We start from the raw sequence: 144,179 nt of genomic DNA on the forward strand, positions 1-144,179 counted from the left end.
AGGTGTAAATAACATATCTGAGCATAAGGGTCTCATACTTATCTAAGATTCACCATGAAGCATTGATGCCTCAACACATTAACTATCATTCCATCCATTAGACCATAGATACATTGTTCATTCATATACAAGGAGAAACATAATGAGAGTCATACATAGTTGATGTCATAAAACATATACAAACCATCATAATAGGGACAAAAATACCAATGAATTCACTGCCATATAAACCTCATATAATCCAGTACAATTCTCATAGAAATAAAAGGAGAAACAACCTATTATTGATGATGCAAAATCCAACTGAGTATGGAACTGCCACATTCCACCCGACCGTAGAATGGTTAAGTCAAATCTCTCTTCAAACATTCACCATCGAGCCATATTCCAAGCATGAATGTGGGATCTCATAGAAAACATCAATCAAAACTCATACAAGGCTTCCAGACGCCATCCACCTCAACCCATAAAATAGTGATTCCACCTCATGGTCGGACATCAAAAAACCATCATCAGATTGGTCTCCATCCAAGGCTTCTAGAGCGTTTGTTCCAACCAAGGCTTCCAGGACTAGTAACTCAACCCAAATATTATATAGGGCTTCTAGAGCATTTTTCCAACCAAGGATTCCAGGACTAGTAACTCAACCCACCAAGGGCTTCCAGAGCATTTTTCCAACCAAGGCTTCCAGGACTAGTAACTCAACCCAAACTGTTTCAAGGTTTCAGAGGATTTTTCCAACCAAGGCTTCCAGGAACTAATAACTCAACCCAAGCTAAAGAAACATGAGAACCAACCGAAAAAGAAAAAACAATGAAAATAAACCCACAATCACCATGGCTATCCAAGAAATGGCAAGGCTAGGCAATCCTCCATGCCAATGAGAGATCATGACCAAGAATCCACATGCATATGCCATGCATGCCAAAACTAGTGAAGGAAACATACATTCAACTCGGTACCTGCAAGCAAATATGATGTAGTTGTCGATACCGATTCCCTCTTACACTTTCTGCTCTTCCTTTGCCTTCTTTCTCCAAAAATCCAAGTCTGCCACACCCTCCACGAGTGCTCCAAGAAAACTGTAAGTCTCCAAGAGTATGAGACAGAGAGTGTTAAAATTGGCATCTAGGGCCAAACTCCATGTGGTTCAGCTTATTTATGGCAGCTGATATTTTTATTAGGTCCCTCTCGTCGAGAGGTGTAGGATTGATCTAAAGATCATCCGATTCTGATAAGTATTTATGGAGATGTGAATTTACTTTGATTACGAAATTATTATCAAGCCGACCAGCAACTTATAGCCCAAACATCGTGTCTATTCATCATCTACATGTTAGTATAAATAGAAGAGTATTTAAATTCATTTGTAACTCTCTTCAAGTGATCTCCTCTCCACATATTGGGTTTTTGGAGAAGGAGATACACTATGGATTATGTTGGCCTAGTATAATGATGCCCTAATGGAGAATGCAGTGATAAATCCGCAGGCAAGTTAGAAGTAGCTACAGTCAAAGTATATGGAGACACAGCAAATCAATATGTTGTTCATGAATAAATGTAATACGTTGTTCTTGGAAGACCTAGCCGCAGTCATAAAAGGGTATTGACTACACCATGTTTAGGTGCAGTCATTTTGAGACACTCTCGGCATCCTGTAATGTTCTCAGCACAGATCAGGCTCCGTCTATAGTGGATTTGGCAGCGTAGTTACACACACCACTTATACGAATACGTGGAAACATATATACACTATCCAGGAGTCATACCCAGGCACGAAGTGGATCTGGTAGCATGGTTACACACAAGGCACGCAGTGGATCTGGCAGCGTGGTTATATGTGGAAACATATATACGCAGTCATGATATACGTTGTCCATAAGACATACACAAGCAAACAGTGGATCTGGCAGCGTGCTTACACACAAGGCATGCAGTAGATCTGGCAGCATGGGTATATGTGGAATCATATATACGCAGCAATTCTATATACGCATATACATTCACAACAAATGCAGGTCATATGTAGATGTGGAATACGTTGCAAGCCGCAATCACATAGAGAGGAGCCGCAGTAGGGTTTGACTGCACCTAAGGTTTCGGTGCAGTCACAACCTCAATGCCAGGAGAAATGAATAATGTCATCGCAGTGAAGAAGAGTCTCAGCATACCAGTGATTTGAAGGAGGTATTTCACATTCTTTTGTGTGAGTATTGGAGCAAATCCGCTCTACAGGATTTATCATATTGTTTGGTGCAAATGATAAAGGAATGATGTAGTCTTAGCAGCATAATAGTAAGGGTTACATAATAAAGCAGTAATGAAAATCACTATCTCAACAAATATACAGTGATGACAAAGGTATATTGCAATAGTCCACATAATGATGACTTCAATAAAGAGCTCATTGACATAATGTAATGATTGTCTTAATGCGTCAATGAAATCATAGAGATCACAGTGAGTGGATCACGTTGATATGAAGCAACAGTGAAGATCTTTATAATGATGGTGCTGAAATGAGGATAGTTTAACCACTGAAAGGTTCTCGGGTCAATCCATGGAGGAAGAACTTCAAGAGAAAAGATTGGGTTGTGTCATACATAAAGAACATTATACAATGAGAGTGTATCTAGCACCCCAATAACGGACTGCAAAAGAGGATTAGAGATCTGGTATATGGATCTCGGTGACATGCAGTTGTGACTTGGAGTACAGCATGATGTATGAGATCATGTGCATGGGTAGCAAAATGATACATGGATCATGGACATAAAGGGCAGCATGAGATCATGGGCATAAAGGGCATCATGATGATGAACCGGATCATGGTCATGGGCAGCATGATGATAATCATGATTAGTGCAGCATGGTGCAGTATGCAGTGGTGCAGCAAGTGAACCAGATGCAGCACTACGATAGGTGAAGCCATCACCTTGGAGAATCAGTTGAAGTAGAATGTCTTCAACTGATCTCATCATTATACGAAATGATCTATGCTAGATCTAGATAAGTCATAGTGTTGACTTCTGTTGTAAATGTACTATCTCTCTCTCTCTCTGCTGAACTTTGAAGAACATAAAAGAAGAATTGATCAAGGGTTTCCCCACATTGTGGGGTTTGTTCCTGGCTAGCGCCACATCTTGTGTCCTCTTGTCTTGGCTTGTATTCTGTGATTTATATTTATGTTCTATTTGCAGTCTACTTTAATGTTGATGTGATTGCTAACTACAAATATTTAAATAAATTGCTCTCACATAGAACATACCTAAATTTAACATGGTATCAAAGCTAAGGTGAAGAAAATGCCCAAGAAAGAGTGAAAGAGCAATCACCAAAGACAGTTGGGACATGACAAAAGGATCAATGGGATCATTATCCCTCTTCTCATTCACTAAGGGTGAAGTGGAAGCAGAGAATATTATCAGAATGGCGCAGTGGAATTTCTGATGGCCTACATAAAGATCACTTCATTGGGAAGTTCGGATCTAAGGGTGGAAGGAAAGGCAGATGTCTTGGTTATAAGTTCAGCCCTCATGCGAAGGAGTGTCTGAATGGCAGAGGTGCAAGTCATCAAGGACACGGCCGACTCTTCAAAGAAAGCAAGGAACCCCAGAATCTCTTTTATGTACCTGATCACAAGAACCTGGTGTCCATATCGAAAATGGAAGTCAAAGATTTCAGGATGGCACTCATCGATGGAAAGGTACATGTTTGAAAATAGATTTTTCAAAGATGTTTTTGAGTTCAGGGTTGTATCAAGTTGCAGGAAGTCCATTAGGGGACCATGTCCACTAAAACAGAGCACTGGAGCTCCATGAGTCAGATGGTGACAGGGATGCCTGAATTCAAAAATAGCATGAAGGTACATGTTTAAGATGTACCGAAGGACAATCTTATAAGGGGACCATTCCCCTCATGCCACAGGTCCACAAGTTTGGAACAAGCCGAGGAGTTTGAGATTCATGATCGGGAATCTCATGTATGCAGGTGGTAGAAAGCCCTCTATGGCTTGAAGCAAAACACCCCAGGCATAGTATGGGAGGATCAGAAGCTGTCTGATGAAGTGGAGATTCACTAGGAGTGAAATCAATCCAAACCATCCAAAGGTTGTGAATAACAAACCTCTCATACCGGCACCTATGTCTGACAGGTGCTGACCCTCTCATTCGTAGAAGACAGAGGGAGTTGGATTCCGAATGTGGAAAGATAAACAGCAATCCTGTAACTACCTCAAAGATCTTAACTTTCAGAAGTTATATGGTAGTGATGTCGGACCAGATTTGGGAAAGTTCTTGGTGAACTTCCGTCTGGACATATGTTTTGCAGTTAGCATGGGGAGCTCATATTTGGTTGAGCCTCACTAGATTGGTGCCAAGAATCTTCTGAGATGTCTTCAGGGCACAATTTCTCATGGATTGAGATACACTGTCGGAAATATGAAAACTGCATGATTATTCGAATGCTAACTGGGCAGGCAGTGTGGAGGATCACTATAGCACTTTTCTGTGTTGGTTCTCTTTGGATTTTGCTTTGATATCATGGATGAGCAGGAAGCAGAAGTTGGTTGTTATAAGTACCGCCGAGACTGGATACATAAATATGAGTATGACCTCATATGAAGTTGCCTGGTTGTGGAAACTCTTCAATGAGTACACATGATGGATACCACTATGATTCTCTGTGACAACCAGAGGTGGGATTCAATTATTGAGGAATCTCATATTCAATGATTGCTCCAACAGATAGACATCAGATACTACCTTATCTGGGATATGGTAATTCAATGAGCAAGGAGGCTCCATCACACTGAGATGATGTACAGGTCGCTAAAGCCCCAAGCAAAAGATCAAATATGTGATCTTTCCGAACGACTTAGAGTCATCAAGAGACCCTTGTACAAGGGTCCTGCATGTTGCATACATTGAGGTCTGGGAGCTCTGGAGGCTTGCGGTTCTTACTGGAGCAACATACGACCACAAGGTGACTCACCCTCCCCTAGTGGTGTGCACTGGAACAAGATTATTCGCTCTCGTGGAACAAGATGATTGGCTCTCTTGTGGGACAGGATGATTCGCTCTCCTGTGGACAGGATGATTCGCTCTCCTATGAACAAGATGATTTGCTCTCTCGTGGGACAAGATGATTCGCTCTCCTGTGTAGCAAGATGATTAATTCTCTTGTGAGGCCTGGATGATGTGTTCTCCATGGTGATTGTGTAGCAGGATGATTAATTCTCCTGTGAGGACAGGATTGATGACGTTCTCCTGTTGAGGCATCCTACCCATGCAGTATGGGACTCATGGGAAGTACCTCTCATCTAATCAATGAGCAGGGAAATGAGGATAGGGACCATAGTTGTACTGATGGATGCATCTTTGTATCTACCGTACTCCCTATGATAGGATGACCTTCATTGATCTAGGATCAATGATACTGGTCTGGGACTAGTGGTAGGAGTTGTACCTACTATGACGCTAACTTCGGGTCAGTTGAGACTGGTCTGGGACCAGTGGTACATACTCTGAGACTGACTTCGGGTCAATGGAGGACTAGTTTGGGACCAGTGGTAGGAGTTGTACCTACTATGACGCTGACTTCGGGTCGGTTGAGACTAGTCTGAGACCAGTGGTACATACTCTGAGACTGACTTCGGGTCAGTGGAGGACTGGTCTGGGACCAATGGTAGGAGTGGCACCCACTATGACGCTAACTTTGGTTCGGTTGAGATTGGTCTGGGACCAATGGTACGCACTCTGAGACTGACTTCAGGTCAGTGGAGAATGGTATGAGACATTCTCGATCAATTCTTCTTCTTCATAGTTCAACAGAGAAAAGTTGAGCAGAGCAGAGCTAGCAGAGCAGAGCCAGCAGAGTTAGCAGAGCTGAGCTAAGCAGAGCAGAGCCAGCAGAGCTAGGCAGAGCAGTGTAGGGCACTGATGGCAGAGATACTACAGTTAGACATATGGATCAGTGGATGGAGTTCTCCCTAGTTGAGAGGGAGTGTTAAAATTGGCATCTAGGGCCAAACTCCATGTGGCTCAGCTTATTTATGGCAGCCGATATTTTTATTGGATCCCTCTTGTCGAGAGGTGTAGGATTGATCTAAAGATCATCCGATTCCGATAAGTATTTCTGGAGATATTAATTTATTTTGATTATGGAATTATTATCAAGCTGACTAGCAAATTATAGTCCAAACATCGTGTCTATTCATCATCTACATGTTAGTATAAATAGAAGAGGATTTCAAGTCATTTGTAACTCTCTTCAAGTGATCTCCTCTCCACATCTTGGGTTTTTGGAGAAGGAGATACACTATGGATTACGTTGGCGCCTAGTATAATGATGCCCTAATGGAGAATGCAGTCACAAATCCACAGGAAAGTTAGAAGTAGTTGCAGTCAAAGTATATGGAGACACAGCAAATCAATACGTTGTTCATGAAGAAATGTAATATGTTGTTCTTGGAAGACCTAGCCGCAGTCATAAAAGGGTATTGACTGCACCATGTTTAGGTGCAGTCATGTTGAGACACTCTCGGCATCCTGTAATGTCCTCAGCGTAGAATAGGCTCTGTCTATAGTGGATCTGGAAGTGTGGTTACACACACCACTTATACGGATACGTGGAAAAATATATACGTTGTCCAGAAGTCATACCCAGGCACGCAGTGGATCTGGCAGCATGGTTATACACAAGGCACGCAATGGATCTGGCAGCGTGGTTATACGTGGAAACATATATACACAATCATGATATACGTTGTCTAGAATACATACACAGGCACGCAGTGGATCTGGCAGTGTGGTTACACATAAGGCACGCAATAGATCTGGCAGCGCGGTTATATGTGGAATCATATATATGCAGAAATTCTATATACGCATATACATTCGCAGCAAATGCAGGTCATATGCAGATATGGAATATGTTGCAAGCCGCAATCACATAGAGAGGAGCTACAGTAGGGTTTGACTGCACCTAGGGTTTCAGTGCAGTCACAACCTCGATGCCAGGAGCAATGAATAACATCATCACAGTGAAGAAGAGTCTCAGCATACCTGTGATCTTAAGGAGGTATCTTACATTCTTTCGTGTGAGTATTGGAGCAGATCTGCTCTACAGGATTTATCATATTGTTTGGTACAAATGATAAAGGAATGATGTAGTCTCAACAACATAACAGTAAGGGTTACATAATAAAGCAGTAATGAGAATCACTGTCTCAACAAATATACGGTGATGAGAAAGGTATATTGCAACAGTCCACATAATGATGACTTCAATGAAGAGCTCATTGACATAATGTAATGACTGTCTTAGTGCATCAATGAAAGCATAGATATCACAGTGAGTGGATCACGTTGATATGAAGCAACAATGAAGATCTCTGTAATGATGGTGTTGAAATGAGGAAGATCTCAGCAGCAATGGAAAAGAGGATTAGAGATCTGGTATATGGATCTCGGTGACATGCAGCTATGAATTGGAGTACAGCATGATGTATGAGATAATGTGCATGGGCAGCACAATCATACATGGATCATGGACATAAAGGGCAGCATGATGATGAACTGGATCATGGTCATGGGCAGCATGATGATAATCATGATTAGTGTAGCATGGTGCAGTATGTAGTGGTGCAATGAGTGAACCAGATGCAGCACTACGATAGGTGAAGTCGTCACCTTGGAGAATCAGTTGAAGCGAAATGTCTTCAACTAATCTCATCGTTATACGAAATGATCTATGCTAGATCTAGATAAGTCAAAGTGTTGACTTTTGTTGTAAATGTATTATCTCTCTCTCTCTCTCTTTCTCTGCTGAACTTTGAAAAACATAAAAGAAGAATTGATCAAGGGTTTCCCCACATTGTGGGGTTTGTCCCTGGCTAGTGCCACATCTTGTGTCCTCTTATCTTGGCTTGTCTTTTGTGATTTATATTTATGTTCTATCTGCAGTTTACTTTAATGTTGGTGTGATTGCTAACTATGAAAATTTAAATAAATTGCTCTTGCATAGAACATACCTAAATTTAACAGAGAGAGAATAGAAGAAAGCTCCACCAAAACCTGTCAAAAGCTCACACTAACCAAGCCCGAGCTAAGAGATTAACATTGACTAAGAGCTTACCCACTGATCCTCAGAAACCTTTTTATCAATGAGGCCCCTATTTTCTTCATTTTCCATTATTTTCCTTCGATATCCTCCTCACATGCAACCTATGACCTTTCACCTTCATTTTCTCCTAATTTCCATTATTTTCATAAATAAATCTGCCAAAAAGGCCATTTTTCCTTTCCAAAGCCTTAGCCATTACCTTTGGCAATTTCCTTGGCTATAATAAACTGAATCAACACCCACTAGGATGTCTTGTCAAACATTCATCTTGGAATACGTGCCCCATCAATCATGGTCTTATATATTTTTACATGAGTTTTTTAACCAGGGTTGTTACAATAGGCGGTTGGCCACCAATATCCACCTGGATCATTTCTCTTTGTTATTTCATATGTAAATGTATTGGTTTATATGTGAATTCTATGGCTGAGGTATCCTTGGTATTTTTGTTGTTATTACGCTGGTTGTGAGTTTGTATTATGACAGTGGCTATGTATGACTCTCATCATGTTTTACTTGTAAATGAATGAATAATGTATATGTGCCCTAGTAGATGAAATGACAGATAATATTTTGAGTCATCAATGCTTCTTAGAGATTCTCATATAAGTATGAGACCCCTATTCTCATATTTGTTGTTTACACGTGTAGATTACATATTTGTGACATGTTTGATGAAATTCTTTTCATGGCTAGTAGGGGTCCAGTCAAGTTCTTATTCAAGTAATTGCATTTGCATCCTTATTCTGTTGTTATCTTTCAGTTCTGAAAGTGTCATTAAGTTCTGGGTAGTGACTTGGGCTCTAGACCTGAAAAAGTGTCTCAAATCCCGAACACACATACACAACACTAGGAAGAAAATTCCCTAGATGCATGCATACCCATGTTGTGGGAGCGTCTAGAGCCTCCTGGACGCATGCTTGTCTATATCAAGGGAGCGCTTAGGGGTTTAATGGTCTAAAAAACTAGTGGGACCCAGGGGTTAGTTACCTGAGTGGCTTGGATGTCTCTTGGGAGTTTTTTTGTTGATGTGGAAGGTCTGTATGGTGTGTTTCCATCAGTTCCACTTCCTTAACTGACACATAGGGAGTTGAATCATATCATAGTAACTTCACGTCACATATTTACCCCGGTTGGATGGTTACTGTTGAGAAATCTATGGCATCATTAGTTAGGAGATTTATCTTCTTGATAATTGCTTGTGATATACTTTTACTTTTTGGATTATGAACTTCTCCTCGTTATGTTATTATTATGTTCTTCTCATCAAGACAATTACCAAATGAACAATAAAAGACAAGAGACACAGTGTGTAGGCTTGTCAGCCAGGGCCAAAACCTCTCACTCTTTTAGAGGAAAACCTAATCAAGAATTCTTCTTATAGATCTTAAATTAACGAATACCAAGACCATGACAAAGACGCTTGACTCTAGAGTCCTCCCAAGACACTTATCACTAGCTTCCTTGATGTTCTACCTCTTCCCTTTCTCGTCTTCCTTCTACAGTCTCAAACTTCTCTTCTTAGCTTCCTAAAGAATCTCAGTCTCTTTTCTTCCTCACTACTCTTCTCGGATTACCTAGAGAATCTCGGTCTCTTAGGTTAACCCTATTCCAGAAACCTTAGAACAATCTTTACTCCTTGATTAGTCTCTTCAAGAGAGAGGAATATAACACTTCTCCTCGGCTTCTTCTTGCGAGATCCTATACCCAAACAAGGTCACCTTAATGCAGCAGCAAGTTATTCGACCTTCTCTCTATGCTTTTGGACCTACTTCCTTCGTACATGGGAGAGTATACAAGACCAAATCAGAATCCCCAAAATAATCCCTTCCTTTGCTATCCTTTCTTTGTTCTTCGCACTTCTTCTTCTTCACCGAATTTATTGCCTCTAAGTGAGGCTGAGTGTGGCTATATATACACGTTGCCTCATATCCTTTAGGCCGACATGATCATAAGGAGGAGGGTTGACATCATCTTCTAGGTTTCTTCATTTGTTGTAGGCTGACTTGGAGAGGGCTAGTGACAAGGTCTTGGAGGGTTATTTTAAATAGACAAGTGCGACTCTTTACAATGCATAACATGACTTCTTTACATGAAAATGACTCTTTTATTCTTTTACGACTAGATGACAAAATTCCTAAAGGCTCTCAATGGGAGCCTTGACTCAAAAATAAAATATCTTGCTCATGAAACCCATGATGCAAGCATTACAATATTTTGTTTTTCTTCTTTACATCTCTTTACATAAATCACAATTACATGTCATTATGAACACTGAACCTAGTTACACTTTCAACACTCCCTCTTAAATAGGGAGGTATTCAGAATGGTACTTGGCCATTCTCAATCTAAAGAATTTCTCATAAGAAGAATCAGATTGGTAACCCATTTGTTTAGCATCATATCAACCAACATTGTTACATAGCAAGGCCTTGACTAACAACTCTATCTCTCCACAAGATCTGAGCTCAATGTTGGCGAGACTAATGATTTAGAGACACTCTCATTATCGTCTCTCTCGGAACATACCCTACCCAAGTACTCAGGGTATGTTCCATGAGGACTATTCTTATCTTGGACTCCCCAACCCTCAAAGAATATTGGTCTTCCATGACTACTCTTCTTTCGGATGCCCTATCTCATCCTCAAAGAGTATCAGATGCCAAATTATTACCCATTCCTCTCATTCTCACACAAGGAATGTACCTAAGCTCCCTCTTGGCTTAGGAATTTCCAAGTAAGAAGCTTTCTAGTTCCCTTTCAAAATAGGAACCTTCAACAGCTCCTCAAGTGGAGATGATGGAACAACCAATTGCTTTAAGAACTCCTTTCTTTGATGTCATGAATTTCTTCTTTTTTGTGGAGTCTTCATATTTTAGGACTTCTTAATAGGGAAAACACCATCCATCACTTTCATCCATTAGTCATGTCATCATTCCTTTCACCAAAAAGTGATCCATCGGTCTTCATCTGGCATTGATTCATGTTATGCTACCTTCATCATGCTTTCTTTTTCGAAAGGTTCTTGCATCCTTCTACATGGTTCTTCATTAGAGTCTTCATACCTTTCTGGGAGATATCATAGTCAAATCTTCTTGGTCCTTCGGATGTTGACTTCCTTTACCATAGTTGCATAGCTTCATGATCTCTTCCTTCCTTTATTCACACATTTCATTCCCAGGAGCTTCAGAGTTCCTTAGTTGTAATCAAATACCTCATGTTTCCATATGAGGACATATTATGCTGATTTCATCTAATAAATACGTGACTCATGCATTCTAGCATCATTTTGAGGGAGGAAATTTCTTCTTTGATCATGCCTCTTAAGAGAAATTATCCATGTTGTCTACAACCATATGACATGACTTCCACAATATTAAATACATACCTCATCTTTCCATTGGGCCATCCATACTTCCTGCAACAACTTCCTTGGATTGAATGAATTTCATTCCCTTGATCTACTTCACTGTCATGTTATCATATCATCATTCTATGAATTCCACAAGATTGGAATTCTTGAAGAAACACTTACCTTTCCTCTTACTCGTAGAATCTTATATTGAAGATTCTATCAGAGAATTTTTTAGGATCTTGCATATCCTATCTTGCCCATGCTATCTTTTGACAGATGTATGATAACCCTTTTTTTCAGATGACTTCTTATCATTATCACTTGATCTTTCAATGAGGTTTCCCATAGCTATATCCTACATATTTTATTTCCATAGGTGTTGTTCCATACATCCATCATATTACATATGTCATGATCTCTTACTTATAATGCTTTTACCATGATGTAATTCTCTAATATAATGCATCTTATCTCATTTACAATGCTTCCTATCTACAACAGAAGAGTACCTTTTTAGTGAAGGAGATTCTCTTAGTCATAGTATATATCTTTCACTTCCTCCTTCTTAGGCTTATTTGTCTGACACTCTTCTACTTCTTCAATACTATGGGCTTCTTCCTTATTTCTCTTGTTATTGTCCCTTTTAATCTTAGGACAATCTCGTCGATAGTGCCCATATTCTTGACATCCATAGCACTGTACCTTAGCCATATTCTTCTTCTTCTTTTGAGGACCAAATTTTCCAAACTTTCCTTTTCTTCTTGACATAACAACATATGCTTGATTCTGCTCATTTGATCCTACATCAATCTTTTCTTTCAGTCTAGTTTCTTTGATCCTGCATAGATACCATAGATCTTGGAATGGAGTAGCTTCTTTCTTCCCATAAATACTTGAAGTAAAGTTACCCCATTCTTCTAGTAGTGCATTTAATACCATTGTTTTCATTTCTCTATCAGACATGACTTCGCTTAGATCTTGCAGTTGATCCCTTATCTCAGAAATCCTCATAAATTATGAGGCTATTTCATCTTCCTTTTCCATCTTTAGCTTGTAGAGTTCCTGCCTTAATGAGATTACTTCTTCTGCAATGCTTATGAAAAACAACTTTGCCAATTTGACATATATAGCTTTTGCAGTGTCTCATTTTGATACATATGGGATAAGAATCTTTGATGGATTCTATGAGAATCCTTTGGGCCCTCACTTCCCCCTTCATGAATCTAGCATGTGCTTGAGTATCTTCTTTGGTAGGTTGGGTTATTGACCCCTTTATGTGATCCATGACCTCATTCTCAATGAGATTTAGGTCAGTTCTTTTCTTCCATGCAAGGAAGTTTGAAGCCCCAACCAATTTGTTGCTTTCTTTGCAAAAAGACATTTTGATAGTATCAGATGAAGTCATAAACTTACTATAGTGATTGATGCTTACTTCCTCCTTAATATTAATGTTGATTGAAGATTACTCCTTGAAGAATTGATGAGAGAGGGCTTGCTTCATGATCCTTCTTGAATGTTCTAGCCTTCTTTCGTTGATGATCTTGGAAAAGCTTCTAGGTTTTTGGTATGATGAAGATCTTGATATCTTGCTTGGTGTTTTTTGACTTGCTTTCATCCTTCTTTGAAGCTCGATTCTCGTGTGTCTTCTTGCTTGAATGCCCCTTCTTGACTTTAGCACCTAAGCTCTGATACCATGTTGAGAAATCTAGGGCATCATTAGTCAGGAGATTTCTCTTCTTGATAATTGCTTGTGATATACTTTTACTTTTTGGATTATGATCTTCTCCTCATTATGTTATTATTATGTTCTTCTCATCAAGACAATTACCAAATAAACAATAGAAGACAAGAGACACAGTATGTAGGCTTGTCAGACAAGGCCAAAACCTCTCACTCTTTGAGAGGAAAACCCAATCATAAATTCTTCTTATAGATCTTCAATTGATGAATACCAAGACCATGACAAAGACCCTTGACTCTAGAGTCCTCCCAAGACACTTGTCACCAGCTTCCTTGATGCTCTGCCTCTTCCCTTTATCGGCTTCCTTCTAGAGTCTCGAACTGCTCTTCTCGGCTTCCTAGAGAATCTCGGTCTCTTTTCTTCCTCACTACTCTTCTCGGCTTACCTAGAGAATCTCGATCTCTTAGTTTAACCCCATTCCAAAAACCTTAGAACAATCTACGCTCTTTGATTAGTCTCTTCAAGAGAGAGACCTATAGTACTTCTCCTCGGCTTCTTGCGAGATCCTATGCCCAAACAAGGTCACCTTAATGTAGCAGCAAGTTCTTCAACCTTCTCTCTATGATTTCGGACCTGCTTCCTTCGTACATGGGAGAGTATACAAGTCCAAATTAGACTCCCCAAAAGAATTCCTTTCTTCGCTATCCTTTCTTTGTTCTTTGCTTCTCTTTTAGTCCCTTTCTTCATACTTCTTCACCAAATTGTTGCCTCTAAGTGAGGCCAAGTGTGGCTATATATACACGTTGCCTCATGTCTTTTAGGCCGACATGATCATAAGGAGGAGGGTCGACATCATCTTCTAGGTTTTTTCATTCGTTGTAGGCCGACTTAGAGAGGGATAGTGACAAGGTCTTGGAGGATTATTTTACATAAACAAGTGTGACTCTTTACAATGTGTAAAATGACTTCTTTACATGACAATGACTCTTTTATGACTAGATGACAAAATTCCTAAAGGCTTTCAATGGGACCCTTGACTCAAAAATCAAATCTCTTGCTCATGAAACCCATGATGCAAGCATTACAATATTTTATTTTTCTTCTTTACATCTCTTTACATAAAATCGCAATTAAATGTCATTATAAAGACTAAACTTAGTTACGCTTTTCAACAGTGACTTGGGTAAATGTGGGAAAAGGGTGTTACATATACACTTAATAATTATTGATAATTAAATTAAAATTCTAAAAACATTATTCCAAAATAAACATACTCATAACATAATAACTTATAACTTGAGAACATGCTACTAAACCAAACATACTACTAAACCAAAAATATACTAAACTAAACATGAACCAAAAATATATATAACTAGGTTGTTTAGCACCGTACCATAGTGAAAACATACTACTAAACCAAAGATTAACCATAATTTTGTGACAACTCTTCAAATTTAGCCTACAAATTTATTTTATTAATATAAATCATTCTCAGCTCCAGTTCAGTTATATATATAAAATATAGAATTTTATTCTTATTTTTTTTATCTGATTTCATATTTTGATTTTTTTACTTGCCTTATTCTTATGGGGTAAAAACATAAAATTATGGTAATTTCACTTTCTAAGAAAAGATAAAATAATATAAAACTTTATTATTATATTATCTTTAATTATTTTTACATTCCCAAAAATACAAACTTAAAATATTACCAGCATAAACAAACTTAAAATATTACCAGCATAAATCTATCTTAAGCACAAATAGGGATCAAATTTTTTAGTGTGCAAACTTATTTTAGAGTGGATAGGATCAATTTTATTAGTGTGCAAACTTATTTTAGAGTGCAAAAGGCAATTTATAATTTTTCATTGTTTAAATTGTATTTTTGAATAATATAGAGATTACGTAATGCCTATATTGAGCCATTTTATGAGGACACATTAAAATAGTTTTTTTGTTATTAATATATTTTAAGTATACATCAATATTAATTCATATTAAAATATTTTATTAATACCCACATTGGATATTTTGTTCTATATAACATACAATATTTTCTTTTAACATTTTTATATATATGAAAAATGATACCACATTTTTATATATATAAATATATATATGAAAAATGATATCACGTGTTAAAATATTTTTGAAAAATATAAGGTTTAAACATCTTAGTCACTTTTTTATTTTTATTTTAAGAGAGACATGTCAACTCCAAGTTGAGGACAGATAGACACCCATAATGGACACACATATTACACATTTCTTTCGCACTTACACATTACTTTCACACTATGCTGTAAAATGACACTATTGGCTAAATAAGTTAGACCATATAAAAAAACATAAAATAATATACAACGAAGTTCTAGGTTGATTACTTTTAGTTAAATAAGTTAATTACTTATACCTTGTGAAAAAAACATAAAACAAAATGAACTCCACAAACCCACTTTTATATATATAAAACGAAATTGATACCCTTATTTCGTATAGTCTCTCATATTCAAATGTAAAATGTATAACGAGATTCTAAAACATCTTTGTACCATGAAAAATAGAATTATTCAGAAACATAAATAAATGTTAATAAAACATAGATATAAAACAAACGGTAAAACCCTTTGCTCGAACACCTCGAAACTTCGTTCTCTATCTCGAACACATCAAACCTTCATTCTCTATCTTATCTGTAACTCCTATACGTTGGACTGTACATGCAACTTTCAGCAAATGCCAGCAAGTCTGCAGGGCGTGGCAGGCGGGTAGCTAACCCTGAAATTTAACACAAAACATCATTAAACATCATCACCATTACCTTCAATTCAGGGAATCCTTCATACATTTTATCAAGTGAATCAAAACTGAGATCTTAATTAATCTTCAACATAGGAAGAATCAAGTGAATCAAAACTGAGATCTTAACATAGGAAGAAAGAGGAGGCACATATAGCAGCGAGAAATAAAATTGAGCTTATATTTTTTATTGAGCTGAGAGGCTTATTCTACATTCCAGTGTGATATGTAACTTTGTCCATCTGTCATTAAATTTGAAATTTTGATGAAGTTGATATTTTGCTCATGTCCGCCAAATAAAAATTAAAAAATAAAAAAAAAAAATTAAATAACTATACAAAATATAAATAATATTGTTTCATAAAAAAATTTGAGCGTCAAAAAATTTTATCTCTCCGCTCATATTAAATCTGTATTTAAAATAAATCCAAATAAAAATTAAAAAATAAAAATAACTATACAAAATATTTAAATAATATTAATTCATAAAAAAATTTGAGCGTAAAGAAATTTGATCCCTCTCCCCGCTTATATTAAATCCGTATTTAAAATAAATAAGAAATATGTATTCTACTTGATTAGATGGTATTCTATTTAATGAGATCCTCCATGCTTGTATAATGCCCGAGAAATATGTATTCTACTTGATTGGATGGTATTCATTCTACTTGATTGGATGATAGAACGTTTGAAAATAGCCAAAAACAATCAGATGTTTAAACCTAAGATGTATTTATATTAACTTGTATTTACTAAAGAGAAATCAGAAAACAAGATACAATTTTTTTATTTTTATTTTAAATTCAATAAATCTATGTTGAAAATGACCCAAAATAACAACATGAACTCATCATACAACCCTTTCATGTTTAAATTTTTTTATATAAATTTAGTTTATGAATTAAAAGTTTATTATACTATTTCATCATGGATATTTTTCAAAATTCTCTTCATAAATTATCAACTTTAATAATGTTTCCTGGATATCTCAATGCACCTTGTTTTTTGTTTTCCAAGTGAATAAGCAAACTTTATGAACCACAAAATCACAATTGTTGATCAAAATCCTCAGAAACGAACCTCAAATGTGGTCAAACCATTCTCTCTGCAAGGAGGTAGAGGGCAATTTATTTAGTACAATGGTCACTCAATTTTTCTCACGCAAAACAAAAGGCTGCTGCCATTCAACCTCGAGAATAACTCACAAGACAAAGACAAGAATGAAGAACAATTATAACTCACAAGACAAAGACAGGAATGAAAACAATTGGAAACATTGAAATCACAGGGGGAATTTGGGTGGATTTCATGCCTTTCTCATCATTAAATAGATTATAAATATTTAATCCTGACAATGTGTAAAGATATTTAGGTGTAATCGCTTTTAGAATTAATCAGACCCACAATTAATTGTCTAACTATTCTAATTAATTAATAGGAGAGATTATACTTTAACACCCCCTCATTAGGATTGACAATGTGTAATGTTCTCTCTAAAACTCAGAAGTTATTCTTCCCCATTCCCCATGGTTTGTTGATCCTGAATCTATATCTACTAGTTGATATCTAGATCCACAAAATTAAAGGAATATATCACTATAGTTGACAAGATTGCAAATAAAGTGACAGTGAATATCAATATGCTTGATTTTCTTGTGAAAAACACAGTTTTTTTAATGCAATTGTTTAACTATTGTCGAAAAAAATAGTAATTTACTCATTTTACACATGTACAAGATCTTTCAAAAATCTTCTTAGTCATACTACATAGCGTGATGTTGTAGTTGTTACATATTTTGCTTCTACAGAATATATTAAGACAATGGGTTGTTTCTTAGAAGCCAATGAGATCAAGTTTTTTCCCCAATGAAAAGCATGTCTTGAAACATTTTTCCTATCATCAATATTGCCATAAAAATCATTGTCTGAGTATCTTGTAAATGTGTTGTATTCAAAACTTGTGTACCACAATCCAGAATCAGTGGTACCTACAATATACCTTAAAATTCATTTTCCAACTTTCCTGTGTGATTCCTTAGGAGACTCCATAAATTTGGAAATGAAATTAATTGCATACATAACATCAGGTTTAGTTGCAGTAAAAAGTACATGAGGCTGCCTACAAGCCTCTTATACAATTTTGTTCCTATTGCAATAGGTATCTCTGTTGGTTTGCATTTGTCCATCATGAACCTCTTTAACCTCTTTAAGATGTCTATAGCATACATTTGTTGACCTATGATAATCCCTTGAGCAAATTGCTTCACTTCAATTCCCAAAAAGTACTTCATCAGGCCACGGTCTGTGATCTCAAATTCTCTTTTCATGGCAGTTTTGAATTCATCTAACATCAAAATTTCAGTATATATCATGTCATCAATATAAATACAAACTATAAGGCATTTACTTTGATCTGATCCAGTATAGAGAGGGGGTTCGTTATTGCTCTTATTAAGCCCATTGTTGAGTAAATGCGAGTCAATCCAAGTATACCAAACCCTTGAAGCTCACTTAAAGTCATATAAAGTGTTTTTCAACTATGCACTTTGTACTCTTGGCCTTTTACATCAAATCTTAGTGGTTGCTCAACATACACCTTCTCTTCTAGTTTTACATTGAATAAGGATGACTTCATATTCATCTGGTAATATGGCCATTTGTTCTAGGCTGCAATGGCTAACATAGTTCTAATGGTATCCAACCTTTCCACTGGAGCAAAGGTTTCACCATAGTCAATACCGAGTCACTGAACAAATCATTTAGCAACTATCCTTGCCTTATATTTTTCTTCCTTGCCTTTCTCCAATTTTTCCTTGTAAACCCACTTAACAGTTAACACCAATGCTAGTTTTATATGTTACGATATCAACAACATTCCATCTCTCATTCCTTTCAATAACTTCAATCTCTGCATTCATAGCCTATTCTTTAACTACCTCTTCAAAATAAGTAGGTTGATAAAATAATAAGGAAAAATTAACTTTGTTGATCCATGTCATCGCACTGCTCAAATATTTCTCATAAGGTCCTTGTTCTTTGATTTATCACCTCTTCTAACTCATTGCTAGAAGAAGGGCCATTTCTTTGATTTTTCATTGAATCTGCTAACTCTCTATTAAAAGAAGAATTGTCTTCTTATGTTTGCACCTATAACCTTGGTAATATTGGTGGAGGGACTTGTTTTCCAAAACTTTCCACCTATTCATTTATTGAGAGAGATGAATTTCTATTATGCATTGCTCCATTCTCTTTATCATTCCAAGATTTTTCCTCCACGAATTTTACATCTCTACTCACCACAACTTTCTTAGTGAATAGATTATACAATCTATAGGCTTTGGATTGTTCATTGTATTCAATGAAAATGCATTTTTCACTCATGTTGTCAAGTTTCCTCCTTAGCTCTTTTGGGACATGTGCATATGCAATACAACCAAAAACTTTGAAATGAAACGCACTTGACTTTATGCCACTCCATGTTACTTGAGACACTTTACCTTTCACGCTATTTTTTGAAGGTCTATTCAATAAGTAGACTGAACAAACAACAACTTCAACCCAAAAATCACTGAACAAATTTCTAGCTTTGAGCATACTCCTTGCCATGTTCATAACGATTTGATTATTTCGTTCATCCACTCCATTTGATTATTTCGTTCATCCACTCCATTCTGCTATGGAGTATATATGGTGGTGAACTGCCTTTTAATTCCCTATTGTCTACAAAAATTTGAGAATTCCTTTGAGACATACTCTCCTCCATCTAATCTGAGTATAGGAGGCTTTTGGAAAAAAATCTCTTTCCCTATTGTCTACAAAAATTTGAGAATTCCTTTGAGACATACTCTCCTCCATCTAATCTGAGTATAGGAGGCTTTTGGAAAAAAATCTCTTTGATGCTTCCAAAAATGAAAATTTCACAAGTGCTAATTCACTCATTCAATATGGGCGATCCCTTAACCATATATTGTTTCTGTAAGAGATTAAGACTTCTAAAAGGTAGGTGACCATACCTAGTTTGCCACAACCACATCTCATTTATTCTTGAGACATTTTGAGCATATGACAACGATATATTTACACTTCTCGAATTCAGTGAGAACATTCTATTCTGATTAAGACTTCTAAAAGGTAGGTGACCATACCTAGTTTGCCACAACCACATCTCATTTATTCTTGAGACATTTTGAGCATATGACAACGATATATTTACACTTCTCGAATTCAGTGAGAACATTCTATTCTTGGTCATTTAGAACTTTGTAACAAGTATTCTACTAGGTGATTTATGGAGTGTGCATGTGGTGTCCTTGAATATGACAACATAACAATTTTGAGTCAATTGTCCAATACTTAACAAAATATCTTTAAGATTTGATATATAAAAAAATTCATAAATATATTTCTTTTCATTTTGCTTAGTTAAGACAGACACAACACCTTTGCCTATGGCCTTGACATGATGGTCATCTCCTAAAGTAATTTCAGGTTGAATATAGTTATCAATATAAAAAAATAACTCCCTGTTACCTATCATGTGATTGTTGTAGCCACTATCCAACAACCAAAGATCCTTGCTTTGATCTTCTTCAGTTATTTGACATGAGCTAAACATTGATTCAAATTTCTCTTCTTCAATGTCAGAGATATTAGCTTTAGCTTTTCCCTTGTTCAAATATGATTCTTTCTTTTGGAATTTACTTTCACAATATCCACATTTTTTGTAGTAATAACATTGCATCTTATTCCTCTCTCTCTTATTCTGGAAGTATCTAGGCTGATTTGATCATCTTAATTGTTTTAGCGTAGTTGTTCCTTCTACTTGATGACTACCTTTTCCTTTACCAATAGATGCTTGAGTCTTGAACGCATGTTCTAAGGACTCCTCTTCCATGTTAATTCTTGATTCATGAGACAAAAGAGATCTCATTAATTCTTCTACTATCAATTTGAACAAATATTTTGACTCCTCTATGGCAATGACAACCATCTCAAACTTCCAATGTAGGCTCTTGAAAAACTTTCTTTGCCTTTTTTTAATCTTTAATTGTCTTTCCATGAGTTCCGAGCTAATTCAAAACTCTCATCACTATGATCATGAACTAGTCAATGTTTTCTATCCTTCATCTTCAATGTTTCAAACACTCGTCTAAGGGTTTGAATCTATATCATTTCCCTAGTATGCTAACTCCATCCTTTCATCTTCAATGTTTCAAACACTCGTCTAAGGGTTTGAATCTATATCATTTCCCTAGTATGCTAACTCCAAAATATTTATATTTGGATGCTCCAATTATCTTGGGAAAAAATTGAGTCATGAACACTGGATCCAATTTGGTCTTGCTCTCCTTTTTCATTGACTTTACTCCACATTAGACATGGCTTACTGGATCCAAAATTTGGTCTTGCTCTCCTTTATCATTGACTTTACTCCACATTAGACATGGCTTACAAAGTTGTTTTATCTAGCTTTGAGAAACCATTCTCCATTGTTTCCCAACAATCATGTACCTGCAAGAAGGATTTCATTGTAATGTCCCAAGGGGATTTTTTTCCTTTTCTGTTATAGGGTTGCAAGATAAATTATGCTTCATCGAATTCCTTTCAAATCCATACACAGGTAATATAGAATATACAACAATATAATTGAGCAGCAAATTCCACAACACATCAATGACTCACAATAGTTCAGTTTAACAACTAATCCTGGTTATCACACCAACAATTTTGATTATGTAACAATGGCAGTCCTTCCAGATAAATAGTAGCAATACAATGATCCACCAATACAATTCTAGTTATTTAATGATTACAACTATCACTATCAGTGCTGTTATACAACAACTAGTTTTCAATGGTTACTGATCAGATGTTATTCTAAGTGCTCCTATATCTTGTAGCCCCTTCTTTGACTCAGTAAAGCCGTAATCCTTGCTTTCTGCCACAAATTATGCAACTCTTGTTTCCCTGGAAAGTTGAGCAACAACTCTCCTTGTTAAATGTTTTCTGACTCATTTTACCCTCCATCCCCCCAAGTAAATGGGCACGGTCCCTCTGTTCCCATAGGGGAGTGACCTACTACCTCTGCCAGTACCCGATGCTACCCATATTTTACTAAATCAGCTTTCGAAACTCGCTAAGGGTGTCATTGCCCTAGGATGGTACTGTTATAATGGTCAACCCTTAATCCACCTATGGTGTCCTAGATGAAGACAATATGAAGACAAGAATGAGATCATTGCTCTGACCCAAGTGTCTTCACTATGCACCAATCTTTATGGTAATCCAAAGAACTCCAAAATAACCCCATCCGAGCCTGATATAAGGAATATTTTCTTGGTCAAGTGGAGACTTCATTGACAAAGAATAGTTACAGTCAAATGCCATAGAGGGAATCAATTAGGAGACTTCATTGACAAAGAATAGTTACAGTCAAATGCCATAGAGGGAATCTTAATTGCTTTAGAGTCTCCTTAGCCATAACATAGAGAACTTATCTTCGCTTACCTCGAGGCATCCAAAAACTAGCCTTCATTGCTTCAGGGTATGATCCTTGGTGCCACATAAAACAACCACAACGAATTACATCCTTCTTTTGCCAAAACCAAATAAGAATTGCCTTAGAATATTATGTTTCAATAGGTAGAGAAAGGGAAAAAGACTCGCTAGGGTGAGATCATCTCCACCAAAACTAATTAAGGGAAAGGGGTATTAAAACCCTCAAAGCCACAACTCAAAAGAAACAAACAGAGATATTCCAATCTAAATCAATGATGAGAAAATGATTTTTCTCTCTCGCTTATTTATAAATTCCTTACGGGGTATCCTCTCATTATGGGGTCTCTTCTCCTTATTTTAATGTGAAGGGTTACAAGTTAGCCCCCAATTCTAGCTTTTTGCCCTAGCTACCATGAATTTACCCAATGTTGCCCCAAAACATTAGATAATAAGTTTCCCCATTATTAATGACTATAGCCTATAGCCTATAGAGTTGAATAGGCTATTTCATCTTCCTTTGAGTAATTAATTAATGAAGAACATTACATTCATGTAATTCTCATGAACCAGAACTCAACTAACAAGAAATAACCTATAACTACAAAATATTACTTCTAAAAGCCATAAAAAAATTCGTAATGCCAGGAAAAAAAAAATTCCCTAACATTCTCACAACTGAACCCCTTTTTAAGTTTAAAAAACCTTTTAAAAATAAAACAAAAAACCCTTTTAATCCTCACTTAATTTTTATTTTTTTATAACTCCCACTTTTTGATATAAACCAATAAGCCCCACCCCAGTCCAAGAAGGAGAAAAAAAAAAAAAAACTTTTTTAATTTTATTTAACATTTTTTTTATTTATCTATTTAATAGCGGAAAAAATACCACCTTAATATATCCTTAAAAAACTATCATTTTTATTGAGTTTCAGGCTGGTGTTTATTGATCCTTCTCCATTAGGATTTGCAAATTTTAATATTATCAGTGCTATGCAGGTAACCCCAGTCCAAGAAGGAGAAAAAAAAAAACTTTTTTAATTTTATTTAACATTTTTTTATTTATCTATTTAATAGCGGAAAAAATACCACCTTAATATATCCTTAAAAAACTATCATTTTTATTGAGTTTCAGGCTGGTGTTTATTGATCCTTCTCCATTAGGATTTGCAAATTTTAATATTATCAGTGCTATGCAGGTAACCCCAGTCCAAGAAGGAGAAAAAAAAAAAAACTTTTTTAATTTTATTTAACATTTTTTTATTTATCTATTTAATAGCGGAAAAAATACCACCTTAATATATCCTTAAAAAACTATCATTTTTATTGAGTTTCAGGCTGGTGTTTATTGATCCTTCTCCATTAGGATTTGCAAATTTTAATATTATCAATGCTATGCAGGTATGGACCAATCCAAGGCCTAAAGAAGCTTGGAAAGAAAGGGTGTGCATATTTTGCACGTCTGGGGCTGTGGAATCGGAAAAACATTTCATTTTGGAATGTGATGCATTCAAAGACATCAGAGAAAGTTATGACAACATGTTAGCATCAGTTTCTTGGCATTGTCTTTTTAGCGAGGGGATTGTTGGAAGGTTGGGTCAGCTCATCATCAATTTGAATCGGAAAAGGACTAAATTGCAAAGAGCGAAAAACAGGGAACTAATAGTCTCATAGACTATTTTTAGTCTCGTGAACCTTAAAATATCATTTCATTTCATTTTACCAGAAACAAAATTTTTTATCTTATTTTTTTCTTTTAAGAGGAGGTAAAAACCCTTGAAGCAGGGATGGCCTCAAACAAGGTGCAAATTTGATCCATGAATAATATATATAGGAGTGCTCAAAAAAGCCCGCCCTAATACATTTGTGCAAGTTACAAAAATGACTAATTTATATAGAGGTGCCCACAAAAAGCTAGCCCCAATACACTTGTTCAGACATTATTTTGTTAAAAGGAACAATGTGTTAGTGGACTAAAATTGTTTCAATTTTGGTTTCATGTTTAGAAGATCGGGCATCTAGTAAATTAGACTTGGAGGGTAATTTTGGTTTCATGTTTAGAAGATTGGATAGATAGTAACTTAGAAATCTGGGTGTTAATTGCCAAAGGTTTTTTATTTCAACCTAAGGTGAATGAGGATCTGACTTTAAAAAAAAAAAAATATTGACGGCCTAGATTGATTCTCAAGGGAATATGCTCAGCATATGCTTGGTCTTAATGTTTATCAACCGTTGTAGTGTGTTACAGAGTTTGTTAGGTTGCATTCCATTTTAATAAATTTAAAAAAATATATTTGTGCCACATGGCTACCTGCCCACCAATTTCCTAGGGATTTGAGATTATTCCAATTCTAATATCTTCATATTCTAATTAGATGTGAAAATTAATATATAAGAAAATTTTATTTAGCAAAATGGTTCATTTTACAATAAGATGTGTAATTCATTATTTCTCTTAAGTTAAATTAGATTTGTGCCACATGGCTCCCTGCCCATCAATTTCTTAGGGATTTGAGATTATTCCAATTCTGATAAGTTAATATTCTAGTTAGATAAGGAAATTAATATATAAGCAAATTTTATTTAGAAAAATGGTCAATTTTACAATAAAATGTGTAATTCTTTTTTTTCTCAAGTTAATGTTGACCCACAATCTTTTTATACATTGTCAATCAGGGAAATGTGTGCATTGGTAAGGCATTCTTCGTGTTGCAATAGCTTTTTTTGTTATATGTATGAAGAATTCGGCTATATCAACCACATTAATATTTTTAAAGTAGTTGTACTGGTTATAATATGGAACGATTCTCTCATACTCGTTTCTTCATCTCTATTAAATGTAGCAATTCACATTGAATTTAGAGGTCTAACAAATTGGGAAAATTGATTAACATAATCAACCTATATGGTCGTTATGGGGAAAGGAAAACTTGGAAAAATAAAAAAGAATTGGCAAAATTGACGATGTCACTATACTAGGTGACCTAAATCTAACAACGAAGTTAGAAAAGGTGACCCGTTAAGTGCTTGTAGGATCTTTCCTAGGTCAAGACATCAAAAGAGTCATTGTCATATGTTGAAGACCCTATTGGGCAAATGGTAACTTGTAAAAAGAATTATTTTTGTATTTAAAAGTGTTAAAATACCCTCCAAGGCCAAATCGGTTTTCCAGCTAAGAAGTCAGCCTAATTTGAGGTACAATTGATCTGAAAATGGAGGAGGAGGTCAATTCCTCTTCCTAAAAACAAGAATCATTCTCTGACACTTTGCAAGGAAAAATGGTTCTTAACATGAAACAAGTTTTCTAAAAGGTCTCTTCAAGTTATGAGTTAGTTTTCATGTGTAAGCTTAAGCATAAGCAACACAACATCACATAACTCATACATCCATTCATGAAGAGTATGACAGAGGATTTGGTGACGGAGTTCACCCCTCCTGGGCTACATCTTCGGGTCTGTCAACATAGCTAGACCGCTCCATATATTCAATGGAAAAGAAGTACACAAAAGTTTGTTGATACAACATGTGGCTATTTCTCCTTCAATGAAATATTCTCTTGCAAAAAACTCTCACATAAACATCATGACAACCTATAGCCAGTCATAAAAACATCAACAACACAAGGTGTCTCCTACAAATACCTTGTACTCCATCCAAAAATGAGCATTCATGAGCATATTAGCACTTTAATTCCACATTGAAGGACAAATATCAAACTTTCATCAACAAAACATGGTGAGAAAAGTATAGAAAAGCTGAACCCTGCAAGTACAGTTGTTGAAAAAAACTTATGAAGGTAAGAAAACCCCTAAAAGGTCTTCTCCATGCTCAAACACCTTCAAGAACTGCTCCAAAACACTGATTGGTCCATACACCCATGGACTTGAACCTGCGAAAAGTCTATTTAGATGTGCTCAAATCAACAAATATAGGTCACCATTGAAACTAGAATGTCCAAAAACCCCTGGGTAGAATCTTCTTGAGCTTCAAAAGGCCAAAAAATCACAAAGATATGGCTCTACAAGCTCTCCATGTAGTTTTACTGTTATATGTCCTACAAATTGGACCAACTATCTAACTGTCCTACAAATCTGCCCTGTTTTCCACTGCGGAGGCGACAAATTCATCTACCGAAAGTGCAATTTGTTGGATACTTAAATTGCCCAATAACCCTTATGCAGAATAATCTGGCGACATGGGCCATGCGACCGGCGGTCGGGGCTAACTGACTGCCCCTGCCGTCCTAACCCCTTATATGTCGAGTCGGTGGTCATGTTGGTGCCCATGGGGCCGAGGGTCAGGCCAACAACCCGCCCTTACCATCGTAGCTCCCTCGCTTCAACTATCGCGGTCATGTGAAAGGCCATATGGCCTAGGGTTGGCCCCCTTCACTAGCGTCCATCTGTCGAGCCCTTGCCACAATTCTGTGGCGCCCAGGTGACCTCAACCTAGAGCTTACCGTTGCACCCTCCGCCTAGCCCCTTCTCGACTTTGCCTGAGGTCTTGTGGGAAACCTGTTACCAAGGGTCAGGCTAAGGTCTCGAGCCCCTTAACCTTTTGTGCTCGGTTGTATGGTGGTGCGATGATCGGGGGTCGAGGCTGACAACCCAACCCCTCCTCCAAAATTGCGCCAAGTTAAAGTTCAAATAGGCTCGAAGCCCTTATCGGGTAAGAACCACCTACGAACTTAACGGTAGAGTGTTGCGCTATTAGATTTGAGATCGGGGGTTCGATCCCACCCTGGCCTCTGGTCGACCAAACAAAATTTTAGTGCGCTCTTGAGGTGCCACGTCGCAACACATGATTGGGCCAAACAAAACCAATCAAATTCGACCACCTGCACGAACTGGAGCTTGACACTTGGCAGCACCCGATTGGTCCATACCTACATAGTCACCCTCAATGATGTCAGTTGTATGGAATCCCAGTCAGTTGCCCAGTCATCAACCTTGTTTATTTTTTAGCTGTTAGGACAAACTATCAGAACGTGATAAATTGAGCATACGGTGTCAGATTGAGGTAAAACAAACGTTGTTAGATTCAGAATGATAAGCGCTTCGACTTGACGTCAGTTTCAAGACTTTCTAGGCACTCACATTTTTGAGCTAAAACTTGATCCCCTGACTAAAAAATATGGTCAAATGAGGCTTTGATACCAATTGATCTGAAAATGAAAGAGGAAGCCAATCTCCTCTTCCTAAAAACAGGGATCGTTCTACAGCGCTTTGCAAGGAAGAATGGGTACACAAAACAGGTTTTCCAAAAGGTCTCTTCACGATATGAGTTAGGTTTCACATGCAAACTTAAGCATAAGCAACACAACATCACATAAATCATACAGGCATTCATGAAGATTAGAACAAAGGATTTGGTGCCGATGTTCACCCCTCCAGGGCTACATCTCTAGGCCTGCCAACATAGCTAGACCACTCCATATATTTAATGGAAAAGGAGTACATAAAACTTTACTAATAAAAAATGTGGTTATTTCCCCTTCAAAGAAATATTCTCCTGCAAAGAACTCACATAAACATCATGACAACCTACAGTCAATCATGAAAACATCATCAACACAAGGTGTCTCCTACAAAGACCTTGTACTCCATCTAAAAATGAGCATTCATGAGCATATAAGCACTTTAATTCCACATTGAAGGACAGATAGAAAAATTTTCTCAATAAAACATAGTAAGAAAAGTATAGAAGAGCCTAACCCTACAAGTAACAGTTGTTACCATAAACTTCTAAATGTAAGAAAACCCCTACAAGGTCTTCTCTATGCTCAAATACCTTCAAGAATTGCTCAAAAAAATTGATTGATCCATACACCCATGGACTTGAACCTGCAAAAAGTCCCTTTAGATGTGCTCAAATAAGCAAATAGAGGTGCCCATTGGATCCAGAATGTCCAAAAACCCCTAGGTAGTCTCTTCTTGAACTCCAAAAGGCCAAAAACTCATAAAGATATGGCTCTACAAGCTCTCCATGTAGTTTTGTTGTTATCCGTCCAACAAATCGGACCAACAGTCTAACTGTCCTACAAATCTACCATGTTTTCCATTGCAGAGGCGACAAATTCGCCCGCCGAATGTGCAAGTTGTTGGATACTTAAATTTCCCAATAACCCTTGTGCGGAATAATCTGGCCACATGGGCCATGCAGCCAGGGCTAACCATCTGCCCCTTCCAGCCTAGCCCCTTGTATAACAAAGTTATCGATCAAATGAGAATTATTACCTCAAAAAGAGAACTCTAACAAAAAAACACCAAAAAAACATGAAAAAACAGGCTAGTAGTAAAAACCAATTTTTTTTTGTGCAAAAGGTATGCTGAAAACGAAAAGTGTTGATGTTGTAATAACGTCTTCCTTTTATCATGGTAAATTTTCATCATTTTTTATTGTAAGCTTGGTAGGACTCCTATTTTTGTGTTTACATGTCCATTATTCACCCCACTACGGGGGAGGGTAGCACAAGATTTGAACCCAAAACTTTTGGTACAATGAGACTTCATTTCCACAGCCACTGCCACTTGAGCTACCCCAGGCGAATGCACAAGATTTAAACCCAAGACTTCTGGTTCAGTGAGACTTCATTTCCACAGCCACTACCACTTGAGCTACCCTAGGCAGACAAATTTTCATCATTTTTTAAAAATGGCAGTAAAAACATTTTTTTTGTGCAAAAGACACCATGAAATCGAAAAGTGTTGACGCTGAAATAACATTTTTTTTGACAGGGTAAATTTTTAACATTTTTTAATAATGATGTTAAAGATAAAATATCACGACTCTGAAAAACTTCAAAGTTTCAACGATTTTCAAGCTTGACATTAAAGATAAAATATCACGTCTTTAAAAAGTATTAATATTCCAACGATTTTTAGGCATGACCTTAAATATAAAATATCATGTCTTTGAAAAACTTTAAAATTCCAACCATTTTCAGTCATGGTGGTAAAGAAAAAATACTTATAATTGTTTTCAACAATATCATTAAAGATAAAATATCATGACTTACACAAGCATTAAAATCTTGACAATTTTTCAACCATGGGAATTAAAACCAAAGATTATGACTAAAAAAAACGTTAATTTTTCAAAATATTTCAAGCATGAAATTATGGAAAAAAATTATAACTAAAAAAACTTTAAAAATGAACACCTGCATGAAAGAGTTTTTATACGAAATGTAATTTATTTTTAAATGCTAAATGTATAGTGATATTAAAATCTTAGCCTAAAACAACTTGATAAATTGCATCAAAATTTTAACAATCAACCATCAAATTGACACAGTGTGGGTGAACTCGACCCACTGTAATGAAAACTTAAAGACCAACCAAGAAAATAACACATTGTGAGGACAGACTCGATTCATTATAACGGAAATTTTAAGATCAATTATCAAATTGCACATAATGGGATCGAGTGTTAGTCGAGCATCAACACAGACACTGTAATAATAATAATAATAAATAAATAAAAATTAAACAAACAAACAAACAAAAAATTCGAACATTTAAAGTATAGAAACAAAAACAACACAAAATTTTAAAAGATAATAACAAGTAATCTTTTCATAATAACAAGTTGTTGAAAGTTCCACTCCTGTGACAGCAAAATACACCTCCAAAATAAAACAAATATGAGGACATGGTTCACACAGTAATTATGGACCATATGGGGAAAATGATGCATGTGCATTTTGCAAGCATCTCCAATATTCTCACCATATGTCAGTTGGTAAAAGTGGTTAATTAGAGTCATCTGCATTGTTGTCGTCATCATCAGACACTGAAAAGATGAATGGCAAGTTCAAGGAGGTAATAAGCATTTCAAGTATAATTCTTTTTGTTTATGTTCATAATACCTTTTTTGCAGCATGTGAGCAACATACTAAAGGCATTGCTATGAAGCTACTTTCTAAAATGGGTTATGAAGGAGGAAGTCTCAACATCAATGGCCAAGGGATAACCAATCCAATCATGGTACAAGAGAGACCAAAGTATCAAGGATTGAGATATGGTCATAGGGAGTTTGGAGAATGCTCTAAACAGTTTGAGGCACAACAATCATTTGGGGATGATATGTCACACCAAGATGGTGGTGACAATGTTCATTTGTCTCTCAAGCAAGACAAATGCTTCAAAAGACATTGCATATCATCATCCACTCCACATCGTCAACGCTGCAACCTAAGGGACAGGTATAAATATCATGGTTGTTTTCAAAATAATGGTAATTTTGTCTATTTGTGGAATATGTATCCTTGTACTTTCTATGATGCATTTGACCATTGTGTGATTGTCTGTGAGTAGTGCATGGTAATGGTTAAAAGGATGGATCAGATTCTAGGCATCAAGCATGATGAATCTTTTTCGCATGAGAGGAATTCCTTGTCCGCAAGCAAGAGAAAGTTCTTTTGTACCCATTGCAGATGCATGGACATGGAAATGAACGATGTTGGAAATTACATCCAGAGCTCTGTTCCAAGAAGGGAAAAGAGATTGTGCAACCTAATGCAAGGGAAGCAAGAGGTGGCAAAGAAGACTCGCAATAATATTGAGAGCATACAATATCAATTTTGAGCGATTCAAGTTGCATTGAATTCATATCATCAAGATCTACGCTCTAGTGCAAGTTTTGAGCACTTTTGAACACTTTGAATTTTGAGCACTTTACTGATCCCCTAGATCACTCCTCCCAGCTGGAAGTTTTTGGACCTCCAAAAGACTATTTTCAATCAACAAACAGATGAGGGTATGGCTCCCTCACCCTTCCAATCTCAATCCATTTGGTTTTTCCTGGTTTTGTACCTTTGAACCCCATATGAAGGTGCTTCATGTTCCTTCTTCTTGAAGTTCTTGTTTCTCTGTCAAAGTTAGGATCTTGCTGCAATTCTTCAAGATATTTAGAAGAGAAAACTTTTGTTAAAGAAATCTGAACATTCTCTCCTGCGTCTTCAATCAAAAGAGACTCACCCAATTTCAAGTTATTTTCACCTTGAAATTTTTCTTTGCTAATGCAAAGCCTTACCTCATCTTCAACTTGAAAATTGTGGTCAACATGATGCTTATCATGTTTAGCCTTATATTTGGCTTGACTCTTCTCCAAATGTGATCACCATTGCCATGCATCATCCTTCTTCAAAGACAAAACACTAGGAGACCCACAAGAAGATGTATTAGAACTAATGTTCCCTTTGTCAAGTAGCTCTTGCATCTGCTTCTTGATCCCTGCATTCTCTAACACTGACATCTTGTTCAAACCAATGTTTGGATTAGGACAATGGACCTACTGCAATTGAACTTCATGTTGTTTTCCTCTTTTAGGAGGCAAAATGTCAGATTCCTGAAACATCTTATCACATGTGTTAACAACTTCAACTAAATCAGATTTTAATGTTGCATCACATTCTTGGAAGGCTTCAGATTCATCAACATCTTTATGTTTAATCATCAACAATGCAAAATTCTGACTAGCATTTACAAACCTCTTCATTTGTCCAACATTCACAAGTGATAAATACAATTTCTTGCGATTTGCTTTAACAATATACTCAATCCCATTTTTAAACAAATGATATTTGTTCTCATGGTGATGAAATATGGTTTTCCTATCATATAAGTATGGGCTTCCCAAAACAATCCCACATATGTCAAGTGATACCACATCAAGTTTTACTTCATCAATAAAATTTGTAGTGATGGCAAATCTAAGTATGCATTTTCTTGTCACTTGCAATTTGGCATTGTCATATACCCAAACCCCAAAGGATAAGGTTTAGGATGAGGAATGGTTTCTAAATTTAGTTTCTTGACAATGTCTTCTAAAATGAGGTTTTCTTGTGAACCACTATCAAACAAAGTATATACTTTGTTATGTTTTGTGATGACTCTAATATAGAAAAGCTCTATTTTTTCTCTTTCATTTTGAGTTTCAATGGGTTTGCTAGAAGAACTAGTACTTGCAATAGAATCCTTACAGTTCAATCCCATGGCTATCATTTTTGTTTCATCTCCGAAATCAGATACTAGATCTTGTTGTGTAGTTGCAACAATCTTTCTTTCTCCTTGTTATTAAACATTTTGGGTATCATCTCAAGATGAAGTTTCCAATAGTGGTCTTCATCATGGCCTTCTTTAGAACAGTGTTTACATGTGAGTTTTTCTCTCCCCTTCTTGACTGAAGCATTCTTTTTATCCTTTCCTTTGAACTTCCCTCTCTTTTTTCTCCAGACTTAAAATGACTTCTCACTAGTTTCTTCAGAAACATTCTTCCCTCTTGCTTCTAAATGAGTTGCTTGCACACAAACTTCATCTAGTTTTGTAGGGTTAAACATGAGAATAGTTTCTTAAGTAACTATGAAAATCTCCAATATATTTCAGTAGAGTATCTTGGGAGGACAAATCTATACCCAAAATCAAAGCTCTTTTCTTATTTTCTTGAGTATAGTTTTGCACATTTTGTCCCTTAGCTTGCCTAAAGTTTTACCAATCCATTATAAGCTTTTTCCATGTATGCTAATGGATAAAATTGTCTTCTTATTGCAACAACAAAATCATTCCAAGAAGATAAAACCTTACCATGTTTCTTCATGTCCTCTTGAGTTTTGGCCTCCCGCCAAATAAGTGTTGAACTTTCCAACCTAAGAGAAGCAAGCTAAATTTTGGTCTCATCATCACTGATTCTTTGTATCCTACAATACACTTCAATCTGATGAATCCAATTATCCAATTTCTCAGCACTACCTCTCCATCATACATAGGCAATTCAAACTTTATGTCAAGCTTTGACAAAGGAGTTTTGCCAGGTCCCTTTGGAGAATTTGGAGGTGTTTTTGAAAGGGTAGAAGAAGTGGAAGAAAATGAGGACGAAGATGAGGATGAGGATGGAGGCGAAGGTGGTGGCTTATCATCGTTTCCTCCATTTCCTTTTGGAGGTTTGTCTCATTTTCCTCCATCTCCTTTTGGAGGTTTTGATCTTTCTCCTTGCAACTTTGAATTCCTCTGCTCATAAAGAACTTTTACTATTTCAAAGAAAGCTTTTATGAAAGTTCTTTCATCTTCAGACATCCCTTCAAGACCTTCTTCATGTGCCATGACTAGTGAAGTTTGAGGTATGAGTATTCTCCTTGAAACAATTTGAGACCTTGGCTCCACAAGTTCTCATTTTCATCTTTTAAGATTCAATCTTGTAAGCATCAGAAAACACTTGCAAACAAAATCAACCCTTCAAAATAACCTTAAGCTCTAATACCAAAATGATCTGAAATGCCAACTTGAAAGTGATGGAAAAATTGAAAGTAAAATTTTATGTATTTTGAGTAATGGATCACTTTACAAAACACATAAAATATTGATTTTTAAACTTACTTAGTAGCAATAATAAAGACAATATACCATATTAGAAACACATAACAGCAAAAATGATAAAGGATTTCACCCATCTCCTGGGCTACATCTCCTGGTTCAGCTTCCAATGTTGGGTCTCTTTCATTAAGTGCTCAAATTTGTGTTTACATGGATTTATAGTGCTCAAAATGTAAATATTATGTCTCCAATAGCTTCAAAACAGTCAAAAACCCATAGCTAGGGTTTTGTTGGGCTCAATTTGGCCAAAAACTGAAGAAGTTATGCTCTCCCAAAGTTTTCCCTGCTAACTGATCTACAAATTGCACTAGACTGCTATTCATCCTACGAATCCACCCTTTTATGACCAGCAAGATTCGCGCCGAATTTGGTGCAAAATGTCGCTTAGTTTACATGTCCAGTAAGGCCTATGTAAGAAAAATGGTGGCCACATGGGGCCATGCGCCCGAGGGCTGGGGCTAGCCACCCGCCCCCGTCGACATAGCCCCCAAATCCCCGATGAGTGGTTCCATGCCACCATAAGACCAGGGTTATCCCCAAAACTCTGCGCCCAAACTCCAAACTCCGCACTAACCCCTCGACTGTGGTGGCGTGTCGTTATATGGCGGTAGAGTAAACGTGGGTTGGTCCCATTCCTCCGCCCCCAACTATTTCGCTCTCATAGCATTAGCATTTGGTCCAATGCAATGTGCCACGACCGTGGTTTAGTCCCAATTCCTCCGCCCCCCGTTGATTGGCATTGCGATATGTATGACTGTGGTCCCGTGGTTATAATTGCGGGTGCCGGAACTGTGGACCGACACTAAGCCCGAGCCCCCGGCTCCCTTGCCTGCGGTCTCGTGGGCATGGGGTGATTGGGGGCCAAAGCTTAGCCCCAACCTCGTCCCCCAATAACAAATGACATAAAACTTAAATACCAATTCGGAACTATGGTAGTTAAGAACCACTATGCACCCTAGCGATAAGGCACTACAATGTTGCTCCATAGGTCATGCATTCGACTCACCCGGAGGCTTATTCGGCCATGACATAATTCTAATGAACCCAAGGTTGCCATGTGGCAACCCATGACTAGGTTACGTGGCATCTCACCATTGTTCCAACTCATAACCTCATTCAACCAATCAAATGCACAATAAATTCAACCCAATATAGAGAGGACGAGTGGCAGCCTACCATTGGCTCAAATTGTACAGTCACTCTGCCCAGTCAGCAGTCCTGTATCCAACCTGCAAATTTTTTTACCTATTTGGGAAAACGATTAGAATGCAATATCGGGAGCATACAATATCGGTTTTAAGCAATTCAAGTTGCGTTGGATTCAGGTCATCTCTATGCTATGGTATAAGTTTCGAGCATGTTTGAACACTTACAATCTTGAGCACTTTATTGATCCCCTGGATCACGGAGCTTGACACTTGGCAACTCCTGATTAGTCTATCCCTGCACAGTCACCCTAGATGATTTCAGCGATATGAAAGCACAGTCAGCTGCCCAAATAGCAGACCTACTCATCTTTTAGCTATTGGGCCAAACAATCATAACGGAATAACTTGAGCATACAGTGTCAAATTGAGGTGAAACAAACATCATTTCATTTAGAACGACGAGCACTTTGACTTGATGTTGGTTTCAAAACTTTCTGGGCACTTTCATTTTTGAGCTAAAATTTGATCACCTGATCACACCTCCCCACTAGGAACTTTTGGACTCCAAAAATTTACTTCTCATAGTAAATAAAATGAGGTTGAAACTCAAAATTACCCAAAAATTCAAACCATATGATATCTTTTCAATTGAGACCCTTCAAGCTCCAATCAAGGCACTTCACCTATCTTCTTCATGAAGACCTATTGTCCTGTTAAGAATCGAGCCAAAAATTCTTATTGTTGATGCAGGAACAAAAACACTAATGAGTGGAATCTGAACATTCTCTTTAATCTCATCTTTGCACGACTCAAAACAACTTCATCTTAAATTTCAATTGTTGAAGACAAACTTGACTCCATCTTGGAAATCATAAGCAATATAAACTTGATTTACCATCTTCAAACTGAGCTTGTACACTAAAGTACACTACTGAAAAAATTCAATGACATAATTGCCTTTTTCTACCAAAACATAGTCATATTGTACAATATTAAACAAAGATTGTATTTACAACAAGTTTCATCTTGAATACTTGCATCAATGAGTACATGACAAACTTGTAGACAAACTTGGATGACAACTTGTACATTCCAGAAGTCCTTACACATATGGACTTATAAACAAGCCAATAAGATAACGTCAATAAAACATACTAGTTGTACATAATGACTATTATTGTTCACTTTACAAAAGTAACCAAACAGGTAAACAACAACTAGTAATTACAAATTTACAAAGCAATTTACAAATAGTCTAACCAATCTCTACATCTCCTAGGCTTATGGGTTCTCTTTTCGCATCAATTTTTCCTTGAAGGTTGCTTTAGGATCGCTGCGAGTCCTCTTTGCCACCTCTTGCTTCCCTTGCATTAGGTTGCACAATCTCTTTTCTCTTCTTGGAACGAAGCTCTGGATGTAATTTACAACATCATTCATTTCCATGCCCATGCATCTTGCAATTGGTACAAAAAAAAATCCTCTTGCTTGTCGACAAGGAATTCCTCTCTTGCGAAGGAGATTCATCATGCTTGATGCCTAAAATCTAATCCATCCATTTAACCATTATCATGCATTGCTCACAGACAACCACACAATGGTCAAATGCATCACATAAAGTACAAGGATACATATTCCACAAATAGTTAGAATTACCAACATTTGGAAAATACCCATGAGATTTATGTATGTCCCTTAGGCTACATCTTTGATGATGTGGCGTGGACGATGACATGCAAGGTCCTTCGAAGCATTCATTTCACTTGAGAGACAAATGAACATTTGATGATAAATCTAAAAAATGGAGGAGGAGGTCAATTTCCTCTTCCTAAAAACAAGAATCGTTCTCCAACGCTTTACAAGGAAAGATGGGTCTTAAAACAAAACATGTTTTCCAAAAGGTCTCTTCAAGTTATGAGTTAGTTTTCACATGTAAACTTAAGCATAAGCATAAGCAACATCACATAACTCATACATGCATTCATGAAGAGCAGAACAAAATATTTGGTAACAGAGTTCACCCTTCCTGAGCTATATCTCCGAACCTTGCCAACATAGCTAGATTGCTCTATATATTCAAAGGAAAAGGAGTACATAAAAGTTTGCTGATAAAACATGTGGCTATTTCCCCTTCAAGGAAATATTCTCCTGCAAAGAACTCTCACATAAACATCATGAAAACCTTCGGTCATTCATGAAAACATCAACAACACAAGGTGTCTCCTACAAAGACCTTGTACTCCATTTAAAAATGAACATACATGTGCATATAAGCACTTTAATTTCACATTGAAGGACAAATAGAAAATTTTCCTCATCAAGACATAGTGAGAAAAGTATAGATGAGCTTAACCCTACAATTAATAGTTGTTGCAGTAAACTTCTAAAGGTAAGAAAACCCCTACAAGGTCTTCTCCATGCTCAAACACCTTCAAAAACTGCTCCAAGACATTGATTGATCCATACGCCCATGAACTTGAACCTGCAAAAAATTATTTTAGATGTGCTCAAATCAACAAAAAGAGGTCACCATTGGATCTAGAATGTCCAAAAACCCCTAGATAAACTCTACTTGAGCTCCAAAAGGACAAAAAGCCAAAAATATATGGCTTTACAAGCTCTCCATGTAGTTTCGTTGTTATATGTTGTTAAATTGGCAACTAGGGCCAAACTCCATGTGGGTCAGCTTATTTATGGCAGCTGATATTTTTATTGGATCCCTCTCGTTGAGAGGTGTAGGATTGATCCAAAGATCATCCGATTCCGATAAGTATTTATGGAGATATGAATTTATTTTGTTTATGTAATTATTATCAAGCCGACCAGCACTTATGTAGGTTCTAGAAGCCTAACCGACGTGTCTATTCATCATCCTCGTTTTAGTATAAATTGGTGAGGATTTGAAGTCATTTTGAGTAAGTATCCTTGAGGTGATCTCCTCTCCACATCTGGGTTTTTGGAAGGAGAGAACCAAAAGATACGCTAGCCTAAAGATGATACCCTAACTCACACTCAGTTGATGCCCTAGTTTGCACGCAGATGATGCCCTAGACTATACGCTGTAATGGAAACACCAAGCCACAGTAAGGGAAGGATTTCATACGATGTAATACGCATGGACACCTTGCACGCTGTCATAAAGACACTATCCAACGCAGTCATGAAAAGAGATATACGCAGATCAGGGAAGGCATGTAAAACACAGTCACATTGAATGCAAATATATACTTCAGGGACGCAGTCATATTAAATGCATTATGGGACGGCAGCAATATTGAATGCAGATATATACTTCAGGGACGCAGTCACATTGAACGCAGGGACGCAGTCATATTATATACGTTGCTGTAATGTAAACGTTGGACAGTATATACGCTGGGCATTATCTAAATGCACTGGAAGTATATACGTTGGATATATACGCTGGGCACTCATAGTTTAAATACGCTAGACCATTTGAAACGCTGGAACAGCAGACAGTCAAGATTATGGTGAACACAAGACCGTCACATATATATGAAACCGCAGCACATACTTGAAGCCGCAGTCAATGCATGCAAACACAGTCTATATATGAAACCGCTGCAAATACATGAAGTCGCAGTAATGGTAACGAAGCCTAGCCGCAGTCATGTCTTGTGAGAAGGTCTGGAAAGGAGACCTGTCCATGAGAGCAGCAGATCCGCACCATGTATAGATACACAGTGAATGACGAGGGTTTCAAGCTATGCCAAGTGTTGTTGTAATAATGACAGTAATAGTTACATTCTCAGCATTTTAATGCAGTTCATGAGAAGCTGTGATGATCAGTGACAAAGTCATGAACCAGTTCTTGTGAAATCATGATCTCGATCACCTCTGGGGTAATTTCAAGGGACTGTCATGGTGCAGCAATGATGATAACAGCAGTACTGAAGATCTTAGTGATGAAGTACAACACAGGGTTGCATGATGATGGAAGATGCCGCATCTTGGACAACATAATGTATGTGCAGTATGATGTAGATTATGGGCAACATGATGTAGATCATGGACAGCATGATGTATGGGAAACACGATGAAGATCATGGGTAGTACAGTGATGTATGAAAGCATGAGCAGCATGATGATCATGGGCAGCATGATGGTGCTACACAGTAAGGTGCAACAAATGGGCGAGATGCAGCACGATGATAGGTGAAGGAGTCACCTTGTGAATCAGTTGAAGCAGAATGTCTTCAACTGATCTCATCATGATACGAAATGATCTATGCTAGATCTAGATAAGTCAAAGTATTGACTTCTATTGTAAATGTACTCTCTCTCTCTCATTCTCTGCTGAACTTTGAAGATAAAAGAAGATTTGATCAAAGGGTTTCCCCACACATTGTGGGGTTTGTCCCTGGCTCGCGCCATATCTTGTGTCCTCTTGTCTTGGCTTGTCTTTTGCGTTTTATATTTATGTTCTATCTGCAGTTTATCCGTTATCGTAATGCTGATGTGATTGCTCACTGTGAAAATTTAAATAAATTGCTCTAGCATAGAACATACCTAATCTTAACATGGTATCAGAGCAGAGGTGAAGACAATGCCCAAGCAAGAGTGAAAGAGCAATCACCGAAGACAGTTGGGACAAAACAGAAGGATCAATGGGGTGAAGTCAAACCAGAGAATGTTATCAGAATGGCGCAGCGGAAGATTCTGATGGTCCATCTTAAGATCACTTCATTGGGAAGTTCGGATCTAAGGGTGGAAGAAAAGGCGGATGCCTTGTTGAAATAAGTTCGGCCGTTATGCGAAGGAGTGTCTGAATGGCAGAGACACATCTCTTGATGAAGATAACAATCATTCCTGGGACATCTTCAATGATCAAAAGAATGACTGGTAATGCAGGTCATCAAGGAAATGGTCGACTCTTCCACAAAAGCAAGGAACCCCAAAATCTCTTTTATGTACCTGATCGAACCTGATGTCCATCTCGGAAATGGAAGTCAAAGGTTACAGGGTGGCACTTATCGATGGAAAGGTACGTGTTTGAAAATAGATCTTTTAAAGATGCTTTTGAGTTCAGGGTTGTATCAAGTTGCAGGAAGTCCACTGGGGACCATGTCCATTGACTCAGCACCGGAGGTCTGTGAGTCAGATGGTGACTAGGATGCCTGAATTCAAAAAGAAGCATGAAGGTACATGTCTGAAATGTATCAAAGGAAAATATTATAAGGGGACCATTCCCCTCATGCAGCAGGTTCACAGGTCTGGAACGACCCGAGGAGTTTGAGAATCTCATGTATACAGGTGGAAGAAAGCCCACTATGGCTTGAAGAAAAACACCTCGGGCTTAGTATGAGAGGATTGATAGCTGTCTAATGCAGCTGAGATTCACTAGGAGTGAAACCAATCCAAACCATTACTCGAAGGTTGTGGATGATAAACCTCTCGTACCGGCACCTATGTCTGACAGGTGCAGACCCTCTCATTTATAGGAGACAAAGGGAGTTGGATTTTGAATGTGAGAAGATAAGCTGCAAGCTTGTGACTGCCTCGAGGATCTTAACTTTCAGAAGTTATATGGCAATGATTTCGGACCAGATTTGGGAAATGCCTCTGAGTTTCATAAACTCATTTGCATTGATGTTCTTGGAGAACCTCCGTCCGGACATCTGCGTTGCAGTTAGCATGGTGAGCTCATATTTGGTTGAGCCTCACTAGATTGGTGCCAAGAATCTTCTAAGATATCTTCAAGGCACAATCTCTCATGAATTGAGATACACTGCCGGAAATATGAAACCACATGATTATTCGAATGATGAGTGGGCAGGCAGTATGGAGGATCACTAGAGCACTTCTTAGTGCTGTTTCTCTTTGGAATCTGCCTCGATATCCTGGATGAGCAGGAAGCAGAAGTCGGTGACTCTGAGCACCACCAAGGCAGAATACATTGCTGATAGTATGGCCTTCTGTGAGGTAGTCTGGTTGTTGAAGCTCTTCAGTGAGCTGTTTGTACACATGATGAATACCACTGTGATTCTCTGTGACAACCAGAGATGGGATTCGCTTATTGAGGAATCTCGTATTTGACAATTGCTCCAGAAAATAGACATCAAATTCTGCCTTATCTAGGATATGGTAAGTCGATGATCAAGGAGGCTCCATCGCACTGAGATGATGTACAGGACAGAGCCCTGAGGAAAGATCAAATTTGTGATTTTCCCGAACGACTTGGAGTCGTCGAGAGACCTTTGTAAAAGGGTCCTGCATGTTGCATACATTGAGCTCTGGGAGCTTTGGGGGGCTTGCAGTTCTATTGGAGCAACATACGACCACAGGGTGACTCACCCTCCCCTGGTGGTACGCACTGGAACAAGATGATTCGCTCTCTTGTGGGACAAGATGATTCGCTCTCTTCTGTAGCAGGATGATTAGTTCTCCTGTGAGGCATGGATTGATGTGTTCTCCATGGCGATTGTAGCAGGATTGATGTGTTCTCCTGTGAGGCCTGGATTGATGTGTTCTCCATGGCAGCCTGGATTGATGTGTTCTCCATGGCGATTGTAGCAGGATTGATGTGTTCTCCTGTGAGGACAGGATTGATTAAGTTCTCCTGTCGAGGCATCCTACCCATGCAGTCTGAGACTCATGGGAAGTACCTCTCATCTGATCAATGAGCAGGGAAATGAAGTTAAGGACCATAGTAGTACCGATGGACGCATCGTTGTATCTACCGTACTCCCTACGCTAGGATGTCCTCTATTGATCTGGGATCAATGATACTGGTCTGGGACCAGTGGTAGGAGTTGTACATACTATGACGCTGACTTCGGGTCGGCTGAGACTGGTCTGGGACCAGTGGTACATACTCCGAGACTGACTTCGTGTCAGTGCAGTACTGGTCTAGGACCAGTGAGAGTGGTACATACTATGACGCTGACTTCGGGTCCGCTGAGACTGGTCTGGGACCAGTGGTACACTCTCTAAGACTGCGATACTAGTCTGGGACCAGGAGTGGTACCTACTATGACGCTGACTTTGGGTCGGTTGAGACTGGTCTGGGACTAGTGGTACGCACTCTGAGTCTGACTTCGGGTCAGTGGAGAATGGTATGAGACATTCTCGATCAATTCTTCTTCTTCATAGTTCAGCGGAGATGAGCAGAGCAGAGCTAGCAGAGCTGAGCTGAGCAGAGCAGAGTAGAGCTAGCAGAGCTGAGTTGAGCAGAGCAGAGCTAGCAGAGATGAGCTGAGCAGAGCCAGCAGAGCAGAGCTAGCAGAGCTGAGCTGAGCAGAGCAGAGCAAAGCCAGCAGAGCTGAGCAGAGTAGAGCAGAGCCAGCAGAGCTGAGCAGAGCTAGGCAGAGCAGTGCAAGGCACTAGTGGCCGAGATAGTACAGTTGGACATATGGATCACCGGATGGAGTTCTCCCTAGTTGAGAGGGAGTGTTAAATTGGCAACTAGGGCCAAACTCCATGTGGGTCAGCTTATTTATGGCAGCTGATATTTTTATTGGATCCCTCTCGTTGAAAGGTGTAGGATTGATCCAAAGATCATCCGATTCCGATAAGTATTTATGGAGATATGAATTTATTTTGTTTATGTAATTATTATCAAGCCGACCAGCACTTATGTATGCTCTAGAAGCCTAACCGACGTGTCTATTCATCATCCTCGTTTTAGTATAAATTGGTGAGGATTTGAAGTCATTTTGAGTATGTATCCTTGAGGTGATCTCCTCTCCACGTCTGGGTTTTTGGAAGGAGAGAACCAAAAGATACGCTAGCCTAAAGATGATACCCTAACTCACACTCAGTTGATGCCCTAGTTTGCACGCAGATGATGCCCTAGACTATACGCTGTAATGGAAACACCAAGCCACAGTAAGGGAAGGATTTCATACGATGTAATACGCATGGACACCTTGCACGCTGTCATAAAGACACTATCCAACGCAGTCATGAAAAGACATATACGCAGATCAGGGAAGGCATGTAAAACACAGTCACATTGAATGCAAATATATACTTCAGGGACGCAGTCATATTAAACGCATTATGGGACAGCAGCAATATTGAATGCAGATATATACTTCAGGGACGCAGTCACATTGAACGCAAGGACGCAGTCATATTATATACGCTGCTGTAATGTAAACGTTGGACAGTATATACGCTGGGCATTATGTAAATACACTGGAAGTATATACGTTGGATATATACGCTGGGCACTCATAGATATAAATACGCTAGACCATTTGAAACGCTGGAACAGCAGACAGTCAAGATTATGGTGAACACAAGACCGTCACATATATATGAAACCGCAGCACATACTTGAAGCCGCAGTCAATGCACGTAAACACAGTCTATATATGAAACCGCTGCAAATACATGAAGTCGCAGTAATGGTAACGAAGCCTAGCCGCAGTCATGTCTTGTGAGAAGGTCTGGAAAGGAGACCTGTAGCTAAAGGAGACCTGTCCATGAGAGGAGCAGATCCGCACCATGTATAGATACACAGTGAATGACGAGGGTTTCAAGCTATGCCAAGTGTTGTTGTAATAATGACAGTAATAGTTACATTCTCAGCATTTTAATGCAGTCCATGAGAAGCTGTGATGATCAGTGACAAAGTCATGAACCAGTTCTTGTGAAATCATGATCTCGATCACCTCTGGGGTAATTTCAAGGGACTGTCATGGTGCAGCAATGATGATAACAGCAGTACTGAAGATCTTAGTGATGAAGTACAACACAGGGTTGCATGATGATGGAAGATGCCGCATCTTGGACAACATAATGTATGTGCAGTATGATGTAGATTATGGGCAACATGATGTAGATCATGGACAGCATGATGTATGGGAAACACGATGAAGATCATGGGTAGTACAGTGATGTATGAAAGCATGAGCAGCATGATGATCATGGGCAGCATGATGGTGCTACACAGTAAGGTGCAACAAATGGACGAGATGCAGCACGATGATAGGTGAAGGAGTCACCTTGAGAATCAGTTGACGCAGAATGTCTTCAACTGATCTCATCATGATACGAAATGATCTATGCTAGATCTAGATAAGACAAAGTATTGACTTCTATTGTAAATGTACTCTCTCTCTCTCATTCTCTGCTAAACTTTGAAGATAAAAGAAGATTTGATCAAAGGGTTTCCCCACACATTGTGGGGTTTGTCCCTGGCTCGCGCCATATCTTGTGTCCTCTTGTCTTGGCTTGTCTTCTGCGTTTTATATTTATGTTCTATCTGCAGTTTATCCGTTATCGTAATGCTGATGTGATTGCTCACTGTGAAAATTTAAATAAATTGCTCTAGCATAGAACATACCTAATCTTAACATATGTCCTACAAATAGGACCAACAGTGTAATTGTCCTACAAATCTGCCCGATTTTCGTTGCGGAGGCAACAAATTCACCCGTCGAAGGTGAAATTTGTTGGATACTTAAATTGCCCAATACACCTTATGCGGAATAATCGGGCCACATGGGCCATATGGTCGGGGGTCAACGCTAATCGCCCGCCCCCGTCGTCCTAACCCCTTAACTCCTGGGTTGTGGTCTTATTAACCCCCACGAGGCCGAGGGCCAAGCCAACGGCCAACGCTTTCCACCGGAGCTCCCTCACTTCAATTGTCACGGTCATGTGAAAGATCATATGGACTGGGGTTGGCCCCCTTCACTAACGCCCATTTGTGAAGCCCTTGCCACAGTCCTGTGGCACCTAGGTGACCTGGACCTAGAGCTTACCTTCACGCCCTCCGCCTAGTGCCTTCCGGACTCCGCCTAAAGGCTTGTAGGAAACCTGTAACCAAGAGTTGGGCTAAGGTCTCGAGACACTTAACCTTTTGTGCCTAATTGTATGATGGTGTGGTGACTGGGGGCCGGGGCTGATAGCCCGACCCCTCCTCCAAAATTGCGTCAAGTTAAACTTCAAATAGTGTTAAGAATCATGGCTTAGGCGGACCGGTAGAGCGTTGTGTTAGTGGACCAGAGGTTGGGGATTCGAGCCCTGCCCAAGCTATCTGACCCTAACCATAATTTTGGCCAACCATGGGGTGCCACGTGGCAGCCTTTGGTTGGGCCACACGGCACACCCTAATCGGTCCACCACATTGAGTTGAGAAGAATGCTATAAATGGCTGAAGAGGAGAAGAGGAATATGAGTCTTCATTTGCAGTGTGTGCTTGAGGAACAAGTTGTTGAAAGTTCCACTCCTGTGACAACAAAAGACACCTCCAAAATGAAACCAATATTTGGGCATTGTTCACACAATAGTTATGGACCGTATGAGGAAAATGATGCATGTGCATTTTTCAAGCATCTCCAAGATTCTCACCATATGCCAGTTGGTAAAATTGGGTGGCCTCAGAAGCTGAAAAGATGAATGACAAGTTCAAAGAGGTAATAAGAATTTCAAGTACAATTCCTTCTGTTTATGTTCATAACACCTCTTTTGCAGCATTTGAGCAACATACCATAAGCATTGGTATGAAGTTGTTGTCTAAAATGGGTAATGAAGGAGGAGGCATCAGCATCAATGGCCAAGGGATCACCAATCTAATCATGGTACAAGATGGCGGTGACAATGTTCATTTATCTCTCAAGTGAGATGAATGCTTGAAGGGACCTTGCATGTCATCCTCCACCCCACATCGTCAAAGCGACAGCCCAAGGGACATGCATAAATCTCATGGGTGTTTTCCAAATGCTGGTAATTTTGACTATTTGTAGAATATGTATTCTTGTACTTTATGTGATGCATTTGACCATTGTGTGTTTGTCTATGAGCAACGCATGGTAATGTTTAAAATGATGGATCATATTCTAGGCATCAAGCATGATGAATTTCCTTCGCATGAGAGGACTTCATTATCGGAAAGCAAGAGTAAGTGCTTTTGTATCCATTGCAAGATGCATGGGCATGGAAATGAAAGATGTTGGAAATTACATCTAGAGCTTCGTTCCAAGAAGGGAAAAGAGATTGTGCAACCTAATGCAAGGGAAGCAAGAGGTGGCAAAGAGGACTCGCAACAATCCTAAAGCAACCTTCAATGTTAGGTCCCTATAATACTAGTGATTCCCCCATTACTATTGTCATTGTAGTCCTTATTGTTATTGGTGTACCCCTATTGTCCCCATATTGTTATTATTATGCCCCATAGAAGCCAACTATTGTCATTATTGTGCCCTTATATTATTATTGTTATGTCGGCTTTGATTATATTGTGATCCCTTAAACTCCTATATATAGAAAGGAGGTTTTGTCATTTGTATCATCCAAGAATTGTTCATTTGTGTGATGTAAAGGAGGTTGCCCCTTTGAAAAGGTTGATTTCTAAGGCATTGATCTTTCTTTTCTATCTTTTTGTGAGCTGATTTCATAACATTTGGTATTAGAGCTTTGGATTCTAGGGTTTCGCTGCTCCAAACAAGTCATCGTGGCATTTTCACTATAATTTTTTGTCTACGACATTTCAGAAGCTAAAAAAAACCCATGTGAGCCGAAATCGTTCTAAACCTCGGGTCCGAATTTCAGATCTTGTCTCGCTATATTTTAGGAGATGTGCTCTGAGAAAGTGAGGGTTTTAACAGACTCTGAAAATCGTCATAACTTTCTCTCTGAGCATCAGATTGAAATTTTGTAAGAAGTCACAGAAAGAAGACGGACTTTAGTTTTTTGTGTATCTTTTTCAGATCTGAAAGTCAAAACAGTGACACATGGCACGTCGTACAAATTCTCTCTACTGAAAAATTATATAATCAAGTCATCTTGGGAGATTGAGCATAACTCTTTCTTGGAGAATCCAATTTTGATCAAACTGGTGGGATTGGAAAGAGGACTCAGAGAGCTACTGCAGGAAGCAATTTCAGACCTTGGAGATCCGCAATTACAGAGATACAACAGATTCAATATCGAGCTTCTACAAAGCGAAAAAATGTGTGTAGTCTTTTCAAAATTTTGAATAAGTTTGGATTGAAAAATTAGTTTGAATTTCAAAGAGCATAGTGAAGCATAATTATCATTAATTGATGCCCCGAATAAAGAAAATGGAAACACCTAGTAAGCAACCTGAAAGTGCTAGCATGACTCATGAGGAAGAGGAAGAGATGCAACATGATATATCAAAATTACGAGACCAAGTGCAACAAATTTCACTCTCGCAAAAGGTAACAGAAGCTAAGATTGATGGTTTAAAGAAATGCATGGAAGCTAAGATGAATGGCGTAGAAGCTAATATGAATGGCGTGCAAGTTAAGATGGATGGCGTGGAAGTTAAGATGGATGGCATGGAAGTTAAAAGATGAATGACATGAACGCTAAGATGGATGGTATAGAAAAAAACTAAAAGGCGACATGGAAGATTTGAAGATAGATTTGACTAAGTTGCTACAAGAAATGCTTACTAATGTTGAAAGGGTAGTAAAGGAAACTCATGATGAGAAAAAAAGAAATGTTAATCATGAATTCATAGACTCTAACGTTGGATTGAAAACCCATCATGTTCCAAAGATCGATATGAGGACTTTTGATGGCAAGGATCTTGTAACATGGATACTACAGATGGAACAATATCTCGATCTCCATAATGTGCAAAGCACACAAAAGGTACGCATTGCTACATTATATTTGGAACCAAATCAGTTTGTATGGTACCGATGACTTTTCTCTCGTAAACAAATTTTCACCTGGCAATTTTTACGGAAAAAATAATAGCACATTATGAGGATACAAAAAGAAAAAAAAAAGTTAGCCAATTGATAAACCTCAAACAAAAGGGTTCAATGATGGAGCACATTGAAGACTTCCAAAAATTGAATATAAGGGTAAAAGATATTCCAAAAGAGCATAGGATTGATGTGTTCATAGGGACTTTAAAGGATAACATCCAACAAGAGGTTCGCCTTTGGGACCCTGACTCATTGGAGTGTTGGGTGTGGAGCATGATTATTTAGAGGTCTTTGTTTCAGCCGGATGTATACCCCAGGAAGTTTGTATACCCCTCCACGCGGAGGGTTGTGGGGGAGGACTTGTCCCCCCTGCGGGGATTCGGGGGGTCCGATCCCCCCCAGCTGAGGAATCCGGGGGCCAGCGATCCCCCGGGGGGCTTCGAGGGCAGCGCCCCCAAAGCTCAAAATAGAGGTAAAATTGTTTTGTAAAAGTATAGTAATTTCTATTCAATCTGGGCCGTTCATTAGGCGGATGATCTGACGGTAAAACTTATGTTTAGTTTAGGGTTTTTTGCCCTAGAAGGCAACCCCTCTCTTTGTATGAGGGCATTGTATTGAGGCTGTGTAATAGATGTGTATTCTCCAAGCGATAAACAAAGAGGTGAGACTGTGAGAGAAAACAGAGGATATTATAGCGGATCTGATGTAGGTTGTGTCTCTTCATTTTGTTGGATAATAGAAAGTAAAGACTAGCTGTTCGGGGTGGATGTAGCCCAAACTGGGTGAACCACGTATATTTGTGTCTCTCTGGTTTTATGTGTTTTTCTTTGTTTATATTTATGCAATAATCTATGTGTTTCATTGCTCTGTACTATATAATTTTCTAACAATCGGTATCAGAGCCGAAGGTCTATTTGGCTGACAAACTCGCAGGAGAGAAGGGTTCCGGGTTCGAGTGGGAACAATGGCGGAAGATGGTAAGTTAAGGGTCGAGAAATTTAACAGCCAAAACTTCTCGCTGTGGAAGATGCAGATGGAAGATTATCTGTATCAGAAAGATTTGTACCTACCATTGGGCGGAAAAACAAAGATGCCGACGGGTATGACAGATGAAGAATGGAACCTTCTCAATAGAAAGGCACTCGAAACAGTACGGTTGTGCCTCACAGCGTTGGTCGCCTTCAACATTTCGAAGGAAACAACGACAGAGGGTTGGATTAAGGCGTTGGCGAAACTATATGAAAAACCCTCGGCCTCAAACAAGGTATTTCTTATGAAAAGGTTATTTAATATGAAGATGTCAGAAGGTGGATTTTTTGCAGACCATTTAAATGATTTTAATACGGTTACAAGTCAGTTAAGTTCTGTAGGGGTAAACTTTGATGATGAAGTTAGAGCTCTGTTATTCTTGTGCTCATTGCCAGAAAGTTGGAATGGTTTAGTAATGGCCATTAGTAACTCTGTTTCTGGATCTAGTACTTTAAAGTTTGATGATGTTGTCGGTGCTATCCTTAGCAAGGAAATGCGACGGAAAAGCTACGGTGAGATATCGGGTAATGCTTTGAGTGCAGAGTCTAAGGGGAAAAAATGAAAAGAGGAAAGAGCTCAAGATATCACAGTGAATCAAAGAAAGACAGATCCAAGTCCAGATCGGGGATAGTGTGCTGGAAATGCGAAAAGAAAGGACACCTAAAGAAAGACTGTAGATCTCGAAAAGGAAAAGAAGGAAATGCGCAATAAGAAAACAATCATGAAGCAAATGTGACAGGTGAAGTGTTACAAGATGCTTTGATTCTTTCTTTCGAAAATATTAATGATTCCTCTGTGGTAGATTCAGGGGCCTCATTCCATGCCACACCTGATAAAAAATATTTTCATGACAATGTTCAAGGAGATTTTGGACAAGTCCGTTTGGGTGATGATAAACCCTGTAAAATTGTTGGAATGGGTAAGGTCCTTGTAAAACAGCAGAATGGAAACCAATGGCTACTAAAGGAGGTAAGGCATGTTCCAGATCTGAAGAAAAATCCAATTTCAACAAGGCAGTTAGGCGCTGAAGGTTGTGTGACAACTTTCACAGATAAAGCTTGGAAGGTCACCAAAGGAGCCCTGGTAATAGCAAAAGGCAAAAAGGTTGGTACATTGTATTTATGCAATGGTATTTCTAACTTTGTTAATGCTTCAACTTCCAAATGAGCAGATGCAGCATTATGGCATCATAGGCTCGGACACATGAGTGAGAAGGGGATGAAGATTCTTCACTCAAGGAATTTGTTGCTGGGTTTGATGAATGTTGATTTGGACTTCTGTGAGAATTGCATTTATGGAAAACAGAAGAGAGTCAGATTTCTTAGAGTTGGGAAAGAAAAGAAGAGCCAAAAATTAGAGCTTGTGCATACAGATGTATAGGGACCTACTCAGGTATCATCTCTCGGTGGCTCTCGTTATTATATTACTTTTATTGATAATGCAACTAGAAAAACTTGGATTTATTGTATTAAAAATAAATCTGATGTATTTGATATTTTCAAGAAATGGAAAGCTTTGGTTGAGATTGAGATAGGAAATAAATTGAAGTGACTCAAATCAGACAATGGAGGTGAATATTGCAGTAGAGAGTTTGATAGGTATTGTTCAGAGCATGGAATTCGCAGAGAGAAGACGGTTCCAAGAACACCACAAGAAAATGGTGTGTCAAAAAGGATGCACAGAACAATCATGGACCATGCAAAGTGCATGAGATTGCATGCAGGATTGCCTTCATAATTTTGGGCAAATGTTGTAGATACCGCTGTTTATCTAATAAACAGAGGGCCTTCAAGTTCCTTGGATGGTGGTGTTCTAGAGGAAGCATGGACAGATAAAAAGGTAAACTACTCCTTTTTAAAGTCTTTTGGTTGTGAGGCCTTTGTCCATATCAATAAAAAAAATAGAACAAAGCTTGAGGCAAAATCAAAGAAATGTACCTTTATTGGATATGGTGTTAATGATTTTGGTTATCGCTTATATGATTATGAAAATCACAAAATCATTAGGAGCAGAGATGTAATATTCAATGAAAAGGTCTTGTATAAGAATCAGTTGCAAGAAAAGAAACAGGAAAAAGAAAACAAGGAATACACAGTTCTTGATGAGATCACTGAAAAAGTAAAGGTGCCTGAAAATAATAATAATCAACAACCACAACAATAGCAACCACCACAACAGCAACAGGTACCCCAAACCCCTGAAAGTGGTGTTAGAAGATCTACCAGGATGAGTATACCCCCTGAACGATACTCTCCTTCATTATATTATTTATTGTTGACTGATTCTGGTGAACCCGAATGTTATGAAGAAGCAATGCAGGTTGAAAGTACGGAGAAGTGGGAGCTAGCCATGGAAGAAGAGATGGACTCCTTAATGCATAACCAGACTTGGGACTTCGTCAGGTTGCCTACAGGAAAAACTACATTGAAGAATAAATGGATTTACAGGCTGAAGGAAGAAGATGGAGGAAAACAAAGGTACAAAGCTAGACTTGTGGTGAAGGGGTTTGCACAGAAGAAAGGTATTGATTTTGATGAAATATTTTCTCCTGTTGTTAAAATGACTTCAATCAGAACTATTTTTAGTCTAGTAGCAGTTGAAGATTTGCATCTTGAGCAGTTAGATGTAAAGACAACCTTTCTCCATGGGGATTTGGAAGAAGAGATATATATGCAAAAGCCACAAGGATATGAGGTGAAAGGAAAGGAGAAACTAGTGTACAAGTTGAAGAAGATCTTGTATGGCTTAAAACAGGCTCCAAGGCAGTGGTATCTAAAATTTAACAAGTTTATGCCTGAACAAGGTTATACTAGATGTCACTCTGATCATTGTGTTTATCTGAAAAAGCAAAATGATGACAGCTATATTATATTGTTATTGTATGTGGATGGCATGCTTGTTGCAGGGTCTAACATGCAGGAAATAAATGTGCTCAAAAAAAAATTGGCAAATTCATTCGTAATAAAGGATTTGGGAGCTGCAAAACAAATCCTTGATATGAGAATAACTAGAGACAGAAAAAACCACAAATTAACATTGTCTCAGAATGAGTATATACAAAAGGTGTTAAAAAGATTTAATATGCACAATTCAAAACCAGTGAGTACACCTTTTGCTAACCATTTCAAACTTAGTAAGGAAATGTGCCCAAAGACCCAAGAAGACATGGATTATATGTCTAAAGTTCCATATGCATCAGCAGTTGGAAGCTTAATGTATGAAATGGTCTGCACAAGGACTGATATTGCACATGCAATGGGAGTTGTAAGCAGGTACATGAACAATCCAGGAAAAGAACATTGGATGGCAGTGAAATGGATCCTAAGATATTTGAAAGGTACCACAAATCAAGCATTATGCTTTGGTGGTTCAAACATTTCTCTACAGGGATATGTAGATGCAGATATGGCAGGTGACAGAGATAACAGGAGGAGCACTACAGGATATGTATTTACTGTAGGTGGAACAGCTGTCAGTTGGGTTTCAAAAATCCAAAGTGTTGTTGCACTTTCAACAACAGAAGTAGAGTATGTTGTTGCTACAGAAGCTAGTAAAGAAATGATTTGGTTACAAAGGTTTATGGGTGAATTGGGCAAGAAGCATGATATGGGCACGTTATACAGTGATAGCCAAAGTGCCATTCATCTTGCAAAGAACTCAACATTTCATTCCAGGACTAAACACATACAACTCAAGTATCATTTCATACGATCAGTGATGGAAGATGGAGAGTTGAAGCTGGAAAAGATACACACTAGCCAAAATCTTGCAGATATGCTAACAAAAGTTGTAACCAGGGAGAAACTGAGAATATGCTCAGTTTCAATTGGTCTTCAAGGATGACGATGAAGATGAGAAACAGCCAGGTCCAAAGAGGAGCAGCAGTGGAGTTGCTACAATCATTCTCCAAGCGAGAGATTGTTGGGTGTGGAGCATGATTATTTAGAGGTCTTTGTTTCAGCCAGATGTATACCCCAGGAAGTTTGTACACCCCTCCACGCGGGGGGATACGGGGAGGACTTGTCCCCCCTACGGGGGTTCGAGGGGGTCGATCCCCCCCAACTGGGGAGTCCGGGGGCCAGCGGTCCCCTGGCAGAGGTTTCGGGGGCAACGCCCCCGAAGCTAAAAACAGATGTAAAATTGCCTTGTAAAAGTATAGTAATTTATAATCAATCTGGGCCGTTCATTAGGTGAATGATCTAATGGTAGAACTTATGTTTATTTTAGGGTTTTTTTCCCCTAGAAGGCAACCCCTCTCTTTGTATGAAGGCATTGTATTGAGGCTGTTTAATATATGTGTATTCTCCGAACGAAAAACAGAGAGGTGAGACTGAGAGAAAACAGAGGATATTACAACGGATCTGTTGTAGGTTGTGTCTCTTCATTTTGTTGGATAATAGAAAGGAAGGACTAGCTGTTCGGAGTGGACGTAGCTCAAACTGGGTGAACCACGTATATCTGTGTCTCTTTGGTTTTATGCATTTTTCTGTGTTTATATTTATGCAATATTCTATGTGTTCCATTGCTCTGTAATATATAATTTTTTAACATGGAGAAGGCATTCAGGTTGGCAAGAAAAATGGAAAGAAAAAATATAACAACAAGGAAGCCTACCACTCACAACTATATGGAAGTGTTGTTTCCCCTAGCTTTCCACAATCTACAAGGTTGACACCCCAACAATTGGAAGAAAAAATAGCAAAAGGGCTTTGTTATAGTTGTGATAGCAAATACACTAAAGGTTATAAGTGTGCTGAGAAGAAATTATTTTACATAGATTGTAAAGAGAAGGAAGAAAATGAACAAGAAACGTCAAAAGAAGAGTATATACACTAGGAACAAACCCTATAGAAAGAAGAAATGAATTTGAACATATCTTGTAATGCATTCGCTGGAATGACCACTCCTCAAACTATCAAGATAAAAGGACACATGAAGAAGAAAAAAGTAATAGTGTTGATTGATTTGGGCAGTACCCATAATTTTATTCATTGTAAGATAGCCAAGGAATTGCATTGCTTCCTATATCCAGCACCAGAGTGTCAAGTGATGGTTGCAAGTGGAGGAACCATAAATTGCTCTGGAAAGTGCCATAATATCAAGCTATCCATAGGAGAATATGTATTGAATAGCCCAATGATTTTTATTCCAATGGGTGGTGTTGACGTTGTATTAGCAATCCAATGGCTACAATCCTTGGGTACAATAGCTTTTAATTTTCATGAAATTTTCTTCGAAAGGAAAGGAAGTTGAATTAAGAGGTATCGTGGGGAAACCAGGAAAGATAATCAGCTCTAATGGAATGACAAAGCTTCTAAAGAAAGAACAACGAGACGTAATTGCAAAATTATGTTCGCTAGAGGTTCCCACATAGAAATCATCTATTTCTCCAGATCTCCAAAAAGTCTTGGACAATCATTCCAAGGTATTTGAGACTCCCAAATGTCTCCCACCTATATGTGGTCACGATCATGCTATTCATTTGATTCCAGGAAGTGTTCCTCCAAACATCAGGGCTTAGTGCTTACAGATATCCCTATGCCCAAAAGAGTGAAACTGAATGTATGGTTGCAGAAATGCTAAACACTGGTATAATTCAACCTAGTCAAAGTTCTTTCTCTTTCTTTGCTCCAGTGGTATTGGTGCACAAGAAGGATGGATCATGGCGCATGTGTCCGGATTATAGGGAGCTCAATAAGCTCACTATTAAAGATAAATTTCCCATTCCTGTCATTGATGAACTATTGGATGAATTGCGTGGATCAATTTACTTCACCAAGTTGGATCTTCGTTCAAGATATCATCAAATCAGAAAACTGAATACATTTTGAAAACGGCATTTAGAACTCACAAGGGTCATTATGAATTTTTGGTCATGCATTTTGGCCTTACCAATTCACCTTCTACATTTCAAGGTTTGATGAATTCCATTTTCAAACCCTTCCTTAAAAGATTTGTGTTAGTATTTTTTGATGATATACTAATCTATAGCAAGTCTTGGAAGGATCATGTTCAACATTTTGACAGAGTGCTCAAACTATTGGAGGAGAAACAGTTATATGCAAAAAGCTCCAAATGTTTCTTTGAAGTAGAAGAGATGGAATATCTGGGTCATATTGTATTTCATGAAGGTGTTAAGGTAGACCCAAGCAAAATTAAAGTCATTAAGTTATGGAAAATCTCCACATCCATAAAGCAGGATTTCTCAGGTTGACAGGGTATTATCGCAAGTTTATTAAGAATTATGGGAGAATAGCAGCACCTCTAACAACATTATTGAAGAAAGATGCATTTTTATGGACTCCAAAAGCAACGAAGGCCTTTGAACATCTTAAAGAGACAATGTGCCAAGCACCGATCTTAGCTACGCCAAACTTCACAAAAACCTTTATTGTGGAATGTGATGCCTCAAGAAATGGAAATGGTGTTGTTTTAATGCAAGAAGAAAGACCCATTGCTTTCAAAAGTCATCCAATCAAAGGAAAGTATTTACACAAAGCTATTTATGAGAAGGAAATGTTGGCAATACTACATGCACTTAAGAAATGGCGACCCTACCTAATGGGAAGACACTTCAAGGTAAAAACGGATCATGATAGCATTAAATACTTTTTAGAACAAAGATTATCTTCAAAAGAGCAGCGAAAATGGGTCAAAAAGATGTTAGGTTATGACTTTGAAATCATATACAAAAAAGGGAAGCAAAATGTTGTGGCAAATGCACTCTCAAGAAAGGATGAGGATGTGGAAGCATTGCTTTGTGCCATTTCTATTATCCAACCAGATTGGATAAACGAAGCAAGGGATGAATAGAATAATGAAGAAGAAGTGTGGGCACTCATTCAAAAGTTACAACAAGATCCCAATACATTTGATACATTTAGCTGGAAAAATGATTCGTTATGGTACAAAGATCACTTATACCTATGTCAGAATTCCCAACTCAAACAAAATATTCTTATGGAATTGCACGCCTCTCCCTTAGGAGGGCACTCGAGATTTTTAAAAACTTACCACAAGGTTAAGAAGGAATTTTTTTGGGATGGCCTTAAATCTGATATTCAAAAGTTTGTGGCGGAATGCTTGGTTTGCCAACAAAATAAAGTTGAAACAATTAAGACCTCGAGTCTATTGCAACCTTCATCCATTCCAAGTCCACGTTGGGAGGAGGTTTCAATGGATTTTATCACAGGTTTACCCAAGTCCGAAGGAAAAAGTGTCATCATGTTGGTAGTTGATAGACTTACCAAGTATGCACACTTTTGTGCATTATCTCATCCATTTAAAGCCAATGCAGTTTCTACTGCATTTATGGAAACAATTCAAAAGGTACATGGAAACCCAAAGATTATTGTAAGCGACAGAGATCCCATTTTCACTGGAAATTTTTGGACTGAATTATTTTCTTGTATTGGTACTCAGTTAGCTCATAGATCATCTTATCATCCTCAATCTGATGGGAAAACTGAGATAGTAAACAAATGTTTGGAAAGATATCTTTGTTGCTTTGTATCTGATAAACAAACACAATGGGCCAAATGGTTGCCTTTGGCTGAATGGTGGTATAACACTTCCTTCCATACTGCAGCAAAAATGACCCCATTTATGGCACTTTATGGATATCACCTACCATCCATCACATCATATTTAAGAGAAAATTCTAAGGTTGAAACAATGGAAGATCACATCGAGCATTAACAACAAGTTCTCCAACTCTTAAAGGATAACCTAACTTTGGCACAAAATAGAATGAAACAATAGGCAGTTTAACATCACAGCAAAAGAAGTTTTGATATAGGTGACTGGGTATTTCTACAGCTACAACCATATAAACAAATGTCCCTCAAGCAAGCTAAGAAAGATAATAAATTATCACCAAAGTATTATGGTCCATACAAGGTGTTGCAAAAGATTGGTACTATGGCATACAAATTGGAGCTTCCTCCAGCTTTCCGAGTGCACTCAGTTTTCCACGTTTCATGCTTAAAGAAGGTTATTGGTGACAAGCTCCCATTTCAAACAATATTAACAATGTAAACTTTGAAACGGGAACTATAAACTCAAAACGAGAACTCTGGCCCAAAAACCCCAAAAAAACCACAAAAACAGTGCTCAAAACGAAAAGTGTGTATACCAGAACGATGTTTTTTTTTTTTAGGTGTCAATTTTGCGGTTGTTTTAAAAATGGCAGCGACTACGAAATTTTCTACGAAATTTTCCTGCAAAATATAGCTTCAGAAAAAAAGTGTTGATACTGGAATAATGATTTTTTTTTTTAGGGTCAATTTTCATACTTTTTAAACAATGCTAATAAAACCAATTTTTTATGTCTCAAACAAAGTTAACTTTTAAGGAAAAACACATTAATGTTTCTGGTAGAATATCATTTTTCTTTCTTAAGTATAAATTTAACATGTTTTCAACCACAAAACTAAAAAAACATGACATTATGAACAAATTATTTCACTGAATGAATTCAAAAGTCTTTATTTGTACACTGAATAAAAGAGACATTATATCTCTAATTTGATATTGCATTGTAGATATTTAAACAATAAGATTTATCATATTTAAGACATAATCCAACAACATAAAAATGCTTCATAACTTCTCATTTAACAAAATATGGAAAACATCCATTTTATTTGAAGATACGATGCATACATCAGTTATATAAACTGTCTTAAACAATTATTCAAAATCACTCATATTTTCTTGCACGCCATCAGAATTCACATCTTCAGATGAGTGACTGGATGCTGACGAAGATGTTCCATATTCTTCTCTGTCATCAACTAGTGCCCCATCTGAGTCCACATGCATGCCCAAGATTCCAGGTTTCAAAAGTCTTCTAGATCTACGACTGGTTTCAGCAGAGTTCCATGTCAACACTGTTCCTTCTGGTAACAACCTTTTCAGAATCTCTGTCGTCTTGAAGCGAAGAGTTCCTCTCTTTGTTAAATTGAAGTCATAAACAAGTATGTCAACATCCTTCAATTGTAATATGTCTGTGCGGCGGCGATTTATATTTGTACCCTTTCTTTTTCTTTTTCCACCATTTTTTTTGTCAACTACCATCTCTGGCTTATACACACCATTGAATGGGTGTGTATTTGTGGCATACCAATGTACTTCAACACCTGTAACATCCTCATTTTCTGTAAAGACCTTTAAAACTTTAGCAACCCAAAATGGATAGCCATTAGGATCTCCATCTGCTAGCACTGCAATCATGCAACCCTCCTTAATATCCTGTACTGAACCCCTATAAAGGTCTTCCATGGCTTCACGTTGTGCACGAGATCTTCTGGAACCTATATACATCTCTCTTTCCTCTGCCTGTGAAGAATTAATAATACCCTGAGATTGTTGTTGTTCAACAATGTTTACTTCCTCATGTTCATTCGACACATTTTGTGGCCAAATAAATGGATTTTTCAAAGGTATATCTTCATTTATTGTTGTCGAAATGAGATAACTTTGATTATTGAAAAACGACTCCCACCAAACTGAATCAGCAATGTCAAAGTACTCATATGTATATCTAATACATTTTTTAATTTCTTCCAGGCAATCAGAATAATTTATAGCCCTGTTCTGTCTACGTGCATTCTGAACTTCACCAACTGATTGTAATGACAATATTTTTGATGCAAATATTGGATGATCTGGAATGAACTTCAAAAATTGCAATCCTGATGACGGTGCCCACTCTGTAGTAGTTGAATACTTCTTGCCCCATATTAGTGTTTTCCCATCAATTTTTTTGATACGAAATTGATGTTGGAAGCTAATGTCATTAAGTTGTTCAATGCATTTCCCCTCACCATATGATCCCAGAATAAACCTTCACATGTCAACAGTTTCTTCCAACACTTTAAAAGCAGGCTCTGGCATGTATGATTTCTTAATACATTCAATTAGTGATGGCAAGCTCCCAACTTCCTTCCTCCTCAATGTGACTGAAAAACGACTGAACATCTGATCAATATGGTCATGAGTGTGCCCAACAAGAAGGAAACCAACCTTTACCTTTTGAAAAATTCTCAATTCAACAAGCATGTTCAGATACCCAAAAACAATCTGATTTTTGTTTTCACGGCAAGTGTTGTCCAATTGTAGATACAAAACTTCAGGAAGATTACCAGACCAATGAGAAATGACATCATGAATTATGGTTATGGTCAGATTTGCATCATTATGAATATTTGGAGCTGTGAAGTACACCCTTGGCAACATTTTCCCATTGAAGACCATACAACCGACCAAGTGAAACTGAATAAAATTTTCCTCTTGTAGATTTTTGGGTGTGCGAACAAAATGTGGTAAAAGTGTTTTCTTTTGGTCCATACCATCAATTATCAAACCCAAATATTTATTTGGATTATCATAACACTTCTTTCGATGCTTGTACAACTTCTTCCTTTCATTTGTTTGTTGTTCGCGATGCTCCTGAAGTTCTTTGACAATTAAATCTACACAACATAAAAGAAATTCATTAAGAAATATGTTTTCATAGTTGATGACTATACAATTTTAAAAGTAAAAGTTATGAACACTTACCTCTTTCTGAGCCTTCACATTTGTCCCTTTTTGATTTAAGAGAAGCACATGTACTGCAAATCCCCATCCTTGTCTTCTTAGGAATACGAACATTATTGAATTCTTTCTTCCATAGCTTCACAAAATATTGATATGTAATAAAGTGGCCCTGTCCCTCAGCACTTTCTGCATATTCTTTGTATAAGTTGTAGATTTCTCGTCTTGAAAAATTATCTGGAATATGTATTGTCTCTCTATTTGGCATACACTCTCCATGCTTTGAAAAGAAATCTTTCATCCATGACATTGCAGTATTTGATAATGGCCCAAACTGTCTTTTATAACGTACTTCTGAATAAAATGTGGGATCCTTTTCCAAATTTTCTTGAATTCTCGAGAGACAAAAATTCCCAAGTGAATGAAACATTTTGAAAGCTTTTCTACACAATAAAAAATTCCTAATATGATAATCATAACCTGACAATGTAGATTGCATGCAGCCAACTAAATATGAGTTTTGCATGCTTTTATTCATTGACAAATATCTCTTCCTGCTTTCTAATGCAAATGTGAAATCCATACGTTTCAAGCAATTTTTTTGGCAACATTCACTTGAAATGAGAGCGCTGATAGAACTTCTTCTCGTCAGATATTCTGCTCTACCCCTTGTATAACTAGAATAGCTTGCATTGATACGAAAAGGTCTACTCCTACTCCTTGATACAATATTTCTTGGCAACATCTCCATCATTGGATCTTCATTTTTATAAGGACTTTCATCATTAAGAGGAACGTTATCCACACTATGATCTGCTCTGATTTTCAAATTTTGACTGAGAGGATACCCTTCATCTTCCCCTTCTTCAGTGCTACTATCATAGTCCTTAGAATTCAGACTAAATGGAAAATCTGACTCGATGTTTAATGGATATTCTTCCTCATGTACATTGTCAGTGCTGCTCTTATAGTCCATAGAATTAGGACTATGTTGAAAATGTGGCTGTTTACTTATTGAAGATGCTACATCCTGTCCTTTGTCACTGCTACCTTTATACTGATTAGAATTAGGACAAACTGCATCATCCTGTTCTTCATCACTGTTGCTCTCATAGTCCTTAGAATCAGGACTAAGAGGACATTGTGATACTCCAATGTTTTGAGAATCATCATCCTGCGCTTCATCACCGCTGCTCTCATAGTCCTTAGAATCAGGACTAAGAGGACATTGTGATACTCCAATCTTTTGAAAATCATCATCTCGTGCTTCATCACCGCTGCTCTCATAGTCCTTAGAATTAGGACTAAGAGGACATTGTGATAATCCAATCTTTTGAAAATCATCATCCCGTGCTTCATCACCGCTGCTCTCATAGTCCTTAGAATTAGGACTAAGAGGACATTGTGATACTCCAATCTTTTGAAAATCATCATCCCGCGCTTCATCACCGCTGCTCTCATAGTCCTTAGAATTAGGAGTAAGAGGACATTGTGATACTCCAATCTTTTGAAAATCATCATCCCGCGCTTCATCACCGCTCCTCTCATAGTCCATAGAATTAGGAGTAAGAGGACATTGTGATACTCCAATCTTTTGAAAATTATCATCCCGCGCTTCATCACCGCTGCTCTCATAGTCCTTAGAATTAGGAGTAAGAGGACATTGTGATACTCCAATCTTTTGAAAATCATCATCCCGCGCTTCATCACCGCTGCTCTCATAGTCCATAGAATTAGGACTAAGAGGACATTGTGATACTCCAATCTTTTGAAAATTATCATCCCGCGCTTCATCACCGCTGCTCTCATAGTCCTTAGAATCAGGACTAACTGGACACTGTGACAATCCATACTTTTGAAATTCATCATCATGCTCATCATCACTGCTGCTCTCATAGTCCTTAGAATTAGGACTAAGTGGACACTTTGACACTCCATTATTTTGAAATTTTCCATCATGCACCTCAAAACTGCTGCTCTCATAGTCTTCAGAATTAGGACTAAGTGGACATCGTGACCCTCCATTCTTTTGAACTTCACCATCACATTCTTCAAAACTGCTACTCTCATAGTCCTCAGAATTAGGACTAAGTGGACATTGTGACACCCCATTCTTTTGAACTTCACCATCATGCTCCTCATCACCGTTGCTTTCATAGTCCTTAGAATTTGGACTAAGTGGAATCTGTGACTCTTTAAATTCTCCATCCCCTCTTTCATCAGTGTTGCTCTCGTAGTCCTTAGAATCGGGACTAAGTGGAAGAATTGACTTTCTATTCATAGTGGAAGGATTCCCACTATATTCATCAATATGAATAGAGTTGTTACGCGATGAAGATGTTGATGGTGTATAAACCGAAACTTCACCATCAGAGCAATCCATCACTTTCAAATAGAAAATGTTGAATGACACAAATGGAGTCTCCTGAGAGTATTATATAGCTTAAAGAATGAAATATTCCCTCCAAAGTTATTCCCTCCAAAAATTTTCGCGAAAATATTTCCCTCCAAAAATTTTCGCGAAAATATTTCCCTCCAAAAGTTTGTTAGATTTATTTACCTTTATTATTTTATTCTACAATTGATTGAAAAACATAAACTAATTTATTTTTATGAAATAAATCACTAAAATTCAAATTGTAAATCACAACTTGTACATTAATTATTCTAATAGTTAAAGTATATCATATTTACTTAACAATTTCTTTTTTTTCTAATTTTTATAATATATTCTCAAACATATTAATCCCACATTCAATCCGTTGTAAAACAACTCTACAATATTCTCTCTATAATAATGTAAAACAAATTATCCCACATTAATCGTATGGAAAAACATCTTCGTAATTTCACTTATATAATAAAGTTCGCTATCACTATTACTCGCCTCACATCTAGGTTTTCTGAAATTCCTTGAAAGACTCGTGAATTTGTGGAGCAGCGATATTGCTATCAACAATATATACAACGAAGAATTGTCGCAATTGAAAGGCAAATACAATTATTTTTTCGAAATTTTCATATTAAATTACGTTAATGAAAAATATATTTTTTTTTAAATTAAAAAATTTTCCAAGCCAAATTTTTTTTTTATACCACATGGTGAATCGGTAACTGTCTAGCCTAATCTTGCTATTTACCCCACCCCGCCCGCCACACCTCCCCCCTTCTCCAACCCCTGCCCCCTAACTCCCTCCCCCCCCCCATTTTTTAATTTAAAAAAAAAAAATTTCCAGCCCCACCGCACCCGGCCCCCTGCCCATCCCACACTCCACCCCGGGCCCACCCGGCACCGGGCCGACCCCTAGGTCCCCCGCCCGGGCCGCCACGCCCCCCTCCCCCTCCGGCCCCACGGGCCGCCCCGACCCGGCGGGTGGGCGGGTGGGCTGGGCGGGGTGGGCTGGGCGGGGTGAGCGAGTGGGTTGGGCGGGGCGGGACAGGCCGGCCGGGTGGGCTGGGCGGGGCGGGCGGGCCGGGTGGGCTGGGCGGGGCGGGCCGGCCGGCGGGTGGGATGGGCGGGGGGGGGGTGGGCGGGTGGGCTGGGCGGGGTGGGAGGGTGGGATGGGCGGGGCGGGCAGGTGGGATGGGGCGGGCGGGTGGGATGGGCGGGGCGGGTGGGCGGGTGGGCTGGGCGGGGCGGGCGGGGTGGTGCCCAGCCCACCCGCCCACCCCGCCCGCCCGCCCCGCCCCGCCCACCCCGGGGTGGGCGGGTGGGCTGGGCGGGGTGGGCGGGTGGGATGGGCGGGGCGGGCGGGGTGGTCTGGGCGGGGTGGGCGGGTGGGATGGGCGGGGCCCCGGCTGGGCGGGGTGGGCGGATGGGATGGACGGGGCGGGCGGGGTGGTCTGGGCGGGTGGGCTGGGCGGGGTGGGCGGGTGGGATGAGCGGGGCGGGCGGGGTGGGCGGGTGGGATGGGCGGGGCCCCACCCGCCCCGCCCGCCCCGCCCATCCCACCCAGACCACCCCGCCCGCCCCGCCCATCCCACCCGCCCACCCGCCCAGCCCACCCGCCCAGACCACCCCGCCCGCCCCGCCCATCCCACCCGCCCACCCCGCCCACCCGGCCCGCCCGCCCACCCAGCCCATCCCGCCCGCCCACCCAGCCCATCCCGCCCGCCCGCCCGCCCGCCCCGCCCATCCCACCCGCCCGCCCCACCCCGCCCGCCCCATCCCACCCGCCCGGCCTGCCCCGCCCACCCCGCCCCCCCGCCCATCCCACCCGCCCGCCCCGCCCCGCCCATCCCACCCGCCCATCCTACCCGCCCGCCCGCCCACCCGGCCCACCCCGCCCCGCCCCGCCCACCCCCCCCGCCCCACCCCGCCCACCCCGCCCAGCCCACCGCCCCGCCCGCCCCGCCTAGCCCACCCGCCCCGCCCAGCCCACCCCGCCCGCACAGGGCCACCCCCGGGCCGCCCCGCTCCGCCCTCGGGCGGGGCGGGGCGGCCCGGGGGTGGCGCTGCTCGGCGGCGCCGCCCGGGGGTGGCCCTGTGCGGGCGGGGTGGGCTGGGCGGGTGGGCGGGTGGGCTGGGCGGGGCGGGGTGGGCGGGCGGGGCGGGCGGGGCGGGCGGGGTAGGCTGGGCGGGGCGGGCGGGTGGGCTGGGCGGGGTGGGCGGGTGGGCTGGGCCGGGTGGGCTGGGCGGGGCGGGCGGGGTGGGCGGGTGGGCTGGGCGGGGCGGGCGGGCCGGGTGGGGTGTGCGGGGCGGGCGGGTGGGCTGGGCGGGGTGGGCAGGTGGGATGGGGCGAGTGGGATGGGCGGGGCGGGCGGGTGGGATGGGCGGGGCGGGCTGGGCGGGCTGGGCGGGTGGGCTGGGCGGGGCGGGCGGGGTGGTCGGGATGGGCGGGGCGGGCGGGGTGGTCCACCCGCCCACCCCGCCCAGCCCACCCGCCCGCCCCGCCCATCGGCGGGCCGGGTGGGCTGGGCCGGGCGGGCGGGCCGAGTGGGGTGGGCTGGGCGGGGCGGGCGGGCAGGGTGGGGTGGGCGGGTGGGCTGGGCGGGGTGGGCAGGTGGGATGGGCGGGGCGGGCGGGGTGGGATGGGGCGAGTGGGATGGGCGGGGCGGGCGGGGTGGGATGGGCGGGGCGGGGCGGGCGGGTGGATGGGATGGGCGGGCGGGCTGGGGCGGGGTGGTGGGATGGGCGGGCGGGCGGGTGGGATGGGCGGGGCGGGCCGGGTGGACCACCCGCCGGGCGGGCGGGTGGGATGGGCGGGGCGGGCGGGGTGGACCACCCCGCCCGCCCCGCCCATCCCACCCGCCCACCCCGCCCATCCCACCCGCTCGCCCCGCCCGCCCATCCCACCCGCCCACCCGCCCGCCCCGCCCATCCCACCCGCCCGCCCCGCCTGCCCGCCCCGCCCACCCGGCCCGCTCGCCCCGCCCACCCCACCCGCCCGGCCCGCTCGCCCCGCCCGGCCCGCTCGCCCCGCCCGGCCCGCCCCTCCCAGCCCACCCGGCCCGCCCACCCCGCCCAGCCCACCCCGCCCGCCCGCCCCGCCCAGCCCACCCCGCCCAGCCAACCCGCCCAGCCACCTCGCCCGCCCGCCCCGCCCCGCCCAGCCCAGCCCACCCGCCCGCCACGCCCGCCCCGCCCAGCCCACCCGGCACGCCCGCCCACCCCGCCCCGCCCGCCCCGGCCAGCCCACCCCGCCCAGGCCCGCCCAGCAATTTTTTTATTTACTAATTTATGTGTTTTTTTTTTAGGAAAATGGCATCAAGAAAAATTTCTGTGAATCTTTCTGGAGCAAGGAGTCTTAAAGGTGTATCTTCAAAAAACGTTGGTGAACGAACTCCACCTGAGCTCATACCTACAAAAAAACGTTGGTGAACGAACTCCACCTGAGCTCATACCGACAAATATGTCAACTGTTTTAAGTGATAAGAAGCTAATCTCAGATTGGAAAAGTTCAAAAGAGGTGAAATTTCCATCAAGAGCCTGGTATGTGAAAGAAAGAGAGAGCACAACTGTGAATATATATCTATACATTGATACACGCAATAATACTGAAAATTTGGAGGTGATGGGAAAAGTCATAGATATGTGTTCGGTACCAAACACTGAAGTTGTTTACGTACTTACAAAAACTGCCAAGTCACATGAAAGGATTAAATACCGACTATCATATTCATTATATGATAGGAGAGAGGTATCTACAAAGTTGTGTAAACAAATCGTAAATGATATGACACAAAACACGGTAAGTATTGTTATTTGTATTTTTATTTTGCGTTTTGAAAATGTCTCGCTATATTTTTTAACTTTGATTATATTAACATATGATATTTTGTTTGGCAGAATTTTGTTGAAAGCTGTTCAATTATGGTGGGAGGCATTCATTACATAGAGAATGATATCATGAACGTTGTCAGCCATTTTTACTCAGTGTCAGAGGAAGATATGCAAAACATGGAAAATGTAGTAATTGATGATGCTACAAAACTACATCCAAAGAATCAGAAAAAAAGGCCTCTGGTGGATAAATCTAGCAAGGGTAAACAAGTTACTTTTGAGGACGATGAAGTTGACAATGAAGCATATGTTGCCATTACTGAAGATGACATTGAAATTGTGGAAGGTCGTAAAAGACCAAAAGTAACAATGGCCAAGAATAGATCTCTTCAGAATGTTAAGACGAAAAAAAGTAGAGTTGAAGATCTTGAAGTAGTCATTACCAGCAGTCAAGAACCTAGTGAAACTTCAAAAGAAAGCAGAGAAATCATTACACCAGGAGCTGATTTAGGTGATGGCATTATCAAAACAAAACAAAATGCCATTCGACAGAATTTGACAAAGAGAAACCTAGTTGATGGTGGTCGTACATTTCAGTTAAATGTGACACAAACCTATAAGGCAAGTGAAGGACAATGCCAATATCAAGTCAGAAAGCCGCACCATCTGCATGTTCACAACTTGAAGACATTGATGAGGTACAATCCATATGCTCATGTGGTTAGTTATGTGCTTCTTGTTGATCCACTTCAAGTTCCCAACAAAGAAGCATTTGATAAGTCAAAATGTTTTGAATACAATTATTATGTGCTTGGGGGGAACCATTCTGTTGAAGCTCAAAGACAATTGATGGAGGAATATCCTAATAACCCACGTTTTGAAACGATGAAATGTATCATTTATGCTGGTTTAAATGAAACAGAAGCAAAGCTAGTGGCATGGGATCATAATTCAGATAATGAATATAGGATGTCTATGACTTTGGTCCAAAATGTTAGATTTATTCATAGTGAATTCCTAGAAAAATGTGGTGGGGATAAGATCAATATTACTACAGATTTCCGAAAGGAATGTTGTATGGAAATAAGCTATCAAATTGAAGATAAAGGCAATTCAAAAAATGGAAAAGACAACAGATCTAGCGATTTATTCAGAGGTGTTGATAACATTTTCCAATTGGCATTTAGAACTGGAGATATTTGGAATTTGATTGATGACATTTTTAGCATGTGGGAAGACATTGGCATTAAAAACCAGAAGGTCAGAAAGTCTAAGCCATTGATATGTAGCAACAATAAATCAGCGCCTGAACTGAAGCAACTTCCAGACGATATGACCATCACGCCTTGGAGGGCGATGCAAGGAGTGAAAGATGAAAAAATTGTCAAAACAATATTATCTCGTGTGAAGTCGGGGGAATTATCATTGGAAGAAATGTCTGAAGAATTTCAAAAGTAAGTTTGCTGAATTATTTTTACTTATTTCCAGGATTATAGTTATCTTTTAACTAAAACATGTTGTTATTGGTAGTATTTGTTATACATATCAGTATATTAACTTTTTCTTACTTTATCTATGCAGTCACAAAGTTTACATGAAAATTCAGGAACAAATGGTTAAATTGTTGAATGAAGATAGTTGGGATGATGTTGTACGCAACTATCCAGATTCAAGTTCTACATCAACATTGAAAGCTTTTTATCTTGCATTTAAAAAGGTAGCTTGATTTATACATTCAGTTTTAATCATCTGTGTACTATTTTTAATTTAAATTAAAACTTACACATACATTTGTTTGTTTGGTAAAAGATGAAGAAAGAAGATAATGGAGCACCAGACAGTTTCAAGACTTTTATTGAAAAAATAAAGATTGAAAGACTGAGAAAGCAACGTATTAAGAATGTTGAACTTGATCCAACTCTTAATCATTTCATTTGGAATGGGCTAGACACTATTCAATATCAAGTAATACAAGGCGACTGTGAAGACATTGCGAAACTCATATCAAAAAGGGATTATGCCCTCGTTATTGTAGATATTCCCCATGGTTTCAATATTCCAAACATTTGCTATGATAATGACCCTTATACTTATCAAGCTTTTAATAAAGTGGTGGCGGGATTTAAGGAAGTGACGTCATCACCATTATGGAGATTTGTGACATTTCATTCAGACACACAGTTGGCAATGTTATTGTCAAGCTTCAAGGGGAAAACAAATTCAAGGATGCAGCTTACATGGTAAGATGTTTAAAGGTATATTTGATTAATGTTGAAAAATTAATTTATGTACAAGTTAATTGAAATTTTACTATTTTATGTTACAGGCAAAAGTCAAATCTTCTTGACAATGAAGATCAACAATTTATAAATGACTGTGAGTTCATTCATATTGATAGTTGGGCAAAAGATGATAGCCATATGTCTATGATTTTTAATCGGGTGGACAAAAAGAGTCATAGCCAAATACTGACTTATGATGCTGTTGTGAGAAAACTAACATATGAAGACAAAGAAATGAAAGGAGAGATAGTTAACATTTATCAGAAACCACAATTATTGATTAACTATCTTATAGACATATGTTCAAATGAAGGAGATTGGGTTCTGGATTTATTTTCTGGCTCGGGTACGTTTTGCCACATGGAATTGAATTTCAATATGTTCTTTTTTTTAATTAATATGTCATTGTACTAATTTACTTCATTATTTTTTTGTGCTTGATAATTAGGTACAACACTAGCATGCTGCCTTCAAAAAGGAAGAAATTACATTGCAATTGAGAAAGATCCATTACAATGCAATTTCATTCAGCAAAGAATTAATGCTCTTCAATTTCTTCTAGATGCAATGCAAGAAATTGGGTTGAAGAAAGGGGACTTTAGTGAATCACGTGTGGCAAAAAAGGCAAAGGAACCCCAACCACCATTACATGGAATGTATGGAAAGACACATATTGGGGGATTTGCAGACATGAAAGACCCATTAGAAGAGGAAAATGAGCAAAATGAGCAAAATGAAACAGAAAATATTGTGGAAGAGGACAATGATGAAACTCTAGAGGACGAAGAGTTTGGATTACGTGACATTCTTGATTAAATTTAAGTTATGCTTGTAACTCAAGCTTTGCAATGTTTTGACTTTGACATTTTATGAGAAGAATAAACACTCAATTAGGGTTGTTATACGTTCAATATTGGTAATATGTGATTTTTGCATTGATTTTTAACTTAATCATTTTTTTTTGAAAAAAAAATAGTTATTATTATCCTTTTGACATGAAATTCATAAAAAAAACTATTATTTGACCATTTTTAGTTAATATTTTTGTATAAAAATTGTGATTTTGACATGTTAATTCTAGCAAAAAATTATCAAAACGTTTAGTTTTTTTGTTATATTTATGTTAAAAATGGTTATTTTTTATGTCCATTGTTAAAAAATGTTGTTTTTTAGAAACAATTATTTCATGTCGATTGAAAAATTAATTAAGGGGGTTGAAAAGATGTCTAAATATGTAAATTATCTAAAATTCAAACTATCGACTTTATAATTTAAAAACGCAAAACAATAAAAAGCCCACTAAAAAAAAAAAAAAATTAAGATAGAGAACAAGAAAATATGAATACAATGACGACTTCAAAAACTATCAAATTTAGAAAATAATTTTTTACATTTCACACACTAGAAAATTTAAAGTCAAAAAATAGGTCTTTTAAAAAAAAGGGTGTGATGCAGAATACACACTTTTTAAAATCAGGATGAAAATCACTACCATTCACCGAGCCTCACCCACTTAATGCACATGAAAAAAATTAAAGTTCCAAAAAGCATGTTCTTTAAAAAACATGTGTATTCTACATCAACACTTTTGAAAATCGGGTCATTTTTTTGACACCTCTACAAAACGGGTAACAGTATCAGTTCCCGTTTCAAAGTTTACATTGTTTATTGCCAAAGCTTGACGACGAAGGAAAAATCATATTGAAAACTGAAGTAGTCCGAGAAACAAGAACTCGACAGCTACGAAATCAATCAATTTCGGAGTATCTTGTCAAGTGGAAGCACTTGCTCAAGATTCCACATGGGAGGATGAGAGTTTTATACAGAAGCATCCAGAACTACTAAAGCGTTGAGGACAACACTTTTTTGAAGGAAATGGGCATGTTAGGTCCCTATAATACTAGTGATTCCCCCATTACTATTGTCATTGTAGCCCCTTATTGTTATTGTTGTGCCCCTATTGTCCCCATATTGTTATTATTGTGCCTCATAAAAGCCCACTATCGTTATTGTTGTGCCCTTATATTATTATTGTTATGTCGACTTTGATTATATTGTGACCCCTTAGACTCCTATATATAAAAAGGAGGTTTTGTCATTTGTCTCATCTAAGAATTGTTCATTTGTGCGATGTAAAGGAGGCTGCCCCCTCGAAGAGGCTGATTTATAAGGCACTGATCTTTCTTTTCTATCTTTTTGTGAGTTGGTTTCATAACATTCAAGGCAAAGATGATGCAAAAAGAGAACCCATAAGCATAGAAGCGGCAGAGATTAGGTAAACTGTTTATTAAGTTTCTTTGTAAATTTGTAATTATTTGTTGTTGTTTACCTATTTGAGTACTTTTGTAAAGCGAGCAATAATAGTCACTATGTGCATCAAGTATGTTTCATTGACATTATGTTATTGCCTTGTTTATAAGTCCATATGTGTAAGGACTTTTGGAATGTACAAGTTGTCATCCAAGTTTGTCATGTACTCACCGATGCAAGTATTCAAGATGAAACTTGTTGTGAATAGAATCTTTGTTTAAGATTGTACAAGATGACTATGTTTTTGTAGGAAAAGCCAATTATGCCATTGAATTTTTGTAGCAGTAAACTTTTGTGCACAAGCTTAGTTTGAGGACAGTAAAGCAAGTTTATATTGCTTATGATTTCCAAGATGGAGTCAAATTTGTCTTCAACAATTAGACTTCAAGATGAAGTTGTTTTGAGTCATGCAAAGATGAGATTAAAGAAAATGTTCAAATTCCACTCATAAGTGTTTTTGTTCCTGCATCAGCGATAAGAATTTTTGGTTCGATTTTTAACAAAACAATAAGTCTTCACAAAAAAGATAGGTGAAATGTATTGATTGAAGCTTGAGGTGAACCAATTGAAAAGATAGCATACGGATTGAATTTTTGGATAATTTTGAGTTTCAACCTCATTTTATTTACTAGGAGAAGTAAATTTTTGGAGTCCAAAAGTTCATAAACGAGAGGTGTGATCAAATTTTAGCTCAAAAATGAAAATACCTAGAAAGTCTTGAAACTAGCATCAAGTCGAAGTGCTCGTTGTTCTAAATCCAACGATGTTTGTTTCACCTCAATCCAACAATGTATGCTCAAGTTATTGTGATCTGATCATTTGGCCCAACAGCTAAAGAATGAGAAGGGTTGTTGATTGGGAAGTTGACTAGGCTTCCGTACAGCGTACATCATCCAGGGTGACTGTGCAGGTACAAATGAATCGGGTGTTGCCAAGGGTCAAGCTCTGATTCGTGCAGGTGCTTGTGTTTTGATTGGGTCGTTTTGTGTATGTAATGGACCAATTAGGGTGTAACATGTGGCCCAACCAGAGGCCGCCACGTGGCACCCCACGGTCAGCCAAAATTATGGTAGGGGTCGGATAGCCTGGGTAGGGCTCAAACCGCTGACCTACAATTCAACATCCAAGCACTCTACCAATCCTCCTATGCAGTGTTTCCTACCTGTATATGGCATCAGGCTTATTTAAATTTTAATAAGGGCGCATATGGGAGGAGGGACTGGATGGTCAACCCCGACCCCCGGTCGCCTGCTCTCCATACAACACACAACACAAAGGTTTGGGGGTTTGGGACTTTATCCCGTCCCTTGGTCGCACATCTCCCACATGATCACAACACATCAGAACTGGAGCATCGATGGGAGGGGGCATAAGGTTGGCCCTAACTCTGGTCACATGCCCCTACAGAGGACTATGGCGAAGTGTTAACGGACGGGAGTTTGTGTGGGGATCAGCGCCAGACCATATGACCTCCAACATGACCACAATGATAGCTCGAGGGCACTACGGTGGCAAGGGCGGGTTGTTGGCCCGACCCTCGGCCCCATGGGAACCAACATGACCACCGGCCCGACATATAAGAGGCTAGGCTGGCGAGAGCGAGCGGTTAACCCCGGCCCCCTACCGTAAGGCTCATGTGATCAAATTATTTCACATAAGGGTTATTGGGCAATTTAAGTATACAACTAAAAATTTTCAACTTAGGGGTGGACCATATCCCAATTAAACATGACCAAACTTTAGCTCAAAAATGAAATTGCCTAGAAAGTCTTGAAACTGACATCAAGTCAAAGTGCTTGTCGTTCTAAATCCAACGACGTTCATTTCACATCAATTTGACATCGTATGCTCAAGTTATCGCGTTTTGATCGTTTGGCCCAATAACTAAAAAATGAGCAGGTATACTGACTAGGCTTTTGTACAGCTAACATCATCTAAGGTGACTAAGCAGGTACGGACCAATCAGGTGCTGCTAGGTGTCAATCTCTGGTTCGTGCATGTGGTCGAATTTAATTGTTTTTGTGTGGCACAATCATGGGATGTTACGCGGCACGTCCAGAGCGCACTAAAATTTTCTTTGGTCGACCAGAGGCCTAGGAGGGATTGAACCCCCGACCTCAAATCCAACCGCGTCGCGCTCTACCAACTCCTTTGCATGGTGGTTCTTAACCACTATGGGTGCAAGGGTTATTTAAGGTTTACATGGCACATATATGGGAGGAGGGGTCGGGTTGTCAGCCCCGGCCCCCGGTCACCGCACCACCATACAACCAGGTGCAAAGGAATCGAGCCTCGAGACCTTAGCCTAACCCCTGGTCATAAAACCACCACACGACCAAAAGTGAGGCAGAACCTAACGCCGACGAAACGAGGGCTTGGGACCAGCCTAGCCCCTAGACATATAGACCTGCACTGGACCACGCACTGAAGATTAAGAGCTAGGAAGAAGGGTGCAGGAGTTTAGCCCAAGCCCTAGGCGTATGGACGCTCACAGGACCTTGGCAAAGCATGGATAGGGCTCCGCCATCGAGGCGAGCAGTTAACCCCAACCCCCAACCACATCACCACCTACATGACCACCGATTCGACATATAAGGGGCTAGGCCAACGGGGGTGGGTGGTTAGCCCCGGCCGCATGGCCCTTCTTAGCTTGTTTGAGGGACATTTGTTTGTACGGTTGTAGTCGTAGAAATACCTATTTGCCTACAAAAAAAATTCCGTAGTGATGTTGATCTCCCTGTTGTTTCATTCTATTTTGCTCCAAAGTGACGTTGTCCTTTAAGAGTTTGAGAACTTTTGTTGATGCTCAATGTGATCTTCCACTGCTTGAACCTTATAATTTTCTTTTAAGGATGATGTGATGGACAATGGATGGTATCCATAAAGCTCCATAAATGGGTTCATTTTTGTTGCAATATGGAAGGAAGTGTTATCCCACCATTTAGCAAGAGGCAACCACTTGACCCATTATGTCTGTTTATCAGATACAAAGCGACGAAGATATCCTTCCAAACATTTGTTCACTATCTCCGTTTGCCCATTACAATGAGGATGATAAGTTGAATATGATTTAACTGAGTACCAAAATATTCCACCTCTTATACTCCAAAGAAACATTTGGAGCTTTTTCATATAATTGTTTCTCCTCCAATAGTTTGAGCACCTTGTCAACATGTTGAACATGATCTTTCCAAGACTTATTGTAGATTACAATATCATCAAAAAATACTAACACAATTTTTCTAAGGAAGGGTTTGAAAATGGAATTCATCAAACCTTGAAAATGTAGAAGGTGCATTGGTAAGGTAAAAAGGCATGACCAAAAATTCATAATGAACCTCATGAGTTTTAAATGTTGTTTTTGGAATGTCTTCATTCTGATTTGATGATATCCTGAACGAAGATACAACTTGGTGAGGTAAATTGATCCATGCAATTCATTCAATAATTCATCAACGACAGGAATGAGAAATTTATCTTTAATAGTGAGCTTGTTGAGCTCCCTATAATCCGGACACATGCGCCATGATCCATCATTCTTGTGCACCAATACTACTGGAGGGAGCAGAGAAAGAACTTTGACTAGGTTGAATTATACCAACCTCTAGCATTTCTACAACCATACGTTCAATTTCACTCTTTTGGGCATAAGGATATCTGTAAGGCCTGGTGTTTGGAGGAACACTTCCTGGAATCAAATAAATAGCATGATCATGATCACGAATAGGTGGGAGGCCTTTGGGAGTCTCAAATACCTTGGAATGATTGTCTAAGACTTTTTGGAGATCTGGAGAAATAGATGATTTCGATGTGGTAACCTCTAACGAACATAATTTTGCAATTACACCTCGTTTTTCTTTCTTTAGAAACTTTGTCATTCCCTTAGAGATGATTATCTTTCCCGGTTTCCCTACGATACCCCTTAATTCAACTTCCTTTCCCTTCGAAAAAAAATCATGAAAAGTTCTTGAAAATTAAAAGATATTGTACCCAAGGATTATAGCCATTGGACTCCTAGTACAACATCAGCACCACCCATTGGAATGAAAATCATTGGGCTATTCAATACATATTCTCCCATGGATATCTTGATATTATGGCACTTTCTAGGGCAATTTATGCTTCCTCCACTTGCAACTATCACTTGACACTCTGGCGCTGGATATAAGAAGCAATTCAATTCCTTGGCTATCTTACAATGAATGAAATTATGGGTACTTCCCTAATCAATCAACACTATTACCTTTTTCTTCTTGATATGCCCTTCTGTCTTGATAGTTTGAGTGGTAATTCCAGCCAATGCATTTCTTCTTTATCTAGGGTTTGTTCCTGGTGTATATCCTCTTCTTTTGACGTTTCTTGTTCCTTTTCTCCCTCCTCTTCACAATCTATGTAAAATATTTTTTTCTGAGCACACTTATGATCTTTAGTGTATTTGCTATCACAGTTGTAACAAAGCCCTTTTTGCTCTTTGTTCTTCCAATTGTTGGTGTGTCAACCATGTAGGTTGTGGAAGGCTAAGGGCAACAACACTTCCATCTTTATAGTTGTGAGTGGTAGACTTCCTTGTTCCCATAATTTTTCTTTTCATTTTTCTTGCCAACCTGAATGCCTTCTCCAATGAATCAGGTTCCCAAAGGCGAACCTCATGTTGGATGTTATCATTTAAAATCCCTATGAACACATCAATCCTATGCTCCTCTGGAATATCTTTTATCCTTATATTCAATTTTTGGAAGTCCTCAACGTGCTCCATCATTGAACCCTTTTGTTTGAGATTTATTAATTGGCTAAAAAAAGTGTTGTGTTTTCTATCCTCATAATGTGCTATCATTTCTTCCGTAAAAATTGCCCAAGTGACAATTTATTTATGAGAGCAAAGCCATCAATACCATACAAACTGATTTGGTTCCAAATATAAAATTGCAATGAGTACCTTTTGTGTGTTTTGCACATTATGGAGATCGAAATATTGCTCCATCTGTAGTATCCATGTTATGGGATCCTTGTCATCAAACTTCCTCATATCGATCTTTGGAACATGGTGGGTCTTCACTCCAACGTTACAGTATATGAAATTATGATTAACATTTATTTTATTTCATCATGAGTTTTCTTTTACTGCCCTTTCGCCATTAGCATTTCTAGTAGCAACTTTGTCAAATCTGTTTTCAAATCTCCCATGTTGTCTTTAAGCTTTTCTTCTATACCATCCATCTTAGCTTCCACGCCTTTTTTTAAACCATCCATATTAAGCTTCCATGCCATCCATCTTAGCTTCCACCTCTTTCTTTAAACCATCCATCTTAGCTTCTGTTGCTTTTTGTGAAAGTGAATTTTGTCGCACTTGGTCTCATAATTTTGATATATCATGTTGTATTTCTTCCTCTTCTTCATGATTCATGAAGAGGTTTTAGGTTTCTTACTAGGTGTTTCAATTTTCTTTCTTTGGGGCATCAATTAATGATAATTATGCTTCACTATGCCCTTTGAATTCTTTCAAACTAATTTTTCAAACCAAACTTATGCAAAATTTTAAAAAAACTACACATTTTTTTTCACTTTGTAGGAGCTCGATATTGAATCTGTTGTATCTATGTAATTTCAGATCTCCAGAATCTGAAATTGCGTCCTGTAGTAGCCCTCTGAGTCCTCTTTCCAACCCCGCAAGTCTGATCAAGATTGGATTCTGCAAAGAAGATTTATGTCAAATCTCCCATGATGACCTGATTATAGATTGGTTCAGTAGAGCGAACTTGTACAACGTGTCATGTGTCAATGTTTCAACTTTAGGACCTGAAACCGATACACAGAAAACTAAAAGTCGTCCTCTTTCTGTAACTTCTTACGAAATTTCAATTTGATTCTCAAAGAGAAAGTTATGACAATTTTCCCAAAGTCACCTACTTGGGATGTAATTCGGAAGCCTGAAAAAACCCTAAATGTCTTGGACCATATCTCTGAAAATATACGGAAACAAGATCTGAAATTCAGGCCCGAGCTTCATTGAGATTTCGGCTCAAATGGGTTTTAATTTCAGTGTCTGAACCTTAGTAGAAAAAAAAAAATTATAGCCAAAATGACACAATGGCCTGTTTGAGATGGAATTCTGGAGCTTGCAAAAACCCTAACTTCTTCAGATCATATCTTCGAAAATATAGCGTGAGAATATCTAAAATTCGGACCTGAGGTCCAAAACAATTTTGGTTCAAATGGGTTTTTTCTAGCTTCTGAAACTTCGTAGACAAAAAACTACAGCGAAATTTCCACAATGACCTATTTGGAGCAATGAAACTCTAGAATCCAAAGGCTCTAATACCAAATGTTATGAAACTAGCTCACAAAAAGATAGAAAAGATAGATTAACGACTTCAAAATCAAATTCTTCGAGGGGACAACCTCCTTTATATTATGCAAATGAACAATTCTTGAATGATACAAATGACAAGACCTTCTTTCTATATATAGGAGTCTAAAGGGTCACAATACAATCAGAGCCTACATAACAATAATATTGTAGGGGCACAACAATACAATAGTAGGCTTCTATGGGGCATAATAATAACAACATGGAGACTATATGGGCACAATAATACAATAAGGGGGTTGCACTAATAACAATAAGGGGTTTCACTAGTAGCACAGGGACCTAACAATATCTTTGTGAGTTTTTGTTTTTTTGGAGCTCAATAAGAGTCTACCTAGGGGTTTTTGGACATTTTGTTGATTTGAGCACATCTAAAGAGACTTTTTGCAAGTTCAAGTCCATAGGTGTATGGATCAATCAGTGTTTTGGAACAATTCTTGAAGGTGTTTAAGCATGGAGAAGGCCTTGTAGGGGTTTTTCTTACCTTCAAAAGTTTACTACAGCAGTTGTTACTTGCAGGGTTCAACTCTTCTATATTTTTCTCACTATGTCTTGTTGAGGAAAGTTTCATATTTGTCCTTCAATGTGAAATTGAAGTGCTTATAGGCTCATGAATGCTCATTTTTAGATGGAGTATAGGGCCTTTGTAGGAGACACCTTGTGTTGCTGATGTTTTGATGATTGACTATAGGTTGTAATGATGTTTATGTGAGAGTTCTTTGCAGCAGAACATTTCCTTGAAGGGGAAATAGTCATATGTTTTATCAACAAACTTTTATGTATTCATTTTACACTGAATATATGGAGCGATCTAGCTATGTTGGCAGGGCTGAAGATGTAGCCCAAGAGGGTGGACTTCGTCACCAAATCCTTTGTTCTACTCTTCATGAATGTCTGTATGAGTTATGTGATGTTATGTTGCTTATGTTTAAGTTTACATGTGAAAAATATCTCCCAACTTGAAGAGACCTTTTGAAAAACTTGTTTTGTGTTAAGACCCATTCTTTCTTGCAAAGCGTCGGAGAACAATCCCTGTTTTTAGGAAGATGAAATTGACCTCCTCCTCCATTTTCAAATCAGTTGGTATCAGAGTCTCATCTAACCAAGTTGCAAGAATGGATAAGAAGAGTCTCCAAGAGCTAGAGGAGATGAATTTGGCTCTTCATATGGAGAACATTGAGTTAAGAAAAATGCTAGAAATGGTTGAAGAGGAGAAGAGACATATGCGCCTTCAATTGCAGCATGTGCTTGAGGAACAAGTTGTTCAAAGTTCCACTCTTGTGACAAGAAAAGACACCCTCCAAAATTAAACCAATATGTGGCCATGGTTCACACAGTAGTTATAGACCATATGAGGAAAGTGATGCATGTGCATTTTGCAAGCATCTCCAAGATTCGCACCATATGTCAGTTGGTAAAAGTGGGTGGCTAGATTCATCTACAATGTCGTCATCATCATCAGAAGCTGAAAAGATGAATGACAAGTTCAAAAAGGTAATAAACATATCAAGTACAATTCTTTATGTTTATGTTCATAACATCTCTTTTGCAGCATTTGAGCAACATACCAAAGGCATTGGTATGAAGGTACTTTCCAAAATGGGCTATGAAGGAGGCATCGACATCAATGGCCAAGGGATCACCAATCCAATCATGTACAAGAGAGACCAAAGTATCAAGAATTTAGATATGGTCCAAGGGAGTTTGGAGAATACTCTAAATGGGTTGAGGCACAACAATTATCTGAGGATGATATGTCACACCAAGATGGTGGTGACAATGATCATTTGTCTCTCAAGCGAGATGAATGCTTCAAAGGACCTTGCATGTCATCATCCACTCCACATCATTGAAACTACAAAGGACCTTGCATGTCATCATCCACTCCACATCATCGAAACTACAGCCCAAGGGAAAGTTATAAGTCTCATGGGTGTTTTCCAAATGATGGTAATTTTGACTATTTGTGGAGTATGTATCCTTGTACTTTGTGTGATGCATTTGACCATTGTGTGGTTGTCTATGAGCAACGCATGGTAATAGTTAAAAGGATGGATCATATCTAGGCATCAAGCATGATGAAGCTCCTTCGCATGAGAGGAATTCCTTGTCGACAAGCAAGATAAAGTTTTTTTGTACCCATTTCAAGATGCATGGGCATGGAAATGAACGATGTTGGAAATTGCATCTAGAGCTTAGTTCCAAGAAGGGAAAAAATATTGTGCAACCTAATACAAGGAAAGCAAGAGGTGACAAAGAGGACTTGCAACAATCCTAAAGCAACCTTCAAAGAAAAGTTGATGCAAAAAGAGAACCCATAAGCCTAGGAGAGGTAGAGATTGGGTAGACTGTTTGTAAAGTTGCTTTGTAAATTTGTAATTACTTCTTGTTGTTTACCTATTTGGGTACTTTTGTAAAGTGAACAATAATAGTCACTATGTGCAACAAGTATGTTTCATTGACGTTATGTTATTGGCTTGTTTATAAGTCCATATGTGTAAGGACTTTTGGAATGTACAAGTTGTCATCCAAGTTTGTCTACAAGTTTTTCATGTACTCACCGATGCAAATATTCAAAATGAAACTTGTTGTGAATAGAATCTTTATATAAGATTGTTCAAGATAACTATGTTTTTGTAGGCAAAGCCAATTATGTCATTGAATTTTTGTAGCAATGTACTTTTGTGTACAAGCTCAGTTTGAGGACAGTAAAGAAAGTTTATATTGCTTATGATTTTCAAGATGGAGTCAAGTTTGTCTTTAACAGTTGAACTTCAAGATGAAGTTGTTTTTAGTCGTGCAAAGATGAGATTAAAGAGAATGTTCAAATTCCACTCATCAGTGTTTTTGTTCCTGCATCAGCGATAAGAATTTTTGGCTTGATTCTTAACAGGACAATAGGTCTTCATGAAGAAGATAGGTAAAGTGCCTTTATTGAAGCTTGAACGACACCAATTGAAAAGATAGCATATGGATTGAATTTTTGGGTAATTTTGAGTTTCAACCTCATTTTATTTACTAGGAGAATTAAACTTTTGGAGTCCAAAAGTTCCTAGTGGGGAGGTGTGATCAGGAAGTGCCCAAAAAGTCTTGAAACCAATGTCAAGTCGAAGTGCTCGCCGTTCTAAATCCAACCCATTTTTCCTTGCAACATTAGAGAATGATCCTTGTTTTTAGGAAGAGGAAATTGACGTCCTCCTCCATTTTTAGATCACTTCATCCACCTTGGAAGTGTATATATAGGAGGGAATTCGACCTCCTATGGACACAATTCATTCAATCATCAAGCAAGTGAAGGAGAAGAGAAAAGGGCTAGCGAAGGAAGAAGAAGGATGAAGATCAAGTTATTGGGTTATTTCTCTCTCTCTCTCTTATCACACGTGCGAAGGAAGGAGACTAGGGTTTTTGCTTTTGGATTAGGGTTTTGCTACTATAAAATCGAATCTGGAGAAAGTGCAGAAAGAAGTTCGAAGGAAGGTGCATTAGGTCATCCTCAAGCCCTAGAAGAATGGGAAACTCAAGTGAGGGTCTCAAGAAGTCTTGGGCACATTGTAACTTGTAAAAAAAATATTTTTTTATTTAAAAGTGTTAAAATACCCTCCAAGACCAAGTCGCCTTGCCAGCTAAGAAGTGGCCTAATTTGAGGTACTTCGTCCACATTAGAAGCTTATATATAGGATGGAACTTGACCTCCTATGGACACAATCCATTCTCTCATCAAGCAAGCGAAGGAGAAGAAGGAAAGAGCTACTTCGTCCACATTAGAAGCCTATATATAGGATGGAACTTGACTTCCTGTGGACACAATTCATTCTCTCATCAAGCAAGCGAAGGAGAAGAAGGAAAGAACTAGTGAAGGAAGAAGAAGGACGAAGATCAAGTGATTGGGTTATTTCTCTCTCTCTCTCATCACACATGCGAAGGAAGGAGGCTAGGGTTTATGCTCCTAGATTAGGGTATTGTTGTTGCGAGATCGAACTTGGAGAAAGTGTGGGAAGAAGGTCGAAGGAAGGCTCATTAGGTCATCCTCAAGCCCTAGAAGAAGGAGAAACTCAAGCGAGGGTCTCAAGAAGCCTTGGAAGTCCTAAATCAGCTCACATGTATGGAAGCAACCATTGTTGGAGGGGCCGAAAATTTCAGACCTGCAGTAGAGGCCGAAATTTTGTCGCTGGGGGTCTAAGTTGTGTTACTGGAAGAGATTTGACTAGGTTTCACTTGGACAAAAGAAGCACATCATCAAGAAGGTTAGACTTGGTCTTGGAGGGGTGTTGGTCTTGGTCTAGAGGTCTTGGAATTCGTCAATAGAAGAATCTATAAGAAGAGTAAAAATTTGTGGGTTTTCCTCTCAAGTGGAGAGGTTTTGGCCCTGACTTGCAACCTATATCTTGTGTTCTTGTGTATCGTTGATTTTCTTGTTTTGATAGTTGTTTGATGATAAGAATAACAAAATAATACAAGAAGAAGCTAATAAGTAATAAAAAGTAAAAAGATGTCTCAAACAGTGATCAAGCTAAAGAGAGATCATCCTATCTATTGCCCTATAGATTTCTCAACAAAAGCAAGATGGTACAATCACCAAAAAGTTCTTAGAATTGGTGAAAGGCGACATACAATACTTTAGATATTTGTTTCAAGAGTCTCCTACGACCAATATATCAAGAATCTTAAGGTGGCATCTTTCTTTCCTGGAATGATGGAAGATCAACCAAATTAGTCACTCGGAGTAGAGGTTTCCAAAGAGGAGATCAAATCAGTTTTATATTCCATCAAGGTAGCAAAAGGCCCTTGGCCTAATGGACGGATAAGGGAATTTATTGTGGTTTTATGAATTTCTAGAGGAATAAGAACTATTAAGGGTAATAGACGAGTCCAATGTATCTTGCAATGGGAAATTTAATGCAACCTTTATTGCCTGAACTCCTAAGAAGGATACTCTCGAGACTAATGATGACTTCACGTTGATTTCGTCATGAACCCCTTCTTATCCGTGTTGGTAGGAAAGAGTTCCAGCTTGAAAATAATTACAACAGAAAAAATGGAAGAAAATATAAATGAAATTGGAATCCAAAGATCTGTGTGCTTATCTCATATGTTATTTGTGGGCAATGTTGTGTTGTTTGTTTTGGGAACAGTATATAAAGAGATTCTTGGCCTTTATTGCAAAGGTACAGGGATGAAAGTTAATGTACTTAAATTAGAAATCCTTTACAATAGAGTGGACGATGAAGAAGAAAGGAAAATTTCTCAAATTCTTCCTTTCGTACCTAACCCATTTCATAATGGTCTCAACTGCTTGGGGTCCAATATTAAACCACGTGTTCACAAGTTAAAATATTGGCACTGATTGTATAAGAAAATTCAGGGGAAAGTGTCAAATTGGAGTCACAAATGGCTCCCTAGAGGAAGAGAGACATTTGGAGATTTCAAAAGAAAATTTAAAAAGATTAGAAGAAATTGCTTTTTGGAAAAGATTAGAAGAAAGTGTTTTACCATCTTATGGATAAAGAAAAGGAAGAACGGATAGATTCCTTTAACCAAAGGAATGAAATTAGCCAAATCTAAAGAGGATGGTGGATGGGGCTCGACAAATATTTAGCTTTTTAGCTTTCTATATACAGGGGATTTTATGGTGGATGGGGCTTTGACAAATATTTACCTTTACCTTTTTAGCTTCCTTTAGACACAGAAAAGGGAGAAAGTGATTCCTTTAGTCAAATGGAGGAAAGTGGCATTGGAAAATTCTAAAAGGGATGGCTTGACACATATTTCCCTTTATCTTTGTATCCTCTTATGGATAGGGAAAAGGGAAAAAGAAAGGGTCCTTTAGTCAATTGGATGAAATTGGAAAATTGTAAAGAGGATGGCAGATGGGGCTCAACAAGTTTTTACCTTTAGCCTTAGTAACTAAAACTAAAAGCCTATGGAAGATGATAAGTCAGGAAGGTATGTGGGGGTAAGGTAACTCTTATGAAATACATAGCTCCACATCTATTAAGGGTGAGGGTTGGATAAGAAAGGAAGTAACATGTCAGAGTGGAACTTTAGTGATTCGGAAGGCTTTGGTGACCACCTTTCCCCTGGCGGGTAAATGTTTGGCCTGGAATATAGCGCGGGGTAACAAAGTCAAGAAAGGATCCTAAAGAGGATGGTGAATGAGGCTTTGACACATATTTCCCTTTATCTTTTTATCCTCTTATGGATAGGGAAAAGGGAAAAAGAAAGGATCCTTTAGTCCATTGGAGGAAATTGGCAAATTCTAAAGAGGATGGCGGATGTGGCTCGACAATTTTTTACCTTTAGCCTTGGTAGCTAAAAGCCTATGGAAGATAATAGGTCAGGAAGGTATGTGGGGGTAAGGTAACTCTAACGAAATACATAGCTTTGCATCTATTGAGGGTGAGGGTTGGATAAGAAAAGAAGTAAAATGTCAGAGTGAAACTTTAGTGAGACGAAAGGCTTTGGAGACCACCTTTCCCTTCGTGGTTAAACGGTTGGCCTGGAACAAAGTGCAAGGTAACAAAGTCAATATTGGAGAAGACACTTTGACGAACTTTAGTGATTCGGAAGGCTTTGGTGACCACCTTTCCCTTGGTGGGTAAATGGTTGGTCTAGAACATATGGCAGGCCAAAATAGTCAAGATTGGAGAAGACCCTTGATGGGTAACTTAGATAAGTAAAAATTATCAGTTTCATTAAAAAAACTTAATAATACATGTATCTATTACATATCAGATGTCTTTGATTGAAATTCCAGTTCGATATCGTTGATCGAAATTCCAATTCGATGTGGAATTAAGGGTGGATATTTGTTTTATAGATGGGCATTCAAAGAGACTTAGCATAAAATGGAATCAAAATTATTTTTTTCAGAACATGGTGCAACTAGAATTAAGAAATCAAACTATTATGGTCTAAGAACAAAGTATTTGGAAATTATATAGCTAAGCTAGGCTATAAGGCAAATATGAAAGAGGAAAAAAATGAGAAGAAATGGTGTTGGAATCACATATGGACACTGAACTGTCCATTGAAAACAAGGAACGATGATTTTTATTTGATCAGAAGAGTACATGGCAGAGGCCAGGTTAATGCATCATTTGAATTTGTAAATCCAAATAGGAAACTATAAGCCATTTGTTGGTTCAACCATTCAATGCCCTTATGCAAGAGAAGTATGAAGAGAGGCACTGAGGTGGACTGAAGATAAAGGGAAATGGGAAAGCTTTGAAGTATGGTACAAAGTCAAGCAATGAGTGAACATAAAGCTCTACCTCGCATTGTGAATTGGCCTATTTAGATTGCAAGAAATGACATGGTTTTTCGAGCAAAGGAGATACAAACAGTACAAGTATGCCATCAGGTAAGAGGTATATGGAAAAGGTATATAGAAACCTTTAAAAATAAAGAAACGAAAAATATCACTGGAACCTCAAATCAACAAAGCCTTTGCTTGATGGATTTTTGATGGTGCATGTAAGGGGTCTCAATTTAACGCATGAGGTGTAGACTAGTTAGTTCGAGTGGAGTTTAGTCCCCACCAGGTCTCAGGTTCAAACCTCATGGGGATGGGTTGAGAATGAAAGCCAAAGCCTTGGCTTGAAGAATGTTTGATGGTGCATGTAAAGAGTCTCAACTTAACCCATGAGGTGTAGACCAATTAGTTTGAGTCAGGATCAAACCTCACGAGAAGGGGTTGAGGATGGAAGCCAAAGCCTTGACTTCAGAGATTTTAATGGTGCATATAAGGAGCCTCAACTTAACCCATGAAGTGTAGACTAGTTAGTTTGAGTGGGGTTTAGTCAGCTTAACCCATGAGGTGTAGACTAGTTAGTTTGAGTGGGGTTTAATCCCCACTAGGTCTCATGTTCAAACCTCATGGAGAAAAGTTGAGGATGGAAGCCACTTTGAGAGAATTAAACTATCCCAAGGGGCGTCCAAACTTGAACAAGCTTGACACAATCATGGTGATAGCATCTCACTGTAGGTAGATCATTTGCACTAGCCCTAGACTAAGGGCAACCTATTTACATGGAAAAAATATATATATATATATATTCCCAACTTGTAATACTATTTGGCATTCTAATTTTGAAGGAAAAGCACCATATTATTTTCTAATTTTGAAGGAAAGCACTGTATTATTTTAAAATATGCAGCAGCGGGTAGGGGTGGATGGCATAATTTTACGCTCTATGGATCTTTTTAAAAATTGCATTAAAAAGAGGAATTCCCGATCTTCAAGTTCTAGGTGAATCTAAAATTATCACTGAATGAGCAAATTGGATTAGAAAGAATAATTTCCAATTTTCAAGATTTAGGTGAATCTAAAATTATTATTGAATAGGAAAATGGGAGAGAAATTCTCAATCTTCAAGTTTTAGGCGAATCTAAAATTATCACCGAATGGGCAAAGCGGAAGTATAAGATAGAAAACAAATATATAAAATTATGACTGAATGGGCAAAAAAGAGGAAGTATAAGATAGAAAATTTGTTGTTACAATAGCATAGGCAAAGGGAAAGTATAAGACAGCAAATTTGTTGCTACAATCAATCACGGAAAGAGGCACTAAGGCAAGTTACAGATATATATCGTTTAATCATGTCTACAGAGATTTTATTGCTAATGAAGCGTATAAACTGTCAAAAGAGGCATAGCGCAGTCTGTCTGAAGCAGAAATAAATGGAGAAGTGTTCCCGGAAAAATCTCACTTTCTATTCCGATGGAAAACTACCATGATGATGAAGCTGGACGGAAAATCAACTGCCATGATGATGCAGCGTATTATAAATTTATTTTTAAGCTCATGAGATGTTTAAGGTAGTATGGTAGGTACTTGACAAAGGCCAGGCATACTTATGAGAGTATGAGCCGCACGGGGCGAGGGGAGGGGAGGGAAATAATAGGGCAGAATTTTAAGTTCTATGATCCTTCTAAAAAATTGCATTGAAAGAGCAATTTTCAGTCTTCAAAGTTTTGGATGATTTAAAAATTATCATTGAATGGGCAAAGGGGAAGGAAGGAAGTATAAGATAGAAAATTTGCTGCTGCTAATCATGGAAAGCGTCCCTAAGGCAAAAAGCAAATTCGATGAATTCCCAGTCTTCAAGTTTTGAGTGATTAAAAATTATTATTGAATGGAAAAAGTGAAAGGGGGAGTATAAGATGGAAAATTTGCTGCTGCTAATCATGGAAGGCGGCTAAGGCAAAAAGCAAATTCAGACATGTATTCTTTAATCATGCTTCCAGAGATTTTGAATAGCAAATAAACTGTCAAAAGAGGTATTGGCTTTGCAAGAGGGCAATTTGTTCGAAGCAGAATTAAATAAAGAAAAGAGGTATTGGCTTTGCAGGAGGAAATTTGGTTTGAAGCAGAATTAAATAAAGAAATGAGGTACTGGATTTGCAGGAGGGCGGTTTGTTTGAAGCAGAATTAAATGTAGAAAGAGTGCTCTCAGAAAAATCTCAGTTCTATTCTGATGGAAAATTAGCTTGATAGGAGATCAACTGCCATGATGAAGGCAGCGTATGTGTATTTTTGTTTTCTAAGCTCATGAGCTGTTTAAGATAGTATGTTGGGTATGTGAAAAAGGACAGGCATACTTATCACTGCTTTTTGTTAGTTTGAAAGTGAAGCAGAGACTCTGGGTTCTGGTGACACCTTTGCTATATATATTCAATTTCTGTTTGAAATATAAAATATAAAGCATTTCTCTTGGAAAAGAAAACTGCTGTTGCATTAATTCGTTTTATCACAGATTCCAGTTATATATTGGGCAAGCATTGCTCTGGAAAATCATTTTAAGATGAAATCCAGTTGATGTATATCCAATTTCTGCTTAAAACATAAATTTGTTAGTTTGAAAGTGAAGCAGAGACTCTGGGTTCTGGTGACACCTTTGCTATATACATATTCAATTTCTGTTTGAAATATAAAATATAAAACATTTCTCTTGGAAAAGAAAACTGCTGTTGCATTTCCAAAGCAAAGCTTTGACAAATTCGTTTTATCACAGATTCCAGTTATATATTGGGCAAGCATTGCTCTGGAAAATCATTTTAAGATGAAATCCAGTTGATGTATATCCAATTTCTGCTTAAAACATAAAATATAAAGCTTTTTTCTTGGGAAGAAGAAGAAGAAAAAAGAATAAAAATAAAAACTGTTGTTGCATTGCTTTGGCATATCATTTTAAGACAAATTCCAGTTTTATTTGGCAAGACCAAATCCAGTTTTATAATAGGAAGACATTGCTTTGGCAAATCATTTAAGAGAAATTCCAGTTTTATCGAGTTTTATCATAGGCCAGCATTGTTTTGCATTTCTTTGGCAAATCATTTTAAGACAAATTCCAGTTTTATATTAGATAAAAATCATACATGGTTCATAGCTTTCCTTGATTTAATTTCTGTTCATACGTGCATTCTTGGGTAAGTGAATCAGCACCCAAGCTGGGCATTCTTTGCTAGGTGTGTTCTTGCATCGCTAAGTAAAGCGATCTAATGAGTGAAAAATCACTGACCAGAATGACTATAATTTATAATACAATCCCTTAATGCATGCACTCGAAGTGCTTGAATAAATGTTACCACCACCGAGCGTTAAGGAAAAACAATTTGAAATAGATTTAAATCATTAATGCATGCACAACGATTTGGGCATAAATGCAATTCTTTATTTTAAGTTGTCAATGGTCTATTTTCCCTTACCAGCAGAACATTGAGTGTGTAACGAGAAGAGGATAACTCAAAAAAACGTTTTAGGGCCTGAAATTGATTTCTGTTTTTAACCTTGGAAGTTGCTTGTCTTCTTTTCAAACAAACTGCTGAGTGGGTGAGTTATTTGTATTGGCATTGGCAAATTGCTGCCCATAATAACAAATGTCTTGATGGTTTGATATTATGAAAAATGTTTTTGTTTTAGGATGAAAACGGTTCTGTTAACTACCCGTGACTGCATGAATTTTTATTTGGAGTAGGATGGAAAAAGCACTAATATTCCAATGTCCCATAATAACAAATGTCTTGATGGTTTGATATTATGAAAGATGTTTTTGTTTTAGGATGAAAACGGTTCTGTTAACTACCCTTGACTGCACGAATTTTTATTTGGAGTAGGATGGAAAAAGCACTAATATTCCAATGTCTTCTTTGAAATACTTCTTGTACACATATTTTATATGTTTTTGTTTTGGCATTGTTGTCTGCAACGTGGAAGTTGAAACCTTTGCTGCTTGTATTGCTAGTAAATATAGTTGCGCCATTAAGTTGCGTATTCAGTGAGAAGATCGAGTTGTGTAACACACCAATGCCCGGAATTGTCACTTCTGGGTAGATTTGATTGTGTAGATTGTGAGGAATGAGAAGAGAAGATCATTGTGTTGTTTGTCTTCTTCCTACTATCATAAGATATTAAGTGATAAAACCATTTGTGTGAAAACTTAAAAGATCGAGTTGTGGAACACACCAATGCCTGGATTTGTCACTTCGGGGTAGATTTGATTGTGACGTTGCGTAGATTGTGATGAATTGAAAGAGAAGATCATGGTGTTGTTCGTCATTTTCTTACTATCATAAGATATCAAGTGATAAGACCTTGTGTGTGAACAGAACAAGGTTTAATCATTTTATTGGCATTCTAATTTGATGATGGCTCAGTGGAAAGTGACAATGTTGCCTTGTGAGCAAGATCTTGAGCGAGATTTTGTAATTCAAAGTGGTAATTATAAAAGCAGGAGAGTGAATTTAATATGTTGTATTTGATGAGATCCAGATGGATGTATATCTTGTAGAGATAAAATCATCTAGACAGATGTACATGTTGTAGAGATAAAATGGCCAGAGGTAATAATAAACTTATGCAGCAATCTTGATATGAGGCATGTGAAGCCTTGCTTGCAAGAACTAGTTCTTTCCTTGAAAGAAGGCAACTCTGTATAAAAGACAGTGCTGTACTTGCCCGTAATCTTCGCTGCTCTAATGAGTGTGGACTCATGTTGTTATACTTTCAGAATTAGGCATTGGGCATTGATGGTTGATAGCTTCTTTTTTTTTCTTTTCTTTTTCCATGTAACCAAGCACCCCACCCTTCAACAAATGGGTAAGAGTACGATATTCTTCAGGGCTCAAGGTCATACAACAAGGTCGTACAACAGCAGGTCTCGAATTCATTACAACAATATACTCAATATGAGTTCAACATAAACTTGCAAAAATTGAAGCTGGGTGGAGAAAATAATAAACATTCCTTGAATAATAAATATTTCTCCCAACCACCCAAGATAAATTGAAGCTGGGTGGAAAGAAACCACCCAGATAAATCCAATTAACAGCCCAAGATTGATAACTATACTAATTTTGGTTGTTGAAAGCATGCAAGGAAGTCTCATAAGGTTGATGAGATCGGCCACTGCTTGTGTGCAAAGCCATTTGTTGAAGGAAGCTTGGCCCTTGAAATTATGCCTAGACTGTTGGCATGTGAATGAATAAATGGTTCAAGATTTATAGTTCTCGTTGAGGAACAAGAATGTGCAATTTTTTTTTCATTTGAATGAGAATTTGAAGAAGAAAAAGTTGACACTCTTAACCGGATGATGTTGTAGGATGCAGAAGGCAACGGATATGGTACTACTGCATGCAGGATGCAATTGATGACACGGTGGCCCTTATTTTGATATTTTCTTGGTCTATGTTCTTGTGTTCTTCCAATTGAAAGTTCTTGACTCTTAGTGCAGCAAAGCATACGCCTTTTTTGGTAATGGTAAATATGCTTTGTACCTTTTGTACAAACAAAAAAAATCCAACTAAGATGGTATACAATCAAGAAATACTGCAAACCAAAACCATATGTAAAGAATAAATGTAATTTTAATAGATTTCTCCTAGATGGGAAATTAACCAACTTTCAGTTGTTCTATTCTTGTCTACTATGTTAGGTATGCTTCTTCGTGGAAAATTAAATCATCTTTTATTTGTGTACCATGTTATAGATATGTTACTTCAGATTAACCAACTTTCAGTTGTTCTATTCTTGTCTACTATGTTAGGTATGCTTCTTCGTGGAAAATAAAATCATCTTTTATTTGTGTACCATGTTATAGATATGTTACTTCATGGAAAAGAAGATCATCCTTTTATGATAATATTTATCATCAGGTTGACCCTATTATTGATTAAGGATAGTAAAGGACCTGGATAAATATGGCAGAAGGTATGGTGATAATGACTTATCATATTTCTCCAAAAAAAAATTAATAGCAAAAATACTCACCATGAGTTTTAAGGATCTTCGAAAAAAAAAAAAAAAAAAAATTCCCCTAAAATTTCCCCTAATAAGTGAGAACCTGTTAAGATTGGTAACTAGAGCCAAATTCCACTTTGGACAACTCATTTGATGGAGATAATTATTGCATTGAATTTTTCTTTTCGAGAGGACCAAAATCGACCTTAAGATCCCTAAATTTGGACAAGGAGAAATACGTTTTTGAGGTCAAGCCCACACGTGTAAATTTTGAAGGTCGGCCACATTGTCATGTAGGCTCATGAAGCCCAACAAACATGTCTTTTGACCCTCGACTTGTATAAATAAGGATGACCTCAAACCTCATTTGGCACCTCATCAACTCACACATCCTTCTCTCTCATCATCTGATGGGTTCGTACAACTATTGGGCAGCTGATTTTTCATGGCAAGGAGTACGAAAATCACAAGGCTGAAAATCTGAAGTTTTTTTTGCAGTTTGACCAGCGTTGACTTTGACATTCTGGGCAGCTTTTGACTTCGATTTTCTGAGAGAAACTGTCTCAGCAGACCGCATTTATTGGCACAAAAACCGAGGTGATTTGGGCAGTTTGACCTGTGTTGACTTCAAGTTGACCAAATTTGACTGCAGATTTGTTGACTGTTTTGGGCTGACTTTTGCCAGCAAGAGAAGCAGGGTTCCTCTCTCCTTTGAGAGAACTGTTTTGGGGAAGTTTGACCAAACTTTGACTGCTGTTGACTTTTTGGTTAGGGCTGATTTGAATGCTTTTGACTGAGGGAAGAATTGCAGATTTGTTAGGGCTGTTTTGAACAGTGATTTGGCAAGTCAATTTTGACTTTGGCTTTGTATTATTGTATTCTCTCTGCTGAACATTTAATATAATAATAAGAAGAATTAGGGTTGTATTATATTATTCAATATAATAATTTGTTAGGGTTGTTTTGGACAGTGATTTGGCAAGTCAATTTTGACTTTTGCTTTGTATTATTGTATTCTCTCTGCTGAACATTTAATATAATAGTAAGAAGAATTGATTAAAGGGTTTTCCCCATCTTGGGGTTTTTCCCTGGCATTTGCCAAAACTGGTGTTCTCGTCTTGGCTTGTCTTATGCATTTATTGTTTATGTTCTATCTACAATAACTGCAATTACTGTCAATGTGATTAATGGGTAATGTGATTGCTATTGATAATTAAGTGGAAATTGTCATTGGGCTAATGAAAGGACATTGAAATAATTGATACAAACATAGAACAATTGTTATCTAAAATTAACATGTTATTAGAGCACAAGTGAAGACAAAGCTCAAGCAAGAGAGAAAAGCAATCACTAAGAAATATGTTGGTCAAGGATTATTAGACAAGTCTCAATCCTTTTACATCCTACTTCAACACTGAGGACAAGCTCAATGACAAATCTGACTATCATGCATGGAAGATGACTTTGAACTTGACCTTCGAGGAGCATGAAGTATTACTTCAACACTGAGGACAAGCTCAATGACAAATCTGACTATCATGCATGGAAGATGACTTTGAACTTGACCTTCGAGGAGCATGAAGTATTGGACTATGTGGAGGGAAAAATGGTGAAGCCTCCTTCAAATGCACCTGATGTTGCTAAAACAAAGTACAAAAAAGGTGAGGTCAAAGCTAAGAAAATTTTGATTGACTCCATTCAAAAGCATTTGGTTGGGTATATTTCTAATTTGGGAACTTCTAAGGAAATATATGACAAACTGCTTGGGATGTTCAAAGTGAACAATGCAATTCAAATCCTCTTTCTCAATAAGAAGTTGAAATTTGATATAAATATGGATAAAGGGGAGTCTATCCAATCCTACTTCATGAGAATAACTCAAATCAAGAATGACCTACTATCTATTGGAGAAGTTATTTCTGATAGGGAGCTCACTCTCATTGCACTTGGAGGTATTTCAAGACTATGGGATGTATTTACCACCACCTTTCTCAACAACGAGAGAATACCTGGTTTTGATGAATTATTGGCTAGATGCACTCAAGAGGAGACATGGATGATGGAGAGAGATAAGTCCTCCAATGGAAATGAACCTACTGCCTTCTCCACTCATGCAAAAAGAAGAATAATGTTGGTCCAAGAAGACAGGGTCAAGGATTTAAGAAGGGATTCAAAGAAGGAAGAAAAGAAAGATGCTACAATTGTAACATATTCGGCCACAATGCTAGAGAGTGTCCTCACAAGAAGAATCCTCCAAAGGATGACAACAATAACAACAACAATCTCAAAGGCAATGGCAATCAAAGGAATAACAGGTTCAACAACAAAGGAAAGAGGAATGCTCCCGCTGCTCGAAATCGAAATGGTCGACCTCCCAAAAGGACAAGGAATATTAGGTATGATGAAAGTAATGTTGTAGAAAAACAAGATGATTTCTATCTTATTTTTTCTCTATCTACTGTCTCTCATTCAGATACTTTGGATCATTGGTTGATTGATAGCAGAGCCTCAAGGCACTTCATTGGATACAGAGAGGCCCTCTCAAATTTGGTTGAGAAGAAAACTAATATAGAAAATATACTTGGAGATAATGCCACCTACCCCATGAAAGTGGATACAAAGAGGCCCTCTCAAATTTGGTTGAGAAGAAGACTAATCTAGAAATTATACTTGGAGATAATGCCACCTACGCCATGAAAGGGACATGTACTGTCACTCTTCACTTGAATCAAGGTCAAACCATTCATTTACAAGATATGTTGTATGTGTCTGATTTGAAGAAGAACCTGGTATCTATTTCTGTGATGGAAGACAAAGGCTTTAAAGTATCATTCATTAATGGAAAGGTATGTATTTGACAAAGAAACACTAAAGATGCATTTACTCTTGGATTTAGGGTTTATGGTCTCTATCAAGTTGGTGGAAATCCTTTGGGAGCTTTGGCAAGTAATACTTCTCTTTTTTGAAAAATGTGCAACTAGGTTCAGTCTTCATAAATATGAAATGTACTTTTGATTCTTGTATTTTGTAAAATGAAAGATAATTTATTATTATTATTATTAGAGCATGGGTTTCATGCTTAAGGTCTTTTATTTTATAGGTCAAGCACCCATTGAGTGCTTCTAGGGTTTGTCCTAGGTCAAGAAGTCAAAAGAGTCATTGTCATAAGTTGAAGACCCCATCAGGCACATTGTAACTTGTAAAGAAAATTATTTTGGTAAATTAAAGTGTCAAAATACCCTTCAAGTCCAAGTTGTCCTGGCAGCTGGGAAGTTGGCCTATTTTGAGAAGCCATGTCCACCTTGAGAAGCCTATATAAAGGAAGGAACTCAACCTCCTTGGAAGGCATTCATTCACTCACTCATTCAAGCTAAGGAAAGGAGCAAGAAGGCTAGCGAAGAAGGAAGAGGATGAAGAAGACTTGTTTCTGGGCTATTTCTCTCTCACACGTTGCTAGGAAGGCTAGGGTTTCTGCAGCAAGACTAGGGTTTTTCTTTTGCAAGTTCAATCTTGAAGAAAGAAGAGAAAGAAGGTCAGCGAAGGTCACATTAGCTGATCCTCAAGCACTAGAAGAAGGAGAAGGGAAAGCGAAGGTTTGAAGAGGCCTTGGAAGGCTAATTTCGCTCACACATGTGGTTGCAGAAGCAGTTGCAGGGGGGCAAAAATTTTAGACCTGCAGTAGAGGCCAAAATTCTGAAGTTGCGGGGTCAAAGTTGTGCTGCTAGAAGAGATTTGACTAGGTTTGACTTGGAAAAAGAAAGCACATCATCCGGAAGGGTTGAACTTGGTATTGGAGGGTATTGGTCTTGGTCTAAAGGTCTTGGAATTCGTCAATTGAAGAATCTATAAGAAGAGAAGAGATTTGTGGGTTTTCCTCTTAAGTGGAGAGGTTTTGCCCTGGTTTGCAGCCTACATTTTGTGTTCTTGTGTACTGTTATTCTTATTGTTTTGGTAGTTGTTTGATGATATACAAACATAATAATAAGTGAAGAAGCTAATAAGTAATAAAATGTAAAAAGAAGCCACACGCAGTTATCAATAAAAGAGAAATTATTCTAACTATTGCCTTATAGATTTCTCAACACTCTTCAATGTGAATTATGGCACTGAAGATTTGCCCACTTAGATTACAAAGCCTTACCTAGGGTAAGGAAGATGGTCACAGGGATGCTCGACTTTAATATGAACCATGAAGGAGTTTGTGAGGGTTACGGAGCTGGGAAACATACAAAGGGACCATTCCCTTCTAGTGAAAGCAAGACATCCCATATTCTTCAATTGGTCCATTTTGACCTATCTGGTGCCCTACTCGTAACCTCATTGGGAGGATACATATACTATGCAAACTTTGTGGATGACTTCTCACGCAAAACATGGATCTATTTCTTGAACAGGAAGGATGGAGTGTTCAAATGGTTCCATTCTTTCAAGGCATTGGTGGAAAATAAAATAGGGAAGAAGATCAAGACATCGAGAACCGACAATGGAACTGAATATGAATCAAATGAATTCAATGACTTTTGCAGAGAGGCTGACATTAAGAGGGAGACTATTGTGCCATACACTCTTGAGCAAAATGGTGTCGCTGAAAGGAAGAATCGAAAAATTATGGAAACCACCCGTGCCATGATCTATGATCAAGGTCTACCGAAATTCTTATGGGAAGAAGCTACCAACGCTACCGTATATGTTCAAAATAGGAGCCGACATCAAGCTTTGGATTTCAAGACAACCGAGGAGGTCTTCACTGGTAAGAAACCTGATGTTTCTCATTTTATAATCTTTGGTTGTCCGATATACTTTCATGTGCCTAAAGAGAAAAGGAATTAGTTGGAAGCTTCTGGGAAGAAAAGTATATCCGTTGGCTATGGTGAAAATTCAAAAGCATATAGAATCTATGTACCTGGTCAAAGAGATGTGGAAGTAAGTTGTGATGTCGCGTTTGATAAAGACACTTCCCTTGGGAAATCCAAAGATCTCCCTATCTCAAGGAAGGACAATGATGATGTTGTGGAAAAACAAGATGAACCTCTGACGGATGAGCCTATGCCTGATGTTGAAGGCCCGATGGTTCCTATTAATCCACCTCCTAGTGATCCCTCTACCTCAAGGAAACGACCACTATGGCTCAAAGACACTCTTGAAGATGTTGAAAGACATATTTTCTCTAAGAAAGAAATTTTTCAAAACTAAGAAGTCGAACAGGTGTCAATGGTACTTGGTTGCCATGAGTACTATTGTTCAAGCTGAACCATGCACGTTCAAAAAAGACGTAAAGCACCAAAGTATGGAAAGATGCAATGAATGAAGAATATGAATCAATCATGAAGAATGATGTCTGGGACATGGTACCTAGACCTAAGGACAAGTTCGTGGTCACCTCTAAATGGCTTTACAAAATTAAACATGGAGCTATTGGAAGTGTTGAAAAATATAAGGCTAGGTTCGTAGCTCGTGGCTTCTCTCAAAACAAAGGAGTGGACTATGACGAAATATTTGCACGGGTTGCCCGATATACCACTATTTGATCTATTATTGCTCTCGCTACCAATCAAGGATAAAATGTACATCAAATGGACGTCAAAACTGCTTTCTTGCATGGCTCACTTAACGAAGAAGTCTACTGGGAACAACCTCAAGGGTTTGAAGTACAAGTTCGAAGGACACATTTATGTAGGTTGAAGAAATCCCTCTATGGGTTGAAGCAACCCCCTAGGGCTTGGTACGAAATGATTGACAATTATCTTATGAAGTTGGGATATACAAGGAGCTATGTTGATCCTAACCTATACTTTAAGGTTGAAAAGTACATGCCTCTTATTTTGTTCCTTTATGTTGATGACCTCTTTCTAACAGGTGCAAACCCTCTCATTTATCAATGCAAGAGAGAGTTAACTTTCGAATTTGAGATGAAGGACCTAGGACTGATGCATTACTTCCTAAGCCTAGAGGTCTGGCGAAAGCCTGGCGAGATTTTCTTTTCTCAACAAAAATACATTGTGAAGCTGCTAGAGAGATGTGGGATGGTGGAACGCAAGTTTGTATCTACTCCGATGAAACTCAACTTAAATAAGCTATATGGAAGTGTTGTTGGGGCCGAATTAGCAAACCCTTCCAAGTATAGACAACTTGTGGGGGCCTGATGTTCTTGTTAAACTCCCATCCGAACATATGCTTCGCCAAAAATACTTTGAGTCAATTTATGGTTGAGCCTCATCACATACATTGGATTGTTGCAAAGAATCTCTTAAGATATCTTCATGGCACTGTCAACTATGGACTGAGATACACTACCGAGAATTTGAGGCTACATGGATATTTTGATGTTGACTGGGTTGGTAGTGTGGTGGATAGAAAGAGCACGTGAGGATGTTGATTCTCCTTGGAATTTTCTTCAATTTCTTGGATGAGCAAGAAGCGGGCCGAATATATTGCAGCTAGTATGGTCTGTCGTGAAGTTGTTTGGTTGAGGAAGCTCTTTAGTGAGCTATGAGTAGGATTCGCCTTTCAAAGAATCCCGTGTTCCACGACCACTCCAAGCATATTAATATTAGGTACCACTTTATCTGGGATATGGTACAATAGGGAGCAATAAGGCTCCAAGACATCAAGATGGATGAACAGGTTGCAAACATCCTCACAAAGCCCTTGGGGAAGGTCAAATTCTTAGCCTTCCGAGGGACATTTGAAGTCGTGGAAGGACCCTCCCATGAGTGTCCCGCTTGAGTTGGACATTGAGCTTTGGGAGCTCCTAGGGGCCTAGAGTACTTCTTGGAGCTATGAGCGAGGATAGGGTGAGTGGTTCACCTTCCCCTATAGCTGATGATATATATATAGTATGAGTGGTTCACCTTCTCTTATGGCATATGAGCAGGATGAGTGGTTCACCTTCTCTTATGGCATATGAGCAGGATGAGTGGTTCACCTTCTCTTGTGGATGCCCCAGCATACATCCTACCCATGTAGTCTGGGACTCATGGGAAGTACCTCTCATCTGGCCAATGAGCTGGGAAAAGTGGATAGGTACCATAGCACTACAATGGATGCAGTGTGTACTTTTGTACTCCCTATGTCTAGGATGCATGGTGTTCAACAACGTGATCTGGGATCAAGTTTGATTCGGGTTCTACCCCTGGTTATGTGGACTAACTTTGTCAACAGAGAGTGGCAAGGTCTTGTGACTCACTCTTGATCGATTCTTCTTCATTATCTATATCATTGTTCAGCAGAGTTGAGACGAGATGCAGAGATGGTACATGATGACAGGATGGCATGATGATTGCATCATATACAAAATATGCAGTATGGAGATGGTACTTTTAGTAAATAATGGGCAAAGAGAATGGGTAAACAAGGCAAAGGTACTCAGCAACTAGTTCTAGGAGTTAAGTCTAAAATAACTAATCCTAACCCTAATCTTCTTGTTTCAGGTACATCCGCGACAAACACGCATGGTTCAGTAGTCGGGGAAACTTCGTCACTTTTGTGTACCCATCGAACGAAAGCGCTTTCTTCCCCTCATTCACTCTTCGTAGATTGATGCATATACCCTGGAATGGGGAGGATGAACCCATCGTCAAACCTTACCTGCCCCTGGTGGCCTCTGCCCCTAGTCTTTCACCCTTTTGCCTGCTTGAGACCATTGTTCTTGATCTGACTACATACTGTCATCATTCGACTTCGTGCTTTCATTCGGCCTTCCAAGTAATAATATAGAAACAATATAAAGAGGCCTAGTTTATGAAGAAAATACAATTTACTATTCCGATGATTATGCCTCCGACTCCTCAGAAAAGCATTTGAATTACGAAAAACCCAAGAATGATGGGGTTTTTGAAATTCGTTGCAGGCCAACTTGGAAACTTTTTCCGATCAGGTTCTACCAATCCGGTTATGCCGGGTAATGCGGGGCGTATAATCGATCTGCACTAATGCAGTGGGCCGCTGCGGGGTAGGGTTAGCACATTTAATGCTTTGGAACTATGGATATTTCCAGCTAATATAGTACTCAATAGGATCATCGGTAGGAGTCCCAGTCATTGGTCTACTAGTGTAGCACGGATACGTACCCTTCTCCAGTGCCAAATTCCACTTTGGATAGTGCATTTGATGGAGATAATTATTGCATTGAATTCCTCTTTTCGAGAGGACCAAAATCGACCTAAAGATCACTAAATTTGGACAAGGAGAAATATGTTTTTGAGGTCAAGCCCACATGTGTAAATTGTCAAGGTCGGCCACATCATCATGTAGGCTCATGAAGCCCAAGAGACATGTCTTTTGACCCTCAATGACTTGTATAAATAAGGATGACCTCAAACCTCATTTGGCACCTCATCAACTCACACATCCTTCTCTCTCCTCATCTGATTAGTTCGTACAACTATTGGGCAGCTGATTTTTCTCACACGTGTGGTAGGAAGGAGAAAAAAAATTATAGGGCTGAAAATCTGAATTTTTTTGCAATTTGACAAGGGCTTGACCAGCGTTGACTTTGAATTTCTGGACAGCTTTTGACTTCGATTTTCTGAGAGAATCTGTCTCAGCAGGCCGCATTTGTTGGCACAAAAAACGAGGTGATCTGGGCACTTTGACCTGCTTTGACCACAGGCCTGTTTCGTAGGGTTGACTTCAGGTTGACCGAATTTTACTACAGATTTGTTGACTGTTTTGGGCTGACCTTGACCAGCAAGAGGCCGAGTTCATGTCTCCTTTGATTGAGCTGTTTTGGAGAAGTCTGATGAGACTTTGACTGTTGTTGACTTTCTGGTTAGGGCTGATTTGAATGTTGTTCACTAAGGGCAGAATTGCAGATTTGTCAGGGCTGTTTTGGACAGTGATTTGGCAAGTCAATTTTGACTTTGAGTTTGTATTATTGTACTCTCTCTCTAACAATAAGAAGAATTGATCAAAGGGTTTTCCCCATCTTGGGAATTTTCCAAGACATTCACCAAACACTGGTGTTCTCTTGTCTTGGATTGTCTTCTGCAATTATTGTTTATGTCCTATCTACAGTCGCTGTCAATGTGATTAATCGTTAATGTGATTGCTATTGAAAATTAAGTGGAAATTGTCATTGGGCTAATGAAAGGACATTGAAGTAATTGTTGCAAGCATAAAACAATTGTTATCTAGAATTAACAGAACCAAAGCTCTGTTAACTTATTCCTCTCTTTTTCCCATCATTCCCATTTCTTCCAATCTTCCCGAGTTCTTCGGATGGACGAATGAGAAACAGCATAGAAACAGACAGAAAATAGACAACACAGCTGCAAAAACCCCTCATTTCGTTTTGCACCTTAAATCGCATTTATTCTTCCATTTACATTAACATTCCTTGAGCATTTTATTCTCAATTTCCTAGAATAGGTGAAGATGCATACCAAGTTCATATGATTTTTCGGCAACTCTAGCTGCAATATGAGCGGATATTTTTCTGATAATTCGGAAGGGTGGGTAAAGAAGCCCTTTCTCAAGATGTTCCTCAGTAACCTGCTTAGCTAAAGCCTCAGCTGTTTCACATGCACATTTCAAAATATAAGTGTCAAAGATTTAGACACGTGGATACCTTCTTGATCATCACAGGAAAGTTCAATTCCTAGAGACAGGAAAGGGATGAAATGATAAATCCTTACCAGCTGCCAACATCATATCGTCGTGTACACGAATTGTTCCAGACATGACGACTCCTAAACCAAAGCCAGGGAAAATGTATGCATTGTTGGACTGCAAAATCGACAAGAAAGAATGGAAGTGTGAAGACTTGGAGAATCCTTTTGACTGCTCTTCATTTTCTCCTATCACATAACTCAAAGATGGACAAGGTTGTGTCACAGTACAATATCCAACCCAAGGAAATACCAACACTAAAGGAAAGAATATGTCAGTTACAGTATTCTGATATCAAGGAAAACCAGCATCGACTAAGAGAATCACAACATTTAATTTCAACGTACAATGAATATAATCAACCCTAAGAAGGCTTCTTTCTCACTAAACCTAATGTGAAAATGCACAAGACCTGTCCAGGAGTAAAGGTCTTTCCATTCAAGGTAACAGGGTCAAATGGACTTCCACTGGCAAAAATTGCACGCCCCTGCAATGTAAGTACCAGTGCCATTAGTTTATTAAAATTAATATCAAAGGAAATGAAACCATTATAAGGCCGTCTTGATGAACTAACATATTTAAATATAAAAAATAACTTGATATAATCTCAGCCGCAGTCATCAATATATATACAGGCATACCTGACTCCAAGTATATGCCTCCTCTGCAGTGCATTCTGACTGACTAGTTGGATTCGAGAGAGCCAGAATAACAGGTTTCTGCAAGGCCCCAGTTCAATATAAGGAACAATGAACTTCCTCAATCAACAATTTGATCTCCTAGTGTCGTAAAAACGTATTTAACTAAGAAGATAGACTACAAATGAACAAAAAAGGTACAGAAACGAGACATATCAACACATTCTCTCATTTGCTTCTTCGATTGAGGTAATCAGGCAGAAACATCATAATACCTTGCAGTAAGAGGAAATAGCCTCAATTACTTCCTTTGTGAAAGTTCTTCCAACTCCTGATGACCCAATCAATATTGTCGGCTTGATTGCCTAAATCATAGGTAACCATAAAATGTTGAGAGTTGCTTGCATTTTTCACTCGTAAACATAATCAAATAGAAAGTTCAAACAAATAAAAAAGTATTTTGCATCATACTGGATGCCTGTGACAAATTAAGAAACAAAACTTTAATTTAATAGTCATCAAAAAGGTATCTTTTAAGAACTTAGATAGAACCTTCACAGCATCCAAGAGATCTTTGCAGGGTTCATGCTCATGTGCCCAAGGCCTTTTGAATTGTTGAAGAGATTCCATTCTTGACTTTACTATGAGTCCCTGTAACACAGGGCAGGGATTCCTTAAAACATTAGTTATTTGAAGTGCTCTCAATGTACATATAACACAGTTATCTCATTCACATTTATGTGTTTGTGTTAAATTTTTAAGTACCTTGGAGTCAACCATCCATATCTTCTCGCGAGCCTCTTCCAGTGATTTATTACTCTGAAGGAGTAAAAATATCTTAGTATGCACCCTCGGGAATATTTGCACAAGGAAAACAACAAAATGTATGCTCAGAAAGAAGAAAATTTACAGAAGAAACCGACATCCTTCATTACCTGTTTCGTCATTTCAAGTGCAATAAGCTCCGCAATACCTGTTCCTGCCTAGAAAGATTTTCACCATAGTTCAGAAACTTTGAGCAGCCATAAATATTTGCATTCAGTTGATTTGATTGTGGGTTATGTTAATTCCTAAATGATTTTAAGGACACATCTTAAGGATATAACACAAGAATCCACATAGGATTGCCAGGCTTAAACAAACTATAACAAGTAGAACAAAGACATGAAATAATAAAAATCTATACAAGTTCTTCAGATTTAATTCATTTAACTGAATTGTACTAGCGTTGAGGAAGTAGGGTTTGTAGGAAGAAGCAGCAAATAACTTTAGTTGAAAAGCATGGGAAGCACGGATGTGCTCCTGAAAATAAAGAGATATGGAACACAGACAAACTTCAAAAAAGTCAGAAGAAGACTAGTTTAGGCAGGATTAGAAAGTAGAAATGGAGCTCGGCAACCAGTACAATAAATCTTCCTCCAATCTAGATAAGAAATTGGAAGTAAAGACTCAAGAGCGGCCACAACTTGGACTAATCACTTTAGAAAGAGTCATAATCTTGAAAGCAATTTGGCTCAGAAACTCTATTATAATATTGTGTAGGTTGGAAAGATATAATACTGCATTGGTTGGGGACAACATAAGCAGAACTTTTGGATTTCATAGCAGAAAGGCAAAAGAAATTCTCATAAACCTATGTCTGCAGGTAATAGAGATTGGTGTCCGGCCTAGAAATTCTGTATACAAGCCTGGAAGATAAGATCACCATTATTTTCAGTCAGTGTAAAGTAATTTGTCTGTCTCATTTGCATGGTTCACACAAAAAGCTGGATTTACCTCTCCGGCTCCTAGGAAGAGGAAGGTATGATCAGCCAATGTTCCACCAGTTGCCTTTAATGATGCAACCAACCCTGCCAGAACCACTGCAGCTGTCCCCTGAAATACAAAAGATGCATCCTGATTCTTCATTGAAAACCTGGATAATCACATCCTTAATCCCAACACAGTCATGATTTTAAAGAAACATGAATAAAATATTTAGATCTCAGTATTTGAATAACTATAGCACTGCTTGACAAGCTGTGGCTTTGTTACACAGGTTGCATTGCAAAATAACCAAAATGATCAGTCATTGTAGGCAAACCTGAATGTCATCATTGAACACGAGATGGGTTTTCCGATATTTTGCCAGCAACTCAAAGGCATTGTGATTGGCAAAGTCTTCAAACTGTCGTTAGAATGTAAACAGTCATTTAATCAATCAATTGTGCATGTTTTTCTTTATAGAGGTTTGCTTGGTCTATTGCAAATAGAGTGCAAGAACAAACAGGCTTATTAAATTGCAAATCCTAAAATATTTGTTCACTCATAATCTTCTTGCATGGTTTCAATAACTAGCAAGAATTTTCCAGCTCCCAGACATATCTTATCAAAGTCCCAACAAAATGCTAAAGATAACTACCATACAAAGTAAATATGTTCATGCAAAAAAATGAAATGAAAATCAATTCCTAAAGTATTTGTTCATTTATAATCTTCTTGCATGGTTTCAATAACTATCAAGAACTTTCCAGCTCCCGGGCATATCTTATCAAAGTGCCAACAAAATGCTAAGGTAGCTAGCATACAAAGTAAATATGTTCATGCAAAATGATATGAAAATCAATTATCTTGACAAAAGAAACAAGTGTTTAGCAACTAACCTGGATAAGAACTTTCTCTCCATAATTTTGTTTGACTGCACACATGAACTCATGAAGGAAGTCATAATATTCCTACAAAGCATAAAAACATATCATCAGCCACAACATATTTTGTCCCTGAGAACTGAAGAAAATAAAGGAAACATTTACTAGTTCATTCAAATAGAAGGAAACCTGGCCAGTAGTGCGCTTTTGTCGGAGACCAATATAAAATTCATCATTTAAGAGATTTTCATTGTTGGTCCCAACATCAATTGTTATTGGAAGACACTGTCCACATACCAGTAGAGTAGTCAAGAGAATAAAAATACAAAATAACTGACTGACTACAAGGCAAGACATGCAATAGTGGGTTAAAAATCCTTTTCTGCCAGTTACATGCATTCATCATGGAATAGAAATGAAGGGGCTCTAAAATGTACTATGTACAAGCTGCTTAGCAGTCTAAGCTATACAACAGAAAGAATCAATATACCAGTTTAGCCGAATGCACAGGTAAATGTTTCTGTAACTTTGCTGAAATTAGCATATGTTTAAACAATAAACTATAGGTTATTGTGCTGCATACCGATGAAGGACGAACTCCACCAAGTGCAGTGTATAGAGATAATTTCCCTACAGGTATGCCCATACCCTGTCAGTAATGAAAACATGTGTCAAATGGATAATACAAACAAGGGGCAAAGATACAAGGAAATGCAAACACCCTAGTTAAAATAACAGGCATTTATTGGGTAAAGATAAGTTATAATAGAAACATCAGACAGGTAGAAAATGTGGAAAGATACAAAATAAAAATACACCCTAAGTTAAAATGACATGAACTAAATGCACACAGGTTCCAGTTTCTGGTTATTAAGTTTCCTTTTACCTGTATCCCTTCATAGATATGCAGATAAAAAGAACAAAAGCGCACAGTAAAAAACAAACTCAGACAAACATGGAAGGAGTACTCTGGTAACAAGGATTCAATGCACACCAGCATAATAGCATTTACTTTGTAACAAAAACTACCGCAAATGTGTTGATGATACAGGTAGAGGACCCTAACCTAATTGACAACACTAAATGCACACACGTAATAGTTTTTATTTTCATTCATTGTATATTAATTGTCTTCTTTCCAAATGTATCTCAATAACGTATCTCAATAAAAGGATGAAAGAAGAAAATGAGGGAAAAAAAGGGGAAGGGAGACATTAAGTTAGATCCCCTGGTAACATGTATGAAACAAATAACAGATTTCAACTTGTATAACATGCCAACAAAAGTGACAAGTTCAGAATAGATAAAGGGAAATTTGTGTTGTTAAATAATAAAACCAGAGGCAAAGTGGGAAAGGCAGAGGAAACCCATGGATAGCAGGCAAACAAAAGCTAAGTAATTGTGAAATTTACCTGACATCCAAGATCCCCAAGTCCCAGAATGCGTTCACCATCAGTGACAACTATAACATTAACACTCCTTTCACTCCAGTTCTTCAAAATTTCTAGGATCTTACCTCTGCAAAAACCATACCCTCGCAAGTTTTAACGCAGTGAAACAAATTTAAAGGATGAACCTAACAAAAAAGAATTGGAATCTAGACAATTGAAAAGAAAAACAAAAATTATATATAATGTATATACTTCTCTTTCAAGCTAATGTAAAGACCCTGTGAACGCCTGAAGATTGACCCATATTTTTGACAGGATTCGCCAACAGTTGGAGTGTAAACAATGGGAAGTAACTCTTCCACATTATCCACCAAGAGTTTATAAAACAACCTTTCATTCCGCTCCTGCCAAGAGAAATTGTGTCACCCAGTAAACTATACTGTCAAACATATTTTATGCAATTTCCTTCCAGTAGTATCAACCAGCTAAGAAGCTGGTAATAATAAATATATATGCTACTGCAGTAGACAGATAGTTTTCATATTAACATAGATAATAACCACATGCCAAAGATGGCCCACAAGGGACTGACACCAAAACTATTGATGATATTGGAGGGAAAACAGAAAAATGCTCAAACCATTTAAAGGGGAAATAGAAAAATGCTCAGACCATACTCGGGTTTCGATAAAAGTTTGGATATTTCAATAGAAATACCTCGAGGTCCATCAGTGCCATGTATTTCTGCAATGAAGTTTGATATTGGCGAATGTTATTCAGAAGCCTTTTTTCCTGTAGAAATGTAACAATAGGTTTAGCAACCAATAGATAAATCTCACATACGAGATAGTAACAAAAGAAAAAGGAAAAGAAAAGAGTGTTCTTTCACTTCCTGTACTTTGCAAAGAGATAAAACATCTAAATCACAATAAAATTTCCTCTTTTGCTACTTTGAAGAAGGGAACCATAGAAACTAAAGAGCATTCACTGCAAATATCCAAATCTATGCAAATCGGAGAGGAAATTACTTGAAGTTCTTGTGACAGACAAGCAGGCGGTAGAAGGCCCCTAAGGTAGTGAGTGTCTCTCTCCTTCTCAGTGAATGCTAATCCTTTGTTAAAGTGGGGATCTCGCAATAAGGTGCACCCACTGTTCCAAGAACCAAAAAACAATCAGGTCAGGGTGGTCGTCGTTTCAAGGATTATTTATACCACATTAAGATCATCAAATTCAACGACAGAGAAACAAACCCAAAAGTGTCCCAACAATCAGGAACAATTTTCAACTGTTGAAACAAAAAGAAAAAACTCTTCATTTGATGATTAACTCTGTTCTGTTGAACCAAAAAGAAAAAAACTCTTCATTTGATCATAAACTGTGTTCAATGAGTCAAATTTTATAAGCAATTAGATGCGGGAAATATAGTTTTATTATCATTCTGGATCACTTTTTAACTGCTGAACCAAAAAGAAAAAATCTTCATTTGATCATTGACAGCAATCAATGAGCCAATATTTCTAAACAATAAGATGGGGGAAATAATCAAGTTTTAGGAACGCCCCTGGAATTGGCAAGATGCTTCCTCCCAACTTAATTGTGAGCATCCACCACCTATCAAAAGGATGAGATGTCACATTAAATGGCTAATGCCATGCCTAGCCCGACTTAGCTGCCATGACAACCTCCTATTTCACAAAATAAGCATACTACACTCCTGTGGAAATTGAACCCTGGTGGGGGTTTAGGGAATATCACCAACCACTCAAGACCCCAAAAGATTTTTAGGTTTATTCTGATTAAATAGAAGCGTATGATTCCAAGCATAAACAGCATTATTGTTCAAGACGTTGATCAACATCTCTTAATCTTAACCACCCCACCCTCCTTTCAGTCAGGTAAAATAACGACTCTCTCTACTGGCTAGCTAGGGTGTTGTGTTCCAGTGAGGCTTGAAAAGGGTGTGTTAATGTACTGCAAAAGGTCTTACCAGGTTGGGTTGGTCCTGAAATATCTTACACTGACCTTAACCCTTCTATGGTAGAAGGTCCTGAATATCCTACCCTCACCTTAACCCTTCTAAGGAAAGTAGAACGTCTTAAGTATAATGAAGGTATCAGGTCATCTAAACCCTTCCCCATACAAGGGTTACATAAGCTTACCTTTGCTCATAGAGCTTTTGTTAGACCACGATCAACTCTTCTAAAATAGGCAATTTCTATTCAATTCCAAGAATTTCTTCTTAGTACAGAGTTCAAAATAAAGGCATTCAATCAGATCCAAAACACTGATACAATCAAACTGTATCCCAGTACACAGACCCAAAACACTGATACACTCAAATTGTATCCCAGTACAAGAAACTCAAAAAACACTGAAAGCTAACACCCACCAATTTATTTATTTTTTTAAATAGACTTTTGATCCACACATCCGTCCTAATTAACTATTTCTAGACCTCAATAGTAAAACTAAAATATGTCAACACAAAACTCTCACCACCACAACAGACCTGGCAACAGAGACACTCCATGGAGTAATTATATGATCTTCAGTAGCACAATCTTCCCCATACGCGTCTTCCACACCACCTCCGACTGTGGATTTGTTATCCACCACCCACCCAGTGGGTCCATGTCTCGCATCCTTTACTGTACTCTCCATTTTCAAACTGCCTTACGAACCAAAAGGGCTCTGAAAATTCAGAATACAAGACAGCCCTCAAAAATCACCTCTTCTTAACAATTCCCACTGACACGCCAATCAGCGCTTAAAAACAACTACCCTGCACTTCAAACTCAACCAATCAAAGACAAAAATCTCTCTCTTCTTAACAAATCCACAGCGACAATCCAACCAGCCCTGGAAACAAGTACCCAACACTTCAAATGACAAATAACAAACATTGATATTGCGACTCTGTGCCTCAAATTCCCAGCAACCTTGAACGCTGAACAGGTTGTATACTGATGTTCGAAGACAGTAGTAGAATTGAGCATGTGCAAAGGCCTGTGGACTAGTCGTCGGTTGATAAATTTTGATTGCCACGTGTGCATGCAGATGTTAGCAAAATAAGCCTGACCCATTCTAAGCTTAAATTTTGTGTCGAAGATCACATTGACTGACGTTAGAAGCCCGGGAATTTTGGTTTTTGCTTTCCAAGTCAATGCGTTGCAGTAATAACATGATACTTTTTTAATTTTAGCCATATGAGAGGTATGTTTCGATTACTAATTATTTAATTAATATGAGAGGTATGTTTTGATTTATTATATGTTTTGCCTTATTAATTATTTAATTTATATGCCTGGTGAAATTTAAAGAATAATATAAAGTCTATGAGATTAGATTCCATGGTAAGTGTTTATTATCCTAATAAGATAAAGTCCCTAAGCTAGATTTTGATGGAATGGATACATAGTAATGTAAAGTGTTTATTATCCTAGTAAGATAAAGTCCCTAAACTAATGTTTTACATTGAAAGGTGTTTGTTATCCATATTGAGTCCTTTTCCAATTTTGAGTTTGGTTAATTTATATAGTTAATTTATTTAATGTGTTTGTTAAACCATTGTGTTATATACGAGAGAATCTAAAGACCATTTTTCTTACTCATTTCAAACCTTCTTAATAAGAAACCATTTTTCTTACTCATTTCAAACCTTCTCAACAAATGATTAATTGAACCTCCTCAATGTTAATAAATAAACAATTTAATATTTTTGCAAACATCTAGTATTTAAATAGAATTGATACATTGTAATGTCTCACTAAAAAAAGTTAATAATATTACACCTTTTTTCCAGTTTTAAATTTGATTAATCTATTTAATATGTTTGTTGAACAATTATATTAGATATATCAAAGACAATTCATTTTACTCATTCCAAACTTTTTTAATAACAAATTGTTAATTGAACTTTCCTAATAATAACCAGCAAATTTACATATTTTTTTTTAATTAAAAATAGCAAATTTACATATTTTCCTTTCTAATTAAAATAGACCTATAAAATTTAGAACAACAAGCTTACCAACATATATAAAACTTAGGATTGTATGAAAATTATAAATAAAACATATTTTGTATGAAATAATTATTTGATTGTATCAAGGAATATCACGAGGATTATTAATGTGAAGTAATAATTTAATATGGTTTGATGTTAAACATAATAATTATTTTTGTTTTTTAAATTTAACAGAGTTATATTTCATCATGATTAATATATCACCCCAATCAAGACATAGAATTGAACCAATGATTTTACATTAAAGAATATCTTAATAAAACACAAGATCCAAACTTAGCTTTTAACAATTTAACAAAATTATTATTTTTTTAATTTGGATATATTAATATTCATAAAATAGAAAAATGGGAGAGTTAAATATTATTAAAAAAAAGATGAAATATTAAAAGAATTAATAATGTGAAGTTAATATTATTGTGAATTAAAATAATATTGTAGATTATGATTTATGAATATTACTATATAAATCATTTTAAATATGTATATAGGAAAATATATTTGATTTTTTCAAAAATTATTTTTTCATAAAATTAAATATAAATATTTTTTAATGATAATTAAATATAATTATTTTTTAATGATAATGAATGTTTTTAAGTTATTATTATTGATATTACAAATTTTGTTTATTTGATTTTTTTTAAATTAAATCCTTTTTAATGTTAAGTTTTTAATTGAGAATAAATATTTTTAAGTTATTTATTATATTATAGAATTTATCATTAAAAAAAATGACTCTTAAGTTTTTGTATTGATTATATTAATATCTTGAACGATTTTAATATTATGCATTGAGTGTCATTTTTATATTGTAATTGTTATTTAGGTTATAGATTTCAAAGTTTTGCAAAATTTATATATATTAGTTATTATTATAAAATAGTTTTTTCATTCTTTAATATGATATTAATGAATATATTTTCATTCTTTAATATGATATCAATGCACATATAGAGTGTAGCTTAATATGATATCAATGTACATATAGAGTGTAGCTTAAAGTTGTGATCATGAAAATATTTTATCACAAAGTTTAATTTACAATTTGTTGTCAAATTATTTAACCAATATATTAAATGGAATATATATTCTTATAATATACAGTTTGTTGTCAAATTATTTAATCAATGTATTAAATGGAATATTTGTTCTTGTAATATCTTTATGCATATATTTTTCCAACTCTTTTTGGTGTAGTGTTTGAAATTTTGCATGCTCTGGCGGTTGCGCATATATATAAGCTTATAAATGACTGGTATATTTTTTTGATTATTTCATATTTATTTATTAAATAACAAAATCATACTAGATAAAGCATTGCAATCAAAATCTAGAAATGACAAGCTAACTTTTTTGAAGACTTAAAAGAAGAATCAATCATGCATAATGTATATTTTGAAAGAAGATTATGGTATGCCTCCAAAACAAAAGTATTTTGGCAAAGTTTTGCTTAAGAAAACATTGTGGTCATATTTATGTGATAAATTTTATCAATGGATCACTATATATCTTTATTTCGAAAAAAATACATGTGACTCAATGTTATTAATACTTTAATTAATTAAATAAATAATATGTTATTATGAATAATTGGAATTTTTTCCGAAAAAATTACATTGGAATTGTATTGCCAACACGTTTAGAACTTTTTAGTGTGGTTCATTATTCTGATGAACCACACTAGAAGGTTAGAAAGGCATCGGCAACACGTTTAGAACTTTTTAGTATGGTTCATCATAATGAACCACACTAGAAAGTTAGAAAAGCATCGACAATACAATTCCAAATTAATTTTTTCTACAAAAATCCAATTATTCATAATATAGATCACATAAATCTAAATTCCAGAAAAAATAATGATAATATTAAAACTAATTAAATATAGATAATATTATACGAGAACGGTCAAATTCATACCTGTCATACCATAATTATCCAAAATTATCCAAGTTAATATTAAATACCACCACAAAAAATACATGAAAATTCTCCTAGTTTTTAAAAATTATACTATATTTATCTAACATTCATTCAATTTAATATAAATGCACTTGTCCTCCATTCAAACGCAATGCCAATACGCATGTGGTTGATGTTATTGAATAAACAAGTTGTAAAAGGTTGAGTATGAATGTGGTCTCTCTACCTAATTATAAAGTGGTGGTCATACTACACACGTTATGTTCACATGATTTCAATTGTCAACGAAAGTGAAACCTACTAATAAAATGGTGGCGATACTACCACACGTTATGTTCATATCATTTGTTGAATAATATAACATTATCCTAAATTAAAAATAATTTATATTTTTTTGGATTATCCTAAATTAATAATCATTTATATCTTTTGGATATTAACCTTTTCCTTTCGTTACACACTAACTTTCTATCACAATTATATAAAGCTCAATGACCCACTTTATATAAAAATTTCCCTAATAAAGTTTGTTTTTTTGTTTTTGTTTTTTTTATAAATATATTATTTTATATCATTTTTAATTGGGGTTATTGTGGGTAATTGGGAAGAAGGAATGCAATCTTCCTCATCTAAGTTCAGTGCTCTTGAGTAACATGATGGATGTTGATAGTATTGACAGTATACATATATTCGTCATATGGAATATACAATATTGTATCCGAGGAAAAAAAATATTGCTCGACACCACTAACATTTTTATCACAATTATATAGATTTAATGACTACCTTTATATAAAAATTCCCCAACAAAATTATATGGTAATGTTATTTTTTAGTTTTAGATAGTAAAATTTATTATAATTTAATTATTAATTGATAATGATGACATTTATCGCCCACGAGGCATAGAATAGATGGTGACAAGGCGTTCTGTTAAGATACTGTGTGGTGAAAAGGTAACTGGTTCGAAAAACTCGGGGGCAAAAATCCAACCATGCTAAGGGATGGTGTGGCCCAGGCTAGATGCAATCCTCGGGTAACTTTGATGGCTTAGATGCTCCTGGGTCATGGATACATAAGCCACAAGTTAAGCATGTCAGTCATCTCAAGACTCACATTACCTAACAAACAAAACAAAAAATAATGACATTTATCATTAATTATTATTATTAAATGTGAATTGATACATTATTTTTATTAAATAAAAATCATGTCACCTAAAATGATTTGTTGGGGATTTATAAAGAGCTAAATCTTCACTCTTGCTAAATATATCTCGGGATTAGGTTAAGGTATTATAGTTTTTTTCTATATTATGTAAAACTCCCTTATAGGTTTCGTCTAACTTTCAAGAGGGTTCCATCCACATAGCTACATGTTTTAATAGCCTTGCTCTCTTTGCCCTTTTTCCCTAACATCTATATTTGCATTAGATGTATAGATTATCCATTTTTTCCTTGCAATGACATGCAACGCTATGGCTATGTTAACCATACATAATATGATGCAACATTGTACCTAAAGAAAAAAAAATTGCTCGAAATCACTAACAATTTTATCATAATTATATAGATTCAATGACCACTTTTATATAAAGTTCTCCAATAAAAGTTATATGGTAATGTTATTTTTTAGCTTTAGGTAGAAAATTTTATCATAATTTAATTAGTAATTAATAATGAGAACATTTATCGCCCATAGGGCATGGAATAGACAGTGACAAGGTGTTTTGTTAAGGCAATCTGTGGTGAAAAGGTCATTGGTTCAAAACCCTATGCGAAAAAATCCACCCATGCTAACGGGTGGTGTGGCCTAGGCCAGGTGTGATCCATAGGTAATTTTGAAAACTTAGATGCCCCTGGTTCATGACTACTCAAGTCATAGGTTAGGCATGCTAGTCATCTTATAACTCACATTACCTAACAAACAAACAAAAAAATAATGACCTTTATCATTAATTATTATTATTAACTGTGAATTGATACATTATTTTTTTAAAATAAAAACCATGTCACCTAAAATGATCTGGTTGGGATTTATAAAGAAGTAAATCTTCACACTTACTAATATATCTCAGGATCGGGTTCCTATTATAACCTTTTTTTCTATATTATATAAAATTCCCTTCTAGTTTTCCTCTAACTTTCAAGAGGGTTCCATCCATGTAGTTACATGTTTTAATAGCCTTGATCTCTTTGCCCATTTTTCTTAACATCTATATTTTCACTAGATGCACACATGATCCATTTTTTCCTCGCAATGGCACCCAACGCCATGTTTATTCTAACCACAGGTAGATTCACTCACAACATCAGCAACTTGCATAGTATTAAGAATCTATGACCATATTCCTCCAACTACCTCAACATCTATGTTTTCAAACTCCATGACCATTGTATCCTTTTACTAGAAAATATGTGTGTTGTCACATGTGATAACTTCTTGCTAGAAGCTACCACTTATATTATTTCCCTAGATATTATCTTCAATACATCAATTTGCCACACCTCATCCACTCTATAATACATAAGCCATCACCCATGGATTATGCTCCACAATGCGAGATAGAGATATTAACACGTGTTTGTTGACCAATTCCCACTACCACCACAATTATTACCACCATGACCTTTAAATATAGTCGACATCCCATGTGGTTAGTGGAAAGTCTTGCAGTTAGTACCCACTGCTACTAAAACAACTTACAACCAATTACCAACACAACCTTAGGAATGATTTCCATTACTCCTAACCTATGTTATCATTGCTTCATTCACTTCTTTGGACACTACCTCATTGCCTGAAGTCTTCCCCATTAGAAAGTCAAATTGTGTGCCCCTTCATCATCGTTTGAAGCTCAAATCTTGCATTATTTGTATTTCATATGGTACTATAGCATCACTTACTTGTTTTCTTCAATATTCACCACCTATGAAACTTGATCATGTAATTGCTCAATATACTCATTACATCGTCCATCCATGTACAAATGAATGTGGGACCTTCTCTCATAACTAGTTCTCACTGAATAAATATGGTCCCTTCTTTGTTAAATGTGAACCCAAAGCAATCCACATCAATTTTTCAAACCATACCAATATCATCACCTTCATGTATATCTGTCATCCTCTAACACTTTCATCTACCTATGTATAAACTCAGCTTAAACCTCCTACAACAATTAGGCTTGGAAAAATTAATATGATGCCTCAACATGATGAAATCCCACCCAACTCCATCTTTGTTTTACAAAATGTTCCTATACTACCATTTACAATGCTAGTACCAATCTTCTCTAGCATCACCATCTTTCTTCATTTAATACATAGACCCTCATGTGATGATTGGTGTTGGGAAAATAGATTTGGGTCCTTTTAAGCTCAATGGAGTTCCATCCAAATACAACTCCATTTCTATTGTAGAAGAAGTAGTCAACAACCAAGCATCTTAAACATTAATCTATCGAACTAAAATAGCCTTTCTAGGTCAAGCCAAACCAAAGATTTTCCTAGATAATGGTTCCATCAACTCTTGTTGTCATCATGATAAACCTATAATAACATAGAAGATATAGGAAATTGATAATTTGCTAAGGATAAATGATGCACTTGTGTTGGTTGGCATGAACTATGGAGCATTTGTAGGAAGAGACAAAGAGACAATTCTTAGTGAAGAAATAAAAGAATGTCAATGTTTCATGTGGAATGAGACTAATAATTACACCACTATTGACTTGGAAATTATGTCCCACATCCAACATCCTATATTTAGCAATAATGAAAGTGTGATGGAATTCTATAGCTTTCAAGTGGAGAATGTATGCAAGCTTGAATTCTACAACCCTCAAGTACAAGAGTTTTATGACAATAAGTCCTTACCTGTAATTGTTGGTAATCACTATATGATGGAATCTTACAATGGTCATGTGGATAATGTTAGAGAACACTAACCCTTCAAAGAATTTATTGTGATTCATGACAAGATACCATCAACAATTAATTTATGTGTAGATCATGTGTGAATGCTGACACTGACAATCTTCTTATGCTTTGGATCTGGGCTCTTCTAAGAAGCCAAATTTTCCAAAACTAATAATAGAGTTCGCAAATACATTTCCAACTATAATTAAGAATGCATCAATGCTTGTTTCCAAGAAAATGACATTATTGTGATAACCTTTCAATATAACACTCATATTTCTTAAGATACTTTAAAGAATATAGCACATATAGTTCTTCGGATACTTCCCAAGTTTATCGCTTCGTCATCAAATTCCCACTCTACCTTGATTTTCATGTCTCAAAAAAATCCATATCATGCATAATAATTATGCAAATTATGAGCCTTTGATAAGCATGAAACAATTAGTATGATGCCTCTCTTAAATCCAGAGGATAGTGGGGATATTGTCCAATTATACTATGAAGAATTAGTATAAGAATCGAGAAAAGAGGACATGGAATGCACAAATGGAGTTTTGGTTATGTCATTTTCTATTTATAGTATGGTAATTTGTAATGACTTACGTTTTTTTTGTATGGGAGACAAGGTCAAACTTGAACATCCCCATTTTGGATTCAAGCTTGCTTATAGAAAACAAAGCCTAATATATGTTGATGTAAGAATTTTGCATAGTAGTAATATTATTCTTTATATTTTCCAACAATATTGTATTAATTGCTATGAAAGTTTGTGTTATCAACTTCCATATCCAAGGTAAGAAAGAAGGTCCAACCCCTCTATATTTGGATTTTGTAACCAATATCCAAAAGGGACCAACTTCCTTAAAACATTCTAATTTTCCTACAATTGACTTCCATAGCATCTAAAATGGAGATTTTCCCTCATGCAATAGGCTTCCATGAACTTCATTAGCAAACAGAAAGCACAATACTTTTAAGTATTTTTCCTCCTCTTACAACATTTTTTTTAAATATATACTCTACAAACTTTTCCTATATGTTTCCTTCACCTCTAAAGAGGCCTCTACCCACTCAACTACACATTTTCTCAACCTCTCCCTATACCAATATTTATTTTCTAGCATTTCATTTGCTCTAGTTGTAAACATCCATTTTTTTCTCAGACTGACATCTAAAACTATGGTTGCATTAACCACTTATGATTTTCACTCATAACAACAACTATTTGCCCAATATCAAGACCTAATGACCATATCCTTTTGACTACCTAAGAATATATTTTTCAAAGTTTTATGACCATTGCAATTCATTTTCTCATTAAATACATAAGAAGTTTCATGTGATAATTTCTTGGTTATAGCCTACCACCCATAGCTTCTCCTTGAAAAATATGATTTTTACATCACAATGTTATGCCTCATGCACTCCATAATACACTAGCCATCACCCACAAAATTTTCTCTTAAATTTGATGCAAAGACACTCACACCCATTTCTTTGGTCGCCAATTCCCCACCATTTCCACTATTATTACCATCTTAATCTTCAGAAATAATCAACATGCCACATGATTGGTGGAAAGGCTTGCAATTAATACCCACCCCTACTGATCTGGGTCCGGGTGTGACAAAGGACCCTTCCAAGACCTTTTACTTTCGTGTTGTGTTAAATTGCATTTTAAAAAAAACATAAATGAATACATTTGCATGTTTTAAATAAGAAGGAACATGACAATCATCAGCACATGAAAACAAGTCGTTGATAACGGAATTCATCCAAGAGGGACTATGTCTCTGGGCCCTGGTGTCAAGAGGGTGTATGCCACTGCATTAAGTGTTGTCAATAGTGATGATGTACACAAAAGATGATGTCAGTATCATACAAGAAAAATGCCCTCACGCAGGAGTGGCTCCAAAAGATGTTCCGCTACAGGAACTCTCAGTCAAAAGGACTCCTATCAGTATGACATAAACTCATGCATGATGAGCATCTCGCCAACATGGCATAAAAGGGATATCAATGCAAACATACATGGTGACAACATGAGTATCCCATCAACATGACGACAAAGGGATCTCAAACAGAACATGACGAATCATGACAACAAGTACATCCCACAAATGATTTCGCGTCACATCAAGTAGGAATCATTAAAACAAGTAAGAAACAAAATCCCACATCAAACATCAAACAGGGATCTGTGTAGCACAATGCATAGCAAAAGAAGTACATGAACACATTGCATATACCTCACATCCAGAGGCCATCTGAAGAAAAGGATGTCAAGCTGCTGAAGTTGTTCGTACCATCGATCTCACGTCGTCGAATCGCATGGAAATGACTGCTCGCACATGGATGCTGACCCCTGCACTTCAATTAGAAAAGTTGCCAAAAAATGGAATGAGAAAATGGAAAATTTGAACACACCATAATATTTGTGGTGTCGAATAGTGCAAAATCGACTGTCAAATTTCTGAATTCTAAGAAAGTGAGAATCTGGGGCTTAAGGAATCTTTTAGATTCCCCCTAGATTCCTCAAAGATTCCCTCTTCCAGATCCTCTGAAAATCTACTTCTCAGATTAGGAAACTGAATGCACCATCAAGTTCGTGTTGTCGAGAGGTGTAATATCGACATAAAATTTTTCCAATTTGGACACTTCAAAAATTTCACCCTCCTGGAAATTTCATTCAATCATGGTTCCCCCTGCAATAAATTAATTTAAAAAAATATTACATCTCGATTTCCATGCTCGCTTTTGGTTCCTCCATGTTGCCTAAGCGCACTGGTGAAATGAAGGTTTATATAAATTTACGGTCGGAGTTTACAAAAAGCATTGTTGGTGCATTGGTAATAATAGCAGTTTGTTGAGGAGGGGTCGGGTGGTCAATCCCTGCCCCTCCTATTTTAATATTTTACAGTTTTTTGAAACTGCATGTGTATTTTTCTGGGGGTCGGGTCTGCATTGGGCGGTTCACCCCATACCCTCCGCAATTCATTTCAGGTGCGTTAATGGTGGCTTATGCAGGTCCATTGGTTGTACGTAGTAATGGTTTGGTACATGGTACATGGGGCCGCCGCATGGTGGTGGGCCAACCCACGTGGCTGGCGCGGGCTCGGTACCCGCTGGCCTCCCATTTATATGACATATGGTAGAGTTTTGGGGGTGTGAGCTGGGTCCACTGGAGGTGGCGCGTGCCAAACCCATATTATGTTTAATGTTTGTGAACGGAGGGTCTGGCGGGGTCATGGCCACCGACCCATATTAAAACATTAATATTTTTTTTTTTGGGTTTATGGTTGCGGTTGGGCTAGCTGGGGTCGTGGCCTGTCGACCCCTTTAATAAACTTTGTTTTGTAATGTGTTTTGGGGGTGGTAGCCGTCACCTCCTATATATATATATATATATATATATATATATATATATATATATATATATATATATATATATATATATATATATATATATATATATATATATAATAATGGGGTTGTTTTTCTAATCTTTAGAAAATAAGGGATATTGGGCAAATTAATGGCACAATTTCAACCGCTTTCGGGAGCTAGATTTCATGCCCCAAGGTCGGTCAAATTGTAGGATACTTAAACCTGGCCCACAACCCAACTTTTACCAGAACTTTGACTGGCTCGTTCTCCCTCATACGAGCTCGAATTGATGAACCGTTCACACCGCCGAGATCGGGACGACAAGATCTACGCTCTGGTCTTGGTTCGAGAGCACTCTGATCACTTTGATTTTCGAGCTTCCATAAGCCCTCTTTGTCTTGTATGTGTCTCTGGAGCCACCTGGATCAATCCTCCCCACTGAGGAGCTTTTGGTCCTCCAAAAGCATGAAAAAATAATCTGCAACTTCTTTGTGCCCTGTTTGCATCACAAGCGTCCTGAAAGGTCTCGCTTCCATCTCCTTCACCTTTGTCATTTGGAGCCTTGAGCGATGAGCCGACACCTACAACCTCTGCAACTTGTATTACATTGTTTTGCAAATTACATGCTTGACTTTCATGACCAACTAATAACCCAAGCATCCCACACTTTCCACGAGTTTATAACACATACTCGATGGTCAATTTTACATCAAGATGGATGCAATACCCCAACTACAAAGACAAGTCCAACATATCATTGTTGCTTCAACAAGTGATGGAAAACAAATCATCACTGCAACACATGATTTATAACAATAAGGCCAAAAATTATTTTGTTTTGACAAGTGATGGAAACACGACATCACTTTCACAGTTTATCATGCAACACAAAACCAGACTAGGTATCATTGTTGCTGAACAAGTGAAGGAAAACACATCATCACTTGTACATTTAAAAATACAACAAATGATTGACAAAAGCACGACCATGAGACGCTAACATGTCTAGAAACCATTTTTCACTTATCAATGTGAATGGGTCACCTCCTTGTGGTGGTTTTTCTTGTCGAACAACTACATCACCTGGTTCATGCACCGACACTTTATCTTTAGGGCACTGCTCTGGATGGAGCCTCCAACAAGTGGCTCTTTGATGGCCACTTCTATCGCAATGACTGCAATAGGTCTTCTTCCTCCAAATCTTCTTAACATGTTTCTTTACCTGTTGTTGAGAGGGTCTTTCACGCCTCATCCTTTTGTGTGCTGCCATTCTTTTCCAACACTTAGAAAATGTATGGTTCTGTAATCCACAAAAGGTACATGTTTTTCAATGCCACGTTTTACGTTCATCATTATCAACATGATTATAACCGAAATGAACATTCGAATGTCAAGACTGGTTATACCTTTCCTTGTTGTCTCTGGTGTAAGTATGGCGATAAGAGCTTGCATCAACTCTTTCCCTGCAATGGAAACTGCCATGGGATGATGGGGATGTGTTCCCATCATTCTCTTTCCTCGATGATTTCAACGATGTCTTGGAAGAATCTGACACCCTCGAGCATTCTCCCTTGATGTATCTCAAGCCTGAAAATTGAGGTCTCTGCATAACCTCCAATGGTTGAGTTATGCCTAGGTTATTATCACCAAGTTCTTTTTCCTCCTCATGCCTCGTCCTGGTAAGGAGCCTCATGTTCGTTCCTGTAATTGGGATCTCCAAATCTCCAACATAAATCATACTATGTGAAGACGAAACCGAAAGGAAATCAACATCTTTGACCTCCTCTGTCTATTTGGAAAGAACTGATGAGGGCTTCTCATCATCTGTTGTTGGTGGTTCGCTAGCTGCCTTGACGCATTCTCCAACTTCCTTTCTGACATGCCCAAGTCCTATTCGACGGGGTAATTCCTCTACTTTGATGGGGTTGACAATGCGTTGGCCATTAATTCCCAAGCCTTTTCCTTCATAACCCATTTTCTTCAATAGTTTGGAGCCAATTCCTATGGTATGATTTTCAAAAACAGCGAAATCATCATCAGGAAACATGCATGAAGATGGAGAACTACTTTTTACCTCACATGGATCACGCTAAAACTTTACTAAGCCTTCTCCTTTGCTTGTAGTTGTCGTAGAAAACTATGTATTTCCTCTTTCTCTTCATGTAGACGCATCTTCAATTCGGCGTTATCTGTTTGAACATTCTGTTTGTTTTGCTTTAGTTCTTCTAGGGCCTCTTCCGTGGCTTGCAACTGAAACTGCAATCGCTCCTTGTCCTCTGTCTCTTTCTGTAGAGTTTCATATGTTATTTCCACCCTTTTGGAAATTTTGAGCATGGTCTCGTGCATCGCTTTTTCATCCTCTGTCGCTGCACATTCCATTGTTCACACTTGTAATTCACATCCACGCAAAGACCGCTCTGATACCACTTGATCCGGGTTCGGGTGTGACAAAGGACCCTTCCAAGACCTTTTACTTTCGTGATGAATTGCATTTTTAAAAGAACATAAATGAATACATCTACATGTTGTAAAGAAGAAGGAACATGACAATCATCAGCACATGAAAACAAGTCGTTGATAACGGAGTTTGTCTAGGAGAGACTACATCTCCGGGCCCCACGTCAAGAGGGTGTAGGCCGCTGCATTAAGTGTTGTCAATAGTGATGATGTACATAAGAGGTGATGTCGCTATCATACAAGGAAAATGCCCTCATGCAGGAGTGGCTCCAATAGATGTTTCGCTATAGGAACTCTCAGTCAAAAGGACTCCTATCAGTATGACATAAACTCATGCATGATGAGCATCCCGCAAACATGGCATAAAAGGGATCTCAATGCAAACATACATTGCAACAACATGAGTATCCCATCAACATGACAACAAAGGGATCTCAAAAAGAACATGATGAATCATGACAACAAGTACATCCCACAAATGATTCTGTGTCACATCAAGCAGGAATCATTAAAACAAGTAAGAAACAAGATCCCACATCAAACATCAATCGGGGATCTGTGTAGCACAATGCATAGCAAAATAAGTACATGAACACACTGCATATACCTCACATTCAGAGGCCATCTGAAGAAAAGGATGTCAAGCTGCTAAAGCTGTTCGTACCATCGATCTCATGGCATCAAATCACATGGAAATCACTGCTCGCACATGGATGCTGACACCTGCACTCCACTTAGAAAAGTGGCTGAAAAATGAAATGAGCAAATGGAAAATCTGAACACACCATCAGATTTGTGGCGTCGAATAGTGCAAAATCGATTGTCAAATTTCTGAATTCTGAGAAAGTGAGAATCTGGGGCTTAAGGAATCTTTTAGATTCCACCTAGATTCCTCAAAGATTCCTCCTTCGGGTCCGCTGCAAAGATGTTGCTCAGATCAGGAAAATCATTACGCCATCAGGTTCATGTCGCTGAGAGGTGTAAGATCGACATAAAAATTTGTCCAATTTGGACATTGCAAAAATTTCACCCTCTTGGAAATTTCGCTCAATCATGGTTCCAACTGCAATAAATTAATTAAAAAAAATATTACGTCTTCGATTTCTGTGCCCGCTCCTGGTTCCTCCATGCTGCCTAGGTGCACTGGTGAAATGAATGTTTATGTAAATTTACGGGCGGAGTTTACAAAAAGCACCGTTGGTGCAATGGTAATAATAGCAGTTTGTTGAGGAGGGATCAGGTGGTCAAACCCCGCCCCTCCTATTTTAATATTTTACAGTTTTTGAAACTACATGTTTATTTTGCTAGGGGTCGAGTCCGCATTGGGCGGTTCACCCCATACCCTCCGAAATTCATTTCAAGCGCGTTAATGATGGCTTATGTGGGTCCATTGGCTGTACGTAGTAATGGTTTGGTACATGGTACATGGGGCCGTCGCATGGTGGTGGGCCAGCCCACGTGGCTGGCGCGGGCTCGGTACCCGCTAACTTCCCATTTATATGACATATGGTAGAGTTTTGGGGGTGTGAGCTGGGTCCATTGGAGGTGGCCCGTGCCAAACCCATATTATGTTTAATGTTTGTTAACGGGGTTTGGAGGAGGGTCCGGCGGGGTCATGGCCGCTGGCCCATATTAAAACATTAATATTTTTTTTGGGTTTATGGTTGCAGTTGGGCCAGAAGGGGTCATGGCTCGTTGGCCCCTTTAATAAACTTTGTTTTGTAATGTGTTTTTGGGGTGGTGGCCCACCACCTCATATCTCTCTCTCTCTCTCTCTCTCTCTCTCTCTATATATATATATATATATATATATATATTTTTATTATAATGGGGTTGTTTTTCTAATCTTTAGAAAATAAGGGATATTGGGCAAATTAATGAGGCCACAATTTCGACCGCTTTCGAGAGGTAAGTTTCATGCTCCGGGGCCGGTCAAATTGTAGGATACTTAAACCTGGTCCACATCGTAACTTTGACCAAAACTTTGACTAGCTCGTTCTCCCTCATACGAGCTCAGATTGATAAACCGTCTGCACCATCGCGATTAGGACGACGAGATCTACGCTCTGGTCCTAGTTCAAAAGAATTCTAATCACTTTGATTTTTGAGCTTCCATAAGCCCTCTTTGTCACTTGGATCACCTACTCACATGATGGGTTAGCTCAAGTGGATGAGCGTTGTGAATTACAAGTAAAAGGTCTTAAGGTCAAGTCCTTGGTCTACCTACCTCTATCAATATTGTGGGCCTCACTTGATGTCCCTATTGGATTAAGTTACCAAAATTGCAACTCACCAATTTAACATAGGTATCATCCTCAAAATGAAGGGAAGTGGCAAATGAGTCCCCTAGTATGTTCATTTAATTGAAAATAATACCCACCTCTACTATAGTAGCTTACAATCAATTGATAACACGCTATTAGGAAGGATTGTTGTTAATATTGCCCTTAAAAACAACAACCTCAATCAATACTTTGGACACAACCTCCCAACCTCTAATATTTCCCACTTAAAAGTTAACATATGTTCCTGCTCATATTTGTTTCTAACCTAGATCTAGCATTGTTGGGATTTCACACGGTAGTATAAAATCCCTTACTTTTCCACCTCAATATTCACCTCCTATGCAACTTAATATTGTAATCATCTAGTATACTCTTGCTACGTCACCCATCCATTTACAAAATGGAGGCAATAACTTCTTTAATCACTAACTCTCCCTTAATAAATATGGTCCCTTTTCAATTAAATGCAAAACCGTCACAATTATCCTATATTTTCTAAGCAATATTGACATCACCATGTTTAATGGTTGTCCTAAATCCTCTAGCACACTAAAATACCCAGGTCCAAACTCTGCTAAGACTTCTTGCAACAATTTGTATCCAAATTGATCGAATGCCTCATCAAGATGGACTCCCACCCAACTCCACCTTTATTTTGCAAATTGTTCCGAGATCTAGCAAACTCTACTAAGACTTCTTGCAACAATTTGTATCCAAATTGATAGAATGCCTCATCAAGATGGACTCCCACCCAACTCCACCTTTATTGTGCAAGTTGTTCCTAGTTTGTCAGTTGAAATGCATGTCCTAACAACTCTAACATCAACATATTTCTTCATACAATGTGTAGACCCTCTTATGATGATTAAGTTTGGACAAGTAGATTTGGTGCCTTCTCATCCCAATAGATTTCCATCCAAATAAAACTCCATTTATATCATAGTAGAATAGATAAAAAAATGAGTAGCCTAATAATTAAGCTACCAAAATGTAATATCCTTTCCATGTCAAGCCAAATTAAATATTTTCCTTGATAATGGTGTGTGGACTCTGGAGGTCATCATGATCAACCTCTGCTAACATAAGAGATTTAAGGTATTGATAATTTGCCAAGGACAATTTCTACACCTATATTGGTGGGCATATAGAATTTAAAAGTAGCAGAGGACCAATTCTTGGCAAAGAAATAGAAGAATGAATCTCATTACTTTATTTGGGATGAGAGTTCAAATAATGACACTACTCCTCACTAGGTAAATATCCCCACATCTAAAACACTAGAATCTTTGGGAATGGAAGTGTGATGGAATCCTATAAAGCTTAAGTGGAGAATATATACAAGATCATAGTCCCCAACCCTTGGGCACAAGATTTTATGGGTTTTGGCAACAATAAGGCATCAACTGTGATTGTTGGTAACAAATCTGTGATGGAGCCCTACATTAATCATGTTGAGAATGTTAGGAATAATGAGTAAATTTATGTTTGTTATGAGGAAAATAGGTGGCTTAGGGTAGCCCTTTAGCAGAACACTCATGTTTCTTAGGATACTCTAAAGTATATGGCACATATACTCTTTTGGGTACTTCTTAACATGTCTTTTCATTGCCAAGTTCCCACTCTATGGGAGGCATCATCTCAAAAAATTCCATATCATGGATATTGATTGTGTAGATGATGAACCTTTGGCAATGAAATAGTAGCTGGTAGGACACTTTTTAATTAGAATGGGAGGATAGTGAGGACACTGTTTAATTAAACTAGGTGAAATTAGTATAAAAGTTGATAAAAACAAACATGGAATGCATTATTAAATTTCAACTATGTAAATTTCTATGTATAGTATAGTTATTAATAAAAATATATATCATTAATGAATGAGATAAAGATCAAACTTATTCATCCCCATTTTAAAATTGAGTTTGCTTATAGAAACTAAGTCATGAGAGTATTGCATAATAATAATATTGTTGTGTCGAGAGGCACATTTTATAGTCTAGTATGACGGAGATGTGTGATTCCTTCCATGGTCAACCAAAAGTTATCACACGCCCCTTTTCAAATAAAAATAAAATATTCACTAAATAAAAGCAATGTCGACTATAATAAACAAAAACAAATATACATAATTTGTAAGTTTTAATTAAAAACATTAATAATCTCACTCTTATTATGATGACCATATTAAATAATATAATTTTATATCATCATTATATATAGAGAAAAAACCTTATAAAACATAAATAATTTCACTCTCACTATGATGTCCATATTAAATAACATATTTTATATCAACTTTAGAGAGAGAAAGAGAGAGAGAGAGAGAGAGATTAATTTAAAGTACTAATATGTATGTGTGTGTGTGTGTGTTCACTTTGGAGTGTGAGGAATATGTATAGTTTAAAAAATATGTCAACATAAACCTTAAATAAAATATTTGAAAATAGATGTTAAATATATTTCAATGCCAACTTCATATATCTTTATATCCTTCCATACTCATGATGAAGTTGATACATGGTATATATATTTAGCATGGAGCTAATACATTGTATGTGTATATGTGTAGAAAGAATTAGCATAAATCTATCTTAACCCCAGATTTATTAAGCACTGAGAGGAAGCAAATCTCTTGAGGTGTAAACCTTTCTTTAAATTTTATACCTTAAAAGAAATTTACACTTCAAAAATTTTGATCCCTCTTGATACTTGATAAATATAAATTAAAATATAGCTACACTAAATCTGGATCTATGTCACTTACAATAATCTTCGGGATTCCATGTAGCTTTTGGACTATTTCCATGAATGTTTTTACGACTACACTTGATTTTAAATGATGAGAAAGAAATAAAAAATGAGCATACCTTGTCAATCAATCTAATATTATCATAATTGCATTATTTCCCTTAATTTTTGGTAAACCTATAATAAAATCCATTAAAACTTCTTCCCAATGTTGCCTTAGTATACCTAATGGTTGTAATAGACCTAGGGTCTTGATTGTCTCTCCCTTATTCTATTTGAGGACCACATATTCCACCACAATCTTTTGGACATTAGTTTTAAGAACTTCCAAGAAAACTCTTTCTTGATCATGTGGTAAGTTTTCAAGAATCTTGAATGTCCTACTATAGGAGAAGTTTGCAATTCCAAAAGGAATTTTGTTTGATATGGGAATTCTGAAATAAATATAGGTGATCTTTTTACCATGGAAAATCATCCTTCCACACAAATTTATCTAATGCACTTGGGTTGTTTTGAGATGTTGGATGATCTTGCATACCTTCTGATCTTTCTTCCTATCTCTACTTGCTTCTTCCACCCAATAAAATTACAGAATAGAAATAACACGTAGTAAATCCTTTATTTCTTCTTTTTTCCTTGATAGTGCATTTTCCACCGTACTATGTTTTCCATTTTGTGAATAATTTCAATATCAAAACATAGCATCTTTGTAACCATTTTTATTGCTCGTCTGAAGATAAGTGTGCTTCAAGAATTACTTCAAACTATCATGATCTATTTTTACTTTTAATTTCTTCCTATTAGGTAAGGGCATCATTTTTTACTACATGTAGTATAGACAACATTTTTTTCTCATAAATGGGTTTTAGAAAGTTTTTTCCTTTAAGTTGGTTGATTTCAAAGGAAAGGGGGCTTCCTTTTTGCATTGAAACTGCATCAATGACATGGCCTAAGGCATCACACTCTACCATAAAGTTTTTAGATAAGTCAAGGGTGGCCAAGATAGGAGTTGTACAAATAACTTCCTTAGTTTTTTCAAAGGCTTTGGTTATTTGTTGACTCCAAGAAAATGATTACTTCTTTAATAATAATGTCATAGATGTTGCTATTTGACAATAATTCTTGGCTAACTTGTAATAATATCCTATCAATATTAAAATTTATTTAAATTTATTCAATGTTTTTGGGATTGGTCATTCCATCATAGATTTGATTTTGTTGGGGTCCAATTTGACACCTTTCATGACCTGCAATATGACTCAAGTATTCCATGTCTTAAGCCTCAAATGCACACTTGGAAGGAATTGCATATAGTTTTTATTCTTGCAATATTTCTAAGACCCTATTAACATGTGCATGATCTTCCCAAGATGTGCTATATATTAATATGCCATCAAAAAATACTAAAAAAAAAGTTCTAAGGGTTTGAAAATAGAATTCATGAAGCTTTGAAATGTTGAAGAAACAATGGTAAGTTCAAATGGCATATTCGAAAACTCATAACGACCTTCATGTTTTCTAAAGGATATTTTGGGAATGTCTTCTTGCCTCATTCTAATTTGATGATATCCCAAATGAATATCCAACTTAGTAAAGAAAACTACTCCATGAAATTCATTTAATAATTCATCAATGACGGGAATAGGGAACTTATATTTGATGGTAATTTGTTTGGGTTTTCCATAATTTGGGCATATACACTATGAACCATCCTTTTTTATAACCATCACCACTAGTGAAGAGAACACATCTTGGCTAGGTTGAATGATGCCAACATCTAACATTTCTTGAATCGTGTGCTTAATCTCACTCTTCTATGCATATGGATGCATGTAAGGCCTAATATTAGGTGGTACACTTCTAGGTTGTAAAAAAATAGCATGGTCTTGATCTTGAGCAAGAGGAAGACCCTTAGGAATCTCTCCAAATATCTTGAAATAAATGTTGATAACTTTTGGGAGATTCACTAGAGCAATAGATATAAATGTTTACACATTTAGTAAACAAAATTGTGCAATTATACCATGGTGTCCCTTTTTGAGAAATTTTTTCATGCTATTAGAGTTTATCACTTTAGGTCGATCCCTTGGATACCTCTAAGCTCAATTTCCTTGCCTTTTAAGGAAAGTCTCATGAAAAAATCTTGAAACTTAAGGGTTATTGTTCCCAATGATTGTAACTATTAGACTCGCAATACATCATAAACACTTCCAATTTGGATTGCAATCAAGGGGCTAACGAATAAATACTCCCCCATATTCAACTTACTCTAGAAATTCCTTGAACAATTTATGGTACCTCCATTTTCAATCATTGCTTGAAATTTTGATGTTGGAGATACAAAGAAATTGTGAAGTTTTTCTTAATTGAAATTGATAAAGTTATGGGTACTATATGAATCAATCAACACTATTTTTTCTTTTTGATATATCATTTTATCTTGAGGGTTTGTGGAGTATTGATGTTGACCAATACATTACAAGATATTGTTGGAGTAGTCTCTTCTAGGTCTAGATCTTAATGATAGCTCCAATTATTGATCTTCTTATTCTTCATAGTCAATGTAGAATAAATTATTCTCATTAGATTTATGCTCTTTACCATACTTGTTGTCACAATTGAAACATAGCCCATTTTCTCTCTTTCATCCATTTGCCAAGGTGTCAACCTTCTTAGTTGAGTGAGGTTAGGAAAGGGAGCATGATGTTCTCACACTTAGTGATCAATCTTCTAGTAGCCATATTTTTACCTTCATATTTCCTCACCATATTGAATGCATGCTCTAGTGATTTAGATTCAAAGAGATGCAACTAGTGTTGGATGCTATCCTTTAAAGTTTCCATAAAGAGGTTTAAGAAGTTGTCCTATGATATGTACCATGCGACACAACTTTTGGAATTATTAAATGTGTTTTGTAATTGGACTTCTTTGCCACAAATTTACCAATAGATTAAAGAATGTAATGATCTTAATATCCCCATAATGTTCTATCATTTCATCCGTGAAAATGGACCAATATACAATAGACTCATTTTTTCCTTTCAAAAATCCATGGATACCAAACAAATTGAACTTGTTCTAAATACAACGATGCAATAACCACCTTCTATAGGGACGAAAATTGGTGTAGATAAAATTATTGTTCCATCTGGAATATTCATATTATAGGATATTTACCATCAAATTTCCTCATATTTATCTTCAGAAATAAGTATTTTCTTGGTGTTAAGTTGAACCTTTGATGTTGTTGCTCTTAGAGTGATGAAGAACACGATTCTACGATTCAATATTTTTTGCTCTCCAATTGTGACATAATACTCCCCATATGTGATTGCATATCAACACCACTCTCATCCTTACATTCATGATTTCATTGGATCTCCATATATGTTTTAGGGAGGTTTTGTAATAGAATGGTTTGCAATTTTTGTATTTATTCCTTATTTGTATTTATCTTCTTCTCCATTTCATTTGTTATTTACCTTTTAATGTTTTCCTAATAAAATGAGAAACTGACTTGTTTCAACATACTACCATTCATTTCATCAACTTTGTTCTTTAATTAGGAGAACATATATTATAAGTCTTCATTTTCTTCAAATATCATGTTTGAGTTGTTATGAGTACAAATAGTATTTCTTGTGGATCCCTTTTCCATGAGAAAAATAATAATATTCCTCTTTATCACAAATTTTCAATCACCAGTAGTCAAAAGTTATGCCACTTGTAAATTACATACCTTCCAAACCCTAATTTGGAGATTGTTTGGATGGTCAATCTTTGTCCTAATATAAATAAAAAATTTGATCCCTTATGAGTATTAAATTTCAATTTGTTGAGCTATTATATGTCTTATCTACAATTCCATAGGTATAATAAAAATTTGATGTGCCAAGTGAAAATTATGGTGGCTTTCCAAAAAATTAGTGATTTTGGGTCTTTTCCCAAGAACAAAATTTACATTGTGCCACATGTCCAATTTTTCAAGTCTTATTCTAAAATTTTTACTTGAGGTACTTAGATATGTCTCCTTACACCCTTGAAATTTTACATTTTAAAACTTCTCTATGACAAAGTTACATTTAACGAACCAAGATTACTCATTTAAAAACTAGTTTTGGGACTAGTCACAAACGTTATCTCCCACAATGTACACATCCAAAAGTATCAATACCCAAAACATAAAAAAATAAAAATAAAATCCACTAGTACCCCGGTATCTCTCCTAAGTCACCTAAATATTTTATGGTCAGAAGCTTCCTAGAAACAAAGATATAGTGAAAATTCCAAGATATCTTATTTAGAACTGATTTTAAGAATAATCACAAACCCTAACTTCCATAGGGTATATCTATGAAAGTATAGTGAGTCAAAATTTGAAATTTTTATGACATGTACTTTGATATTTCTTCTCATTCTCCTCAATATTTCACTATATTGAAATTCTAAAAAAAAAAATAGTTATAACAAAATTCCCATGATGTCTTGATTGAAGGAGAAAAACCCTAGGATCATGGGCTCTAATACTAAATGTAATGACCCATGCAACTTAAAAATGATAGAAAGTAAATGAATGCAATCCACTTCAAAAGGAAACCCTCCTTTTACAATGAAACCAATATCAAAGATAAGATGAGATCATCATAAGGCTAGGCCTCCTTGGTATATATTTAGGAGACAAAGGTATAATTATAAAGAAAGGGTATAATAAAAGGTTTTTCCTTACATAAAAAAAGAAATGTAGTAACTCAATATATAGGGATTAATAAGGAGTTTTATGTTCTTAAGATAGATTACTTGGGTTGAGAATTGTAACATGGAATTCAATTAGCCCTATGCAATTTCAACACGATAATTAACACTTTCTTAAGCTAGGGGAAGAAGGTTGTTGATTTTGAGCTTTGGAATGATGAGTGGCCAAATTACTGGACCATATCCATTAATATAAATATTCAAATCAAATCTCCTTGGTGAGAATGCTAGGTCTAGGGTTGGAAACCTCACCTAAACCTACTAGTGTTTCTTGTCGAAGGATGGCTAGAGGTTGTTTAGCAACATGAATTCACCCTTGTCATCCATATTCCAACTCTCATGGACCATGTACTTACCTCCAATAATTAAATCATTTGATCTCCTCCTGAAAACGTTTTAAAAGATCTCCTCGTAGTAGTGTTTATCTTCAATCAAGATATTTCCAAGGTAAAAACCAACCTGTGGTACTTTTGGTTTAAATGGGAACCCATATTTAATTCATCACTAATTTATACCTTCATTTCACCTTGGAGCTAGTTTAATAATTCTCTACATGCTTAGGAAAATTCTCTAGATATGAAAAGTGCGCTTATCTTAAGCTCTAAAGCACAATTTCATGACTTCTTAACTCCATTGTTGGTAATTTCTTATGACTATTAGGCTATTCATTATATATGGCCCATTATTTAGGCACCATCTAATAAGAAGGTTGAGAGGTAATTGATCACTAAATCATTCATTCTCATGAGTCATATGCTTGTTTCACTTATTTATTTAGCTAGTTGGGGGGCATGTAGAACCTACAAAACACTTGGTAAGCATTCTTATGTGTTGGAAAGAAAGACTTGGAATTTAACCTCAAAATTTTCACACCCAAATATACTAGCATTATTAACATTCCTCATCTAAACAACCTTCATACTTGCTTAGATGACATTGTAAATGAAAACCCAATGTTTACTTTCATTCTAGAAACATAATATTTGTTCATGTATCCTCACCTTATAATGGCATGCCTTTACTTTGTATCAATTGTGACAGTTATTAGTTAGTATGATCATGCTTCAATGTCTAAAATTCATCCTCCATTAATATCTTAATCACTTCCATGAATATATTACGAATAAATCAATTATGATTGATTGTTAATCCATGATGGTTAAACCAAGAGAGAGTAATATTGCAATTTTCCCTTCACTAGAGTAGATGAGAGGTATTAGCAATGATTTGGTAGAAAATTTGAACTTCTTGTTTAATAATTCAATCTCTAAAATAATGGACCATAAACTTGTTAGATAGTGTAGAAGCTCACTGATCATTGAGCCTCTTTCATATTACTAATGAGCTATTTTATTACCATACAATTGGGAACATGATCGATCATCATTAAATTTTCACCTCGAGGTACTAATGCTTGTGAGGTCTCATGCACAATATATGAAATACTTAAGGTTTTATTTAGTTATATGGAAAATTCTAATTCGATTCTAATTTATGAAGGGAAATTGCATCATTACACTACAAACATTCAAAGTTAACTCAATCATTATTGGAAATGATCATGTACTTGAACACCAATCATGCTAACCCTATTGGCACCAAGAAATCATCGAGAATGAGAATCCTTTTTTCATAAATGAATCACCAACCATGATTTTGCCACTTCATATTTCCATAAATCATCACTCTCATTGGAAAACTTGGCTAGAAACTAATCTAGGAGTTGAAATGATTTTGCAAAATGGAAAGACACCATGTTTTGGAATAAAAAGTAAATCACACTACAAAATAGATAAACATGTTTATCCACAATTATAGAAATTATCTTCTAAAACTTATGATTTCAATTCCAATGTATGGCTTCTCTTAGAGTGATACCATCAATGACCTAGTCTTGTGATAACTCTTCTTTTGCTTTATTCTTAGACGTGTAACCATTAGTGGTTCGAAACATGCAATTAAATAATATATTTCTACAACCAAGCATTATATAGGAAATGAAACAAATAAAAACCATGAAGGAAATTAAAATTGATGGAAAATTAAAAAAAAAATTGAAACCACAAAACACATCTATAATATATACAAAGAGCTACACAATGCCTCGCCTTGGAGTGGGCTCCCTCCAAGTGTTCGACCTATGTGCCCATTTATGAAATCAAACACATGACAATCATGCATGACAAAAATAATATCAAATAGATATATTATTGCTATAAAAATATTACAATGCCAACAACAAAGATTATTGCTCTCATCATCCTCCTTTTTCAAATTGTAATGGCTCCTTTTATACATGGAATGCTTGAAAATAAAACAAAAAATATCAATGAGGGATTACTAAAAATGCATTGGAGCCCAAGCTATAAATGCATTGGAGCACAAGCTATTGGAATGGATTTTTAAAATGAATAATGAAGATAAACATATCTATTTTAAGTATTCCTCCTTTAGAAAATGTTGTTGTAGCTCTCTTCAACATATCAAGGGCAAATTTGGTTATAAAGAAATCAACTATCGGGAAATCCACCTGAGTTGTGGCCTCCCAAGAAATATATATATATATATATATATATATATATAACTCTTATATGTTTTCAAGTGTGGGTATCTAGAAATCAACCTTCCAACATTTAAAGTGATATATATCATCATTTATTAACTTTCACAAATAATTATAACACCGAATTTGTGGGATCTCCATTAATGCTTTGAGTAGATGCTTGGTTATCTTCTAATTGTTGTCTCCTTGATTATTGGGTTGTCAAATCCATGACATGTTTTGTTAACAAATTTCCAATGCAGACATTTCTCCCATGAATATTATGAAGTTAGTTCCACAAACTCTCTTTTGCTATGCTAAGTTGAGGTTCCGTACAAAAAAATGATGTATGGTTCCATAATAAGAATATAATTTTATAGCTTTGGATGTGTTGCAATCTTAATTCATGTGTTGCATAAATGATTGCACTTTCTAGAATCCATAAGGTAGCAAACCATTGTCTTGCATATATGTGTTAGCTTTTCCAAATATTCATAATAAGCACACACTAGAGGCTTAGATTTAGAAGCGAGTAAATTTGTCTTCTTAGTAGAACCTAAAAGGGAACTCAAGTATTGTTACACCAGACAAATCCCTCTTGTGGACAAGAGCGATCTCCATAGATCCTTGACAGAAACTAGAAACAAGTAAGACAATTGAACTGACCCTTTCCTTAAGTTGAACTTGTTTGAATTATAAGAATTAAAGCTAATGGATGAGCCTCTTACCTGTTTCATGAAATGCTCGATGAAGATCCCTTGTTGTGATTCGATGCAACTCTTCAATGCTTGATAATACATGCAAATATCGACCATAAAAGGATCAAAAGAACATGCGATATAATAATCCAAACAACTTAACCTAATGATCAAGGAGATTAGGAATTGAATTTTCCTTAATAAACATTATAAACATTATAAACAATTGTAAACTATTGATTACTCTAATAAGTGTTGTGGGGAAAAGTATCCGATGCGGATGACACTATCCCTACTCTAAAGGTGACAGTCTTTAGCAACAACTGAAAGTAAAGTTTTACTGTTTCCCTTTATGCAAGTACAGAGAGAATGAAAGAAGGTCAACCAACCTGGTGTCCTTCGCTTAGTCGATCCTTGCTCTTCTCTCCTTGTATCTCGTTCCCAGCTCCTTGCTCTCCTAGCCGGTCCAGCTACATACAGATCCTGCACAAAACAAGAGAGCAAACTACAAGATACATGTACTCATAACTGAAGCATGGATTAGGGTGCATCAAATATACATGTAAACACAAAGCATCTATGTAAAACAAGTATATAGGAGAACATGCAAACTTTATTGATAGAAAGTAACAGGGTTCCAGAGGAAGTTACAACCAATGATGGCTCCAATCCAGCAGCACCTCCTCGGCAGCAAGAACTCTCCTCTTCACCTCTAGTAAAACAATCACCCAATAGCTCTGACTGCAAACCAACAGCACCTCCTTGCTTAAACCAAAATTCCAGCCTCCCTAGACTTCATAGAAGAGCTCTATATATAGGGTAGAAGAAGAAAGGATGAGTCAGCTTGAGACTGACATGAAGCTGCCTTGTGTCCTCTCCCTCTTCAGTTAATCTTCAGTTCCTGAGTCCACTTGGAGATCCTTGGTTACACATGGTGATCAAGTACCTCTTACTCATCACAGGGCGAATCTTATGAACCAAGTGTCATTTTGGAAGCTTCCTGGGCAATTGACACCTTGCAGGATGACTGTGCCACTTGGCCAATCTCGCCCAGCGCAGGTAGCCTTCATTGTTTTTGACTTCCAGCGCAGATACAGAGTGGGACAGTTGCAATACAGCGCAGAAGCTCAGTTAAGCAGCTGACATGATCCAAAATAAGCCTGTTTTGAAGTGTTTTCAGGTGGAGAATTGATTGGAAGTGCTGTTGATTGATGACCTTGTTCTTTTAGGGGTAAGAACAACATGTTTAGGGACTGAGGATCCCTGTAATTATTGACATTCCATGCTCCTTGACGTGAGGCACAAAAATGTCTATAACAGTTTCCCCCTAAAGTATGAGGCCGTTTATCGGGTGAAATGCTTTAGCTAGAGGATCCGAAGTTCGTTCCAGTGCTGAGGAGAGTGCCCTGTAATACAATACAATACAATACATTATTTTTCATTCATCATTATTCTCATGATCTAGCTGAGGCGGGCATTCCCATGCTCAGCTTTCTATAAATACATTTTGGTACATATGACAGACGATCGTCTGAAGATAGACTGATAATTTTCTGCTGAAACTATCATCCTTTGAATAGGATGATCATCTGCTGCAATAATGTACACGGCAAATGCTTTTATATTTCCTGAATATATATCGCAGCCCGGATGGATGAAACTAGATCCGGGGTCTTCAAACTCGCTCGATCTTCACTCTAAGTACAAGTCGATCCATGTGAGAATTGCGCTGAAGTCGAACATGGAAAGACATCGCTTGATTACCGGTCAATAATGAAAACCGTTAACAAGCGCGAGAGGAATCACCAATAATGACGATGACCCTCAAGGTACTGCAGTACAATTCACGTGGCGTGAATAAAGGACTTGGCGTCGAACGCCACGCAAAATCTTCTGGTCGAAGGTCATTGATGTATACCTGTCGCCGGAAGTGAGAAACTTGCCATTGAGGCATGCAAGCTTCAAAGTACTGATGGGGGTGTTCCTAGATCAACTTCTTGGATAATGAGCTGAAGTCGACAAGAAGCGATCCGTCAAAGGAGGGCCTTAATGAATCCCACATCAATGACACGGAACGGAGCTAATGACTTTAGTGGAGGTGAAAACAAACTGTGACATATGATTCAGGGTGGCGATCATGAATGGATGAAGGATAATGTATGGCAGTGGATGGGACACGGTTGACACTTTCAGAATGACCCCTCTTGAACATATAACGACACTGATGCGATGGATCGGTAGCATTACCCCAAATGTGGATGGTGCGGCGAGGACCATGGTGATGAGACCGGTGAATGAAACAACCCAACCCGATATGGTACGGAGGAAAAGTGTCATGTTCAAGAGTGACTTGCTACCTTTAAACTTTGATGTTCTCCCAATTTTTCCCCAGTCATTTCTGACCAGTACCTCTTTATTTTTGTCAAGCTTGAGGAGGATAACATATGCTTGTTCTATAACCTGCCCTTCGGGCAAGCCCATCGCTATGATTTAACGAGCCTAGCGATAGGGAAACTCATTCTCGTCTAAAGACAAGTTTGTCGCTATTTTAATCATTTTAACGAGTCTAACGACAAAGAAAACTCGGTCCTTTTCATTTTTAGAGAGTCTGAAAAGGTACAGAAAGTCAACTCCATGATTCCTTTTTCGTCATCTAATCCCTTAAGTCCGAAAAAGTATAAAACAATACAGAAGGGATGGCTATTCGGTACTTTTACGAGCCGAACAAGACAAGCGCTCGATCTTTTTGTGCAATAATCCCTCAGGTCCAAAAAGATTAAAATCTAGAGGAGGGATAGCTTTCGGTCGTTTAACGAGCTAGAAGGCCAAAACTCGGCAAACTTTTCATATTTTGCGAGTCAGTGAAAAGAGCTCAAAGAAGACTCGTCTTTTGAGGAACGAGTGATAAACAGGGATAGCAACTGATTCCAGGTACAAATTGGAATTTTCCAATCACAGTAATGTCACAAGGATGGCTAGGTGAAATCACTCTTCGCAGCTGTTCCTCAAAATAGGTAAACATACATATGGGGGTGAACGATCGGCCAAATGAAATGGAGGTGATGGATGAAAACACGACCAAGGTCTTTAAGGCTTATAAATTTACGATCGCAATGGTTATTTACCCAGATAGGTTCATTTTTTAATGAGCTTGAACTTTGGCGAAAAAAATCTGCTCACGCTTTTCTATTTTTTAACGAGCATAAATTCCGTGGTAAAACTGCTCGATTCATGGTCAAATTTTTATTTTTTACTTTTACTAGCTTTTCTCTTTTCAAATGTAGTACTTCATCTTCAATTGCTATAACAAGTTTTGTTAGAAATGGACAATATTTGCATGAAAACGAGATTATAACCCTAATATTTAACTTTAAACTGTGTAAAAAGTCATAAAAAGGGGTTTTTACCTCTCATTTACCATTTCATTTGCATTTTGCTTGTTGGAGCTCTGGAGGTGCCTCTTCTTCCTTGATTTTCACCAGCTGATTCCGGGAGATTCTGTGGACGATTTTCGGCGCCGTTTGGACCAGGTAGGAGCTAAACCTTAGCCCTTCAGTTTCATGGTTTCCTTTTTCAGTTTCATGCCTGTTTTTCAGAGCTTCTGGGCCCCAGGGGTTTCATTAGGGCGCCCTGGCATCAGCGCAGGTTCCCCTTTCGAAATCTGCGCTGTATTTCAGGCAGCCTTAAGGCAGACTGAGTTCCAGAGCAGGGGGAACACTCTCTGCCTGCGCTGGGCCTAAAAGAGCTGATTTTGCATGAGTTTTTTGATGATTTTTCGCCAGATTTTCATCAAAATCAGGAACTTACTCCTTCTCTTGTTTGATTGTAGGGAACTTTGGACAAAATGTCCCTTACATGGCGAGAACGAGAACATGAAGCAGAGGACATGGTTGCACTCCATGACCCAGTCACGGTGAACGCGCTTCGGAACTGTGGCCTGCTGAAGTTCTTCCGTATCTCTAGCATGAGAGCACAGATTTCTTTACTGCAGTATATGCTTGATGCTTGGGATCCTGTTAACCAAGTATTCCAGATTAGGGGGAAGTCCTTCCCCTTGACCATAGAGGACATGTACTTCTTGACTGGGCTGTCAAGGCGGGGTGCTCCCATTTCTTTGTCAGGTACGGCTCGAGGGACTACTTCCACCAGAGATTATATCCGTCAGTATTGCCGGGAAGGTTCACAGCCGAGCAAAGACGGCAAGATCAATATCCGTGATATTACTGACAGGTCTCTCAGGTCCATTCTGTTTACTATTGGTAGGATGGCCGGTAGCGTAGCTTTGCATGTTGCCAACAGATCTTATATGCAGCACGCCTTGGAGTGTCTCCAACCGAAAGTGTTTAACTGGTGTGATGCCGTACTTATCCAGATGAAAAGTCAATTGACCAAGGTAAAGGACGGGGGGCTGAAGAACTTTGGATTTGGTTCTATTCTCACTGCCTTTGTCTTGGAGAAAATCCCATTGATGCAACCTCAGTACATCTTGCTTGATGTGCCTTCTCCGACCGAGCCACGCATGCAGAGGTGGGTTGACCATATGTCCCGGCATGCTGGTCAACCTCATATTACATTCACTGAGTCCTTCTTTAGGTGGTTCGAGCGTCAGGAGATGGCATTTTCTGAGTATCCATACGTGGGTATGGACTACCGAGGTGATCCGGACTTGGTGCTTCCGGACGGCGAGCAATGGGGCGCTATTGGTAAAATCTCTGACCATATCACTGTTTATTATTTTCGTTCATGATGTTTACTGTTCAAAACTGATCAAACTCTTGGGTGCATGCAGATGTTGGTCCTGTTCGTCCAGTAGCTCGTCCACGATCGCCAGTTGCTGCCCCAGCAGCAGAGCCTGCTAGGAGAGTTGTTATTCGCGACCTTGGTGATACCGAGATACTTGCAGCTGTGCAGGAGCAGGTTGAGAGCCTTACTCGTGGTCTTCCGGATGTACAGATTGACGAGTTACCTTTACAGTTGCAGCGGCACACCATCGGCGTGCCTAGACGATGGACTCGTCTCTTGCGCATGATCGCACAGACCGTGACGTACTTTCATGAGCAAAGGAGCAAGAGTAGTAAAACCCTCTACTTCGCTTTTGATATAGTCAAAAGCTTTTCGATTCAGTACTCTTTTCTTCAAGAAATGAATAGCAAAATACTACAACAACAAGATACTAGGATCTCCCCAGCGGAGTCGCCAGTTTGTTGTGGGGAAAAGTATCCGATGCGGATGACACTATCCCTACTCTAAAGGTGACAGTCTTTAGCAACAACTGAAAGTAAAGTTTTACTGTTTCCCTTTATGCAAGTACAGAGAGAATGAAAGAAGGTCAACCAACCTGGTGTCCTTCGCTTAGTCGATCCTTGCTCTTCTCTCCTTGTATCTCGTTCCCAGCTCCTTGCTCTCCTAGCCGGTCCAGCTACATACAGATCCTGCACAAAACAAGAGAGCAAACTACAAGATACATGTACTCATAACTGAAGCATGGATTAGGGTGCATCAAATATACATGTAAACACAAAGCATCTATGTAAAACAAGTATATAGGAGAACATGCAAACTTTATTGATAGAAAGTAACAGGGTTCCAGAGGAAGTTACAACCAATGATGGCTCCAATCCAGCAGCACCTCCTCGGCAGCAAGAACTCTCCTCTTCACCTCTAGTAAAACAATCACCCAATAGCTCTGACTGCAAACCAACAGCACCTCCTTGCTTAAACCAAAATTCCAGCCTCCCTAGACTTCATAGAAGAGCTCTATATATAGGGTAGAAGAAGAAAGGATGAGTCAGCTTGAGACTGACATGAAGCTGCCTTGTGTCCTCTCCCTCTTCAGTTAATCTTCAGTTCCTGAGTCCACTTGGAGATCCTTGGTTACACATGGTGATCAAGTACCTCTTACTCATCACAGGGCGAATCTTATGAACCAAGTGTCATTTTGGAAGCTTCCTGGGCAATTGACACCTTGCAGGATGACTGTGCCACTTGGCCAATCTCGCCCAGCGCAGGTAGCCTTCATTGTTTTTTACTTCCAGCGCAGGTACAGAGTGGGACAGTTGCAATACAGCGCAGAAGCTCAGTTAAGCAGCTGACATGATCCAAAATAAGCCTGTTTTGAAGTGTTTTCAGGTGGAGAACTGATTGGAAGTGCTGTTGATTGATGACCTTGTTCTTTTAGGGGTAAGAACAACATGTTTAGGGACTGAGGATCCCTGTAATTATTGACATTCCATGCTCCTTGACGTGAGGCACAAAAATGTCTATAACAATAAGAAAAATCAATGGGAGAAAGTGTTCATTTGTATTAATCAAAGATTAAGAGGAGCCTTACAACCTTCACCTTGATGCCTTGAGGTCCCTCCAAATGCCTTCAATCTCCTCCTTATATGACAAGCTTTCCAATCTCAAACCAACAACATAAGTTTATCTTCTTTGAGTTTTGACCTCTTCAATCCCTCTACCTTCTAGTCATTTTATAGGCCAAGAGGAAGAAGTTTTAGATCCAAAAGAGGAGGATGAGACTCCTTCATTGAGGGATTAGATTTCCATGAGAAAAGGGATTAAGATGCATCATATGAGGGTTATAGTTAGAATAGTAATCACTTGGAAGCTTTTAGTTGGGAAATATTTGACCAACTATGTTTCTAGAATGTACCTTTTTTTTTACTTTATTGAATTCACTTGCGTGAGTTTATAGTGGAAGACAGAGCGCATCTATCTACTGTTCTCAGAGTTAATTCCAGTGAATGCACGGGAAACTCTAGAAAAATCAGCGCAAGTGGAACTTAACAAGGGGTGACAACTATTCTCCCCAAATTTCTCATCTACTTCAAAATATTTTGGGTTGTTTGACTTCTGAGGGAGTTGGTTCAAACATGTTCATAGATGGTAAAAAGACCCATAAAATGATCAAGTTTCATGGCGACAAATTGACATGTAACAGATTGCCCCCTAAAGTGCGAACTCTATAAAATAAGTTTAAAATATTGAAGCACTTTATCATTCGAAGGACCAAATCAGAGGCAATGGTCGGAAACCTGTAGGGAACATTCAAGGATTACAATGCAAATATGTACCAAAAATCATCTTTGAGGTAGGAATTCCCATACTCAGAGTAAAGTGAACTCAATGAACAAGCATGGAAAAAGCCAAAATCATATAGATGGTAGACAGGACATGGACACAACCATTTATCTACATAATAATGAATAAAAAATTTCCTCGCAACTTGGATTGATGAAACTAGATCCAGGGTCTTGATCTCCATCTCTCAATCCATAGTATGAATCTAACCATGCGAGTGAATGTTTCGTAGTCGAACATGACAGAAACCACTTGATTGCTGGTCAATGATGTGAATTGTTAACAAGCGTGAGAGAAACCACCAATAATGACAATGGTTCTCAAGGTACTTCCAATACAAACTATGAAGTGCGAATAGGTGATCTGAAGTCAAACACTTATAGAATTGTTCGATCGAAGGCCAATGATGAGAACCCGTCGTCGAAAGCGAGAAACCTGCCATTAAGACATGTAGGCTTCAAGGTGCTTAAGGTTTCTAGATCAACTTCCTAGATAATGAGCTGAAGTTAATAGGAAGCGACCGGTCGTAGGAAAGCCTATGACATGAAAAATAATGTCAATTTTTGAAAATAGTTTGCAAGGAATGACTCAAGGATGGTCGACGCAATTGAAGGCTAGAATTTTCAAAGGAGTTTTGAAGTAAGGTTGAAATTATCTTGAACACATAACGACATGACAATTGACTTGCCATCGTTTGACTTAATGATAATACCAAAAACCATGAAGACTTTGAAATGAGGCTTGATTGATTATAAGAAAAATGGATTTCCCAACCTGGACATGAGTGCGAGGGAGTGTTGTGTTCAAGAACAACTTGTTACCTTTTAAAAAATGAAAATGTAAAATGGACGCCTTTTCCCAATTTCCCGCCACCATTACTAGCAAGTACCTCTTTATTTTTTACAATCTCGAGGAGGGTATCATATGCTTGGACTGTAAACTCATCCTTCAGATGAGTCCATTGAATTATTTTTAACGAACCCTAAGAAGGAATGGTTCGGTCCCGTTATGCTTAACAGGTCCTATATTGTTTGGTTTTTAGGAGTCCAATAAAGGAGTAACTCAGTGTCATTTTCTTTTAAGAGTTTTGGAAAAGACACAAAAAGGAAACTCATTCATTTCTTTTACAGTAAAATTTTAACGAGCCCGGAGAAAGTAAAGCTCGACGTTTTTCAATTTAGAGAGTTAGAAGAAAAACATAAGTAGACTCCATTAGGTTCTTTTTTGTAAGTTTTAGTCTCTCGGGTTTGAAAAAGGATAAAATAATACAAGAGAGAACTCGATTGACCATGTTCGGTCAATGCATACCTTTTTCGTAAATAGTCCTAAATCAACCTGTAAAAGGGGTAATTATACGGAGTGGATGGTTGTTCATTTCCTTTTACAAGTTCGAACAAGCAAGTACTTGACAATCTTTTCGTTTTGAAAGAGTCTGAAAAGGGCTTAAAAGAGGACTCCATGATTTTCGCTTTTCGTAATTTTTTAAGAGCATGAGAAGTGATAAAAGTTTGATAAATAGTCAAAATGATTGATTTTTCACTTTGTAACCTATCCTGCACATTTAAACTCAATAAATTGCCATAACTGCTAAAAAATGTCATTTTTCCTCTCAAAAGGTTTAAAATATACAAAATAATATATATATAATTTTTTTTTCAAAAAACCCTATAAAAGTGGGAATGGTAAATTATTTTCACGATTTGCATATTTACCATTTGAGAGTAGAGAGAGGAATTTTTACCACCAAACTTCTAGGGCTGATTCTGAGCTAACCGGTGGATGAATTCGCGCACCGCTTCTTCCAGGTAGAAGATCTCTCCTTAGCTTAGCTTTCCATCCATTTAAAATTTCATTTTAAGCTTCCATTTATTTTTTTGGGTCAAAACTATGTTTAAAAATGTGCCCTCAACCCTGCGTTGTTCCTTTTCAGTCGGGCCCGCGTAGGCCGATAAAATTTTCCATACGAAAAATCGTGGCCTGCGTGGAATTTTAATAAAAAATTCTACGCAGCTACACCTTTTCCATAAAATGGCGGCTACACAAGTTCCGTGGATTTATTTTTAAACAAGTTTTGGGCTAAAAACACATGAGATGGGTTTCCAAAATAATTCTAATGCTTTTAAAATGGTCATTTCAGGTTGATTGCTCAAAATGGAGTGGAGGGAAAGAGAGCATGAAGCCAATGAGTTGGAAGCTTTGACAGATCTAGCCACCATGCAGGCTCTCAGGACTTGTGGGCTCCTGAAATACTGGCTCATTCATGGGATGAAAGCTTAAGTAGATTTGATGACATGGCTAGTGAGAACCTGGAATGTCCAGGAATAGTGTTTTGTGATCACCAATCATCACATTACCAGTGATGCCGATGACATCTATTCATGATTGGGTTGTCTCATCGGGGAGCCGACATTTTAATCTTTGGACAAAGGGCGGGAGCAGATATTATTGATGGGTATCTACGACGCTTTTGTAGGGGTGAATCACCCAAGGATGGGAGAATTAATATTCATACCATTGAACTCTTGCCCTTGAGGACCATTACTTTTACTGTTTTCAAACTTTGTGGTAACACTGCCCTTCATTTAGCCACACGGGCGTAGATGCAGATGACTATGGAATGCTAGGAATCTACAGTGTACGATTGGGACGAAGTAGTGGTGGTGAACATGAAGGGTCAATTGACTAGATGCAAGAATGGAAAAGTGAAAAATTTTGGTTATGGTGTCATTCTTGTTTCTTTTTCCCTAGAGAGGATTCCTATTCTCCAACCACAACAAATTCTAGCAGATGAGGGGGGTCCTAAGTATCCACGCATGATGAGGTGGGTTGCACTGATGGCATGCCATGGAGGCGATGGACCAGTAGTGAGGTATATTGCAGAGTTTTTTTACTGGTTAGGCAAAAAATTGTTCTGATTGAGGACTTTCTATATGCCCAGATGGATTACAGAGGTGATCCTGATATCCCACTTCCAGCCGGAACTCAGTGGGGTGATCTAAGCGAGAATTTCGTATTTTGACATATTTCCAAATTTTTTAAATTTTATGTGTTTTTTGTCTTCAAAGGCTAATTATCCGAAATGCAAGTACATACGTGGGCCCAACACGACCAAAAAGGCTGAGACGATTTGATAGACGAGGTGAGCAACCTATAGTTGCGACAACTAACCCAGAGGCAGAGGATATCTTGACAGAGCTAGAACACATCCTTGAGAGGTTGACTTCGAATATCCCAGAGACTAGGACAAATGACATTCCTCGCGCCTATCAGAGACATGTAGTTGGGGTTCCAGGGCCCCTTAGACGTTTGTTGCATCGAGTTGCTTGTGTTATCGTTTGCTATCATGAGCATCATCATGCTTAGTTGTTATAGTTTCTAGGACCACATTTTGATTTTTGGTGTCAACATATTCGGAAAATAAAAGGCCACGGGGACTTATGTCCTCAGATGACATATTTTTTAGACACACACTTTTATACAAACTCTATTTTAATGAAAAACTACTACTTTTGCCTATTGTTTATCTTGATCAATGTATGAATGAATATTGTTTTTAATTTACAAATGTTGCAAATGTCTATTTAACACATGATTTGCCAATGCATCTGTCAATGTGTTTAAATATCTCGGAATGTGTTGATATTCGATATAATCAAATTTACTTTCCAAAAGACGGACTCATAAAAATACTCTTAACATTGTTGGACTCCTTACTGTATAGACACCATTTAAATGTAATACCACGAGCTGCGAATCTAACCTAATGATCAAACATCGGATACCAAATGTGATGGAATCAACTAATAGTTCAATGACTGCGCTATATTTGTCTATGTTGTTTTTTGTTTAATCAAGACTTATTCCGTGAATAGAGACTATCTCATCGCTGGGTGAATAGATAACCCAGGTTGTAGAAGATAAATTCTGAGTACTATGACTAGCACCATCAGCAAAGCCAATGTAAGTCTTAGAGAACATTGACATCCGCAAATCAAGAGTAAAAACAAGATAAGCAAGAGAAGTAGTAGAAAATGTGAAAAACATTAACTATCACACATACCTAAAAAAAGGTAAATAATGTACAAATCTTCACCAAAAATTTATGCATAATATTTCTTTAGGTAAAGACCATTTATGGGCTTTCCCAAAGGAATACCATTGTAATCAACCAGCTCATAGGCTCCTTTAGCTAATATGCGTTTTATGATGTAAGGGCCATGCCACATGGGTTCAAACTTTCCTGTACCTAACTTGTCATGAGCTTGATCATAAACCAAGACTAGGTCACCTTCTGAATATGAATGAGGATTAACATTTTGATCAAACTGAGATTTGACACGTTTTTTGTGAGCCTCGCTAGCCAGTGTGGCATCACGACGATTTTCATCTAAATGTGCTAAATGTACAAAGTGTTCTTCGTCTGCAGAGGTAGCAGGTAATAATTCGATAGCTAGTTTTAGGGATGG

General features: G+C 37.9%; 1 protein-coding gene across 2 annotated transcripts; it reads right to left on the minus strand.

Annotated features, from left to right (window-relative positions):
* Positions 1-15,607: 15,607 nt before the first annotated feature.
* On the minus strand, positions 15,608-106,914 carry LOC149261451 (NADP-dependent malic enzyme-like). 2 transcript variants are annotated; one of them, XM_089422269.1, is made up of 19 exons: positions 106,398-106,914; positions 104,917-105,037; positions 104,606-104,680; positions 104,141-104,292; positions 103,910-104,015; positions 103,081-103,146; positions 102,687-102,782; positions 102,513-102,584; positions 101,954-102,037; positions 101,647-101,745; positions 100,806-100,853; positions 100,636-100,689; positions 100,423-100,521; positions 100,146-100,235; positions 99,874-99,951; positions 99,645-99,719; positions 99,259-99,349; positions 99,007-99,135; positions 15,608-15,945 (listed from the first exon to the last, which is right to left on the minus strand). In XM_089422269.1, exons 1-19 carry the CDS (start codon positions 106,547-106,549, stop codon positions 15,857-15,859), a joined length of 1,776 nt encoding a protein of 591 aa, XP_089278395.1. In that variant the 5' UTR covers positions 106,550-106,914; the 3' UTR covers positions 15,608-15,856. The 2 variants fall into 2 exon arrangements, with proteins under 2 accessions (XP_089278395.1, XP_089278399.1); XM_089422273.1 differs by lacking the exon at positions 106,398-106,914 and adding an exon at positions 106,048-106,206.
* Between the last annotated feature and the right edge of the window lie 37,265 nt (positions 106,915-144,179).

The sequence above is a fragment of the Pinus tabuliformis genome, chromosome 6, assembly GCF_031772625.1.
Source record: "Pinus tabuliformis cultivar Carrire ecotype Pingquan chromosome 6, CPIR1, whole genome shotgun sequence".
Taxonomy (NCBI): domain Eukaryota; kingdom Viridiplantae; phylum Streptophyta; class Pinopsida; order Pinales; family Pinaceae; genus Pinus; species Pinus tabuliformis.

Excerpts from the sequence above, each read along its gene's own strand:
- LOC149261451 (XM_089422269.1), bottom strand. The coding sequence starts at position 106,549 with ATGGAGAGTACAGTAAAGGATGCGAGACATGGACCCACTGGGTGGGTG. Across the intron at positions 100,236-100,422 it reads ATCTCTTGGATGCTGTGAAG|GCAATCAAGCCGACAATATT; the intron begins GTTCTATCTAAG and ends CCTATGATTTAG. Across the intron at positions 99,136-99,258 it reads CGATATGATGTTGGCAGCTG|CTGAGGCTTTAGCTAAGCAG; the intron begins GTAAGGATTTAT and ends CATGTGAAACAG.